General features: G+C 36.0%; 1 protein-coding gene across 1 annotated transcript; it reads left to right on the top strand.

The window, feature by feature from the left end:
- Window positions 1–41127: 41127 nt before the first annotated feature.
- TINAG (tubulointerstitial nephritis antigen) lies at window positions 41128–110011 on the top strand (the record flags this gene model as incomplete). Its single annotated transcript, XM_084228063.1, has 11 exons — window positions 41128–41482; window positions 49290–49353; window positions 49963–50052; window positions 55650–55764; window positions 63531–63654; window positions 69656–69806; window positions 71879–72059; window positions 74875–74920; window positions 77030–77153; window positions 103155–103200; window positions 109877–110011. 11 exons carry the CDS (start codon window positions 41128–41130, stop codon window positions 110009–110011), a joined length of 1431 nt encoding a protein of 476 aa, XP_084084189.1.
- Between the last annotated feature and the right edge of the window lie 34168 nt (window positions 110012–144179).

The raw sequence follows: 144179 nt of genomic DNA, 5'->3' as shown, positions 1-144179 counted from the left end.
CTTCCCTCCCTTCTCGTCCTCTTTTATGGCAACTTTCTTCTTCGGGCAATTTGCTGGAGTCGTCCGTTTATCTTCCGTGTCCCAGTTCTCACTGGGACCTGCCGCTTTTCCTCCCTATTAACTTTTTTTAATGGGAGATCTTACTCGCAGCGTCTCCTCGCCGCCATGTTGCTCCGCCCCTCTCTCTATTTTGAACCTATAATCAAATGTTTTTATTATTTCAAATGTACTAATTTTGGCTCTTCATATAGACTATATATACACAAGAGTATTTCTATACTATAATAGAACATCAGTTATTTATTTATTTAGTTTTTTTTATAAATTCTTTTTTTTTAATTTTGTCTTTTTTTTTTAAAGATTTATTTTATTTATACAAGAGCTAGGGTACAGGCCAGATGCACGGGAGGGTGAGAGGATTCACCAGAGACAGAGTGGGGAACAGAACCGGCAGACTGACAAAATACACTGCTGAGGGGAGCAGGGGGTGAGACAGGAGAGGTCTGCCGCTTCACACGGGGCCCTTACTGGCGGCCGGCCGGGATAGAACCCGTGCTGCAGAGGCTGTGGACAGCTTCGCAGCGCGGCACTCAACCACCTGCGCCACCAGGGAGGCTCAGAACATCAGTTATTTATTTAAATGACCAATTCAAATAATAAATGTGAACTAAGAATTTCTGAGTCTTAGGTAATATGAAAGGATGTGTTGCTAGAAAGAACAGGTAGATGTGGTATTGCATAATTTTTGCACCAATCATCACAATTCTAGAGACAAAATTTAAAATTGAGATAGTAAATAAGATTGTCAAATAGTGATTTCAACCTTACATTTTGGATAGATAAAAACACCATAAAAGAAACTAAAGTTTGAAGTATGATGTTTGTAAGAGACAGTGAGTTAATGCATTATAAAACAAGTAAATAATTAAGAAAAAGGCTATTTTTATGCTTCCATTTGTTGTATTTTATGTCTTATTAATGGCCCATTTTAGAACAATCTAATTTAATTTTGCAATTCCTTAAGTGCGGTCTTAATTTTAACATTGACCAGTATTTTTCCCCAAGTACTCTCTTTGTTATTTACCTGTGAAACATCAACCAAGAAAAAGAAGTATTTTTATAAAACAATTCTGGCCTTATGACTATATTAGCTAATGAGTAAACAATTCCAGTTACCAATCCAGTGCAAATAAAGAATTGTGGTAGGACCTTTTTGGATCTTAGAATTTGCCCTGTGGTTTTTTTTTCATTTCCTAAAGACAGCAGTTTTGTGTTTTCATCCCACATCTTGTATTCAATCATGCTATTTATGGATAATAGGTTCTTAAATTAACTAGGTAATTCATTTAACTACAAATAAACCTTAGATTTACCTGAATTGGTTTGTCCATGATTTTCATAACTTACATTATTCCTAAGGCACTTTTAAAGAATTAATTCAAACCACCAAGCCCACTTATTTAGCTCTATGGTTTTCCACTCTAGCTGAGCATTGAAATGACCTGGCATAACTTACAAAAGCCCCAATGGAAGCATTCCACTCCAGGCAAATTAAATTAAGAATTTCTGGAAGTGGGTAACGGCATTGGCATTATTTAAAATCTCCCCAGATAGAGCTGTGTGGAGATTTCTGGACCTACTAAACATAGAGCTTCCATATGATCCAGCAATTCCACTTCTAGGTATTTACCCAAAGGACACAGAAACATCAATTCCAAAGAGCACCTGCACCCCTATGTTTATAGCAGCACTATTTACAATAGCTAAGCTTTGGAAACAGCCCAGATGCCCAAAAATAGATGACTGGATCAAGAAGATGTGGTACATATATACCATGGAATATTACTCAGCATTTAAAAAGATAAACACATGCAATTTGCAGCAGTATGGATGGTGCTGGAAGGGATCATGCTCAGCGAAATAAGCCAGAAAGAAAAAGAAAAATACCGGATGGTCTCACTCATAGCAGGAATCTAGAAAACTTAAATAAGGGACCAGGAAATTGAATAACTATAAGAAAGTGAAAATCAACAAAAATTATGAACCAGAGACACTTTTTGTGGGGTAGGGGGAGGGAGGGGAGGGATTGGGGTCAGAATGGAGGGGTTGAAATTGTATGGGGAATATAAAAATAAAATTTATTATTAAAAAAAATAAAAGCAATTAGAAAATAAAAAAAAAATAAAATAAATAAAATCTCCCCAGATGATTCAAATGCACAACAAAATTCAGATCCTCAAATTCTAGCTCCTTTTTTGATGGTCTGGAAAAATCAATAAAATCATTCAATCTTGGAAGCAAAAATTAGAAGGTAAAAGTGTTAGACTCATACAAGCAAATTGTGGTATGGATGCACAGTGGAATACTATTCAGCTGTAAGAAAAGGTGACATGTTACCATTTATGACAAAAGGGAATGAACTTGAGAGGTATTAAGTGAAATGAAGTAAATGAGAACAATAAAGACAAATGTTGGATGATTTCACAAATATGAGTACTATAAGAAAGCAAAGTGGATGAGCTAACGAAACAAAATAGCAGAACAAACTAGCAGACATTGATGTTTCTGAGGATAAGATAGCGAAGAGAGGGAGAAAGATCAAGGGGGTAAAATGAATGGTGTTGTGTAAAAAAGGAATGAAAAACTTATTTCAGTGAATGCTCTGAACTAATAAAAATTAGGGTCATATATTTTGGTTTAATATCATAAAGGTTTAACATGCTTTAGTCTGTGGTATATTGCTTTTAAAAGATATTTTGAGATTCACTATAATTTCCATAATAAACTGATTACTTGTTTCTATTTTGTTTGATATTCCATGCAAGTTTTGAAAAATACTTAGGCTGGAACATTTGTTGCAAGCTGAATCTGGGGGCTTGTGAATTCTAAAGACTCTCTTCTTTAGCTTTCTATGACACTTAAAAAATATTGGCTGGGCCTCCCCTGGTGGTGCAGCGATTGAGTGCTGGGTTGCGAGGCTGCCCGCAGCCTCTGCAGCGCCAGTTCGATCCCCGGCCACCGGCGAGGGTCCCACAAAAAAAAAAATTGGTCATTGCTGAACCCCCATATGAACACATAATCAATTTGACCAAGGTGGTCAGGTGGCTGATCAATTTTCCAAAGGTCTCTCACAGATTTTAGTTGTTCATAAAAATGCAGTAATATCCAAGTAGGCACGTGTGTGCGCCTGTGTGTGTGTGTGTGTGCATGTGAGTGAGACAGAGAGAGAGAGAAACAAAGAGAATCTAACTTAGAGCAAACTCCTTGCCTGAGATAGTTCCAGAGTAGTTACTTAAAAACAAATTAAATTCTAGTAGCACAATTATTTCTGATTGTATTTATAATGTCTTGCAAATTCAGCAGTTCTTTGAACCACAAACACTCTCTACCCCACTTCTTTTTGTATGGGTTTAATTGTGAAAGTCATACTGGGGGATGAGATATAAATATACCTGTCACTCCTTATATCACTTGCTAGTCCTATTTTTTTTAAAGATTTATTTATTTGTGCATACAAGGGCTGGGGTGCAGGCCAGAGGGGTGGGAGAGGCGTGAGAGGATTCACCAGACACAGAGTAAGGAGCAGAACAGCCAGATCCACTGAAATACACTACTGAGGGATGCAGCAGGTGAGACAGAGGTCTGCTGCTCCATGTGGGTTATCTCCCTGGCTGGGGATAGAACTCATGCTGCAGTGGCTGCATAGTGCTGAGACTTAACCCCTTATACCACCATGGAGGACCCCTATTTTATTTTTAAGTTACAAGTCAATTGATTTAAAAAAAAAGATCAGATGAATGTGATTCTGGCCTTTCAGATCCACTGTTATTAAGTGGAGAGCTTATTAGTTACTAGTTGCCCATAAACTACATACCAGGCAAAGTCTTCCATTTTCTTGTTTCTTCACAGATTTTTGATGAACATTTAAGAGTTTGCAAGATAACAATTCTGCTAGCCAGGTGACAGTTTTCTGTCTGTGGTCCATATAAGCTTTCCGTGGCCACCTTATATTGAATTCCAGAACTTCCATTGACACTTAGAGTTCTAATTTTATGAGACAGCGTCTCTTTCCCCTCTTATTATTCTCCAGATGGGAACACAGAAAAGTTATAGTAAGTGACTTGTTCTTAGAAGCCACATTTGTCTTCTGATTTGATTCAAATTTAAAAATGAAATTATTGTGAGGAATAGGTCTACTCTTTTCCCTTCAGGCAATTTCCCATAAATATTTCCGAAAATCAAAATTTGTAAATCTTGGATTGCAGAGTTCAAGGTTGTAATCTCATGCAAAAACATGGAATCTGGATATTACTAAATGCTGATTGAAAGAAGATTCAAATCTTTGATAGACAGCTGGCTGGAAGGGCAGGATAAATTTGTCTTTTAAAGATACATAACATGGCAGCTGAGTGGAATACCTTTCTGAGCCATCCAAGTAGAAAAGAAATAAAGAGGACTTTCCTGCTCCAGAGTTGGCTGCAGGGGACTCCATCAAAATGACCTGCCTATATTGTAAGCCCCTGATCTCTGCTGGGGAAATGTGATTTTTTTTTTTTAAAGGAACCATTCTGCCAATCCAGAATCTCTCTTCACAAAGCTAGTAGAGAAAGAAAACATGGGCCTCCTTGGTGGTGCAAGGGGTTAAGTACAGCACTATGAAGCTATCTGTTGCCACTGCAGCGCAAGTTCGATCCCAGGCCGAGCTGACCCACATGGTTGCGCAGACCCCTCCTGTCTCGCCTGCTGCTCCCCTCAGCAGTGTATTTCAGTCAGCCTGCTTGTTCTGTTCCCCACTCTGTCTCTGGTGAATCCTCTCACCCCCCTACACCTCTGGCTTGTACCCCAGTTCTTGTGTGCATAAATAAATAAATCGTTTTTTAAAAAAGAGATTGCTAAGACAAGAAGAAATCTCACCTTTCATATTGCTGAAGCAGATAAAACCCATTACATACATGTTCCCCAGATAAACGTTAATTCATTTCAATCCCAAGTAAGAAGATTTGACAATATCACTTATCACATATAGTTCATCCTAAATCACCTGGTAACTAATGTGTCCATCTGTGTTAGTTAATTGGTTTTACACTGAGGAAATACAAACTTCCATATCTTTATGACAGGAGGCAATTTTACAACTTGGAGTCTGGTATGAAGTAAAGTTAGGCTCTTACCCTCAGAAACTAGGAGAGAAGTGTGTTGTATTCCTTGGAGGTTTACACTCAAAGGAAAACTCTCAAGTCCTGAGAAATTTTCCTGGGTGATAATGCTGACAAAATGCCCTTCTAGTTGACAAAAGCATTTATATCCTTTTTAAAGCAATGAGAACCTGTTTACAATGAGAATCTTTTTAAAGTAAAGACTCTAAGAACAAGGAGGGAGGGAGAATCTCTTCCCTAGTTTTCAATAAGGAATATTAAATATTAAACCTCTTGTTTTTAATTTCTTTTTGTCCTTACACTTGGCACCAAGGGGCAGCCCTGAAATCTGAGAGAGTTTGACTTTGACGGAGGAGATTAAAAGAAACAAGTTTTGTTTATGTTTCTCCTCTACGAACTCAGTTGAATTTATTGTAGGTGAGGTGGGAGTTTGACAATATTGGGACCTCTGCTTTAAAGTCAACTCAATAGATAATGGTGACTGTTGTAGTACTGAGTCCTGGTAAAACCCAGCAGAAGCCAAAAGCTGGAAGGACTTACATTCCTCTGTGTGTTAGACACTCAAGATAAACAAACAAAATCCTAAGATAAGGGTTAACAACTATTTGAAGCTCAGGTTATGTGACAGTAAATGTTATTTTTATTATTACATAAATTTTTTTACATCATTGTTCATTTTTTGTACAATGTATGCTGTATACATCCTCCTCTCAAGTGTATCCCCATAAAATTCCCACCCCCAATTCACCCATGAACCATCACCATAGTCCCTTGTGCCTTTCCCTCCCCTGTTTCATCCCTCTGCCTCTCCCTTTCTTGCAGAATGTCTCTGATTTATTGTCTGCTATTATTTATTTATTATTGTTATTATTATAATTATTTTTTCCTGATCCCTTATTTGGTTCCTCTGTATTCTTCCTATAAGTGAAAACCATCCAATATATATTTTTTTTCTTCTGGCTTAGTTCACTAGACCCCTTCTAGCTCCATCCATGTTGCTGCAAATGGCATCAGTTTATCATTTTTGATTGCTGAGTAATATTCCATTGTGTATATACACCACATCTTTTTGATCCAGTTATCTATTTTTGGGCATTTGGGTTGTTTTCTTATCTTACTATTGTAAATAGTGCTGCAATAAACATAAGGGTGCAAGAATCCTTTTGAATTAATGTTTTTGTGTTCTTTGGGTAGATGCCTAGGAGTGGAATTGCTGGGTAATCTGGTAGCTCCATTTTTAGCAGTTTGAGGAACCTCCACATAGCTTTCCATACTGGTTGGGCCAGTTTGCATTCCCACCAGCAGTGTAGGAGAGTTTCTTTTCCTCTACATCCTCACCATCATTTGTTGTTTCCTGTTTTTTTAATAAGTGCCATTCTCACTGGTGTAAGGTGGTATCTCATTGTGGTTTTGATTTGCATTTCCCTGATTATAAGTGAAATGTTTTTGTCCCTTGATTTAATGTTGTGCCTTTGGGCAGGGGCCTTTGCTCACTGTTGCCCCCTAGAATCCATTATACCTGCATTCTCTATTATCTTGCCTTCCCAGGACCTTGCTACCAAACGTTTTACAGCTTCAGGCTTATGAATAATGAATTTTTATATTAGTTCTTGTGTTTTTATTCCAATGTTAATAGTTACATAGATGTACAAAATACATTAAAAGTTCTTCCAGGAAAAATAAACTTGGAGCAATTAATATGATTGGAAGTATTTTCTGGAAATAGCATTTTGTTCTGGAAGCATAAAGTCTGGTTTCATATTTACAAGAACATCTATGTAGATCATTTTGCTTTCATTTGGCAGAAAAGAGTTTGCAGAGTTGGTTTTGTATTAAAAGGGAATGAAAAATCAATTTACACAGCACATTCTTTAAAAGAAAAAAATGCTTGCTGTAATAATGGATTAAAGTTTCACAACACTATATCACTTATTACCCAAAGCTAACTCTAAAAAAAAAAAAAATAGAATTAGGTTCCCTTTAAAATTATGATCTTCTGCATTTCTTTTTCTTTCTTATTTATATTTTCTTGTTTCTAAAATAAGTAAGTTATTCAGTTGGAAATATGATAAATTTCTGAGCCTTAACTGCCAGTATGCTAAGTTGATAATAAGAATTTTTTATTAGTGACCTTCATCTTTCTTTAATGTCAGCCTTTGTTCTTCCCAAGTGATTTAGCTCTTACCTATATTGATATTGGGAAAGAAAAGTAAAAACTTCACAAAATGTTGAAAACCATGGTTATACCTCTCATAGCATAGTGCATCCTTTCAAACTAGCTATTGAATACAGGTGCCAAAAATGACATTGATCTGCCAGTGGGTTCAGGAAGACCTGAGAAATTATGCTGAGTTTGCCAGCGTGATGTCAGAGGATGAACTACCTATTCCTCTTTATCTGATTTAATTAAGAAAAGCTAGTATTTGAAGAGTATTTTAGGGTTCTTATTTAATGTTGTAATCCTGTCTACAGGTATTTCCTCATAGATTTTGTATTTAAAAACTTCTGGTGATAGTTTACCATTTACAAGTCAGACATATGTTTTAGAATGGCTAGGACAAAGGAATATCTATAGGATCCACAAAAACACATAGAAAACATTGAACTGACTAAGGTTTAATTTCACACGCTGTAATGTTGGCATGATGTTTAATCTTTTTGAGCCTTAATTTCATTCTACCTAGAGTGAGATCAAAGGCTTCTGGTGAAGATCTCTTTTTAGGCATGTAAAGTATTTCACATATAAAATATCCAGCATTGGGCGTCCCTGGTGGCACAAGGGGTTAAGATGCAACCTATGAAGCTTGCAGCAGCCACTGTAGCACTAGTTCGATCCCCGGCCAAGGAGCTATTTGGAAAACTCAAATAAATGTAGTTACTATTGTTAGAAAAAAAAAAAGTAGGAAATGTAAGTTAATCATTTCCTCCTTTCCTTCTGAAACTTTAGAGAACCCAAGATGCAACTCACTTATTTCTTGATTGTTGATATTCTATGACCAGAACAAATCAGTAGAGTTACCCTCATTTTAATAGCTTGTTCCCTACCTCCTTTCTTCTAGTCTAGGAAATGCAGTTTCTCCTAAATCATATAACATGTGGTGGTCATGTTTCTCTACCCTTTTAGCCCCTTGGCCTTGCCATGTTCAGGGGTGCAGGCTGCTTTCCTGCCCCTTGCTCACAGCCCACATTCCATTTACATCCACCTCTGAGCCACAGCCCTCTCTAAGACCACTGCTTCTGCCCTTGACCCAAGCCAGTACACAACAGGGAGAGTTGCCTACATGATAGCATTGCCTACATGATCTTTATTCTCTACCAGCTATTTTAGAAGCAACATCAATGGTCACCAAGTTATCCTCATTTCCTTCCATTCATGTTATCCTGTCACATTCTATCTGAGTAATGTTTAGAACTCAGTTTCTCTTCTGGCTGCATCTCTGATGCTTTCTTTTATACTTTCTTCTTTGACTTCGTAAACTCCTAATACCCATCTCTAGATGGTTACATTTTTTATTTATCTCAGACTCTAACCCTATCAACTTAGAACACCTAAAGACTGGATAGATATATAAATTATTAGAATCGCTCCCCTCTTACATATCTACATTATAAAACCAATCAAATTAATATATGAAAAAAAGGCAAGAGTTTAATTTGCTTTGTCTGGCTTTTGTAATGTTCCATTTTGTAAAAGATGGGACTTAATCTAATCTTGGATCACTTTACCTCATTGTTTTAGAGGTTACAATTTAGGAACTGATCCAGTCAATGCTAAAGAAAGGGGAGAGCCAGAAGCAAGTGCTAGAAAAGCGAGGGGTTGTGGGTGAGACGTGGCAATGCTGTTCCTTAAACTTCACTGGCCCCTCAAATCCATCATAACCCTTCACAGGAGGCCTGACTGCTCTGCTGAGCTCTCCAGAGGTCAGAGTGGGAAGTGAAGATACAGATGTGTGTCTTCATTATGCCATTAACTCTATAACAAGAAAACAGCCACTGAGGGTAAAACTGCACAAAATATTCCTACTATACAACATTTTTTCTATGAAATGCTATGACCAAATAAGGTATAAGTTTGGGGGCATATGTTTACAGATTTATCTCCAGCAATCTGACAACTATCTTCTTTTATTTTGTAGCAATGAAGTTGGAATGAAAACTGAAAACACAGGCTGTGTTGAAGATTTTTGGAGTGCCAGTGCTAATCACTTGCTAGATTTAATTTTTATTTTGTTCAGTCTCAGAGTTCCCTTTATGAACTGCAGTTAGCGGTGAATCTGAAAAAAGTGTCCTGCAGGCATATAACTTGGAAGTTCTCTACTAACACCCTGCATAGGAAAGATTTACCTATAGCATCTTGCACTACTGTTAGTACCTTTAATGCCTTCTATTAAGCTGACAGCAATACTAATGTGTCCCTATATTTAGCAGCCAAATAAAGAAGATTCATGGGTAAATAGATGAGTGGTTGTGACTATTTTTCAACACTAGTTTTATTTAATGCATATATAAGTTACTGAATCAGGGTTAATGCATTTTTTTGCTTTTTTTTTTTTGAATGTAAAAAAGACCGACTTTAAAAAAAGAGTCCCTGCTTTTTTTCAGAGAATACTAATATTCAGGGGTTCGTTGTGGGAGCTCTTGAACAAGAAAAAGTTGATATTTCATGTAACAGGACTGTTTTCCTGTCCTGGTGGGGTTCTGTGCTGCCAGGGGAGACTATGTACTGGAGGGGGCAGCTCGGTGATGTTGAACTTCAGGTCACTGTAATATCTCAGACATCACTGCCTCTTTGTCTCTTCCCTATGATTCCTATGAAGGCCACTTTGCAGTCAATTCCTACTCATAATCTTGGCAGCATCAAGGACCATAGAACAAACCCACACTGTGATGATGATCCTGGGCTCTCACCCCCATGCACACCCTAATCGCACCATATTGGTCATATTAGGTTTCCCAGCTGTCATCCCCATAGTCTGTCCTAGTCTCCTCTAAGTGGTTTCCTTCTTATAGCTTTCTGCCCAGCTGGGGAGTCTAGACAATATACACTAAGGAAGAATCTACATTAATTCAGGAATGTGAGCTCCTGGTAGCTGTCTACAGCTGGTAGTTACCACTTGGATGTAGTATATTCCTGGAAGTCAGCTCTGTGTGAGTCAGAACTCCTTCAGACCACTGCTTCAGCACCCCCACACTCACCCCAGGGCAAAGTGGAGAGATTTGCCTACAGAAGGGTAATTTTCCGCCTCCATTCTCCACCCGCCATCTTGATTGTTCCTTTGTCAGCTTTCAGTTGGCACTTGGAAATATAAAGTTTTCATCAGTGGTGAGGAGCAGCAGAAACTTAATAAAGCTCTCTGCTCATCTCTCCTCTAAGCAAAAACTACTTCTCCATCAACCTGTTAAATTGTGTGAGTCACTGTAGAATGATAATAGTAATCTCTAGTATTTGTGGTGCTCTTATTATGTGCCAGGCACCACACCAAGTGCTTCACATGAATTTAACTTAAACTTCACAATGAACTATGAGGTAGTCTTATCCATATTTTATGTTTGTGAGAACATGCTCCAAAAGGTAAGGTGGTCAATAATATAGGCAAAATTCAAAATCCAGGCAATCTGATTCTAAAAACAACATATTTATTTAATCATTTGTCTAATCATTCTTTTTTTTTTTTTTTACCTTGGTTATAAGAGAGTGAGTTGATCACACTTCCCAGAGTGATGTCTATCATAAGTTTGGTCCCTTCTGTGTATTTTTTTGATTGTACAATTGATTGTCTTTTATAACAATTTCTATGCTGTGGGCACACATTCTTATGTGTTATATGTATATCCTTTGTTTATATGTATTTGGAAGATGTGCACTGTTTTTGTCTGCATATGTATTTAATGAAGGTAAGTGACATTGTATATATTGCTATTTTTTCCCGCTCTGCAATATGGTATTTAAGCTGTATCCACATCACTCTGTAATGGTACCATGGATTGTTTCACTCTGTGATGGTACCGTGGATTGTGGCCACATGGTTTGCCCATATCACATTCCACCTGTCTTGCTGCTCCTTGGTGGTCTCACATTACCTCCCTCTTCCAGAAATGGTTGTGATGAACATTTTGCATAGACTCCTTTGGGGACCTTTGGGAGAATTTCCTTGGAACATGTATCCAGGATTAGAATTGTTTAAGCATAAGTATGCATGCATTTAATGTGACTAATTCCTTCTAGCTTGCTGTTCTCTAGAAGATAAACCCATTTTTATCCCTGTCTGCAATGCATGAAGCCTTTTATATCTTCAAGTTCTTCTCTATCTTTGATGGTCTGAGTTTTGAAACATCAGGCTATGCTAGAGACTTTCTACTCTATAATTCACTGCAGGATTTTGTCAGTCAGGTATTTTTGTCTTCCTATTACCAAAGACCGGTTATTTGACTGAGATAAAAAAGCAGAGAATACTAAATCTAGCACAAGGTCTTTTGATTTTTCTCTTTCTTTTTATTAAAAAAACTTATAACAAAGACCATTTATAGCAAACACTTTTCTGCAAAAGTTTGACTTGATTTGTACTTATAATTTTCTTTTGAATTGATAAACACTAATGGGAATACAGAGTTCTTCATGAAAATTTTTGGTATTCATAGACGTTAACAGGATCACTGTTCTCTTTATTTAAAATGGTGACTATCCACCAAACCAGTGGAGGCAGTTCTATTTCTTCATACTCTGTGACATTTTCTATCTTAGAACATTGTATTAATTGAAAATTAAATATAAAATTTGTAAAAACTTTAGAGATAATGCAGTACAGTATTTCTCAGTTTATGAGACACGATCCAGTAGGAGTTAACTAGCTTGTTTATTATGCCAATAATTTTTTTTAAATTTTAATGCAATAGAATAGATACTGTCAGAACACATGGCATTTTCATGAATGAAACTTTTGTTGCCTGTGCTAAACTTGCATTAATGCATTGCTTTTCTAATTACAGTGTAACCACTTGGTTCAAGGGTTTAGTGCCTGACATTCAGGAGTTCATATGTGTGAAATGTGCTGTTTTACCTCTCTGTAAATAATCATTATAAAAGCATTCTGACTCTTGGAAGAATGGATTGCTTCTTTTTTTGGTTCCCAGAGATAGGAGGCACAGAATCTGAGTAATAAGCAACTCATGCTCTGAAATTCCACATCTTATAAAAATATAATATTATAACCACTTAAATGCATGTATCTCTACCTGTGTGTGACATACTTGTATGTGTCTACAATGTGGGTACTCACAGCATACATTTCCCATTCATTTTACTCCTTTTAGCAGAACCATTTTGAAGACTTCTGATCATATTTGTAGTAATGAGAACACATTTGATTTTCTTGCTGTGTTATTCCTTACCCGAACAAGCTGCATATGAACATCATGATTTAGTCTATTTGTTTAATTTCTTAACAAAGATCAGTCTTAAGAGCATTAATACAGAAGGGGCAAGCATTGGTTGTGGGGAAGACATGGAGAACTGATTGCTTTTTGGTTCTAAAATTTCAGTGTTCTGGGGAGCTTAAGAGTACAATGGATATATATGTGGAAGAAGGGGTGTCAACAGGTGATATGGAATACAATGGTGATTGAGGCTGCCTCTTATATCAGGAGCAAATTCTGAGACAATGATTTCATGTCATTAGTTTATTTGGGAAGTGAGTTCACCAGTGTGAACAAGTTTTTACTGGTAAGATGTGAGGAAGTGAGATAGGGAAAGGAAGAAACCAACACAAGAATCCATTATAGTGCCAGTTACTTCAATGGTGACTAAAGTTCATTCCCACTGGAGAATTTTAGGGCACTAGGTTAAATATGTCTTAGAGTTAAAATTCAGTGAAAAGAAAAGAAACTGGGTAGTTATTATAAAGCTTGATTATCAACCTTCATATAACTGTGACTTTTCTGTTAAACTTTTGTTTTTCTGACTTTCCATTATGCATACTCAATAGGATCCATTGTTTTCTTGTGAAATTTTAATTTGGAAAAATCAGAAGTCTATTTAATATTGTTCTTTATAGTCTCTGAAGTGAAATCCAGGAGGAATGCGTTAATTGAAAATTTGAGTTAATAAGGAATTATCTTCAGAATTTTAGTTATTTGACAAATAGAAAGTTCTGCAATTAGAACACAAGGAACAAAAATTCTTCTTTAGCTAGATTGCTATGAATTTGTGCATTTGAAATGCTTATCTGTTAGATATTAAATCAACTATGTGAGAGGATAACTTGGTCTATAAGAAAGATTTTTTTGCTTAAAGCAAGTCTAGAGACCTTAGAATAATAAAATAATAATTAGGAAATGTTACTGAATTTGTTTAAAATATCACCATATTTCATATTGGGGACTTACCACATATAATTGTGGTATATTGTAAAATTAAACACTATATCACCCCTATATTTTAGAATGTCTCATTTTCAAGTTCTTTGACTAGGAATACTTTGTCTTAAATGAAACAACTTTGCTGTCTTCATATAAAGGCTTTTTAATGGTTATATTTGGAGTTTTTCGACATAACTTAAGCACCAAAATCCAGATTTTCCTTAACTGTAAATTCTGGGGATACATTCAAAAAATGAAACTATACAACTGGCAGAGAAAGCTTAGTAACTAATATAAAAAAGAAAAAATTTCCAGGGGGCTACAGAGGGTGACTCAGAAATTCTGAACAGAAACCCTTATGGAAAAAAATAATGGGAGTTTCAACTAAAGAGAAATTACTATGCACTATTTAGTCAAGAGTATGTATTATTTCAATACTAATATAAAGGTAAAATGTTTGGATAATGATAGGAATGAGACACGGCTTAGGTGGTATTTCAAATAAACTGAACTGAATTAAATCACTCAACAGAGTAGGAATTCCAGTGATTTTTGTCAACTCTATTTTTGGGTCACAGCCATAGTCTCCCCCCCCCATCTTAATAACAGTTAGGAACCCAATAAGAGTTTAAGTAAAAAATTATAGAAATTGTGGGAAAATTAAGAATAGCAGCATATTTTTTTTTCCTGATGATCAGATTAAGTATACATAAAACTTCTATTTCAATAATTTAATGTTGGAGAAAGTAGATTTTGAAGAATATGTGGCAGACAATGCTGTGAATTTTCTTAAACTCTGTCTTACACTGTTATAAAAACATTTGATGGGTTCAACAGAATTTACGAGTGTATGCCACCCAAGTTTTTGTAAATGATTATATTCTGAGCCACTAATCTAAGGGAATTATTTTACAGCATTTTTTTTTTGCACAAAACTAATGGTATTTTCCTATGAGAGAAAAAATTAAAATGTGTTTTTCTCCAAGTTTCCAGTCCTATCATTGATCACAGATTTGTAGTTGCAGAAAAAGAACTGCTCTCTTATCAGAAATATATTAAATTACTGTAGTAATTTTTATACCAGGACCTACCCTGAATTTGGATAAGAAGAGGTTTAGGGTATCACATCTTTAGGGTTTCCAAAATTAAAAGTTGAAAATTGCAGTACCTTTTACCTTTTGGTTTTATCTTTTCCCCAATATAATGCCCTCTCAATTTAACATAAGATAATAAAAGGACAAGTGAAATATCATTTAATACTATATTTACGCATGGTAGCAAACTTCTATAGCAGTAGAGTGTACTTAAAATGGATAATATTTAATGTTTTAAACTTGTATAATAAATGACTATCTTTGATAAACACACACGCATGCACACAATTACCCCTAAGATGATAGTTATTGTAACCATGGCTGTTGAGAGGACATTTTTTTTTTTAAGATTTATTTATTTATTTATACAAGAACCGGGGCACAGGCCAGACTCACGGAGGGTGAGAGGATTCACCAGAGACAGAGCGGGGAACAGAACAGGCAGACTGACGAAACACACTGCTGAGGGGAGCAGTGTGCGAGACAGGAATGGTCTGCCGCTACATGTGGGAACTTCGCTGGCCGGCCAGGATCGAACCGGTGCTCTAGAGGCTGTGGACAGCTTCACAGCGCTGCGCTCAACCACCCGCGCCACCAGGGGAGGTCCAGAGGACATGTTCTTGCTGGAAAGAAAAAGATCTGCAAAATGTGTTAGAAAAGACTTTTTTCTTCCCATCATTTCCTTCCAAGTAAAATAACTTTGCAATTCATTACTGCATTTTGAAAATTTGACACTACATTCTGAAATTGAGGACAGTATGACTTGGGGACAAGTATTTCTGTTTCAACACTATGGGCCTTCGTTAGCCCCACTATTTCTTTTAGAGCAACCAAGACCACTTGCATCAGAATGAGGTGAGGGTGTTTCTAAGAGTCATTTTCTAGTCCCTTGCCATAGTTACTGAATCAGAATTCATGAAGTGAGGGACAGAAGTCTCCTTTTTAAAATAATATCTCTTACCCAAATTTTGGCTAAGCACAGATCCTTTGATTAGGATGAGAGATAAGCTGGAAGACTAGGGATGCCCTATGTGGTTAAGATCAACATGTTACGTTTATTTTACAGGTAATCGGAGCAAATAAAAGAGAACACATTGTGTGTGTGTGTAAGAATGGGGGTGTAGGCCAGAAGTACGGGGTTTAGTGGATTCACCAGAGACAGAGTGATTCGCAGAATAGGCAGATGTACTGGAAAACACTGCTGAGGGGAGCAGTGGGTGAGACAGAAGAGGTCTGCTGTGCCATGTGCTTTAGCTCCCTAGCCTGGGATAAACTCAAACTATAGCAGTGATAGTGCTCAGACTTAACCCCTAGGCCACCAAAGAAGCCTTAAAGAGAACCCATATTAACTGTTTTTGTATCAATCAAGAGTGGAAAATATAATTAAACTAAATATAGTTAGTACAAATGTATGAAAGTAATAATAACTGATCTAGAATTGGCAATGTACTACTGAGTTTTACAGAAGATGAAAGGATTCCCAGTGTTTTGGTTGTAAATATTAATAATTTAGAATGCAGCACAAGTCAATATACAGGAAAGAAAATTGGAATGATTGAAGAACAGTTTATATTCTATTTTTGGTTTTCCTTCCATATGTCAACTGAGATTAAAGAGCCCGTGAAAATTCCAAGACCAGAGACAGATTATCTACATATGTTATTTCATTTTAATTTAATCCTTCCCGAAGTCAGAAAAGGTGGACATAATTACCCCAATAGTAATGAAAAGTAAACTGAAGCTAAGGGAGATTAAATCATGAGGTTAGGATGTGGCAGGACTGGAATTGAATTTTGGTCATTTTTGCTCCGAAGTTCTTTCTATAAGCATTTTTCTACTTTACTCCTGCCATGTTCCAAGTACATAGCACTCCTTTGGGAAACACATTCCCTTCTGTGAGGTACATCACAAAGAGTTAGTGAATAGAGAGCATAACAGCTTTGGCTGAAAAACTTTCAAGGTTTACTTTTCAGATTAATAGCTCAAGTCTCACTTGGCCTATGAGCAGGAAATCTGAAGGATCACATCTTGATACTGAGCTCTGTACTCTGTCAGTCTTATGGGCACCACACTGCTCAAGCAATCCTTCCCAAATGAACAAAGGATATAAAAGGATTAATGCATTTTTTATTGTTTTTAAACATTCTGCTTCACTTAACATTCTATCATGAGGATTTAGAAATTATGTGCATTTCAGTGATATGCCAACAGTCCTTTACCCCTTTTAGGGAACTTTACAACTATAATGTTGAAAATTGCTCCTATACCTTGTTGTTTGCTGAAGAGTCAAGAAAACCTACTGCGATTACTCACCATTTCAGAACACATTTCCTAGATTAATCTCACTAGTATATGTAGAATATTACATATAGTTAAGACTGGCTGGAACAACACCTACTTGCTAAGATAAATCCAATGCCCTTTCCAAGATTTCTGTGAATTCTCAAGTATTTATATTTTTCTTAACCTTATCTAAAACCTCAAAAATTCACTGCTTCTTCAGAATATTCATGCTCTGCTTTCCTCCTTATTGCTATACTCTTAGAGTGCTTCAGTATGGGTCACAATCTGTTTACTTGACAATCTCCACCTAAAAATACCCTCCAGCAAGATTTGGAATCAGTGTGGAATTTTTCTGGAGATTTGTGGGTAACAGTGAGGGTTAGAGGAGACAAGGACTTACAGCATTGTAACATATATCTTGGGGCTTGTGGATCTTCTCCCATCTTCTCTCTACATTGCTACACAGATTGCTTCTTAATTTTTATGCAACCATTTTAATATCTCTTTTTTAGATCTGCTCCCAATCCAGCAAAATGGTTTGTAGATTTTCCTAAATAAAAATCATTTTCTTTCCTCAGAGTCCTTACTAGGTGATAAAATAGTTATTAGTTATGCCTTGAATCTACAGAAAATAGCATCCAAATATTTCAACTAAAAATCTACCAGTTTTTTTCTTCTCCCTTTACAGAAAGTGAAAATATCACAAAATGCTAGCAAATTAGTATAATCTCAGTAAAAAAAAAATCCAAAAATTATGCATCTACTCTGAGTTGTCTGTTCAGGATTTCTCTGCCCTAGGGAGCAGTTTCTGGATATGGGGCTTCCATGACCGGTTGCTCTTCAGCCCCTTTTTCCTGCTCCTATTCCTTTCTCCTATCTTCCACCTTCTCTGGTCCACTTAGTCATTGATATGATCAGGCTTTTCTTTATTGTCAAGCCCCCTTTAGGTAAGCAATTTGAATTTGAAGCACTTCTTGGGCTCTATTCTGATATTTCTCTGAGGTGGTCATTCCTGACCTTTTTCTATTCTAGAAAAGTTGTCATGTGTGTATGACAATGAATATATACAGGGTCAATAAATTTAGGAAAGAGTGGACAGTAGTCTATGAATCAACCTGAACTGAAATTAACTGCATTCAAGCTTATTCAGTGTGGAACCATAGGACTGAATTGGTGCCACTGTGAGTCATGATATCATGTTTTATTGTATTACTAAAAGTTTCAGAAGCGAGAGGTAACAAGTCCCCACCACAGGGAGTGTGTTGGAGGGACTCCATCACTGAATGACAATAATCCCTGTATTGAGGAGATAGGCCTTGGTGAACTGAGAGTTTCTTTCCAAAAGTTCTTCCTATAGTAATAAAATTAGATTTTTCTTAGAAATGATTAAGAATTGAACATGTTAGGAATTGAGCTGTTTGGTAACTTGCTTTTAACTCGGATTAACTAATTTGAGGAGAGTCTCCTCTTACCCCACCAAGGTACAGAGGGCCTGTTCTTTGGGGACAGGTATGGACTTGTCCTCTTTGGATGCCTTGACCCTACCTTAGGATCAGCCCTAACTGTGGCTGGGGAATGTCTCCCAACACTTGACAGCCTTGTTGCCTTTTTAGGACACTGGTTCTACCGTTGATGTTGGTGTGAGTGTGACAAAGTCATTGGCTCTGCCTGAGTCTCAATTTTCTCCTCTGAAGGGAGGATTCCACTGCCTTCCCTTCCAACTGACATCTGAGAACCTTCCTGGAATCTATACTCTGAGATTCTGATTAATATGTACCAACCAATGCCTCACTAAACAAAAATGATTGAATGAGGTTAACTCTGGCCAGCATGTCCAGATAACTGTGGCCAGAGCTTCAAAGTTCACTAACAAACTATTTATTAACCCAGCTAAGTCCTGTTTTATATGGCACTATTTTCTGTAAAATTGTCAACAGAAATTCTGAATTGTGTGACAAGTATGTCTTTCAGATTCCATCACCACACATAATTGACTACAGTCAATCTTGCTTTTGCATTCTAGTACATGAGCTTTAATTCCTAGTGTTTTTCTCCTTTGCTTCTTGCTCTGATACCACTAATATTTTCTTCATATAAATGATTGACTATATGTAAAGTCAGGAACGGGCACAGTGCAGGTTTTCTGATCCCATGCAGTCCGGGTAAAGGAAGAGTCAGAGTCCTCAGTGGGTTTTTGCAGGTCTTTTATTGGGGTTCACCAGGCATATGGCAGGCAGGGGTGCTGGGGGGCCGGGAGGCTGGCAGGCCTCCCAGCCTCCAGCAAATCCACACTCTCTCTGGGCTCTCTGGCTTTCTCTGCTTCTGCTTCTTTGCTTCTCTTCAGCTTCTTTCTCAGCTTCTGCTGGTGTCCCCGTGACGCCACCCTTAAAAGCACAGTCTTAGCTCAGCTGAATCCCATCTACCTATGCCCACACCCTATTCCAGGTGCCCGCCATCAGGCATGCATTCAGGACAAGGATCCATCATCTATCCTGATGGCGGGAGGGCAGAAAAGCCTGACATTTTTCCTTACCCTACACTGTATCATATACATTTTCTATTTTGCCACTGTAGTGGCAGGATGGCAAAGTGCAGTTTCTCTCTGATCAGGCACATGGGGAAAAGGAGAGTCCTGGAGCCCTCAGTGCCTTTTTCAGGCTTTTATTGCTTTACCAGTTACAAGGCAGGCAGGGGGCCTGGGGGCCAGGAGGCTGGCAGGCCTCCCAGTCCCCAGCAAGTCTTTACTCTCTCTGGGCTCTCTGGCCTTCTCTCATGGCCTTTGCCTCTCTGCTCCTTTCGCTCTGCTGGCGTCCCCGTGACGCTGCCCTTAGAAGCCCAGTCTCTCAGCCCAGGTGTACCCACCTATGCATACCCACACCCTACTCCAGGTGCCCGCCATCAGGCATGCATTTCATATAATGGCAGGAGGGCTAAAAAGCCTGATACTTTTTACTTACCCTACAGCCACCAAGATTCTTCAGAGCGTTAAGTTCTTTTTTCCTCGTTCTTGTTCCAATTTGTACTTGTGTGGTAAAAATCAAAGGACAGTCTTTTTTTGTTGTGTTAATTGTAACCTTCATTGGTTTATAATGTTGTTTGTGATTTCAAGCTATAGGGTGTCTTCCAAAGGTGCTGTTACCACATCACACCCATCACTAAAGCACCCATAGTCCTCCACTGTTGTCCATTGTACTCGCTCCCCACTTGTTTTTCCCCTCCCCCTCTGATATCCTCAGTTTTATAGTCAGATTCCTATGGTGTGTTTTGTTTTAATTTTGTCTGTTCCTTTGTTTTGTTTCTCTATACCACATAGGAGAAAAATAGTATTATCTCCTCTGTAGTTAGCTAGTATTGGACAATCTCAGAACATTTCTGAGTTATTGTCCATGCTAGATGTAGGTAGATACAGAAATGTGATTTTCAGTGAACGAGACAAATAAAAAAATGCATGGAGGGGTATAGAGATGGAAGGGCTAATCTGAATTCCTCATGGCTCTGCTGAGTCCAGACACACCTGATCTCCTGCCTTCACTGTCTACTTAAGCTCTCCAGCTATGAAAGTACTTATTTTTGCTTAGTTTAGTTCAAGATATATTATGGGACTTAAAACCAAAAGAAGTTTAAGCCACTGATAGTGATATTAAACCTCACAGCCTGCTAATCTGTGCAGCCACAATAGCACTTAGCAACAATGACCTCTTTTCAAAGATTTTATTGTGTATGTGTTTCCTGCAATGTTCTTTACTCCTAATGAGTATACCCATTGTCTAATGATGTTCAGATACAGTTTTTCCAGTTCACTTTAGCTTAGACTTATAAAGGAGTGCAGTTCACTAGAGTAAATTGGAACATTCTATGGAAACTTCTGTTGGAGCATGCCCTAAGAAGTAGTTGACTGGGTTTAGAGCAGAGGACTCTAATGGGGTTCAAACACTATATTCTTAGGATCCATTTGGGCAACTTCAGGTGTGACAACCTTAATCCTTCCATCATATTTGAAACCTAGTGTATTCAGTGGACAGTGTGTTTCAGAACAGTAACAAAATGATCACTCAGACATGCAGAAGGGAGCCAGTGTTCAACTGGAGTAAAACTATGGGCTCTACACACAACTGTCTTCATTACAGTTATGACTTTGACACTGTAGGGTAAGTGAAATTAGTCAGGCTTTTATCTGTGGCTATCACCTGTGGCCTTGGTTGTGCTAATGCAGGAGGTGCTTGATAGCGTGGGCACGGGGCACGCGTGCCTGTTAGTGGACATCTGGAATATAGTGTGGGCATACATGTTGTAGGGGCAGGACTGAACACGGGGCAGGTTTTCTAGGATCCTATGCAGACCGGGTAAAGGAGGAGTCAGAGTCCTCAGTAGTTTTGCAGGTCCTTTATTTGGGGTTCACCAGGCATATGGCAGGTAGGGGTGCAAGTCTTCACTCTATCTGGGCTCTCTAGCGTTCGTTCTGCTGCTTCTCGGCTTCTCTTTCGGCTTCGGCTTTGGCTTTGGCTTCTACTGCTGCTGCTGCTGCTGCTGCTGCTGGCGTCCCCCTGTGACGCTGCCCTTAAAAGCACAGTCTTAGCTCAGCTGAATCCCATCTACCTATACCCACACCCTATTCCAGGTGCCCGCCATCAGGCATGCATTCAGGACAAGGATCCATCATCTATCCTGATGGCGGAAGGGCAGAAAAGCCTGATATTTTCTTTATCCTACACATGTGTCCACACCTGAGCATGGAGGCTGAGGCTATAAGGAAAGCATCACACAGTGAACAAGCACAGTGGAGGGCAGCTATGAGAGGACGAGCAAAGTCAGTGAAAGAAAGAGGCCACGAGAGAATGCCAGAGAAAGCCCGCAGGTATAGAGATTTGCAGGAGGCCCAAGTTGCTGTCCCCCTGCTGGCTTGTTTCCCCTGCATACTATTACAAAATGTATGGGGGAGATGCCAAGGACTCCAAGTTTCTTTAAGATGTCTGAACTGACGGTGAACCTACCAGGCCGGGATGGTTGCAACACAGGCACATAGCAACTGTGTGACCTTGGACAAGTCCTTAGACGTTAAGCTCACTTGTAAAATGGAAATAATCAATGGTAGTCATCTAAGAATCTGTGAAGTAGTACATGTAAAATATTTGATCAGTGGTCTGACTCAGTATTACAGCTCATTAATTATGAACTATTATTTTTAAGATTACAGTTATGGCATCTGAGTCAGGTTTAGAAATTCTTGTGTTCCTCCATCCCTAATTGGTCCAGTATCTTGAAGATGATTATAACTCTAAAGTCTAATTTCTTCCCTTATGTCTACCTTTACTTGTGTGTGTTTCTACCCATACATAAAGCAATACACACACATTTCTGTGAGTTGGTTATGATTATTTTTTGAATTGTGTACATAAAAAATATATACCAGTTAAAAACTGGTGATATAAAATTAAAAAAAAATGACTGTCTTTAGGGGTTTTGGTGTAATGGAAGATCTGGGGCACAGTTTAGTAAAGTGAAAAATAATTAATAAACATAAAAACTAAGTATATAGACTATATATCACATATGCAAATTAATGTTAAAAACAACACTATGTTTACTATCTGTACCAGAATCTAGCCTATTTTTCTTAGAGTACATTCTCTAATGTATGGTTTACTGGTGAAAATGGAGGATACTGGTATCTCATAGGATGAATTTCAAGCGGAAGTTAAAATTGAGTACAGGCAAGCATATTAAAGAAAAACAGATGGAGCTGTTCAGGTTAAGAGAACCATCAGAATAGACCTGAAGTGGGAATTAGAGAGATTTGGAATACCTTTCAACCAAATAACGTTTGGGTACCTGCTATATCCTATGCTCTATGGAAGACACTAAATTTGAAGAGACAAATAAAAACACTAATAGGGAACTTACACTCTGGAGTGATAAGCATGTGAATAAATATAATAGAGAACAATACTTTGCAAATATTAAAAGCCCACATTTTCATATCCTTCCTAAGCACACTCCTTGCAGGTCTTCTGTTCAACCTGAACAGCTCCACTTTGGACTCCTAAGAAGGAGATGGAAGAAAATGCTTAGAAAAAAAGGCCACTGATTAGTTTTGAGTTTTAAAGCTGACTTTCTTGACATTTTTAGGAAGTCAGTAGTTCTGGAAGAGATAGTGAGAAAGGATGTACTTTTCTAAATTATTTTAATCTCCTTTAGCATATCAAAGGATAAGTAAAGGGCTCATTGAAGAGGTATACTCTGCCAGGAGCAGATGGATCTCTGGATACTGGGGAGAGGACATAAAAAACCAGCTACTGGGCTTGAGGTTGGTGAGAGGAAAGAAAGGTAGAACAAGGGAGAAGGTGTAGATCCCAGGAAGACTCCTAGTTTTCAGTTGTTGCTACATCTAAATGGTCTAAGTGATTGGGAAGTGCAACAGGAGGAATCCAGGTAGTGCCCTCTCTCCAAGGGCCCCAGGCAGAGTTTAGGGTGTCCAGAGGTCCCCAAATCAATAGGAGGTGCTAATGAACCCAGAGAGCCAGGAGAGACTTGTTCAGAATTAAGAGTCTGTATTCTTGGCATTAAGCCCAGAGCCAAATAATTGGGATCGCAGATTTTTATGGTAGGTTCATTGTGTCAGCCAAGATGCATTTGCACTGCACATCTGAGAGTCCTCATGACCTCACTTCACAGGGAGTGAAAATGCAGTTTGATAAGAAGATTGCATTGTTCAGTCTGCACCGACTTTTGAGGGAAAGGAACACGTATACAGTACCTAATTGACTTGACTTTTTTAAAAAAAAAATAAATATACTGTTCTTTTTTGATATATATGCACTGTTCACATTTTTTTTTAAAGATTAATTTATTTATACAAGCACTGGATACAGTCAGAAGCGCGGGAGGGTGAGAGAATTCACCAGAGCCAGAGGAGGGAGCTGAACAGGCAGAGGGATGAGGTACACTGCTGAGGGGAGCAGCAGGCAGCAGGAGAGGTCTGCGTGCCATGTGGGACCCTCGCCCTCCAGCCTGGGATCGAACCGGCACTGCTGTGGGCAGCTTCACAACCCAGCACTCAACCGCTGCGCCACCGGGGAGGCCCCACTGTTTGCATTCTTAAGAATAAGTAAGAATCACTCAGGCAAAATTGGGGAGGTGGGATTGGCATTTCAGACTTCATATACCATTGACAAGAGGTCTAAGAGTCAGAAATAATATATTCTGGGTGCGGTGCTGTGAGTATTTCAAATGACTGATGCAAGGAGCTTGAGGCACATTTAGTTTCCCTAGAAGACAGGCTCTGGGACAGATATCAGTGTAGTAGGTTATTGGGAAGTGCTTTCAATTGACAATACCCTTTGGGAGTTTAGGGAGGCAGCATTGGCCAGTGGAGAAGTATAGGGTAAGGTAAAAAGTATCAGGTTTTCTGCCCTCCTGCCATTAGGATAGATGACGGAACCCTGTGGTCCTGAATGCATGCCTGATAGCGGGCACCTGGAGTGGGCATATGTAGATGGGATTCACCTGGGCTAAGACTGGGTTTATAAGAGGCAGCGTCATGGAGACGCCAACAGAGAGCAGAACGAACGTGAGAGAAAAAAAGAAGCAGAACCACAAAAAGGCCATGAGAGAATGCCAGAGAGCCCAGATAGAATGAGGTCTTGCTGGAGGCTGGGAGGCCTGCCAACCTGCTGTGTACCTGGTAAATCCCAATAAAAGCCTGCAAAAGCCACCAAGGGCCCTAGGACTCTCTTCTCCTTTACCTGGTCTGCTGGATTAGAGATCCTGCACTGTGCCATTCCTGCCGTTACAAGAAGTTACAACAGTGAGCTACACCTGCCCGAGTTCTGGCATTGGGATGGCTCTTATAATTGGTCACAACTAGAAGCAAGGGAAGGGTCTTTGAATCTTCCACTAACAATGGATAACATTTGCCTCAAGAGTGAAGGAGTGATCTTGGATAAGGCAGCATCCTTTGGTTGAAGGCAATTCCCAGAAAAGCGTTTCAGCTGGGAACTAGAAGTCTGCAATATTTCAGCGGCTGGAGAAAAAAGTGCCTAAAATTTGAAGGGAGATCTGCTGGCGCCACTGAAAGGTATGCATTTGCAAAAGATGAAGTTAGAGAAGAATACACTAGGTAATAAAGGGCCCTAAAAATCATGTTTGTAAGTTTGTGTATTTTTTTTTAAGCAATAGGGAGTTAGTGAAGAGTTTTAAGCAGGCGGTGAAATCAATACAATTATCTTTGTGATTTGAAAAGATCACTATGACTAGCGTAGGGAATTGATTTGAGAGAAGATACTAGAGTCTAGGGCACCTGTAAGGAAGTTGTACAGTCATCAAAGAGAAATGATGAGAGTTTGAATTTTTCAGTAGAGGTGGAAATAAAGATAAGTGAACTGATTAAGGATTTATAGAAAAAGCGAAGTTAATAGTATCGACTTATTGATTGGAATGTCAGGGTGTTGAATGATATGGATAAAACTACAATTTCTGGCCTGAGAATGTGAAAGAGGGCATTTGGCTAAAGACAATGCAATGTGGTTCTCTTTGTCTGTTTTTTTTCTGGTGCAGGGGCAACATGCTTGGCAGTGTGCTTACAGTTAGGAGGGACTGCTGGGGAACAGTATATCCTGGATGAACTCCATCCACTGATGTTTTATGCACTCCACACTCACCTCCATGCTAAAGAGATCCCAGCCACTGAGAACTACAACTCCCATCATGCTGTGAATCTTTCTTGACTCTTGTGAAAGGGGGATTTGCTGGAAACTGAGGTTAGAGTTTAGCAGACATGCCTGATATAGAATCAAACACATGTGGGCCTGGACGGGGTTTGTTTTGCCTGCCTTCAGCGTGCACCTTGGGTCCCACCTCAGGCAGTGTTACTAATAGGATGTATTGACCAATTAATCTCACCCTCTGTGCAGAGTTAAGCCTAGCCCTCTTTTCATTTCCCTTGTTAAATCTTTTGTTAACCTTTCTGTGTGTGTCTGCCCTTGGGTATTGTTTTGAGGTCTTTTCTTTTTTCTTTTTTTTTTTAAGATTTATTTATTTATACAAGAACTGGGGTACACTCAATGGCGCGGGAGGATGAGAGAATTCACTAGAGACAGAGCAGGGAGCAGAACAGGCAGATGGACTGAAGACACTGCTGAGGGGTGCAGCGGGCGAGGTAGGAGAGGTCTGCTGGGCCATGTGGGTATCTCCCTGGCCGGCTGGTAATCAAACCTACGCTGCAGAGGCTGCGGGACAGCTTCACAATGCTATGCTCAACCCGCAGCACTACTGGGGAGACCCTGAGGTCTTTCTTTTGTGCACAGGTGAGGATTCACACTCAAGCATCCATTTCCTTTTGGGGTTGTCCTGCAAAAGGACCATGTAACTGTCTCTGCTTAATGAAATGTGAGAAGTGAGGTTACTTCTGGGATGAAGCAATAGAGACATAAGTGCCATTTCTTTTTCTTGGTCAAGAAGCAGGGAAGTCATACATTGAGGGTCACAGAATCAAAGCAACTGAAAAACCTGAGTGATGCCATAAAGGACAGCTGCTTTGGATTGTGGCTCAATTAAGAAGGGGTATCTTGCTGTGAGCTGGAGATAAACTTTATATGTTGTGCCTTTGAGATTTGGGGACTGTTTTTTCTTGCAGAGTTAAGCCTATCCTGACTAATAGTGGGTCACAGAAAGAATTTATGTGTATGTTCCAGTGTTTGTGTGTGTGTGGGTCTGAGGGCAAAAAGGGAGGAAAGCAAAAAAGGACGATGCTGCAGGGGGCCTTGATGCCCCAGCCAGAGAAGACACTGGCAAGCAGCGAAGCTAAAGGGCCTCACACTGTGGGGCTGAAAATAAAGAGCCTCACACAGTGGGGCTGAAGATTTAACATCCCTTTATTTTTTGTTCTTGGTCATAAAAAGAGAAAAATTTATCAGAAAGTACATAGGCAATAATATGTATCAGTATACTGCAAGTAATTGGCACGGAAAATTATCTGTTTAGGAAATTAGTTACTAAACAATTTGGCCCACTTGACAATGGGAGACGATTTATTGTACATATCTGACAAGCAAACCAGCATAACTATTATAGTAAGTCCTTCTTTTGCTTTTTTAGAAGTTCCTTTTTATTTAGAAGTTTCTTAGGAAAGTTTTTAAATGAAGTTAACTGTGTTAAGAAGTTTCTAGGCAGAAAAAGTTCTGATAGCTGAGAAACAGCTGGTCTCCAGCTGAAGGCCATATGAATAGAAGAGTCCTTTGATGCTTAGACTTAAGCTGATAGGGGTGTACTGGCGGCTATCCACTGTATTAGGTAATTGTCTAGCTGAAATAATAAGTTTTAGTGTTAGGTTTGGTTTTTTATCTATTAACCTTGAAGGCTACCATCTAGCTGAGACCTGTAGGAGCCAGTAGTCCATGGGAATAGAATATTCTAATTGTTTCTGCTTTACACATGATAATGTAATTTTTTCTGCTAACTAAAAATGAATAAATAAAGACCTGCTGAGTCTCTCAGCAGAAGATACTTGCACCTCATCAAGTGTCAGTGTCTCCTTACTGCCTCATCCAGTTCCACTCAGCCCTTTAACGTGTCGCCTAGGCCGTCTCATCCTTTCAGGAACCCGACACGACATTTTGCCGGAGGCTGGTCCCCGGCAGGACATAATGTGAGTTCAGTTTTAGAAATATTGTGTGCAAGATAACTGTGATATACTTATGTGGACATATCTACTAAGCAGTTAAAATGTGGGTGAGGAATTTGAAACAAAATGTATACCGGGAATACAGATTTTGACAGGCATCATAGCCAATAAATGAAACTATGCACGAGCTGAGATTCTTAAACAACTTTTTACCTAAAACGATGTAGGTATAATACTTTCCTGCTAATGGCATTTTTTGATTATTTTTAGAAAGCAATGGAATTCTAGAAGCTTTAACCTTTACCTCCAAAACTGTATTTACTATGTAAGTCAAACTCGCTATCACTATACATTATAAAGCTAATTTCTCTCCCCCCTCCCTACCTCATGATATTGCAGGCACCAGGGTGCCCTGCTTGAATATAAGTAGAAGAGCCACTTCAACCTTGTACAAGAGCAGACAAGTCAAACAATTATCATTAAAAATCTGGAACTAGTTTGTATTTTTTTGAAGTGATGTCTCAAACTCCAATTAGGCGTTGTTTTGAAAACTTATCTAAAGGAACTCACTGGTTCCACAAATTTAAATTAAGCACCACTACATAATTGTTGAGCACTATAAAGTAATGTGAATGTCACTATTTTAGACACAGAAGCTATGAGAGCTATTTGCTAATGCAACTTTTATATAATTGAACTAGACTTCATAATACTTCAGATTTTTTTGAGGTGATGGAAGTAGAAGATAGGATCTGTATGATTTCTACTGACATTGTGCTTGAATTTTGCTTATTCCTTTTCAGATGTATGTGATACCTAGAAGGAGACACTTAAGTTCAGTAACCAAAGTGTACAGGTGTGAGATTTGCATCATGTTGCAGGAGGGGCATAAGGAAGTGGCTTGAGTTAGGCTCAGTCTAATGTGGTCTAAAGCAATGATAGGTAACCTACAATGTGAGAAGATATATTGGAATGCCATATTATTTCATTTCTAAACTCGGTCACAGTGTTGTTAGGTTTAGGGGTTCCTGGAGTAGGAGTTTCTCAGTTTTTGACTATGGTATGTGAAATTACAGCCAGGTCTTCAGCAGAAGCAAAGTTTATTTAGAGACAATAAAAGAATACAAAGGGAGATGTCCCTGGGTGGACAAAGTCCATAGTAAGAACAACTGCAAGGGAGTTGTGGGGCCTCAGGCTTTAAATGGGGTACAGAAACTGTTCACTTCGTCCCTTCCTGGATTGCATTGTGCCGGCAAGCCCAGAAGGTAGTTTTATTAGTCTAGACAGTGGGTTCTAAGTCACTCCCCGCTCTGTTGTGCTCACAGGTGTGGTCTTATCAGTGCTGGCAGCAGGCTGGGACTGGAAGAGCTTAAGGCCTGAGTTGCCAAAGTGTCAACCTTTTCTTTGGGTTTTTTTTTCAAGTTATTGAAAAGTTTTTTTCAAGTTATTGACTGTTGAGGGGAACTTTCTCATCCAGAAACTAAACAAACTGATCCCTCTTCTGGGTGCTTCTTGCTCCCTTTGGGCTTTGTCCTTGTCTGTAGGTAGAGGTGGGTGGACTGCCTTTCTCGCCTCTGGGCATTCATTTCTCAGCTCTCCCTGAGATTTATCAACTTTGGGAAGAGTTTCTTGGGGTCCTGAGCATACAGTTTTATTTAGGCATTGTCCTTCCTGCCCTAAATATACAACAACGGAAGCCATAAGTGATTTCAAAAGGAATATAACCGAAGATAAGAACAATGCTGGGATTCAAAATGTCCAAGCTATTTTCCCTTTGGTTCCAAATCCCATAGTTTTTCTTTGTGACCATACTATTTTAAATGAGATCCTTTCAGTTGTGTTATTTTTATCCTTCTATATTATGTAAGGGATGTGCTTCTGTTTTTTAATTTTATTTTACACTTTGGAAAGAGTTGTTCATCTCTATTCTCCTATTTGTTTGTTTGTAGTAATAGAAACATGTTCTCTCTTCTGGTGTTCACCAGAACAGCTGCTCAAAATGACTCAGCGTTTCCAGTCAGCTGTGGTTTCTGCCTGGTGGTGGGAAGGAAATGACCTAAAATTTATCCTCCCTGTAATAACATGCCAAGAGGTGCCCCTTCTGATGAGATATGAGATTCCCCATCCTTTTCCTGAACACGCCTCCCTCAATCCACATGCATCCATTTCACCCAGCATTCCATCTCATTTTCTACATTCTGTTCTGATTGAACATAGTCATTTTTGGATGGGTTGTTATCACCATCTCTGTGAGTAAACGGCATGTGAATATCCTGAGAAGCCCCACGCATGAATGCAAACTCTCCTCTATGTTTCAAAGGGAAGAATATGATTGCTGACTGTTAATAGCCCACTAGAGATTAAATTTTAAGGTTAGGTAAGATCTTCCTAATGTGTTTATTATCCAAAGGTGAATGGTAGAGAAGAGAGGGGAGGAGTAAGAAAATAACATAGAGGGAAACTAACACATACTGAGTGCCTATTGCATATCTGCTACAGAAGCTATTCAGTTGATGCACTCTAAATGGGTGAATGAAGTTTTGCTGCAATTAAAATTGCCCACCGCCAGTAGATGGAGTGAGTAGTAATGTTAGGTCACTTCAGTCATTGTGCTTCTTGAATTATAGACGTCTGCCATATATGTATTAATTTCGAGGTGCTTTATGATTATGATTAACCCCATCTTACCAGGAAAGTGCAAAATAACTGTCAAAAAGAAAGACGTAGGAGAGTAAGTAGTGATAATTTTGATAAATTTTAAAATGAAGAGGAAATGGGTATTTTAAAAGTGTATAGAGTGACTCATTTTTTAATAAAAATAATTCCAAAGGACATATCACAAATCATGAAGTACTTTAAGGTCCTGTGCCTGTACCATTGAAATTAGGAGACATGAAATGAGGAAATGTAATTGAAAAAAATGGAAGTTTTTGATTCTGTGACTCCTTTAGTTGCTTTTCAGCCTGATTAGATCTCATCCCACACCACTAAAATAATAATTTCTTGATAAGACCTAGAGACTGGCTTATTCTTATTTTTTATACTGTTTACTTCCAGGTGATTCTAATCTGTAGCCAGGGTGCAAACACTGGGGCTGGGAAAAGAGGTTTGAGTGCTTTTTTTTTTTTTTTTTAAGGCTTTTAAGCAAAGAAGGTGTGCTGGTGAGTTAAATTTAGGATGATTGACACAAGCTAAAGGTGATTCTAAACGTTTGAAACTCCTTCCAATTTGCATACTATAACCAATGAAGTGAAGGGGTTCTGGTTCAAGAAGGAAGCAGAGGATTTTGTTCTCCTCCCAGGATCACACTGACTCTACAGTTACAAATGGAACAATTTTGGGGGTGCAAAAAATCCTGAAAACTAGTGGAACTGTTATAGAACAGGGAGAGGGGCAGCCCAAAATCCCGCAAACCTGCCTATTCTAAATGGGTTCTGCATCTGCCGCATCAACACAAAACATATGAGACTTTAATGGGAAGGAACTTTAATAAAACTAAAAAACAATACAGGTAAGGCAAAGAGTTTAGTTTCTAAATGAAGCACCCAAAGTTACCTGTCCCCTCGTGGGTAAAAGTCCATCCAAATGGGATTGGCCCAGAGCAAAGCCCCAAAGCCTGCCACAAGTCTTAAAGCATCCTCCAGTGGGGACCCACAGAAAAGGGTCAGAAATAACCAGACAAGCCCGGAAGGAAAAGAGCAAAATCAACATCAAGATAAAAACTGCCATTGTCACCTCCCCACGGGTCTCACCCACATCTGTGTCACCCAGTCCACGACCAAAAGACAAGCGCAGTTTCTTCACGTGTCTCTAGGCTCCATGAGCCTCCTCCAGGTCTCCTGGCTCCATCCTGCTTCCTTCCTCAGTCTCTTCTGCAGCTTCTCCTCTTCCTGCTCAGCTCCACCCTCCCTTGGGTGGGGCAGGGAACCTCCCCCTTTCCTGGGGACCACCCTGTTGCAGAACCACTCTTTCACATTGGACTACAGAGGAAAAAATCTACATGGAAGTGGTAAGAAAGGCAGAGACACTCTCTTTCCATAAACCCCACATGGATGCTGCCCACTTGGCGGGAAGGGGGTGGTCTCAAAACCCGGGGCCTCTTAGAGGGGCAGAAGGTTCATACCTCACAGTGTGCAACCCAACTTTCAAGGACTTTACTTGTGAGAAGAGCCCCAGCACTGCACCTCAGTTCAAACATCTGTCTTTGAAAACCAGTGGTATTTGTGCACTGGAGACCTACTGTGCACTAACAAACTGAGAAATAACTCTTAAAGGGCTCATGGGAGAATTTCTCTTGCTCCAGAGCCCCATATTGAAGCAGCTGTTTTGTTTTGTTTTTTGAAGATTTGTTTTTATTTTTGCCTACAAGAACTGGGGTATAGGCCAGAGATGCAGAAAAGGGGTGTGAGGGGGTTCACTAGAGACAGAGTGCGGAGCACAACAGGCAGATCTACTGAGATACACTGCTGAGGGACAGCTGGTGAGACAGGAGAGGTCTACTGCACCGTGTGTCTACTGCTCCCTGGTAGGGATCAAACTCCCCACAGCGCTGATCTTAACCCCAAGGCCATCAGGGAAGCCCCAAAACAGCTGTTTGAAAAGCATCCAGACTTTCTGTGAAAGCTGCTGGTTTGCCAATTTTGAAGACTTGATCTAAAGAGCCAGATCCTGGGGGCCTCCCTGGTGGCGCAGGCGATTGTGTGTGGTGCTGTGAAGCTGTCCTCAGCCTCTGCAGTGCTGGTTCGATCCCCAACTGCCGTTGAGCAACCCACATGGCGAGCAGACCTCTCCTGTCTCGCCCTCTGCTCCCCTCAGCAGTATATTTCATCAGTCTGCCTGTTCTGTTCTCCGCTCTGTCTCTGGTGAATCCTCTCACCCTCCTGCACATCTGGCCTATACCCTGATTCTTGTATAAATTAAAAAAAAAAAAAAACTCAAAAAAAAAAGGCTCAAAAAAAATACTAATAAAAAAATAAGAGCCAGATCTTGTTGGAATATTCTTTGGGGACAGAGATCTTTGAATGCCATCTTGACTTTCTACCTCTGTTTTATTAAAGCAGGCAGGTACCATTTTTCCTACATTGTTCCCTTTCTCCCCTTTTTTAGCAGGTGTCTTTACATTCTGCCACTGATGTGCTCCACAGTGCCAGTGTCTTTCAAAGGGTAATTCTTCCTGCTTTGGTAACCCAGTTTTTGCATCTGCTGTCCCACTTGTTGTTTTTATTTTCCCCCAGCTTGCAGCTGTTGCTTCCTAGGAATCCCCATGATTATCTGGTTAGGAAGCGGGTGGGTGGAAAGGTATATGGAGGTACTATATGTCCCGTAGGACTGTAATCAATGGAGAAACAGTTCTTAAAAAGCTACCATCTTTGGGGCAAAATAAGAGCCTACAGACCCAAAAGAACAGTATTTCTGTGAATGAGGTCTATTATCTAACTCTCATAGCTGTAACCTGGAGGAACAGTGTTCTAATTAAAACAACTTGAAGGGCTGATTGTAGTCCTTTCTAGAAATCTTGGAGGGCAAATGCCATCTTAACTCTTTCTCTGCAATTCCAGAGCTCTAGTATCTCTCAGAAAGATGTTGTCACAGTGCCTGAAGCCCTAATTTTTGTTTTTTCCCTCTACCTTGCTGGCATCCCCCAGAAAGGAGCTTATTATACTCTTGTCTGGAGCCCACATGTTTTGACTGGTGCCTGTAGGTCACCTTCAGATGTCTAGTTCTGTGCCCCCATAAGACAGTACATGTTAGCATTCTTTAAGAACTGAGATCCTTGCATGAACAATTAGAAAAAAAAAAAAGAAATAAAGGACATCCAAATTGAAAAGAAGTTGAATTGTCCTATTTGCAGATGGTATTAACTATATATAGAAAACCTTAAAGATTCCACCCAAAAACTGTTAGAATAATAATGAATTCAGTAAAGGTGGATGCAAAATCAATATACTAAATATGTTGCATTTCTGTACACTAACAATGAACTATCAGAGAAGTTCAGAAAATCTCATAGTCGCCAGTGTCCAGAATGATCTAACCCCTCCTGGCTTTTCAAATATGCCATGAGTTGCTGTAGAAACGCTACCTGCTTTGCATGCAGGTAGCCTATTTTTTAAGATTCAATTGAGATATCTTTTTCTTAGTATTGGTACCAGAATTGTCAGGCCTAGTCTCCCCGCCAGGAACAGATCCCAGGCTGCAGGGGCAGCGCTGAGTCCCAGCCACTAGACCACCACGGGTTGGTGTCTCACGAAGCCACAGCAGGAACTTCGCAGAAGCTCAGGCAAGCAAGCGAGAAGAGGCAGTTTGTTTAGAGAAAGAAAAAGTTTATTGAGGAGAAAAGGAACAGAAATGTTTTCGGCTGTCTCACTTAATCTGCTACTGAGCAGGGGATCTTTACATTTCTTATCTAACAGGTTTGTCTTTCCCCATTTGTTGCATCTTCCCCCTTGTTTGATAGATTTATCTTGATGGCCCAGTCTCCCAGATGAGTACCCCTGCATTTTAGGGAAGAGAAAGTTAAACATCAGCTATTGAAGAAAAACAGGCTGCCACCCACTGGTCTCAGTGCTGACCCCTTCTCAACTCCCCCTTGCATAAATATCCCTGCACACTGACAAAGGGGAGGACAGTGGTCTACCAGACATGAGTCTGCTGCCCTAATTAAACCACTCTCAGTTTCCCCAAATTCCACCTCCCTTTATCACCTGAAGGAAACCAAGGTCAGTGTTAACAGTGTTGTCCTTGGTCCTGAGATGTTTGTTTTTCCCAGTGGAATTAGTTACATTCCTCTAGTTGTCCTTATCTCTGAAGCCTTCCTTAATTCTCTGAGGTCCCCACCTGCACTGTCCTTGAGGCTACCTAATTCTCCCTACCTTGCCCTCGGATTCACTATTGTCTCTCCTAATTCCACCAGAAAGTGTTGACTACCACCTCCTTTGTATCTTAAATGTTCTAAATGTCCCTGTGATAACACTTACCCAGTCTTACAGCAATGGTTTCTTTACAAGTTGGCTTCCCTGGCTCTATCAGGTTGTTCTTGAAGGGATAGGTTTATTACTTTGTACATTCCCCATAGAATAGTGTGTTGACAACACCGCACTGACAAATGGGAATCATGGAGCAAGCTGTAGGATGCAGAATGCTGCTGAAGAGCAAGATCCTGGCCTTTTTATTTATAGAATAATCTTACAGCATCAGGTGTGAGTAGAAGGAGAGCAAAAAAAAAAAAAAAAAAAGGGAGGGGTGAAATTAGAAAATGTGCTCTGCCATCTATAGAATTGTTAGGAGGAAAAGGATGTCCTAAAGCTAATTCCATACAGGCTTTGTGGACTCCACCGCCACCCCAGGCCAAAGCCAAAGACACTGGGAACTCCAAATCCCATCACCACCAAAGGGAAGGTGGCTGGGACCTGAGGGTGGGGTTAAGCAGCCAAGTGAGTATAAAGACAGACACGTGGGCTTTGGGGGGTCCCCCATTTTGGCTCTCTACCAGCTAGCAGCGTCCGGCCAGCTCTGAGAGTGCCTTTGGGTTTCCAGGTCGGCGGATCGGGTAGGACGCATTAAAGACTTTATTTCCCTATTTTCTCCCTGAGTTGTACATTTTCCTTATTTCCTTTTCCCTTGTAAATAAACCTTTCATTAACCTTTTGTGTGTGCCTGTAGTGGAGTATTAATCCTTTTTAAGCGCACAGGTGAGGACCCACAGCCAGGCAACACGCTCAATATCGGGGCTGCCCTATAACAGCATCAGGGGTTGTGAGTCTGTCCCCCAGGCACTTCTCCTCTGCTTGATGACTGGTTATTGTAATTGAGATCAAGCCTAGATTCCCCAGCCATGGTTTCTATTTTATAACAAGGCTTTCCACTGATCAGCTTCTGGGGTCCCTTGTCATACATTGGACATCAGCCCCCCAGGAATTCCCGGTCATACCTCATGATGCATAGCCTTCCCAGAGAAATAAAGCTTTCTGCTCTTGGTTGATTTGAGAGATACTTTGTAAGTTTGGGCTCCTATGACTGATGGACTGGGTTGTTCTGACCTTGCATAGGAATAGGAATGCAGAACTGCAGCTAACAAAAAATGGTGGCTGAACAGGCAACTTACTATTACCAGACTTAGAGTATAGCAGCGCCTGGAATACATTTGGAGTTCAACATGTATTTTTTTTTTTTTTTTTTTGGAGTGAAAGAATGAAATTGCCTTTTACCCAAAGCAGGACACTGCTAGAAGCAGCATGCTAAGAGGATATTTCTCATATTCAAGTATCTCATGTGAAATGATGTAATAATTTACATGTTTTATTAGCTTTAGAGGTAAGCTCTGCATTTCTCATTGTTTCAAGCTTAAACATTGAAAATAGGAATTCTTACATGAAAGAAAACTTTCATCTCATATGAGCAACTTTTTCTTCCAATAACTTTTTTTCATTAGCTTTTTCTCTATGGTAAATTATCACTTTTTCCTTTCTGCATTTTCTTGCCTTTTTTCTGTTTCTTTTTTGGCTGTTGTCATTATGAGGTTTCAATCATTTCTGCCTTGTCCATATCAGGGCAAAAGAATGGTACCCTAATCTCCTTGGGAGGCTCTTTTCTTGCCACCTTCAGTCCTTTTCATCACCTCATTAGACTTTTTTAGAGCTTTAAAAATTAAGGAATTAAGCCAGGAGCCCACAAAAGTGAGCTAATATTATTTATCTCACCAAGAGTACTGTCAACTGCAGGACATTTTTGCGGCCCCCTTAATTTAATGAAATAAATCTCTAATGATAGAATTTAAGTCAATAAGGTAAATTGTTTTCAGCAAACCTATCTTCCTGTTCTGTCTCTCTCAGCTGCTTTCCAGTTTATATTTAGCCTGGAAACTTCCAATTATAAACATGGCTAAAATTACAGCATCTGGTTAACATCTTGTATTACTAAACTTATTGTCTTCATTCTTCCCAAGGAAGATCAGAAGGCTGCATATTTCTTCCATTGTTCCTTGTGCAATGGAGATTGTACAAATCATGAGAAAAGGAAATCCAACACCTTTCTTCTCCTCTAAAATATCACTCATCCAAAGAGAATGCTCAAGTTGGAAGAAGGTGTGACATGGAGGACCCTAACCTTGCTGTTTACTCATTTACTTCACCCAGTGTTTTTGAAACAACACCCCAGTGTACATAGACTGCTGTCATTAGTTATTATCTCAGAGCAACTATTTATTGGAGGTCCATCTGATCAACCTTTACTAAATCCAAATGACAATTTTATTTTTATTTTTTTGAGTTCTTGTTGGCTCCTTTTAAAATTTTATAGTATGTCTATTCTAAGTTTCTCAACTGCAGTATTGATGCTTTTGGGCAGATAATTCTTGTGATATGTTCTGCCCTGTGGATTCTAGGATATTTCACAACCCCTAGACTCTACCCACTAAGATGCCTGCAGCACCTTGCTAATCTCTAGTCAGGACAATACTGGCTCTAAACATTTTTGAACTCCTGGGGGGGCAAAGCACCCATGTTGAACTGGTCTAAAGGATTACAGAAGTAGTAGAACTTGTGTTATGTATGTCACCTTCAATGTGACATTTCTCTCAAGGATTTTTTTTTTTATTATTGGACCCTCGCTGGCGGCTGGGATACGAACCGGTGCTGCAGAGGCTGAAGGCAGCCTCGCAGCCCAGTGCTCAACTGCTGCGCCACCAGGGGAGGCCCCTCTCTAGGATTTTTTAAAGCTTTTATTAAGATAGAGAGGACAAATTAATTGAAGTGAGATACTGTGTGTATCTATACTTACCAGACATTGGTAAACTATAGTATTTAATTGTGTTCCTGCTGTTCCCTTAGGCTGTTAACTAGGTATCTGCGACTATCAGAGATAACTCATCTGACAGTAGGGGGGGAGTGGAGCACTTATTTACCAACTCCTGTAGGTGGTGTTTAAAGTCTGCTGCTTCGATACAGGAAGGATATTAATTCTTCAGCGTTTCTGGTTTGTAATGTAGTAGAGGGAGGGGAGGTGGAGGAGTAGGCACTGGTCAATAACTCAAATTGTTGGCATTTCTTCTAGCTTGTCCTAAAATTACAAAGGTGGTGAGAAGGTGGGCAGGGTGACAGCAGTGTATGCTACAAGCCTGCTAACAGACTGAGGAATTAGATGAAAGAGGAGTCCAAGACAAATAGGAACCAAGAGAAAAGTGAAGGGATAAAATAAATGGTGTGGACAATAATCTTTGGTTGAAGAATTGTTAAACAAGATGATCCCTCATTTTCTGACCCTGGAAAGAAGGAGAAGCATGGTTGCAAATGCAGGTAGACTTAGGGGTTTGATGACTGGAAAATGTTAGATTAACATATGCTCTTTGTTTTCTTGGTAACTTCTTCAAAGGTCATCTTTATAAAGTGAGGGAGTAAGTTCAGAAAGCAAGGAGGTTTACAATTGCCACTAGGAAATGGGAGACAAGTTAGAAAAAATATGAGTAATATTAAAGAGCTCAGTTAAGACAAAACCTCCTAAATTTGTGGTAGCAGCGATTCCAGGAACTGGTGGATCATCTCCAACAGTAGTTAGTACAGGATCAGAGATGCAAATTGTCAAAAACATTTATTTATTGAATAAATATTTATTGACTGTGTAATATATGTCAGGCACTATTCTAAATGGTAGAGATAAAATAGTTAAAAAATTATAAATAGGCAAATTTCTATAATTTTGTAGAGCTTAGATTCTGGAGAGGAGTTACAGAAATTAAATAAAATCAATGAACATAATTTTAATATGTTAGTGATAAGCACAGAGTGGGACTAGAAAATACTGGGAATAGAAAGGAGCTGTGATTTTGAGATAGGGGCTATGGCCAAAGCTTCTCTGAGATGGTTTCATTTGAAAAAAGACTTAAAACTGCAGAGATTAGGCCATGTGGATATCTGGGGAAGCGTGTTTCAGGCAAAGGAACAGCAAGTGAGAAGGCCCTAAGACAGGAATGTACTTCCATGTTTGACATGACAAGAAGGCTACTGTGATTCTAGACTAATAGAAGGGATAAAGGGAGCTAATACAAGGGATAAAGTGGTTTAAATTAAGGTCAGGGCAGAACAAGTGGTGAAGATTCACCATGTGTTGGGTCTTTTAAAACCTAAGGCTTTTAAGTTGATTCAGCATTTCAAGATTTGAGGGAAGATAACGTATGCGATCTAGGGAGAGAAAGGAACAAGAAACTTTGTGGAAACATTTTAAATGACCATTCAGAAGAGAAGAAAGTAAAGTGCAAGAGTCAAAAGATAAGTTGAGAGCCTTATGAAGAATGGGGAAAAAAAAATCAGGAGAGAAGGAAAGCATAAAGAAAAGTTTCTAGGCGGAGACTAGCCTATTAATGATATCTAACATTTATTTAGTAAGTGTGACATGCTTCATACTTCGTGTATCATCTCATTTAAATTTTCTACCCAACTGATAGAGTAATATACATTTTCCAAATTGTGCAGGTGGGAAAACTGAGGCATGGAGTGAGTCATTTTCCTAAAGACGTGCTACTCAGCAATGGTGAAACTAGAATTCTGTTTTTACTGAGTGTGTCATGCCATGCTAAATGCTACAGAAGATTCATGTATGATAAAAATAGACAACAGGTCTGTGGGAAATGGAGGTTAGGAGGTAATTGGCAAAAGTGGGTAAATAAGTAGGACAATAGTTTACAGTAGTTTAGTAATTCAGTGGATGGCAAAGAAGTGAAGGCTGCAGTTTTGGGACTGGAGAGACAGGACTGTAGAGAGTAACACCAAGATGATATAAATTAAAAACAAAAAAGATGAAGAGCTATAGCCTGAGAGGAAGGTGCCATATGAAAATGAAAAAAAAAAAATGATGTTCATGACAACATGGATGGAAATTGAGGTGATTATGCTAAGCAAAATAAATCAAAGACCAAGAGATATTTCACTCAAATAGAGTATAAATTAAAAAATAAGAATAAGACAAAAATAACTATTGGACTCTGAGAAAATCATGGTAGTTACCAAAGGGGAAGGAGCTTGGGGGAGTCAATTTGATAATGGTGAATGGCACTAGAACTGTGATGGCGGGTGTGGCAGGTATACATAATAAGGTATAAAGACTCTAGAACACGTGCAGTATAGTAAATCAAAGGTAAACTAATAAAAACTTGAAAAAACCAAACAGGGCCTCCCCGTTGGCCTAGCGGTTAAGTCTCAGTAATATCACAGCTACGACTTGAATCCTATCTCTGGTCAGGAAGCTAACCCACATATAGCATGCAGATCTCTCCTGTCTTGTCTGCTGCTCCCCTTAGCAGTGTATTTCAGTAAATCCACCTTTTCTCCCCACTCTGGTGAATCCTCTACCCCCCACACTTCTGGCCTAAACCCCCCAGTTGTTCTATTAAATAAGTAAATATTTTTAAAAAGCAGGTAAAATTAATTGTAATGATATATTTTATTTAATCCAACATAGGTAAAAAATCATTTAAACATATAATAAACATTAAAAAATAGTAATGAAAAAAATAAGAGTGTGAGTTAGCCAACTTATGGAGCAAAGCCATTGTTGAATTTTGAATTAACCTTAGAGAGGAAGACCTTTATTTTAGAGAAAAATAACTAGATGAGAGAAGTAAATGGTGAACCCAAGGTCACAAAATCAATTAAATAGTAGCTCAGGGACCAGAGTCCGTGTTTTCTGATTGTCAAGTCCTAATAGACCACTCAACCACTCTTGCTGAATCATAGTCTGCTGGTTATTTATCCCCAATCCAAAGGGAGTTATTGTAGTTAATGAATAAATACAGTATAGAAAAACTCATTGTAAATGCACAGCTCTACAGAAATGCTAAAGACATCTTGACCTTTGAGTTTCTTTCACAACTCCCTCCACCCACAGCTCTTAAGCACAGAGCAACTGACTTTTCTTGACTATAATGCCTTTCAGATACTGCAGGTTCCCACAATGATGCCAAGTAAGGACTCGAATAAAGAGAACTGAGGTCACCTTCAGGTAATTTCTAGCCAAATTAGGCCCCACTAAGCCTGGAAATCAAAATGTTTCTCATGGGTAAATGGAGTACAGATGGGAAATCAAGCCCGTGTGTGACTGGGCATGATTTAGAGAAACTGTTATTGATATGACAGTTCTTAGCAGGCAAGCTCATGAGAAGCTGGATTTCAGTTGCTGTGCAAGTAGCAGAATAATAGTTTTTTGACTTTTGAATTTCCTACACTTTGCCAGTGGTTATTACAGCCAATAATCTGGGCTATGTTTATCCCAGAGAGGTTTTGACTTAAGAACCTAGATATTTTAGAGGTAAAGAATATTCCATGTACCTTCTGTGCATAAAATTTTATGTATTTTGTAGTGATGAAAATGTTGTACATGATATGAAATATTGTAAATTTTTAACTTTGTAGGAATGGCAATGGTCTATTTCTAACACTTATACACTCTTGGGAAAACATTGAAATTCTTGATTAATGTTTAACTACAAGAAGTATACTCAGTTCCAGTAAAGGATTGGTTTCAAGATTCAGGCTGGGTTGCCTTAATGTTTCACATTCTGGCTCCCAGGAGAAGCCCCCATATATTACACTGAATATATCAGAAAGTGGAAGTCAAATCTGACCTTTAGAGAATGTGGACTGGATATAAGATCTTAATCTTCTCTTATCTTACTACAGAAATTTGGATGGACAAACACTATTTATCTAGAAGAGCAGTGGACCTAGCAGCTGGTTTCACTAGGAATGACACCATTTTGGAAAGTACTCGATTCAAAAGAGCCATTTTCAAAGGGAAGTACTGTAGAAGTTTTGGTTGTTGTGAAGACAGAGATGATGGCTGTGTCACTCAGTTCTATGAGCTGAATGCACTATGTTACTGTGATAAATTCTGTGAAAGGGAAAATTCTGATTGCTGTCCTGATTACCAGTCATTTTGCCGTGAAGAGAAAGAATGGCCTCCTCACACAAAGCCTTGGTATCCTGAAGGTAGGATTTGGGAAAGTGTTTAAGCATTATCCTAGTTCATAACAAGATCTCTCAAACTTTTCTCTTCTCTTCTGTCCCCTTCCCCTCGCTCCCTTCTTCCTTGCTCTTTCTTCTCAATGAAAAATGAATATGATTACCAACTTTAATTACTTCTTTAGATTGTTAAAGTGTTGACTTTGATGATGGTACCTGCATTATAGTAGTACCTTTAGTAAAGTTTTGGTCTGATGGCCATGGATGCTGGTCTGGATCTTGTTTTGAGCACTGATTCAATTTATATAAGAATTACTTTTTCATTCTTGGTAAATGTATTGGTATCAGGATTCTCAGGCTTTTGTGAATGGGACCTCTTAGAAAATCTCATTAAAGACAAAGTCTGACCATCAGTAGATTTATGTAACATGTTTACTTACTACTTACTCCATGACACTGATGAAACTTCTAGCATGAGAAACAGTGGTCTAGCAATGTCATTAAAATTAGTAAAAAAGCAAAATAAAATCAGTTGCTATTCTTGCTAATACCAAAGATTCTCCATGTATGTTTTTCTTTAGTTTTGTTTTGCCAATCTGGGAATTTTTTTAACTATTAAAATCAAAGGAGGGGATCATCTTCAGTATTGGTAAAAGTCTAGAATTATGTAGATAAACAAATTATTCATAAGGTAAATGGTAGAATTTATTGGTTTAATTATATGATAGTTGTATTGATTTTGAGAAATAGCTGTTAACAAGATTTGGAACAAGACAAACAATAAAACTCTTACACTTATTTTATTTTTTTCACTGATTATGTCAAATCTCAGCTGAAATGCAGGCTTAATAGGAGCTCTGTCACACTACTGTAAATGGGTAATAGTGACTAGAAATTAGAGTTAGAATACAATTTAGGATAAATTAGGGATTTAGTGTCCTTATTTTAAAATAGAAAATTAATTTCAAATCCAGATGCCTTTTCCCTCATTCTTAATAATGGCATCTTGTTTGTAAAATTAATGAGATTCTTCTGAAAACACAAAAATATTATGCTAAAATTCCCATAAAATTGTCATTTATCCTAGACCCTTGCCTTTACCAATAAACAGCTCAGTCAATATTTATTTTATACTAAAAGAGTAGTAGATACCTGAGTAGGAATGGGCGATCTAGTATTTATCAACAGTTAGTCATTGGTATCCCTATTGTACAGGCAGTGTGCTTAGTGCAATAATGGAAAAGAAAAAGATCAGATCTTATCTCATTAAGTGACAATTAAGTTGGGTGGGAGAGGGTATAGCAAATGTACCATACAATTACAAATTGTGATGCATTCTCCAAAGGAAACATTTAGGGTGCTGTGAGAATGTATACCATAAGAAAACAGTAATATATAAAATAATATAGAACATTAGCCTGGGTAGGAAGGGGTGGGACAGTAAGGAAAGACATTTTGGTTGAGAGTTCTGAGTGAGAAATGAACTGACCTGAAGAAGAGATGACAGGAATGTATTGCAGATCTGTGAGATAGGAGCATGGCATGGGCCAGGATCAGGAAGGCCACCATTTCTGGGGAAAAATAACTAGGGGAAGTTTGAGGGTGACATGCTATGAGGTTTGAGAGGTGAGTAAAACCTAGATATATGCCAGGATTGATTGGAATTATTAAGGGTTTGAGATTTTATTTTCTTGTGAGAATGCATAAAAAGTGTTCAGTATAAATAGGATTGGTTTCATGGGTGTTGAGTCTCAATATTACATATTAAAGCTGCAGTGTTTTTGATGTGCTAAAATGTATTTGAGCATTCCTTATTTGAGACATCTTGCCCATTTAGGAGAGTAATTGCTACTTCTTCAATGTCGATTTTTGCTTGAAAGCTAGTATTTTGCTATGACTTTAATTTAGGGTCATGTTTTAGGTAGAACTTATGTTCCAGGTGTAGTCTTTATTCCATTCATTATGGAGGGAAGCAATTAATCATTTTAGTTAGCAGCAAAAAGTTCACATTAGACTATAATTGCTCTCATGAAAGTGATTTTTTTCTTTTGTTTTATCTTGGTTATGAAAGTAGCTGGTTGAAAGAAAATGCACTATACAATATTGAAAAATTGTGCAAAATTAGCTAAAAAAGAAAGCAGTGTAGAACATAGCTGATTTTTTGCCTGTATAAAGCAGCTTTCCTCTGATTAGCTATGTTGTTCATTCACTAATCTAGTAAATATTTTTTAAAATTATCTAGTTATATAATATTGTTTAATTCTTATTACTACATCTATCTACCCCAAACCAGTGATTTAAAATTACATATGTTTTCATAAAGATTAACAAAATAATTCCTTTTGTAAAAAGTAAAAGTAGGGCATATTACTGTTTTTTAACACTTGTGACTTAAAACTGTATGCAGTAGCATGAGGACTAAAAAAAATGTCACTTTTATATGATTTGGAAGTAGGACATATTAGTGTAACCCTCTTTCTTTGTGTTTTTTCTCATCTCTGACGTTAACTTCCAGGATTTCAAATATCAGATACAGTAAACAAATGATACAATTTGATCTAGAACCAGAGTGGACTTTGCAGACAGAATCTCTTGGAATAGTAGGTCTTCCAGAAAGAATCTAGTACTAGGTCTGTTGTGAACAGTCCTCCGCTGACTTGAACTGACCTGAAGAAGAGACAACAAATAGGTGCTGCAGATCTGAGAATGAGGAGCTTGTTGGTAAAAATGTATATTATGCCACTGGCACATTTGAACTGGTTAAAGCTATTTGCTCCTTTACAAGGTTCTCATCTGCATATTAACGGAGATAAATCACAATACAAATTCTTACATACATGCAGATAGTTACAAAAATGTGTACTGATAAGTCAATGTAAAGTAACTCACACAACCTTGATCTGTTTCATGAAGTTTCAAACCCTTGTTCATTTAGATGTACACACATTTACCTTGCATGGAAAACTTATTAGAAACACATATGATAATACCAGAGAAATAGGACTCTATTAGGGAATGAGAAGCCCTTCTACTCAGTGGCTGAATACAAAGTCTTTTAGAGATAAATCCTCTACCAGGTCTAAAAGTAAAGGTTTTGACCTTAAGAGATATATTTAAGGGCCTTCCCGGTGGCGCAGCGGTTGAGCGCTGGGTTGCGAAGCTGCCCGGTTCGATCCCCGGCTGCTCCCCGGCCTCTGGAGAAGGATCCCACATGGCGCGCAGACCTCTCCTGTGTCACCCGCTGCTCCCCTCAGCAGTATATTTCGGTCCTTCTGCCTGTTCTGTTCCCTGCTCTGGCTCTGGTGAATTCTCTCGCCCTCCTGTGCTTCTGACTGTACCCAGTGCATGTATAAATAAATAAAAAAATAAATCTTAAAAAAAAAGAGAGAGAGATATATATTTAAACCATGGGATATAAGAGTGGGATGTGGGCTTTAAAATATTTTAGCTAAATTTATATAAATTGAATACTATTAATTTGATCAGTAAGAACAACTAATTACTTATAAACATGCTGATTAACAAATCACCAGTTTTACCAGTGAAAGTCCATTTCCTGTATTCATTATGCTAATGCTCTAGTGTTCACCAAAAGATAGACAATAAAGTACTTGTAGCAGCTTCCAGGAGTCTGGCCTTCAAATTGAATACTAGTGACACCGTGCCGCCCCCCCACCCCACCATGGGTTCTTGAGTAGAGCAAGTAACTGACTTCCCTAAAGTGAAGTTTGGAACAGCACAGATATTATATTATGGTGAAGTATTTAAAAACAGACATCATATTACTATCTTTTCTCAAATCAATAGAAGATTGATTTCACTTTCCAAACACCTGATTTGCTTCATTTTGTATTAATGGCTGTTAAAGTTATAAAACTCCATTAATTTCAGTGGTCAGTATATTTTTTGTTTTGATCAAGATGCTGTATGGGTAACCAGATTGACTCACTCACTCTGAGATGCTTCATACATATTTCATTGAGAAAATGAAACCACCAGGGAGAGTTTCTTATTTCTCTACCATCATAGCTTTCAATCTACTGTTTACATGGAGTTAATTCCTTCTCTTGAACATTTTCTCTTGCCTTTTCTGTTTTAACTGCAATATGATTTTATTGCTAAATACTCTTGAAATACTACTGCACTAAAGTGAGTATCTCTCTTTCATTTTAATAAATAAAAATTGTTTTATATTTTAATTGGCTTTTCCAATAAAAGGGAGACAGTTTGAAAATATGTAATACTTAAAAGAGACTAATATATTTGATGTTTCAAGAATTCCTCCTTATGTTTTTATTGAACTAATCATATTCAATTTAATTTATTAAATTTGTTTGCAAATATAAAATTGAGAAACGATCAGTATATACAGCCATAGCATTACTGTGCAGTACTGAACAACAATATACAAAGCATATGATCCATAAAACATTAGAGAGATGATGTTGGAAGAATCTGAACGATATATTTGTTTCTTTTCCTACTAAACTGACATTCAACACATCTGTGAAATCATCTAAAATGAGTATCAAAATTGCTTTCCTAACTTTGACTTACGGCCATCCTAGGCCATGAGTAACGTAATCTGCATTGCCCACGTCTCAGTAGACATTTCCAAGTGAATACAAAATGTTCCAGTAAACCTATAGGTAGAGAAGACAACATGTACAGGTACAGAAGTTGTTACTGAGTTTCCCTGGAATTATCTAAAATGTCATTTCTCTCACCTTTTCAAGATCTTTGTCCTTGTAATTGTCTTCCCTTTTCAATCCTCTCTTTACCTCCTTCCTTCCCTCGCTCTGTCTGTCTTCTCTTTTCTGCCTTCTCCTTCCTCCCCACCCCTTTTCTCTCCTAGTATCATTTTCCCTCTTCTTTCCTTGGTCATATTTCAATTTATAAAATGAGGTTGTATAACTCCTGATCCTGAAGAAGCCCTCCTTTGATTCCACTTCTTTAACCATCTACTGTCCCATTTACTTTTTCCCTCTGATGACAAAATTTATGAAAGAGAAATTTTGCTTTCTGGCCTCCAAATCTCTCATCAATCCATTCCTAGAAGATATCACTCTGCTACCTCACCCAAATCTATCTTGGTGGGTTATTGAGACTTCCACTTTACCAAATACACCATTCAGATGTTTATTTTCCTTTTCTTGACCTCTCAGGAACACTGTACACAGTTGACCACTTCCACTCTTATAAAAACTTTATTCTCTTGTTTTTTAGGACACTACCTTTTCTTAAATTCTCTACTTTCTCCTTCCCAGTAGAGGCCCACTCTTTCACAATTTCCTCTTCTGAATGGCTGTCAACTGAAATGTTTTCAGCTCATTTCTGGACCACACACGCTTACGAGAATTCTTATTAAGTCTCAAGACTTAAAAAAAATGTGTGTCACTGTCTCAAATTCATGTTCCAGCCTGGACTTAACTCTGGATTTCTGTAAACTACTCTACTTGAAATTCTCTATTATGAAATCTAATTTAGATTTGATCTAAATATAAAATAGGCAAAGTAGAACTCTTGATTTCTTGCTACAAGCTGTTCTTTATTCCAGTAATAGCTTCACCACCCCTGTATTGCTCTAGCCAAAACCCTAGTGAGACATTCTGGTTTCTCATTCCCCAAACTTAATCCTTGAGCAAGTCATATTTGCTAAACTCCAAATCACATCCATCCACTTCTCTGCATCCTCATCATTATACAAATCCTTCATTCTTCTGGGAACCCTGACACAGTCAAAACAACAAGAGTGATGAAGCCAGAGAGTAGGGTAGAGACAGGATAAGGTCTTTCAGATCATCATAAAAAGTATGATTTTTTTTTCTAAATTTGATAGGAAACAACGTGAGGATTTTAAGTTGACCCAATCTAGAGGTTGAAAGGGCTAACTTCTTTGTGTGGTTATAAGGAATACAAAGGAGTCAGGAAGGATTATAGGCAAAAATTGGTCTCTGTGTTGTTTACAAGACAATGCTCCATTTTGTAAATACCTTGATCAGGCTCTTATGTAGCTTATTACAGTTTTTGCTCAAGAGGCCCATTCTCAAATGAGATTACAGTGAACTTGGTTTCTTATAGTCAACTCTAACTTGACTATAGTAGATCGTCTAAGGATCTAGAAATGGAATTTTTTCTAACACTAAGACTAGGTACTAACCTAGACCTGGTGATAGCATTATCTTGACTTTAAAATTATTTGCTAGGGTACAGGTCAGAGAACGGATAATTGTTTTTTCATCCTTTAGGACTATGACATTGGTATGTTGGATAAGCAAAATGCATGGCATGTGATTAAAACTCAGCTTTGATTTTTAGTCAGGAAAGTGTTCCCCTTGACTTTGAGTGAAAACTTGGATTTTCTCTTGCTCCTTAGTGACAAAAAGCTCTAGGATCTCTTTAAATTACAAATAGAGTATAAATTCAATTACTAATGATTGTGAATTTTCAAAAATCCACAGGAAAGAGATGAATAGATGCAAATACATAAAGATTTTAGGTTCATTTGGCAAAATATTGAAATATGAAAGTCTAGTACATGTAGAAAAAGAGTAATTTTGAAATATTTCCTACGCATTTTTGAAGAATAAGACAATAGCTAATTACTTAATTGGATTTTGTAATAGATACTATGACTAGTAGTTAAACCAGGTTCCTTGGTATACTTCCTAAACATGTAGATTTTCCCTATGATTTTATCAATGAAAAATTAGGATTTATTTTGCTTAATTAGGGGCCATTTATGTGATTTATCATATTTTTCTGTAAAAAATGTTCTCACATGTAAAGTATTGAATTTAGTACTTTTGCTAATTCAGTATAAATTTTAAATTGGTATAAATTATATTTTTGAAAAGGGCTTAATTTGTAACCAGGGTATTATTTTGAAAATACCTTACGATCATTACCATATGATGATGGCTCATCATTGTTGTCATTTGAATAGTTTATATATATAACTTGGAAAATTAAATATTTTATATAAAATAAAAGTTAGCAATTAGTTTTAGTAGTTGAGAAATTTTGGATTTGAACACAAGTAGTTACAATCTTACTGGTTTTATAAATTTTTGTTCTCAATCCTGAAGGAAAAATAGAATTTATTTATTTTTAAGATTTATTTATTTTTATACAAGAACTGGGGTACAGGCTAGAGGCATGGGAGGGTGACAGGATTCACCAGAGATGGAACAGGGAGCAGAACAGGCAGACAGACCAAAATACACTGCTGAGTGGAGCAGCAGGGGTGACAGATGTCTGCTGCATCATGTGGGAATCTCCCTGGCCTGCCGGGAATCGAACCCATGCTGCAGAGCCTGTGGACAGCTTCACAGTGCTGTGCTCAATTTGCTGCACCAGCCAGGAGGCCCCAGAATTTATTTTTGTAAAGTGAATTCAATGAAATGACTACACATTTTGGTCCAATACTTGGAGCCACTTATTCCAGTCATAAGCAATTAATCATATTCATTTATGAGAATTAGATTTTAAATAAATGATATCATAAATTGACATAAACACTGTTTCATTACTTACCTGTTTAAACACTATCTTTTGAATGTAGTTAATGATTTATTCTTGGTAATCTAGTCTTTATGATTTACAGATCCTTTCCATTGGAACATAGCATGAGAGTGAAAGCAAAAACACATGGGACAAGCCCAGAAGAGTGTGATATATAAACCTTGGCACAAACCAAATGTGGTTTGTTTCATCATATTGGTACCAAATATTTGTGTATATTGAAAATACGTACAATTTAGATCGCTTCTTTTGTTAATGCACTTTCTTATTCAATTGAGAATTTTCATTTGTTTACATGTTATATTGACAGGTTGCTTCAGAAATGGACAACATTATCAAGAAGGATCAGTAATTAAAGAAAACTGCAACTCCTGGTAATGAACTTAAGTGGCATAGAAGTGAATTTTAACATTTGTGTATTTTTCAAATAAAGAGCATATTTGTTTGACATTATATTTAAATATAGACAGAACCATAGGTTTTTATACATATTTGTAGATTTTTAAAAATGCATTCCAGTCTAGTGAATATTGAAACATAGTATCACATACATATTTTTTAATGTTTGAGTCTTACGTGCATGACAGTAAGCTTTCATCACACAGCAGAACTGTTTTAAATGTACTTCTAAAGTATAAACATTCTGTATACTACAGGCAAATGAACACAAAATCCACATATAACAATAGCCTGCCATGAAAGAATTATCCTGCAGAAAGTTTTAAAATGCAAAAAAAATTGTATCTACTTTCTAAATGATCTTACATTTTCAAACTTCAATAAATACATGGTCATTTCAATTTTGATTTCCTTGAGCAGAAGATAAGAGCATATCTAGTGGTTATGATTCATTGAATCAGATAGTCATACAACTCACCTTAATCAAAAGTATATTCTGTGCCTTACCAATGTGCAAGTCTGGTTACTTATTTTGTAAATGTACTCCATCAAGGCTGATCACCTTTATGTTTTCATATCTGCAGCACATGCTCAGGACAGCAGTGGAAGTGTTCCCAGCATGAGTGCCTTGTTCAACCAGAATTAATTGAACAGGTCAACAAAGGAGACTATGGGTGAGTGACATCTTGTGTTTTTAGGCTTTGTGGCACTCCCATTTACTCCTCAGATTTTAAATAATGTATTTCCAAAATTTACTTCTGAAAATGGTCATTATTAAAAAAAATGTGTAAGAGGGAAATGTGCAAGAAGGGAGAAAGGTATGTACAATTGGAATGCACAAGGTGAACATTAAACAATTAAAATTTTAAATTAAAAATAAGAAAGAAGAAATATAGAGCATGGTTTTAAATTGGAGAAGAGCAGTGTCAGTGTGAATAAGTAGTAAAGGGAGTTATACTTTAGATAAGTATTCAGACGTAATTAGGAAGCAAATAAATTGATTTATTAACTTTTACCATTTTTCCCTCTGCTGCTGCCCTGACAGTACATCACATGCTCCGCTGTACTGGGTAGAATCTGACCTTAAGAGGATGGCATTTTATCTTGATAATCTCCCAAATAACCAGTCCTTCTAGACAGTTTCACTGACATGACTGATATCTAACCAGTTTCATTTATCCTTGAATCAAGACAGGGCAAACCATTTTGCTGATAAACTAAAGATAGGGATGACTGACATTTAAACATTGAAAATAACTCTAATCCTCCTCTACAGATTAATAAATTAAGTGACTTCTCCACTTGCACAAAGAATAAAGATGTAGGTGCTAACACTGATTTTCTTTACTGAACTGAAATGAAGAAGGATAGGCTGACTATGTCTGCCTAAGGATTTTTTTGCTACCATTGATCAATCTCTATATGATTTTGATAGCATTTTCCACATTCTAGAAAGGACTTCACAGAAGCTCTCTTGCCAACCAACTATAAAAGTGAGATAATCCTGAAATGTATTTTTTACATTACATGAGATGTATGTTTCCCAGCACCATGGGGACAGTGAATTTCAATGTAACCAAAGCATTTTCTTGGAAGACAGGAATATAGAAAGTCACATTTATTGATATTAATAGTCTCAAGCCTTTCTCAATTCCTGTGTTTAACCAATATTTTATGTGATAATATGATGACATTTTAACTATTTCTAGGGAAAGCCAATTACAATTCTCTGTGGTTAAGTGATATTTAAATCTTTTAAAGAAAATAAGAGTATGTGTCATCATGAGACATTATCTGAATCAGGTTCCTGAAAGACTTCAAATGCTTAACCTAACAAGCACAAAATTTCAAGAAGCCATAATAAAACAAACTACATTTCCATTGTCACAGTATCCATCACAAAACATATCGGAAGCAGTGTGGAAAGCAAGCATATGTGAGAGTACAGGAGCTGTTGGGAATGTTGCCTTTCATGAAACGGAGAATTTTCATTGTTTATTTTGAGAGCTCTTCAAGACTATTTAGGAGGCATGGACTTTGCCTTTTAGTAGCAGACATGAGATGATGTTAAAGTCATAAAAAGTGAAGTATCAGACTTCCCCTGGTGGCACAGCGGTTGAGCACTGGGTTGCGAGGCTGCCCGCAGCATCTGCAATGCCAGTTCGATCCCCGGCCACTGGTGAGGGTCCCACCAAAAAAAAAAAAGTGAAGTATCATTGGAGCTAAAGGAAACACACACAAATGAGAACAAAATAAGAAGAAAACTATGAAGAAATGGAACAAAACTAAATAGAACAAAACAAAATCTAATTCTCAGATTCTGTTCCTTAAGTTTAAAGTATTTGAAAATAGAATCATACAATTCATTATTTATTAAGTGCTTTTTAAAATAGCCTACATACAAATATATGTTCTTTTCTTTAAAGCATTTTTTTCTCTCATGTTGGTAGTATTTTAGATCTAAGTGTTTATTCTTTCTATATAACCTATTTCAGTGCTTATTTATTTATTCCCTGCATTATGCATTATTTAATGCAATCAATTGAAATTAACAAAATACATGTTTTACTATGGCACTTGTAATGATACACATAAGTAAATATCTGTCTTAAAGGAATTTACCATCAACCTGAGATGTTAACATGTGATAACTTTGTACAAGATTTCTAATGATAAGGCACACGATAGGGCCTCCCCGGTGGCGCAGCGGTTGAGTGCTGGGTTGCGAAGCTCCCCGCGGCCTCTGCGGCACCGGTTCGATCCCCGGCTGCTCCCCGCCCACCGGAGGAGGGTCCCACATGGCCTGCAGACCTCTCCTGCTGCCCGCTGCTCCCCTCAGCAGTGTACTTTGGTCCTTCTGCCTGCTCTGCTCCCCGCTCTGGCTCTGGTGAATTCTCTCACCCTCCCGCGCTTCTGACTGTACCCAGTGCATGTATAAACAAACAAACAAACAAATAAATAAATAAATAATATACGTGCCTCTTAAAAAAAAATAAATAAGGCACACGATAAGTGCCCAATTAATAGCACAAGTAATAGCCAGTAAGTTAATGAAACAAAGGGAGATAAACTATTTTAGTTATGTGTGCTATGTGGCAAACTACTTCAAAATTTTGTAAGTTAATACCACGCGTTTTCCAGTTCTTCACATCAGCAATTTGGGATGAACTCAGCTGAGACTTTTACAGCTCTCCTGGGAATACTCTGTCTGCAGACAGCTTGATCCTCAGCTGGGGTTGAATTATCTAAGATGGCCTCACTTCCATGTCCGGAGTTGGGGGCTGGTTGTTGGTGTGGCAACAGGTCTCCAGTGAGGAGCCTCAGCTTCTTCACATAATGATGTGTTCTGATGGGGCAAGAGTGGAAGTTGCACAAAGGCTTCTTTTGAGGCCTCTGCTTTAAAGTTATGTGGCATCAATTCTACTGATTTCTATTGGGTGTAACTCAGCTCTAGGACAGCCACATGCTAAGGTTGGGGAAATAAAGCCCCTCTTGATGCAAATCATTAGTGTGGCCATTTTTAATCTAGAACACATTTCTAAACTGGATTTTTATGAACCCCCCAAAATAGTTTACCAGATAAGTTGATCTTGATTTTTTAAAGATTTATTTATTTATTTATACAAGAATCAGGGTACAGTCCAGATGTGTGGGAGGGTGAGAGGATTCACCAGAGACAGAGCAGAGAACAGAACAGGCAGACTGATGGAATACACTATTGAGGGGAGCAGCGGGCGCGACAGGAGAGATCTGCTGTGCCATGTTGGACCCTCCCCAGCCGGCCGGGATCGAACCAGCACTGCAGAGGCTGCAGACAGCTTCACAGCGCGGAGCTCAACCACCTGTGCCACCAGGGGAGGTCCAAGTTGACCTTGATTTTAACCTCATTTCTCAAAATCAGCATACCCCAAGCAGAAATGATTATTTTTTTGACCTATTCTTGGTTACTGGCATCCTCCATCCATCCTGTCAACCAAACCAGAAGATGTAAAGTGAATTAGATTCTTTTCTTTTTGTTTTCAGTCACTATTATCTTGTAATTCTCACATTCAAAGATTTTTTAAGACATTTCCTCCATTCCTTTGCTCTATGCTAGTGCATTTCTTTATCAAGCTTACTTTGAAACCTGTGGTTTTTGTCTTTTCCAGTCTGACTAAACTTCAATCTGTCATATTTTTATGGTTATCCTTCTATAACAAAGCTTTGATTCTTCCACTCATGTTATTAAAAATTCTCAATGATACACTGCATGTAAAATGGAATTATACTCTTTAGACTAAGAAGCAATCTAGTCCAAGTGCTTATTTACTTCCTTATCTTTTACATTCTTTGCAGTTTCTGGTTCCTCTCATATTTTAAGCATTTAATTTATCTGCTATTCCCTAAATGTGCTACCCAATTTCAAATCTTTCATGTTTTGCCCACAGCTGACATTATTTAGAATAAACACTTTCTTCTTCCATATCTGGCCACTCAACTCATTCTCTTCCAGTTTGAGCACAGAAATCACTTTTTTTTAAAAGATTTATTTTATTTTTATGCATACAAGAGCTGGGATACAGATAGAGGTGCAGGGGGGTGAAAGGATTAATCAGAGACAGAGTGAGGAACAGAACAGGCAGATTGACTGAAATACACTGCTTAGGGGAGCAGTGGGCAAGTCAGGAGAGGTCTGCTGCACCATGTGGGTAGCTCCCTGGCCGGGGATCAAACTTGTGCTGCAGTGGCTGTGGATAGCTTCATAGGTTGCATCTTAACCCCTTGCACCACCAGGAAAGCCCCAGAAATCACTTTCTATACCAAAAAGTAACAATTCCTTCAGGCAGTGTTAAGTTTCAATTTTTTACCCTGATCATTCTTTAACTTAGTGCTAATGCATGACACATACTGAGGCCAGCTCTATCTTTGTATTCTTTGTAGGGTATGAGTTCCTTGAGGATAAATTTATTTCAATGTTGGGGTTTACTTAAATAATACTGCAATGTATAATATATTCAAGCTTTCCTTATTGGAATTCCTTGAGTGATTGTGATAACACTTTAAAATTGTAACTCAAAGTTGCTTAAGGTTTTATGAACTAACAGATCATGTAAAAGAAAAGCATTACTCGCTAGGCATATTATTGCAAATCAAATCATATCTTAAATCATTCATAAGAGCCTATCACATAAACAATTTTGGTGATAAACACAACAGGATAAAGTTTAGAAGTGACTTAAATTCTGAAAATATATTGCCCTCAAATTGTAGATAATTTGAACAAGCAATGATTAAATTAGTTTTATCTTTATCATTTTTCATCTCCCATCATCTCTTAGAGAATTTTGGTTTCCCTCAAATTTTAAAATTAAATTTTGAAAACAAAGTCTCTCATTTTATATATAAGGACATTTTATATATATATCTAGAGAATTGGTCTCTAGATAAACATGTACTTTTTGATTTTTATATTAATGACAGATTATTGAGCACTTAACTCATTTAATATATGCACTTAACTCAATATAGAATATTTTTTAAAATGTTTCAATAAAATGAATTAGTACTGATATAGTCATCTTTTTTCATGGTGACAGCATAGTCATCTTTTCAAATATAAGTTCTAAATAAGATATTACCCTTTTTAATCTGCAAGTACACTCCTGTACATTTTTTAGAGATTTATTTATTCATATAAGAACTGGGGTACAGGTCAGAGGTGTGGGGGGTAAGAGGATTCACCAGTGACAGAGTGGGGAACAGAATAGGCAGATATACTGAAATACACTGCTGAGGGGAGCAGTGGGTGAATCAGGAGCGGTCTGCTGTGCCATGTGGATCACCCCCTGGCGAGGGATTGAACTCATGCTGTGGATAGCTTCATAGTGCTGCGTCTTGTACCCCTTGTGCCACCAGGGAGGCCTCACTCCTGTGCATTTAAACTTCTTTCAAAAATGCATTTTAATAACATTTAAAAGAATTGCATGTATTGACTTATTGCCACTTTAGAGTATGTAAAGATTATATATTCTGAAATTTAGTCTATATCGATATAGTCTTAAATTTCTCATATGATTCATTAAAATAACGAAATGGACCTGATTTAGGAAAACTGTCTCATATGCTTTGCTATTAGAAAAATCACTAAAATATGATTTACAAAAATATCTAGCTTAAGTTATAGTTCCCAGTATTTGAGATTTGCCTCTGCTTAACTTCATATACATGGACATGCATTTGTAAAAGTGATTACATAACCTGTACATATTTTTCTCTTTCATTTGTAAGGCAGATGGACAGCCCAGAATTATAGCCAATTCTGGGGAATGACTTTAGAAGAAGGTTTCAAGTATCGCCTTGGAACTTTGCCACCCAGTCCCACACTTCTGAGCATGAATGAAATGAAAGTAAGCATTTTCTCTCTCTCTCTCTCTCTGGCATGTGTGTGTGTGTATGTATAAATGTGTGCTTATGTGCTTATAAATTTAAAATAACTGAAATAATGAGTTTTGAGCTTTCAGTGATAACTTTGTTATATAAATAAAAAAAATCATTTTCCGAAATGGTTACAGCCCTCAAAAGTTTCATGTAGAATTTGAAAGTTCACTATTATCATTTAGATGTAGTCTATATGTGTGTTCATTTACATTGCTAATGATTTCATGAAATATGTTTAGATTATTGATAATTCAGTGACTCATGGTTTAAGCAACTAACTAGGTATTTTTAGTAATCTTATGAGTCATCAAATAATTTTTAATGTTTCCTTGACTATTATCACATGGTGATGAAATAAATGCCAATAATAGTAGATATGTGCACTATAATTAGTAAGGTTTGTCCTCAAAAATCCTCAAAATTTCCCTTAAAAGGATATCTTTGAATTTTGCCTGATTACCTAGCAAACCTCCTTTGTGAAATTTCCTCACATCTTTGCTTTGTACTATTTTATTAGTTTTCCCTCATTTTAAAGAGGTGTCAGCATCTGCCAATAATTGTCTTGAAGAGCATTCTAACTGCCAGTTATCACAAACTTCTTACACTTAGGATTGCAGCTTTACCATCTGGTATGTGTTGTCTCTCAGGCGCACACACCTTGTAGTTGAGACAGTGATAGTCGAGACCTGTTAGATTACCTGGGGCTGAGTAAGTTGTTCCCCAGCTTCCCTCTGCAATGAAGTCATCAGGTCCTGGCTGCCTGTATGCTCTCAGCTTCTTAAGCAAGCGGGACTGTTGTTTGCTCTTGGGTGAGTTTGAAATTCTCAGGTCTCTCATTAGATGTTTAATGTGCTTTGCTTTTGAGAGATATAATCCCCTGATTTATTATTACAACTCAAATTCTGATAATAGGACCTGCGAAATTATAGGAGTATCAGAAAAGTTAATAATAGCTACCTTTATTGTGTAGTTGTGTGTTAAGCATTCTTACAAGCTGTTCTAATACATTATCTCATTTAATATCCATAACAGCTTGATGCATGGGTACTATTATTATCCACATTTTAAAGATAAGATGATTGAATTTGAGAGGGGTTAAGTCACACAGAGATTGAGAGAAGTGAAAAGTCACTACACAATTACTTAAATTGCAAAGCCAATACATCTTAAAAGAGCTGCCTCCAGGCCCAAATAGTCCCTACAATCAGTAGAATCAGTTAGTTCTGGCCAATTCAGGATCAAAATAGGAAAAATCCTTTTAATCTTTTAAGTAGAACGAATTTTCTAAAAACATCAGTTTATGATCCAACCGCTATGGAGAGCTGTGTGGAGATTTCTGGACCTACTAAACATAGAGCTTCCATATGATCCAGCAATTCCACTCCTAGGTATTTACCCAAAGGACACAGAAACATCAATTCCAAAGAGCACCTGCACCCCTATGTTTATAGCAGCACTGTTTACAATAGCTAAGCTTTGGAAACAACCCAAATGCCCAAAAATAGATGACTGGATCAAGAAGATGTGGTACATATATACCATGGAATATTACTCAGCATTCAAAAAAGATAAACACATGCAATTTGCAGCAACATGGATGGCGCTGGAAGGGATCATGCTCAGCGAAATAAGCCAAAAAGAAAAAGAAAGATACCGGATGGTCTCACTCATAGCAGGAATCTAGAAAACTTAAATAAGGGACCAGGAAAATGAATAACTATAAGAAAGTGAAAATCAAAATCAACAAAAAACTATGAACCAGAGACACTTTTTGGGGGGTGGGGGGCGGGAGGGGAGGGATTGGGGTCAGAATGGGGGGGGCTGCAATTGTATGGGGAATATAAAAATAAAATTTATTATTAAAAAAATAAAAACATCAGTTTATATCTAAGCTGGATCTTTCCTACATTCAGTAAGATATAAAATATTTAGAGGTGTGGTTCAGATTCATGTTTTGTAGTGCCTTAACTGTATAATCAACTGGTGTTTTGTTTTTTGTTTTTTTTTTTTTCCTGGCAGTTTTCTTTCATTTTTGTCCTCATCTATTAAAAAAAAGCAACACTGTTCAAGACAAGAATAAATCACCTCTTTATAAAGATTGCTCTTTCTGTTGCTATTAAGTGCCCCAATCAGCGAAATACTCATTTGAAAGTCTGTATACATTGCTTCCAGATTATGTCCAACATTTGTTTTATAAGTTTTAATGTTTTGCAACTTGTAATGTTTTATATTCAGGAGAAAATGGAGTACAATTTCTTCCCCAAGTTAGCAGTTCCCATAGCATGGAAAAGAAAAATCTTAATAATTAGTGATTTGGGAGAATTTAAATTACCTAGTGCTATAATTAATATAAAACAGTTGCCAAGTATTTCCAGAAAAGTAATCAGGAAAATTCGGCTAATAAGTAAAAGTTCCATGACTGACTTAGGAGGTAAGACAAAGAAATGACTTATTTCTGGGTCCCAGTAGCTCGAGGACTAAGGGTTCAAAAAGGTTCTAAGTGTTTGAGTTATCCTCATATCTGGTTAGATATAACAAAAAAGAATTAAAACATGTGTCTTTAGGATGAACATGAACTCAATATCAACTGTTCTGAATTGGTAACTATAGGAAGAGCTAAAAATAGGTAAATTCTTAGCCTGATGACTACAAAGAAAAAAACCCACTACATCAAATTGCCTCTGAGTGCAGAGAAAATGGATATTCTTTTGTGGCTATGCTTCTGGATAACTTCTTTTTTTCACAATTGTTTTATTAAAATATTATTTTCAACACAGAGTGCTGTGAATATGTGCAGTTAATATTGATGCCAACAGTGTGGGTGATTTTGCTGAGAAAATTCGCTGTATCTTCACAAAAGATTTCTTTACTGGGTTTTATTTCCTGAGTGAAAGTTAGAATTAATGAAATTCTTTATCCTGGGTGGGAAAGACAGATTGAATTTCTTGAAAAAACTCATCTCCTTCTTAATTGGTTCCCTGGCTTCATTACTTAAAGTTATTATTCCCAGAATGTGTGCCTGCTAAGTGGGACTTAGAGGAACATCATTAGGTATTGTACAAAGAGTTCCATGATCATGTAAATATGAACAATCTGTTTAATCTACATGGGTTAGTTCAGTTCAGACAAATTTTTGTAGAAGGTGATTAGTATCAGTGAGGAATAGAAATACATTGATAGTGGAGATTTAGAAAGAGATAATTTGAGGCTTTTGGGGTTGTTCCTGATTGGGTTTAAGCAAAATTTTTTTCTAAGTATAAGTAGATTTGATGAGAGGGGAAAAAAAAAAAAGGAAAAAGGAACGAAAGCAAGCTGGGGAGCCCTGACTACACCATGCATTTTCTTATAGACATACAAAAACTCACTTCTCCTGCTTTAGAATTATGTCAACAATGCTGCCTGATCAATCCATGCTAATTATTCCCTGAAGGTGTTATCTTGAAATTGTTCAAAGTAATTTCTTGATTGGATAGTTCTGTTCCAAATTGTTCTACACTACAAATGTTAAGAGCACTTAGATGAATCAACCATTTTCTGACAACCCATTGAAACTTTGTATGTTGTATGGATAGACTCACAATGGGACTGATTAAGAGTCAGTCTTCAGAAGAATTGTAGCTCCCCAAAGGAACTTTAAATTCTACTTATTGATCCTTTTGTCTCCTTGGTACAAAACAGGTTGTGACATGATTTAAACCTTTCTTTCCCCCAATATTTCTCAACATTTGTTCCATGGATTGCCAATCTTGCAAGACTGGGAATCAAGCAGGGTCAAATTGATGCATTATATCTTCCTTTTGAAGATTTATACTGTTATTAGTAGTTTGAAGTTACTTTTTGTTGACCTACTGTTTCCTAAATTCATGAGATCAGAGAAACATTTTTTTCCCCATTTTTAATGATTGCTAACATTCTCCAGGACTTAGACTACTCAGAATACACTTTAGGAAACACCAACACAAGTCAAAACATTGAGAAAAGGGTGCTGAAAGGAATAGAAGTGTATTCAGGGATAAAATAGAACTTTCTCAGTGTCTCAGAAAGAAAACAATGGAGACTGCCAATTATCATGATGTATAAAAAGTGATTTTGACTGAGGTCCATTTAAGCCAGCAGAAACACCACTGTGGAAGTCTGTTCAGATACTTGTTTGGGGCAGTGCATTCACCCAGGAGGAACCATTTCACATCGGCTGTGGAGTCAGTGGGCTTGTGTCTCAACCTGACTACCTATTGCCTCAGTTTCCTGCTCTGAAATGCTGAGAGCAATCATACTTACCTCATTAGAGTTGGAAGAGTTCCTTGAAATAGTAAATGAGAAGTGTTTAGCACAAAACTTAGACTTTTGGAGATAATTAGACAAATGTTATTATATAATGTAATAGACAAAGTTTCTTCTCACTTGTATTATCCTTTGGAAAATAGCAGAATTCTAGGTATTTGAGTAAAGATTAAATTACCTAAAGCTTCATCATTTGGAACACTTCATTACATAAAGTAAGGGGTAGCTCTGGACTTATTGGCCTAATGGAATTTACATATTTTTGGTAAATCTGAAGTCCTTCTACTATGCTTCCAAATAATATCCAATCCAATTTAATCAAATCATAAACTCTACCTGATGGTTTTTCCAGTACTTTTGAATTTTGGAAATCACTTCAAGAAGCAACACTGTGTAATATCCATTATATTACAAATATTTTGAACGGAAAATACTATTTTCAAACAGAAATTGGGCAATTAAGAGTTCATTTTTGTAGTTGACCTACTTAAAAAGTGATTTTACATTTCTTGTTGATTCCCCATGGAGAATAATAAAATTACAAAAGTTATCACAGATAGGCATCACATCTAAGGTGGTGTTATATGGAAACTATTAAGACATTAAGAAGCCTGATACAACATTTAAAACCTTTAGATATACTGTATTATATAATACCAGATTAATGTATGTTAAAATGTTCTAAAATTTCCTTGAGTTAACGGCATACTTTACTAATACAAGATCTTTAGTCACCCAGTGTAAAGGATTTTAGTTTTACGTTGGCTTTAGTAACAAAGAAAAATGTCTTACCCTATGGTTTTATGGAAGTGAAAGTATAACAATATTTTGTGTATATTATTATATAATGACCATAAAACCACTCATCACAAAGGTGAGAATGCAAATTTATTTAGTCATTCAGATATTTTATCATTGTCTAGATAACACATAGTATTTGACTGACTGGATTGATTTCTCTAGTTATTAGTTAAAATAGGAAAAATTTGGTTTTCCTTTCTGAAATATCCTTTGGAAAAAAAATCACAGTGCTTTTTAAACTAGCTTCCAATCTCTATAGGTTATTGGAATTTTTGATTTGATTAGGAATAATCCTATTTGAATAATGATTGATTATAATAACCCATGTCTCCTTTATAGACACAAGCTCTCCTGTAGATACCAAAACACTGACTAGAAAAGTGAATAACACAGTTATATAGGTATGTTCTTTATATAATATTGAACAAAGATAACAGTTTCCACATGCTTGCACACAAGGCACATTGCATCAGGTTTTCAAAATACAATAGGAGATACTACTGCAGCAGTGAGGAAAAACAGATGTCATGGTGTAGTCTAGATTTTTCTCAAGTCATTAGAATCTTCTCATCTATGTAGGAAAAAAAAAACAGGCACAGAATAGGATGCCAGTTATTCTTGCTGTCTCTCAATTAAGGGCATCAAAACATTTACTTATGTTTCTTCAGCCTTCTCTTTTCTTTTTGTTTCTTTCCTTCCTTCTCAGAATGCAACACCAAACCCTTCAGTAAACTTTGGAAAATATATAATGGCCTCACTTTTTATTCAGTTGACTTTATGGCAGACTGAATATCTCATCTCTCAAATAAGTTTTGGAGTTTTCAGCTTCATTTTTCTGAACTCGTCACAGTCTGATGCATAACACCACAATATAATTGAATATGACTTGAACAACATCATGGGCTGAATTGATCACTGCAGGAATAATATTGAAAAAGAAATGTGAAGATGTATTCTTTTCTTCTATGAGAAAATATTTGAGACTGTTGAAAGTAGATTCCTGAGGTGACTGGGTATGTTGATGTAAGAGGCCTACTTTCTATTTTCTGGCCTCTGAACCTGGTTCTATCTAGTTTATATGTTTCTTCCCAAAGTATCTTCCATGAAAAACTAGTTCTCTGATGCTTCATGATAAAAATGATATAATATGAAATAAAATACCTTATATGAAATAAAATACCTTATATGAAATAAAATACCTTGGGTCATGAATACTTAAAATTATGAGCATTATTTTCATTTCTTAGAGCCTCATGATACATAGTTTACAAAGTAGATTATTTTGAGGACTGAAATTATTTAATTTTCAAAACCAGTGTTTCTCAGAACTGTTTGATTAATCATCACTTGTAATTACCTATTAAATTCCCCAGAACTAGGTTGCTAAGAAACTCATTTTAGGAAATTTCATAGTTCAATTTCTAGACGCACTTTTTTTCCAGGTTTTTATGCCTCTGAAATTGGATGCTTCTTATACTTGATGATATACTGGCTCTACCTGGTATTTTTCCAGCAACTTTAACATCAATTATTAATTGTGCTGTGTTAATTATGATTAGGCTCACCTAAGAGTAGGAAATATCCAAAATCATAGTGGTTTAAATGACAAAGAAATTGATCTCTCATGAACAAATCTGGAGGTGTGGGTAATCCTGCACTAGAATTGTAATTGGGTGTTGGGCATTCAGGTTTCATTTAACTTACAGAAGTTTATTTCATCATTTGTAAAATAGAATGAATAACATTTCCCATGATTATATTATATATAACTGTTGAGAGGATAAAAGGAAACACTGAGTATTAGAACTCTTTGTAAACTTTCTCAAAAAAGTGTGTGTGTGTGGATGTGTCAATGTATAAATGATTTAAAAAAAAAAAGAACAATCCTTTATTTGGTTGGAGTCCTGGCTATTTATGCAAGCAAAAGTTGCCACTTATTAGAAAAGTTTGGAGAAAAGCAGAGTATATTGTCTTTTAGATTTGTTTTTTGAGTAATAAGAACAGAACAAGGTTTTTAACATTTAATTCACTTTCCTGAAAAGACAGCAGCTGAAATTGACTCAGAACTTCAACATGGGCCCTTAAGACATGATGATGATGTGCATTTGGCATTGTACACTTTCTGAAGTTCTCAGGGTTTTATCAATAGTCCATCCCAGTTTTGTTTCCCAATTGTTGGTATAAAATTGGTGTTCCTTGGGGCACCATGTATGTTGATGCATGGTTGCTGTAATTCCTATTGAAGAGTTGATATCTTTTCAAATGGGAGGAACATAAAAATAAACATTATTTATGAATTCACATTTAAATAATACCATGTGGTCTTTCATATAGTTGACCAAAAATATGATTCAAGATGACAGAAAAATTGACTGAAATCATTGCAGTGTGATAACTCAGGAGAGCTTTCTGAGTGTCATTCTTATAATTTTGTATGATGTTATGATTTCCCACATTGAACTGTCATTTTTAAACATAGTGTGAAATAAAAATCTTACATAGCTAATACTTTTCTGGGATGTCATTCAGAAAAAGTGAATGTACAAAATTATTTAAAAGCAATTATAAGTATAAAAAAGTATGTCATTTTCTTATAGTAGTGATTGGGATATGTATGAAAAAGCTGACACAGCTGCCTCTTCTTTTTCTTTAGTCTTCTTTGCCTGCAGGGACTGATCTTCCAGAGTTTTTTGTTGCTTCATATAAATGGCCTGGATGGACTCATGGCCCACTGGATCAAAAAAATTGTGCTGCATCATGGGCATTTTCTACTGCAAGTAATAAAGTCATTTTAATTACTTTCTTATAAATTCTCCCTTTAACTCTAGAGTCTGGGACAGTAATTAGAAGAGCTTTAAATTTGAAATATTTAAATATTAACATTTGGTCAATAGAAATCTTATTCTAATTGGAAACAGCAACGTTGAAATTATAGAAAAATCCATTTGCAGTCTGAAAATTTGTCTTTATTTTTAGGGTCTACTCTTTTTTAAGATTTATTTTATTTATGCATACAAGAACTGGGGTACAGGTCAGAGGTGCCGGTGGTGAGAGGATTCACAGAGAGACTGGGGAACAGAACAGGCAGACTGATTGAAATGCACTGCTGAGGGGAGCAAAAGGCGAGACAAGAGAGGTCTGCTGCTGCCTGGCCAGCCTGCATTCAAACTCGTGCTTCAGAGGCTGCAGATAACTTCACAGTGCTGTGCTAAACCCCTTGCACCACCAGGGAGGCCCTTTAGGGTCTACTTTTTAGTAGAAAGTGAATCAAGAGAGCAACAAAGAAAACATGCCAAATTTTATCGTATGATAGTTAAGGCCAGATAATAGGAAGATTATGAGGTTCCTTCTCATTCATAATGTTATCTGTAATCCTAATATGTGAGCACACACACACGATTCTTATATATCTTTATATTCTTATTTATCTTATAAGGCTTGCACAGGTGTGTTTAACTTGTAAAGTAATTTGATGTGAATAAGATTGTGGAGTTAATATAAGACTGAGTTTTTCTCATTTTAGATAAAAGTAAGTGTATAGATTCTGACTCAAAAGTAATATATAACTGATCTTTTAATATGAGTGGTTTCCCAAATTGTGTTGTCTTTACTTCAAAAGGATAAGGAATACTTTTTTTATAATTAGGTTGATATAAATTCAGAATTCCAGTAAATGAATATCTGGGTTAAATCTGATTTGTTCTCCAAACTCTGCCGAAGCAGTGTTGGATACATTCCAGCAATTAAATAAAACCTAATATAATGTTATTGGCTACATTTTGATAACAGCCAACCAAGTATCTCAACCATGCTTGGAATTTTGTAGGTAATTCCAAAAGTGTACTCAAAAACTGGCTAAACACTTATTTCAGCATTCTGAAATAAGTTCATTGACTCTTAGAAAAGTCAACTCTGAATGATGACACTCCTTGGGACAGGGGCTATCTTTGTTTAAATCTCTTTACTTCATAGTATCAGTTAGTTTATTCTAGAAATGATGCCTTTGGAGAATCATAATGTTGGCTAAGCTCACCTCTAAAGTGATGATCTGTTTGTACTACTGCCTGCTTTGGCTATTTGGTATATATCCTCAGTGTGTTGGGGGATCTCTGAGCTGTTTCAGATGATTGGGAGGGGATTTACTCAGATAAATTACATGTCACTTGATGTAGTTAATGCACACCTCCAAGGTGAGAATATTTTTGCTTTAAATGTAAGTAAGACTGGTATTCCTGAAAATGTCTTAGGAAATACATTGGTGGTGAAATAGAATATCTAGCTGATTTGGATTGTGCATTCTGGTGTCCTCAGGTCAAAGTTGGCACAGGACTAAGTCTAGCTTTGTCCTATCCTACCTAATTCATCAAAACACTGGAGAGAGGGTTCACAACACTTTAGTGGTTTCAGAAGACATAGTTTTGTGTCCTGTGGATTCAGTATGACAAATCAGGCTGATGTTATTCTTTTGAGTATATTAAGAAAAGAATGAACTAGGTTCTCTTAAAGACCTAGAAAAGTATGTTAGGTAGTAGTTGTGAAAATAAGAATAATTATCTTTTAATGAAGCTAAAAGGCTATAAAATGGAGTAAGACGACTAGCAGTAAACACACATATAAGGAAATAGTTTTGTAGCCAAATAAATTCAGGCAAGTTGTTAAAAGCTGAAGAAGTGAAGGATTTTGCAGTGGTAGGAATGATACATGATGTACAGCAAATTTGGAGATAGAATAAAACAAGGAAGTAAAATAGAGCATGTCTCAGAGGTAAAATCCAATAAATGTTTTCCAAAAGAGAATGGAAAACAATTTATTGAATTGAATTGTTCTTAAAAACTTTTGACCTTTTCTAAGTATTTCAAGTGAATTTGGATTAAACCTTCACTGAGATTTAGAACTGTCTGTGTAAGAGTGACATATTGTATGCCATTAGAATGTAAAACATTTACATTTAGATGAAATCTACAGATGCGTGGGGCTGGAACAAACTTAGAGGTCACCTTATTCAAGTCTTTCGGTTTTATAAAAGAGGCAAATAGGTGAAGTAACTTACCTAAACCCAAAGTCTGAGTAGCTTTAGAAATGACCCTGGATCCCAGACTTCTGACTCTGACTACAATTTTCACCATATTATAAAAAAATTTTTAAAGAGTGACACTAACATTTAAAACACATTTGATTTTGAACTCTGGCACTGAGAGTCAAAGCAACAAATAATTTCTATTTTCTTTCATGAAATAGGGAATTATTTTCTCAAGAATAATAGAGGTAGTATAATGTCTTTTGCTCCTATGAAACATATTCTAGCACAATAATAGATGGGAGCTGAGAAGGAGGTGGGAAGTTACAGATTCAACACATGTAGAACATCTAAAATATGCAAGCAATTGCACTACAGAATTCTACATATGCTAAAGTTGTAAAAAATGTATATAGAATGCATATGCAAATGAATTATTTTAAAATGAATCATTTCAGAATTATTCTAAATTATTACCTTGAAGGGTTCCAGTGTAGAGATATTTTAATGAGCAAAAAGTATAACTTTTGAGAAAATTGAATGGGTAGAAAAAGGTTATAACTTTGTTGCTTTATATAAAATTAAAAGATTAAACATCAAGAGCAATACTGTACCAGGTATCCAACAACAATAAAATTCTATGCCCTGTGAAATGGCCATAGCTGCTAGCCAATAAGATAATGATATCCAAGAATCAGAGGAAAATTTTGTATAGCAATTTCTTACACTCAGAATGGCCTTGAGAGTTGTTAACTATCTTAATTCTGAAAAAGAAACGATGTTTTCCTTAAATTATGAAATGGTGATGTTTCAGCATCAGTAGTAATTATAAAATAAGGTCTACAAAATATTTAGGTACTGTCTTGTCACCTCATTCCAAAATGGTGGCAGCTCCAGAATCATACAAGGAGAGAGGGTTTGGGAAAGATGAGAGCAGAGCAGAAAAACAGGAGCCTTCTTTGAAGATGCTTTTTTATAACTTGATTATTATATTTATATAGATCTCATAGGCATTTCACAAGGACAACATTTTATCCATATCAAAGCCACATGTATTCTGCCGTTGTTTCATAAATTTTGTATCTGCAAAATAAAGTGTAAGAATGTGGCAGTAAGCAATTACTTTTAATCCTATTTCTCATTAAGTCAGAACCCAACAAGATAGACTGGTAGCACTTTTAATAAGTCTATATCCTAAAGCAAACCAATTTCTCTCAACCTGCTCCATATCTTGTGTGTGTGTGTGTGTGTTTCTTTTTGTTCCACATCTCTGTTAGTTGTTTGCTTTAACCTTATCATGCCAAGACTGATGCTTGATATATGTTCTCAGGTTTAAAACTCTGATTTTTCCCTCAGTTTTATTTAACAAGGCCTTACATAGACTTTATTGTTACATAGACTTTATTGTTAGATAGTATCAGTCACTGTTCTGAGAATATGGTACATTATCTCATTTAGTCATTATAACAACCCATGACCTGCATACAATTATTGTTCCCATTCTTAAGAGCTTTGTCAAACACATCTGAGATAATGCCAACCAGAGAAACTCCCTAAATCTTGGCATCCAAATTAATTTGTGGGGGATTGTAATATATGCATGGAATGCTGACATGAATCATCTTAACTATTCAGTCTCTAGCCCCCTTCAGAGGTGAAATTGATGTAACCTGGCCCAGGACACCAGGAAAATAAAAGCAGACATTCACCTCTACTCGGTGTTAGCATGAGTTATCTGGTGTGGCTCCAGGTCCTAAGTATACCATGTCAGTCTTCTCAGGAGGATATTCCAGGAGTCAGAGTTTATCTCCCAGAAGCTGGTCAAAGTCCAGTTATTTCCTTTGGAATGTGCAGACTTTGAACACCCTCAATTACTGAGTTAACTCTTTTCTGAACAGATAACTTCTAGCACATCATGCATGTCACAGCAGACTTACCAACTGTGCTATGTGAGTGTTCAGGGTCAGAGGTCCCAGAAAGATAATGAATGTATCATCAGCATCAGGACTGAGAGCAAGTGGTAAAGAAGGATAAATGAGTCTTGGAGTTATGGAGTGAGAATCCAAAGCATGGAGATTTTTCCAATCATCAGACATGTAATATTTTTCAATACCTGTTCAAAGTTTCCTTTAGTTAGAAGCATATTTGATAAGTTAGCATATAAAATCATAAAACTACCAATTTTATCTTAATGAAAATCATGCAACATATAATGTATCATCTTGCTGGACATGTTTTAGCACCTTTACTGTGGTTCTCATACCGTAAGCATCCACTTTTATACAGGAAATGACCCTTGATCATTCCCTGAGTTTAACTACATTTTTACAAATAAAATTATAATGTTAATAAAAATAAATATATTTAAGATGGTATAACCCAATTTTCTCATGTTTTTATCACTGTTGTTTTATCAGAATAGTGGGATGGCTTATATAGCTTTCTCCTATTGGTTGATTAGTTTCACTAGTTTATTTTATGGGCATAGAACTATGCTGCTTCTTTTGTTCATCATTGTGCTTAGTAAGAAAAGGCATGAACTGATTAATAACCATGGCAGGGAATTATTTATAACAGAAAGATGATTCAATTATAAATGATGATACAAATGCTGATAGGGAGTTAGTAGATATATAATTATTATATATAATTATTTCTCTTATTCTAGTGTTCTTACTCTAGGATACATCTGAGTGCTTCTTGGGATGAAGCTAAGGAGAAATATATTTTAAGGTTTTTCAAAGACAATAATTTACAAATCAGTTTATCTGTCTATCAAGGTGAATAAGGTGAATTCTTTGTCTATGGAAATAAGATTATGATTTTGGGTTTCAAGAATATTATGAACCTAACAGTACCTTATATGGCTTCTAAATATTTTATAAGAGAGCATCTTATTATCTAGATTAGCTTAAGAATTAGCCTCTGGGTAGTTAAATTAGATACCAGTTTAAAACTAAGGACTTGATTTATTCTAACATGTCAGATAAGGATGGATGAATTTCCAATATTGTCATGATTAGTTCTCATTTCCTTAGTTTCTTTACATTCATTTCAAAAAAGAATACTTATCCATTAATACATGTCATGGAGTGCATGTCATGGATATGACTATATATATTGCCAAGGCACTGTTCTAGATGCTGGAGGCACAAATGTAAGATAAGGCTTTGCCTTTAAGGAATTTCACTTGACAAATTTTCTTAATGAGGGCCTCCCTGGTGGCGCAAAGGGTTAAGCACCACACTATGAAGCAATCCGCAGCCTCTGCAGCATGGGTTCAATCCCTGGCCAGTGAGGGAGCAACCCATATGGCTCAGTAGACCTCTCCTGACTTGCTTGCTGCTCTCCTCAGGAGTGTACTTCAATCTGCCTGTTCTGTTCCCCACTCTGTCTCTGGTGAATCCTCTTACCACCCCTGCATCTCTCTGGCCTGTACCCAGCTCTTGTATGCATAAATAAATAAATCTTTAAAAAATATTTCTTAATGAGTGATTCAGAAGTACATGAACTTGAAAGGAATTGAAAGGTAGAAAATCCTTGAAGTTGATAAGCCAATTGTACAATACCAAAATTGTACCAAAAAATGTGACCAAAAAGATGAAGTTAAACTTGTAATACATCGATATAGTAATGTCACTTGGCCTTAATTTTAACTACAGGTTTTGAAGACTTGTTTAGGGTCAATAAAAGGGGGTTATGTAAACTCTTAAAAATAACAGGTACCATTTGAATGGTAATCAATATTCTATTTGAAACAGGTGTGGCAGCTGACCGAATAGCAATTCAGTCCAAGGGTCGATATACAGCCAACCTGTCCCCTCAGAATTTGATCTCTTGCTGCGCCAAGAACCGTCATGGATGCAACAGTGGAAGCATTGATAGGGCTTGGTGGTACCTGAGAAAACGTGGGTAAATAGCTGCCCAACATGTGTTTCTAGGATTCTTATGAGTTCTGCTTGGGATTAGAATAAGGAAAAAATATATTTAAAGTTTTTTTACAAAAATACTCTAAAATTAAATGCGCTGCATCTATATAAATATGTGTATTATATGTAAATACGTGTTATCTTTGGAATCTTCTGAAATTTTAAACTACTGGAAAAATATTTAAAAAATGTGTATGCACTTAACTGAGTTCATAGGAAGGCTCAAGCAAGCATTGTCTTATTGTTCTGAGCTAAATGGTTCTAATGAATCCCCATGGAAGGAATAGAGTAATTGAGATTACTTATATCTCTGCTGAGCCTTTCAGTTACCCAAGTAGATGAATAGATAATACCAGGTATAGGTTAAAGTAGTAATCAGATGACTAAAATAACTAATTTATAGTTGCCTCAGCTCATGGATTGTCACTATCCCATTTGATGAGAAAAGTCAGGTTATATTTTTTCTTTCATTGGACTGATAGCTTCAAAACATCCTCATGTCTACTATAACAGCTTTTCTATTTAGGAATTGAGTTATTCAGCTAAGGAAACTGTACCTGAAACTTAGCAGTACACATATGTACTACCACATCTTCTTACAACCGAGTACTCTAGATGTGCCGTAAAGTATTATGGTTAGGTGCTATGAAAGAGTGTCAGTATTAAAAGATAACAGTAAATTTCTTAAATTTTTTCCATGTTTCGCCTAATAAAGTGGTGCTCAGAATGGACAAGTTGTATTGATACCTTCCTGGAATGATAATACTTAATTGACTTCTGTTTTATATTAAAGTATTTTAGGAGCTTAAAAATATAAATTGTTATTGAGTCCCAACTAAATTTCATCATCAGTCTACTCAGGTTAGCATAACAAAAATACTACAGGCTGGGTGTTTTGAAACAGGCATTTATTTTCCCAGTTTTGGAGGCTGAGAAGCCCAAGATGGAGGTATCAGGTGATTCAATTCTTGGTGATAGCAATCTTCCTAGTATGCCTCTTCACTGTGTCCTCACATGGTAGAGAAAGTGTGGTCAGTGTCTCATCCTTTTCTTAGAGGCACTAATTTCAGCATGAGGCCCCACCCTCTTGACCCTATTAAAGCTAGTTGCCCAGAGGCCTCATCTCCAAATACCATCACCTGACATTTGCAGTTAAGTCTTCAACATAAAAATTTGTGGGAGACCTTGAATCCATAGCACTGCTAATGCCATTTTTTTTGACTTATTTAATCTTTCTAATGACTGTTTTCATCATGCTCCTTATTCAGATTCTCTTACTCATTCGAATACTATTGAATTTTCTTGAATCAATCCTACTGGATACATCTGTCACCAATTCGGCATCAAATATCTATTAAACCTATTACATTATTTTGTTTTCCTTAGCATCTGCTTTTGTAGTCAATAAATTTCATTAGATTTGGAGTAAAATCATTTGTACTTTTCTTCAGTTTCAAAATCATAAAGCAAAATTATTTTATCTTCTATATAATGTGTAATCTAATTTATACTTAAACTTTAAGTAATAGTATATGCTTTCTCCCAAAGTGTCAAGAACTGCAAACAGATAATAATTGAAGTTTTATGTTATGATATCTATAACTTTAAAAAAATGTAAATACAAAATCAAACTTAATTCTCAATCTAACATAATTTAGAATAGTCCATCTTTATAATAAAAATTCATTATCTTTTTCACATTAAATTTGTCTCTTACAAACACTATAATTATAGATGCAAAATGAAGAGTTTTTCCCCTGTTAATAATACCACAGGATTTATTAATGGTCACTTTTCAATTGCAGGAAATTCTATTCTATAGATTGTACTGCTTATTAAAATGGATCACAGCAATATTTTAAAACGTATGATGAAGAAATAGGGTAGAGTAGGGAAAAGTATAACACTATCGAATTGCTGTGTTGTAATCAGTTTGGCTACATATGTAAGTAGCCAGAATAATTTATAAATGTTCAATTATAAAACTGTATATGGATAGACTACTGTGACACTTTCCTAAGTATTACTTTTACTTTTTTTGCTTATTCCCCATAGACTGGTATCCCATGCATGTTATCCACTTTTCAAGGACCAAAATGCTGCCAACAGTGGCTGTGCCATGGCAAGTAGATCTGATGGACGGGGAAAACGGCACGCCACAAAGCCATGTCCCAACAACATTGAGAAATCAAATAGGATCTACCAATGTTCTCCTCCGTACAGAGTCTCATCCAATGTAAGTCTAAATGGCAATAATTACAATGGCTACCTTTCTCAAATATATAAAGGTCACAAAAACATTAATTCAAAAGGATACTTACTTTGGGAAGAGCACAAGGGACTATGAGTCAATTGGTAGTGGGAATTTCACAGGGTCTATAACTGACATGAGAAAGCATGCATTGTACAAAAATGAAGAATGATGTAAAAATATATAAAATAAAAAATACATATACATTGAAATCAACAATACAATTTCATATTAAAAGTTGATTAATCTGGGCCTCCCCGGTGGCGCAGCGGTTGAGCGCTGGGTTGCGAAGCTGCCCGCGGCCTCTGCAACGCAGGTTCGATCCCCGGCTGCTCCCCGGCCACCAGAGGAGGGTCCCACATGGCGCGCAGACCTCTCCTGCCTCCCGCTGCTCCCCTCAGCAGTGTACTTTGGTCCTTCTGCCTGCTCTGCTCCCCGCTCTGGCTCTGGTGAATTCTCTCACCCTCCCGCGCTTCTGACTGTACCCAGTGCATGTATAAAAAAAAACAAACAAACAAATAAATAAAACATGCCTCTATTAAAAAAAAATAAAATAAAAGTTGATTAATCTTGTTAGGGTAAAAAAAAAAAAAAGAAAAGGATACTTGTACCCCTATGTTTATTGCAGCATTATTTATAATAGGCAAACCATGGAAACAACCCGCATGCCCAAAAATAGATGACTGGATCAAGAAGGTATATATACACAATGGAATACTATGCAGCAATCAAAAAGATAAACTATGCCATTGGCAATAACATGGATGGAGCTAGAAGGGATTATGCTCAGTGATATAAGTCAGAATGAAAAAAGAGGGCCTCCCTGGTGGTGCAGCGGTTGAGTGCTGGGTTTCGAAGCTGCCCACAGCCTCTGCAGCGCCGGTTCGATTCCCGGCTGCTCCCCGGCCACCGGAGGAGGGTCCCACATGGCTCGCAGACCTCTCCTGCCGCCTGCTGCTCCCCTCAGCAGTGTACTTCGGTCCTTCTGCCTGCTCTGCTCCCTGCTCTGGCTCTGGTGAATTCTCTCACCCTCCCGCGCTTCTGTACAGTGCTTGTATAAATAAATAAAAATAAATCTTAAAAAAAAAAGAATGAAAAAAGAAAAATGCCAGATGGTTTCAGTTATAGGAGGAATATAGGAGAACACAGTGAGGGACCAAGGGTAAAATAATAATAATAACCAAAAAAAAAACACAACAATAAAAAGACAACTACAAATCAGACATTCTGTAGGGGAGTGAGAAGGAAAGAGATCAGGGCGAGGGCAGGAAGCACACAAGTGACCTTGTGATGGTGCACGGGTGAATTGGTGGAAATTCTGCGAGGGCTACACCTGAGAAAAAGCAAACATTGTAAAAAAAATTAAAAAATATATGGCTCTGTTGTTTTTAAAACTTTTAAAAAGAATGCTATATTTTCAGGTGTAATCTTTGATATTCCTAAAGAATCCATGAAAGAGTTTCAAACTTTCCAATAAAGAATGATTGCTGATCTCTGTAATGTAACAGTATAAATGAATGGTTCAAATTTTAAAATGCCCATGGAAATAGAGCTTTAAAATTATGTTTTATTCCATATATATTATTTAGCTACTTGACAAATAAATGCTAAAATAAAATTTTTTCACTGATTTTATTTTTTGTGGCAGTAGCTTATTTGATCAATTCTTTGCCTTCCTCCACAATATAATTGAAGTGGACATAGCCAAAACGGGATAAAAACCTCCCTTAAATTTCATTTCTTTATGCCAACAGCCTAGGCAACTTGTCTTCCATTGCATCGCTGTTACCTATACCTTCCCACTTTCAGAATATCTGTATCATCAGTGACTTCCAGAATATAGTCCTTGATTAACACAACATACAAGTCTTCCATGATTTGATTCTGACCTGCTTTCATAGACTATTTCTAATCAATATCTACCCCACCACCTGCCCACAGGGTCCTGATATACAGGACTACTGTCTCCTCTCTGGATAAATCATGTTCTCTCATTCTTCTCTTTTAGCCAGGTGATGATTCCTCTGATCCAAATTTTTAATCCCACCAATTTCCATCTGAAGATTTCCCACAGATGTACCAAGACTCAGGTCAAACCATCATTTACTCTGCAAAGGTTTCTTGTCTCTTACATGGGCTTGATTTCCCTTTCTTGATTATATCCCTTTGTACTTGTCTCTATAATAGAACTAATTGTCTTCTAATGCAATTGGTTGTGTTACTGTCTAGTCCACACCGAAAATGTAAATACCTTGAAAATAGGAGCAGGATTAGTATTTGTTTCTATCCTAGTTTCCAGTACATATTCTGTGATCAAGTTGCAGATGAAAGAATGAGTGAATTACTCAATCAGCAACTAGCTTCCTTACTAAAGGAGGGCTATTTAAACATTGGTTAGTAATATATAGTAAGGTAACATGGAAGAATCTCACTAAAACATTTATCTGGATCACTCATGTCATCAGAAAAATGTACACTAATCTCCACTGATGAAACATTATTTTAACTTACTTTCTCCTGTGTGTATGGCTATAACAAGTTACTACATTTCCGCCCCATTCCACGATTACTGTCAGTGGTAAAAATCAGTAAAGCAAATGGATACTTCTTGTCTTTAGCAACTTGTCAACGTGGCAATTTACATGTGAGTATTTCAAAGTATGATCAGGAGTAAATTGTAAGTGGTCAAGGCACAATTTATTGTATGACTACTACATTGGTTGTGCTGAAATAGCACACCCCAAACAATACGTTCAGTATGCTATTATAGTAATGATGCTCATTAATAATTTTCTTCCAGGTAACTGAGATAATGAAGGAAATCTTGCAAAATGGACCAGTTCAAGGTAAGCTTGGGTAAAATATGTCGTGTTTATTCCTTTAATAAACAACTTCATTTTAGTTCAAGTAAAAATAATGAAAGAAGGAAAATGTTTACTTTTAGCAGTTATAAAAGTTTAATAGTTCTAAGATCAGTATAATTTTAAGAGATATAACTTGTCATTTTATTTAAAAAATAGTTTCATTTATAAGATGAATTCTTAAATATTAATGACATGTTCTGATGAAGGGATGCTTTCTTTCCAATATGATCGTGGACCAAATGGACATTGAAACTTGAAATTCCGTGGTATCTACTTTAATTGTACAGTCATATTTAAGAATCATGCATAATGTTTCAAATTTTGTCACATACAGCTCAAATGGATTAGGCAATGTATTACAAAATAATTTAAGGTTTACTAGTAGAGACATTCTATACTTCCTTTATTGATCAGATAACAATCAAATAAATCAGTATGATTTTTGTTTTAGAAAAGTATTTCTACTATCAATTTTAAAAATGTGATATGAATAGCAAACTAGTAGTAAATAAGAAAATAGTACAGTGACTTACAATACTTTGACATTAATTTTTGAGATATAACTTCAAATACATAGTACACATGTATACCTATTAAATTTTGTTAAATACCAATGGCATAGTATATGAGAATAAATGCATATCATTACATTACCTGTACTAAATAGTGCCTTGAAGTGTATGAGAAAATAAATTAACTGAGAACTAAAATGGACATTCAGGTTGTAAAAACTGAAATCCCATAGTATGTATGTCATGGAATATAAAATAAATCAAAATTAAATTTTGAACATTTGATACATATGAACTATTGACTAGTTTTTGTTTTGCTTTTTTGAATGTTGAACTAACTAGTAGTGATTCAATATTTAATAGCAACAATGCATTTTTAAATTGTGTTTGAAGATTATTGATCCTTATCACCACATATATTTTATTGAGAAACCAAAACTTACTCTATACATGTTCTGAATTTAATTAAAAAAAAGAGATCTTACAGAAAACCTCAAACAAAAGAGGACAATATCCTTTGTCTACAGTTGTATAGTTTTTAACTGTTGAATCAACAACATGAGTGGGGAATCAACATACACTGATTAAGTTTGTATGACAAACTTGAAGAAGCACAGGAATCTAAAATTAAGGTTGAATTCAAACCCAGTTTTTGGACATTTGCTTTACAAATATTTAAAAACAACAATGGGCAATTGGGCAATTTACTTATCCTCTCTGAATCTTCAAGTAATTTTACTACTGTTTCAGATTTGCTCTGTCTTCCTTTTAACTAGCCAAAAGAAATTTAGATCATAATGATTAAAATTGGGAACACCTTAGATTTATTTTATGGTCATAGACATAAATGTTTATGAATTTAACATCATGAATCAAAACAAAGAAAATTTCTAAATAAGAAATTTGAAATGCATATTATTCAGCTTTCATTTAACAAGTGTTGAGAACCTATCTTCTGCCAGTCTGAGCCAGGAGTAAGACATAGAGCAAGCAGTTAAGCCCTCATACATGTTATAATTCTGTAAAATAAGTGTGCTGCAGTTTTCCAAAAGTAAAATTACACTACATTAATTTATAGCATGCTATATATTTGTGAGTTCATGTCATCTGTTTTGGTGTCATAAACCAAAGGAGGGAGCTACTTTCAAGGTGATTGCTATGGCCTCTCATGCATATTTCTTTAGCTGGCAGTGTTTTTAGCAATTATGAGGATGTCTGATTCCCGGTCCTTAGAGTTGAGAAGAGTTTATAAAGTGAGTGGTTCTATAGAAAAGAAAAGCCACTAGCAACATCTTCACATTTTTTGAATGATGTATGGATTATCTTGATGTAGATGCAATGTAGTTTTCTAATTGTTGCCTGGACTAACATGCAGAATTTCACAGTTTTTTCCCTAGCTCTCTTACAAAAGAATGTGGAAGGCAATAGAATGCTAAATAAATAACACTGTATGCACTCTTCTAAAATCCCTTCTTAACACTGTACAATTTACCATAGATTATTCGGTGAGAATTTCTGGAGATTATTTTAAAGATAATTTTTTAAATCATATCATTTAATTGATTGGATTTTATTTTAGCCATAATGAAGGTCCATGAGGATTTCTTCCATTATAAGACAGGGATATATAGACACATTACCAGTACAAATGGAGAATCAGAAAAATATCGAAAGCTTCGGACACATGCAGTCAAACTCACTGGGTAAGATTAAAATTCTTCATTTAATGTCTTTGGAAATCATATCTGAAAACAAGTGTGTTTAGTACATTTAGGTACCAGAATTTTCCTTTATGTGAGGGATTCTGATACAAATTAAAAATTACCTAAGTCTTAACTCTATTTGGTCACTTTAAAGTCTAATAAAAAGGTTAATATATTATGTAAGATGATCATATCCCCTCTCACTTGTTTGTGAATGCATTCTTAGTATCTATCTAAAGGGCAAGGGGATTGTATTATGGAATATCTCATATATATGGCACAATCAAGGGAAGGGTATTCTAATTTGGGGAAATGATTTTGAATGGAATTGCAAATGCAGTCAATAAAGTACAGAAAGGGTAGGGGCACCTTTAATTCAATGTAAGATTATTTTTTATATTTATGTGAGAGTTGTGGCAATTACATTGATCAAATTTGTTAGTAAAATGCATTTATCTCTGCAAGGGCAAGAAACATACTCAAAATTTGGTTACATTTCCAGATTAAGCAATTTCTCAAATAAACCCTATTTAGAAAGTTAGTGTGGTCCCCAAAGACACCTTTCCCCATTGCCTTCTTGATCATATTGTGGCTCTGCCTAATCTTCAAACTCTTTCTTAAAATGTCTTACTCTAATTCAAATTGGTATCTGTAGGGGCAGTACAGATAAAGTACTGCCAGACCGGTAAAGGAGAGTCTTGGAGCCCTCAGTGGCTTTCTCAGGCTTTTATTGAGCTGTTACATGTAGAGCAGCAACCAGGTACATGGCAGGCAGGGGTGCTGGGGGGACCAGGAGGCTGGCAGGCCTCCAAGACCCCCCGCAAGTCTTCATTTTGGGATTCTCTGGCTTCTTTCTCCCCTTCTCTCACCTGCCTCTTCTCTGCTTCTGCTTGGCTAGGTGACTATCTCAGTATTCCTCCCATGGCCCGCAGAAGTAAACAAGATAGTTTGCAACTATATAACAACTGAGGGTGCCCCATCAGGCAGGGCAATGCTAATGATGGGAGGGCAGAAAAGCCTGAAAAACCATTTACCCTGCAGTATGGTAACTTATTTTTCAATTTTCCATTCTAAACTCCAACTTTCTCATATTGTCAGTAACTTCATTCCTATTGAATATGCATTTCTTTTAATTTTATTGAGTCTGCACAAAAACCATCTCACCTAAAACCAAATTGTCTTCTCTTTTCTAATATTTGAAACTCTGAATGTATTCTAAGGTATATAAACATATTATTCTCTGATGCCTCTTTAATAGTCACTCCTCCTTTATTTTAAATACTTCAATATTTCAATTGTGTAGTTGACACATTTCATTTTATCTTAGATAACTACTGATTTTATGACTTGATTGAAGGGATGTGAAAATATGTGCAAGTAAGAGTTGAAATAGATGGTATTTCAGGTTAATGTAGGATATTGAAAATCTACAGATAGGAAATAATGTTAAGATAATTTCATCATCCAGAGATTACCCCTCAAACTTTCAGAGTATACTTATATATTTCTAGGTATATAGCTATAGAGAATGATGACTAGACTGATACTAGATAATGTCATAGGAAAATGAAATGTTATAGTTTTAAAATTTTTGTGACAAGAAAACTTGCTAAAGTTTTCATTAGCAGTCTTATTTTGGTCAGTCTTAGTTTATGGGTAGTGATGCTACTAGGGAGAAATACCTGGACACTCACATGTGCCCTTACAAGTTTATTACTAACAGGATCTGGACGGTATACTGTATGTCAGGAATCACAAAGAAAGAGGGGAGAGAGGAGAGAGAGAGGGGAGAGAGAGAGAGGAGAGAGAGAGAGAGAGAGAGAGAGAGAAAATACCAGGGGTTCTGCTTTTGATGTGGTTCGGGGATGAGGTGCCTACACTTTGTCAGGTTAGCTATTTATTGGTCAGTTTAGGCCATAAGAAAGGTAATTAAAGCACAGAACAGAAAGCAGGTGGTCAAATGAAATGGTCAATTATCTAATACAACCAAAGCTCTTTTAAAAGAGAGAGCTTTGTGGGTGGGTGATCTGGCTCTCAGTACCTGACAATATGGTTATTCAGATGGATGTCTTTAAAGTTAATTCCTTGTCAATTCCTTGTCAACCAAAAGTTTAAAGTCAAACGCTTACATTAAAAGCAAAAAAGCTGTCAGAAGCTTACAGTGTACATGTATAACAATACCAGTTTCTCAGTATTCTTTCAAACACTGGTGTTTTCTATTTTGATAGATTCTGCATGGTTTCTGCAGCCTCACTCCTCCTTAGAGACTATGTTAGTATCTTATTACTCTAAGTTTTTGGTTTGCTTGTCTTAATTTTGTCAAGTCTCATTTTTTAATAAGAGGCATATAGGCTCACTTCAAAAGTTAGACTTAAAAAGAAGATATTAAAAATGTCATTTCAAATCATACTACCCAAGCAAAATCATTCTATTATAATAAAATTTGGTATCTTAAAAAACCAAAATTCATCCCAATATGTTTAGTGATCTATTTGACTTCATTAAATCATGAATCAGGCAGCATCCCAAGGCAGCTAGTAGAGAGGCTTTGCAAGGTTTGTACAAAATGGAAGTATTTTGTATTTAGAAAGAGGTGGAATGAGGTTATTAAGAAAAGAAAGATTACTTCAGGCAAATCCACCTTTCTCAGGGGTACACAGAGTTCCAGATTGATAGATTTAGAACTCCACCTTTGGGAGAAGATGAAACTGCACTTAGGCTAGATAGTGGGTCTTGGTGAGTCCTGGCAGGAAATAATTGGGTTTGGTCTTGTTTTTTCTATTTTTAACGGATGAAACCTTGTCAGATAAATCTTTTTCTGTCTCTCTGTTGATGACAAAAATCGAAGGAAAATATAATAATGTTTAAAAATTCTAAAATTCAGGTTATTTTACCTGAATTTAATGAAATGATTTAATATAAGGAAACGAATTTTGAAATATAAACATGAAAGTCTAGATCCCAAAAAGAACCCTTTACACTTGAGGAAAAAAAATTAATTTAACACTAAAATGAATTATTTTAACACTAAATTCATTAAAAAATGAATTATTTTAACACTATATTTTAACTTTAGATTATTAATTTGTTAGACAAGATGAGAAAAATTATCATCATTATGCTCCTTTTCTCTCCTCATACATATTTGTTATATTAATATTTTACATTTAAATGATAATACAATTTGTAGTCAGCTCTGAAATCATAATATCCATAGTTCATATGTTAGTATATACTGAGTCAATTATAAATAAACATCCTTTCTGTTTTTTTCATTTAATTTCATTATTTTATTGGATGGGTTTTATTTTTCAGTAATTTCTTTTATCAAAAGAGTCTCTTAAGACAGATGGTCTTTGGTGCTGTGGTTTTTGGAGTCTGTGGGTTTGGAGTGCGGGGTTCTCAGGTTCACTCTGGGAAAGGTGTCACCAGAGCTCCCGTTTCAGTGGCACGCAGCGAGTTTCCCAGGCGAGTTTCTCCACAGATGGAGATGTTATATTTAAAGAGCAGGTTTATTAGGGAAAGGGACAGAAGAATAAAGGACACTTGTATAGTCATGATAGGGCAGGAAGAGCTCCCTCAGAAGGGACAGGTTTGCTAAGAGAGGCCTGCATGGTTGCAGGCAGGCAGTCTTGACAGGTCACAGGCAGGCAGGAGGCTGCTGCCCTGGAGGAGAGAGTTGGTGAAAGGAAGCTCCTACATAGTCACAGGTGGGCAGTGGAATTGCTGCCTGAGTCTGTGCAGAGACTGCACTGATATAGTCTTCTGTTTGGGAGGGCTCACTCATTGTGAGCTGGTTGCTAATTTTGGATAACTATGTAGAATTTGGTTGCTAATTTTGGATAACTATGTAGAATTTGAAAGGAACCGGAGAGTCCACAATGGGCTCAATCTCCATATCTTTACCTTTGGATGCACCCTCCTCGCCCTCAGATAACTGCTTGGATGTTATGCTTTGTAAGCTAGGCATCCCAGCTCTTCCTAAGGATCCTAGTTTCCGCAACTGTGTCCTCAGTGCCTAAGGATCTTAGTTTTCTTAACTGTGTTGTCTGCGACTAAGGATCTTGGTTTCCATAACTGTGTCGATGGCTATGCTAATCTCTTCTACCCCCACCTCCTTGTGTGAGCCAGCTTTCTGGTCTTGTGGCACACCTCCTTTTCAGGTTTTTTGGTCTATTCTTATTCTTCATCATTTGGTACTGCATATTTGAAAATTATATGTTTTCTATATATTGAAGAATAAGTTAATTGGCTATAAAATCCTAGGATTTTAGTACCTTTAGAACTATGCAGACGTTGTTCCATGGCTTCTGGTGTTGAGGCTCCTTCATATTCTCCTATATCTTTTTTTTTTTTGGTTGCAAGTGACATGACTTGTTCTACTTGAATATTCATGTGAATCTTTTTCAATGCTTGAATTAAATATATTTACTTTTTAAATGATATGCATATGCTGGATCTTCTATGTTTCCTATAGTCTATTAAATAATATTTATAAATGTTGATCATTTCAGTGCATGAGTTTTCTTTATCCCATCTATTTCTGAACAATTATATTGTACTTGGTTTTCATTCTCCAATGGTTCTCACCTCTAGAAACATGTTAATTTTTTCTCTTTTCTTTCTTTAGGTCTTTTTTTGAACTGTATTTAGAGAATCCATGTGTATGATTTCTTTGAGTCTATGTCAGACTTTACCAACATCCTTGACTAATTCCTTTAGAGCTGTATCTAGTAAATATGTCTTTGTCCTGTCTTTTATAAAATTTAATCTCAAATCTATGCATTTCACTCTCTATCGTGTCCTCTTTCCAGTCTACTTCCTCTGCTCCTTTGGGGTCAAGGGTCTTGCCATCCCATAAAATTTGCCAGTGAATTCTTTCATTCAATTCCACCACTATGTAATTGTCCCACTTATCCTTGAAGCCTATACTTCTTTATTTAGTTAAAATTCTATGATCATCATTGCAATCACTCACATACTTGACTCTGTCCTTGCTTGCTTCATTTAATTACTTTATCAAAAGAAAAAAAAATACCAAAATTATCAAAAGTTTCCTATTCATGTTATGGCAAGTGTTGTTTCTCAGTATTCACATACTCATCCTTTGGTGAAAAACAAAGGACAATTGTCCATTATTAGTCAAAGATGTTATTTGGGATTATATTATGTTATATTATATTACATTGCATTGTATTATAGCTGTTTACTTGGTTCACTAAAGATAAACAGAAGATACTGAGATTTTAGATTTTTGTTTCATTTTGTTCTACTCTTTTAAATTTCTTAGTGACTTTTCAGGAAGGCAGTGTAATAAAATGCTTTTTATATTCTATTGTAACTAGAAATTCAGTTCCATTTCATTCTGTTTCCCTTCAGGTTGAAAATCCCATTCCTTCTAAACTTCTTCCTATATACGTATGTTTCATTGTCAATTTTTGTGTTCTCTGGTGTTGCCATTGATTTGGAAAACTTTTCCTACCAGACACTCAGTAATTTAAATAATTTTTACTATCATTCCAAGAACTCTAAAATTGCCAACATTGTTGTGGTGCCTTCCTTGATACACTTGGGCTGGTCACATAGCATCTCTACTATCTGTTAGCCTTGCTGGTCATGTTAATCCTGGATTTTTTATATCAGGCTTGAACAAGTTATAAATGACTTTAGTTTTAGTCATTCTGCCAGAGTTTGTATATTTCCCATACTCAAGTATGTCAGCTGCAGGGCTGTGTTCACTTATATAAATTCCTAGAAAATTGGGACCTTTATAAATTTAACTTTTATGTGTGACTATTACCAGAGCTAATTCTGCTGATTGGCAAATTGCTTTTGAGAATGTTTATTTTTCAGAAATAGTTTAGGTCACCAGGGCATTTTTAGGTGCTCTGGAGCAGTGGATGTTAATCATTTTTTCATTAGTATTTCCTGATTTGGTAATTACTGCAGTTAGAAATTAGTGCATCAGTGAATTAGAGAGTAATCAACTAGTCCAAGTAACTTATTGTTCCTTATGGAAGAGCTGAATATACTCTATGAAGTACCTTAATAAATTTATTATAACAAATTCTGTTTGCTGCCCTTCTAGTAGAAGACACACTTACTATATTTAATTAGATTGAACAAATGAATTTAAAATTCTATCAAGTGACCAGCACTGAGGAATATAAAAAGGAAAACAAAAAATATATAGTCTTGCTGTTTAGGAGTTCAGGTAATGAGGCAGATACATTCACCTGTGATTTTAGCACAAAGTGTTAAAACTATATATTTCCCTCTCTAAAGTGTAGAATTGTGATAGGTAGTTAAAATGTATGTCTCTCTTTCCTCTTAATATTATTTCATTTCTTTTCTCTTTCCAAAACTTTTGTTCATCCCCACTGTATGTAGTATAGTTACAAAAGCATTAGTTGAATAAAAAGTGCCTTATATTTTAAGGTAATGCATTATTTTATATACCAATAATGATAAGAAAATATTTTACTCATCAAACTAAGAAGCTCCATTGTCTATAAGATGAATCTCAAATTTAGAGATGTTAAATTCAAGGATTTTGGTGATTGTGTCTTACCATAAAAAAGTATGATATTTGAGATTTCATCTTGGGTAATGCTTTCTATACTGATCTTATTCGATATTTACTTATCTATCACAGTTCAACCCTTGTCCCTGTCTGCCAAAGGTTCTGAGCTTTCTTTAATTCTTCACTTCAAAGTTGATAAAGTAGTTCATTAATACTATTTAATTCTGCATCTAATTTTCAGGACTCACCACTAGAACTCAAATGAAAAAAAAAATAGAGCAGTAAAAGCTTTTGAAAATTAAAGGAAATGATTGCAATAAACATTGACTTTATATTATCTTCCCTGTTTATGGAACATAATTTTATTGATATAGAAATAATAAGAAATAATTTTAAAAATAATAACACACAAGATAATTTTAGGATGTATTTTTGTCATTGTGAATAATGTTTTATTGTAAGTTCATTTATTTAACAGGATTTTTTTGAGTACTTACAGGTACCAGGTATTATCTTAGGTAATGGGGATATTTAATGGATAAACTACATGCTTGCACTTATCAAAATTCTACGATTTGGCTTATAGCTATTAGGATATGTACCTGGTCAAGGTAGATTTGATGAAATTTTTAAAAGACCAGAATTTTGGTTCTATACTTTTTTTATGTGTATCTGGAGTCAACAGTATCAACATTTTCATAAATAAATATTGAATAATAACTTGGAGCGGAGAAACACTATTGCGAATGGAAGCTAAAAGGAAAACAAAGCATTATATATCCAAGGAAAGATTAAAGATTAAGAATTTTTTCAAGTCAATTGTGAATGATAATTTGCAGAGTTTTTAAAAATTAAAGTGAATAACCCTACAATTTATTTTAAAAATCCTGTGAAGTAACAGATATTAGGCATGTATTCAATAAATGACTGTGAAGACATCTGGTTTGAGTGAATCATCGGAGATGATTATATTACATGATGGAGATTTCTGTAAATTTTGATGTAACATTTTATGACCTATAACTGAGGACAATTACAAATATTTCTAAGCTTATATATTCAACAAATATTAAAAGAGGACCTATTGTGTTCCTGTTATTGTGCTGAGAATAGACATGATGAAAAAAATAAACATTCCTTGCCCTCAGACTACAACTAGATATTAAACAAAAACACATGAAAATTTAAAGCTATGTTACATTTACAAAAGCAGGGAAGAAAATGGAAAGAAAGCATACAATAGTCTTAAAGAGCTGAAAAATGTCCTGGAAGAAGAAAAGTCTGAGCTGACATTTATGGGTTACTTAGTAATAAAACAAAAGGACAGCTTATGGAAAAGCCCTGCATGTTCAGGTCAGAATGATACAAAACACTGTAAGAACACAAAGATTGTGTTAGCTGAATTTTAGAAGGCAGGGACTTATAGGCCTTAAAAAAAAAAAAAAAAAAAAAAAAACTAGTCAGGAATGTTAAATATTTGGTTAAAGATCTTAAGAACAAAGATAAAACATTGAAGTGTTTCAAATAAAAAGGTGGCATGATCTTTATTTGCATTTTAAAAACATTGCACTGATCATAAAGATTGTGATATAGAAAGACAAATTCTAGCAATCTAAGTAAAAGATATTAGTCTTACCTGATAATATGGTGGAAGACTTGGGGGGAAATGAGTGGATCAAGAAATATTCAGGAGAAAATCTGGCAGTCATGATGTACATTTTGAATAGAAAATCAGCAATGGGAAAAGGGGAAGAAATTCATTATCTGATATAGAAATTGTAAGGTCTCTTTGAGACTTAAATATGCATATAGATGTCAGAGAAGACAGATATATTGATCTCAAGCAGATGGGAGAGAAAAGAATTAAGATGAATGAAACTGAACAGAATAAGAAAAGACTGGCTGAAATTAAGTCATGAGAAAATATAATATTTAATGACTGATAGGGAAGAATGACTCTATGAAAAGAGAGTCATGACATTCTTTAAAGAAATAGAGCAAATGATGCTAAAATTCATATGGAACCACAAAAGACCCTGAATAGCCAAAACAATCCTGACAAAAAAGAGGAAGAATAGCGCTATCACTTTTCCAGACTTCAAACTATAATTCAAAGGGATAGGCATCAAAAGAGTATGATACTAAAATTGAGAGCCTGGACATAAGCTTGTATATCTATGTACTGTTTATCTATGACAAAGGAATATTAACTCAAATTGGATTAAAATCATGGATATGAGGCCCAAAACTATAAAATGCATTGAAGAAAAAAAAACAACAAAATACAACATTGGCTTCAGATATGTCTTTAGGAATTCATCTCCAATGGCAAGATAAGCAAAAGCACATCTGAACAAAGGGATCACACTGAACTAAAACATTTCTAGACAGTGAAAGAATCAGTAAAACAAAAAGATACCCTACTAAATAGAAGAAAATATTTGCATATAATTTGGCAAAGGGCTCATATCCAAATTATATAATGAACTCTTAGAAAACAACCCAATAAAAATGGGCAGAAGAACTAAATAGACATTTTTTTTTTTTTTTATAGAGGCATGCTTTATTTATTTGTTTGCTGGTTTGTTTGTTTGTTTTGTTTATACATGCACTGGGTACAGTCAGAAGCACGGGAGGGTGAGAGAATTCACCAGAGCCAGAGCGGGGAGCAGAGCAGGCAGAAGGACCGAAGTACACTGCTGAGGGGAGCAGCGGGCGGCAGGAGAGGTCTGCACGCCATGTGGGACCCTCCTCTGGTGGCCGGGGAGCAGCCGGGGATCGAACCGGCGCCGCAGAGGCCGCGCGCAGTTTCGCAACCCAGCGCTCAACCGCTGCGCCACCGGGGAGGCCCTAAATAGACATTTCTTCAAAGAAGATATATAGATATACAGATAGCCAGAGAAACATAAAAAAAAATGCATCATTTATCAGGAAAATACAAATCAAAACCACAATGAAATGCCATTCATACCCTTGAGAATGGCACATATCAAAAAGACCAAAAACAACAAATATTGGTGAGAATGTGGCGAAAAAAGAACATTTGTACACTTGGGATTCTAGACTGTTCCTGCCCCTTTGGGAAACAGTTTGAAGTGCTTCAAAAAATTTTTAAAAATACCTATCATGTGACCTAGCAATTCTACTCCCAGGTATATACTGACCTGAAGAATACAAAAACACTAACTTGAAGGACACACTCCTATGTTCACTGCAGCCATATTTATAATAGCTGAGTTATGGTAATGGCCTAATTATCAAGTACTGAGGAATGGGTCATAAAAATTGTGTGCGTTTGTGTGCACAATGGAATAATACTAACTATAAAAATAGATGAACACTTACCATTTATGACAACATGGACAGAAGAATAAATACAAATACTGGATAGTCTTACACATATGTGGAATATAGAGAAACAAAACAAAGGGTCAGTAAAAACTAAACAATAATAAACCCATGGCATATGACTGCAAAACTGAGGCAACCAGACAGGGAAGGTAGGAGTGGGGACAGAGGGGGCTCAATCAGAGTTGGTGGAGGATACTGGGGCACTGGTAGTAGTATAGTGTGAAAACATACACCTGTAAAGGTTTAAACCTATAAACTCAAAAGCAGATACAGTGGTATAAATCCTTTTTATCTCAAGAACATAATTTGAAACAAAAATGTTGCTAGTGTAAGATTTCTAAAAATCTAGAAAGCTGTAAAAGTTAGGAACCAGAGTAGGTGGAGATTGGTATTATTAGGAAAGAAGGCAGACGGGATAGCAGTACATAAATATGTTTCAACATTTAAGGGGCTGATGAGTTAAGAAAAATTCCTATCAATTTTATTTTAAAAAATCTTCAAGAAGTAGAAGGTAAGGTTAGCTGTAGAGGAAAGAAGCAGCAGGAGGGAATGCATTATCAGAAATTTGAGGAGAATAAAATGGTTTGCAATGGTTATCTAGAATTTGAGGAAAGTGAGTTGCCAGAAACAAAGAGAAAGCCACATATAGGTAGTGGTACCATTTTGCCCTCTTGTGGGTAATTTCTGCACTTGTAATCAGTCAGTTGGGTAAAAGAAGAGTAGATAGTTGAATTCATTCAATCCTGATGGTTTTCCATATGGGTGGGTGCAAGAAGAATCAGAAAAGCAAGGGGTTTACGATATGAATATTACTGTATTACTAAAATGGCAGAAAGGTTATTAAGAGTGATAAAAGGAGAATGATGGATTTGAAGAAAGTAGGAAGATCCTTGGACTAAAGTCTGTAATAATTCTAATTGCAATGATTTTCTAGTTCCATTTTCTTGTTAGACCCATTTACCTTTATGAGAAAGAGAGTAATCATATAATGATAAGGAAGCAAATTTTACATATAAAGAATACAGTGTTATACTGAAATCCATGCTTTTCTGTTAGTGCCTAATTATGTTGTGATACTGGTTGTTAACTTGTAGTCATTAACTTTGATCTCTTTTACCTATCATATTTATCTGTATCTATATCTTCTATGCATCTATGTGTCTGTCAACCTACTTACCTATTATCTATATCATCTATCATCTTTTTAGCTAGCTGAGGAAACTTGCATCAAGACTGTATAAAAAGACTTCAGGTTAAATTTCTAAAGAATCTTTTCATTTTATTCTTTATATATTATAAATAGTATAATATGATTATAGTATTTTATACTATAAATAATATAAAATTATTCTAAGAGTATGAATCATTTCTAGTGCTATTAAGTGGTACATTTTTTGCTTCTTGTAGAGTCCAACCTGGCTCTGATTATTTCACTGTCTCTGAGTTTGCTTCACATTCTTTCATTATCTTTATATTAATTTATAAGACATGAAGCAGTGCCATTTAGTTTACAGTATAAGTTCCAAGAAATGTCCATGTGACATTTCATTCCTCTGCCCTGTGTCTTGTGAAGTGATATTCTTAACAAGGAATCCAATGTAAACCTTTGCAGATAGTTCAATTCAGCATCCTAGTTCATGGTCATTCTACTTTGAGATAAAACAAATCTGAGATAAGAAAGTTCCACTGAAGAAGTGAAATTCCAAAACTGGATTCCTTACTCAATTTCTGTTCCCTTGTAGCAGAAGGTAGTAGAAATTGAGAAACATTTAAAAAGAAATATTTCTTTCTCTGGCACACTGTAGCATATCTGAGTTCTGGGAAATACATGCATACATTTATTTACCTGGCCTTGAAGTGTGTACAATCTGTAATGGGTACAGTTCTATAAATGTATTTTGTTGCAAGTGCATTGTTGTTTTTTTTTTTTTTTCAATGTATGGGAGATAACTGGAAACACAGGGGAGGAAGACCTCATTTGAGTATACAGTGCAATAGGGTTGGTACAATTGAAGAGTAGAGTGGAGTTAACCTAGAATAAAGGTGAACATATTATTACTTTGCATTTCCTTTACTGTATATTCTTATTCCTATCCTTTCTCTTTTTAGAAGAGAAAAGTGAAACAATAGTCAAATAGCTTCATCTTTGAGAGAAAAATAAATGCATGGTACTTAATTCTTTAAAAGTAAAGGAAAAAGAAATTTATGCTATTTCCTTTTTTTGTTAAAATGTTTAAATAGTAAAAAAAAACAATATTTAAAACAAAGCAAGTATTAAAATAATTTAACTTATTGTGCTTTTAATTTAAAATACTTTGTCTAAGATATTTAAAGGATCATGGACTTTATCTCTGCAATAAGCCTCTATAGAAGAGAAGGACAGTGATAAAGATTTGCTAGAGAGTACATACTGGTTAGTTGTAGAACTCAAACTCAATTTAAGTCACTTCAATAGTAATATTGCCTAATAAGACTCAGACACAACACTGTATTAAGTGTATTGTGTTGAAGCCAGACATATCTACTGTATGCCAAAAACTTATTCCTGCCATTTATTTAGCTGTTTAGATTTTGTAAGCTAAGGGGAAAAAAGGGTGTTTGTTAGAAATAAATGAGATCATACAGACATGGTATTCCATTCTTAATATATGGGAGCTTTAAATGTTAATTATCAGTAGTAATAATATAAAAATAATGGGAATCATTTGCTGCTATTTAATTAAAACACTTGACCAATTTTTAAATTTGACCATATCTCCCCCATATCTATGACATTTTAAAGTAGAATCATGTTTTTAATGACATTCTCAAATAATAGATGTTTTTCAGACTTCTGTATGAATAAAAGCTGAACTTCTGACCTGAGAAAATTGAACTGATTATGTAGAAATAAAACCATTGTGGTCATAATAAGCAAGTGATAGCATCTGAATAATTCTTAGTAATTCAATCAGTTTCTTTTCTAATAAGTTTGAAGATTTACAATGTGTACATTAAAATGTAGATATAATAGTGTGCGATTTTATTTCACAATTTGTTAAGCAAAGCCACTATTGATGTGAATTGTTGACTTCAGAATGAATTTTGCCAAGAAAGGAATACAGAATTACATTCTATAATTTGATATCATCTAAAGTTTGGAAGAACTAAGTAGAACATTTTAGTTTCAGTGATACTATTCAGGTCCTTAAAATACTTATACTTCCATAAACACTTAAAAGTGGACTATAACAAACTAGTACAGATTTATAGAAAAGTTTGTAGTACAAAATATCTTTTATGTATTGGAAGTATAATTGGAAGAGCTTTTTGGATAGTTAATGCAAATGTTTAGTTAATACCATTCCTTAATTTTCTTGGGGGAAGTCTGGATAGATTTAAATTTGTTGAAACTTCATAAAACTTTTTCAATACATATTTACAGTTAAATTCATATGTAAATACATATTGTATATAAATATATTCAGATATGTATTTTAAAATGATGTTTACTATTTTATGATCACAAAGGTAATAAAGTGGATATTGACATTCTTTAATGTTACTTTTTATGGTCTGTAAAATAGACAACAAATTCAAGAATTATCGCAATATGTCACATTTCTAAAACTCAAATTTGAATCTTGAGCCATAGTGTTAGTATTTGCAAATAGGTCATTTAATATAATTGCACCTCATGAAATTAGTACCTCATGAATTTCTCTCAATTTGGATTTTTGTATGTAGTAACACTCTTGGAATAAAAAAAGAATTTTTATGGGGAATCAAGATGATATTATGTAACGGAGGAAAATAATGAAATTTGAAATATAATTACCTTATATATATTTATACATACAGAAGCTGAATTCTATTGTATCAACTGAAGAGAAAGCTTATTTTATTCTAATTAAACTGTCCAGAACATTTGGAACTCACTGAGATAAAGGATGAATTGTTCTGTCTCCCCTTTAAGCTTAATATATCCAGTGTTTAATATTTAACTCTGTTTTGGTCCTTGAATCAAGATAGGTTATCTTTAAAATATTCAGGAAGATCCTCCTAATTTTGCTTTTTTGAAAAATTTTGATCATAGTCACTATTAAAAACTTATCAGAAAATTTTAATACATGCTGAGATGGACAAATGCTTTTTGATAGATCTGTTATTTACTGTCAATGGATTTCTTAGCAGTAATACTACTTAGATTTCTGGAATTAACTGTTGTGAAGGCTCAAGGACTTTATACACCAATACACATGATTTGTGAACATTTTAAGTTTTACAACATTACTTTTAAAGGGATCCAGTAAAGTTTATATTTTTAGAATTTGATAGCAGTTTATGATAATTTCATAATATCAACTAGGTTGACTTTTGAAAATACCAAACTGGATATTAAGATATTTGGAATTGTTAGCACATTATTAATAACAAGATTATTGGGTTTTGGAAACATAAAATTATTTTTTTTTCAAAAGCTCTTCTTAAAAATGAGTTTCAAAATATAAAAAATAATATTAACTATTGATGACTTAACTGAGAAACCAAAAACCAGATTAAAAAGAATTTAAAATTATATAAACACCTAAATTTGAAGAAATTAATATGTTATGTTGAATAATAATTATTAATTAAATTGATTGCAATAATTACATTAAATTAATAAATATATCAATTCATTAAAAATAAATATGTCCCATTAGCAAATGGAAATAATTTTACTTGCTAAACAAGCTAAATACTATCAAAAATAAATAAATGAATAAATTTAACATGATATATGAATATTCACTCAAAATGGATTGAAAACTTGGATAAAAGAACCAAAATCATAAAGCACTTAAAAAAAATATAGGAGACACATTACAGGATATATCCTACAAATATGTACTTGGAAGTAGAACCCTGAACAGCAAGGGAAACAAAAGCAAAACTATGTGAGTGGGACTCTATAAACTTGAAAACTTTTGTACTTCAAAAGAACCCACTACAAAAACAAAAAGACAACCTACAGGATGAGCAAAAAATACTTACATACCACACATCTGACAAAGGGTTAATCTCTAAAATTGACTTAGTATTTACACAATCCAACAAGGAAAGAGATGGGGGAGGAAGGAAGTAGAGGTATAGTTTGGTGGAGGCAAAAATGTAATAAATGAATATGTGAAAGAATAAATTGAGAGTTATCCAGTTTCTGAAAGTGTGAAATCAAAACTAATTTTTTCAAAAGTTAACACAGCAAAATATTAATCTTCTAAAAAATAATCTGTAACCATAAATTGTATATAAAATAAAAGTGTAATAAATGACAGGAAAATTGCCATAAAATACTTTCTAAAGAAGACAATGTCAGTCACCAGAATTCTGATACCTTGTTTCATGGTACTGTGGAACATTATCAAATTAGCCCTATCTTTGTTTTTAGTTTCCCCGAAGGATGATTTTGATTAATAGTAACCTTACATGCAGGCATGAAATCTCATATTAAAACTTTACTTTGTCTCATTAGGTTTCATTTCAATTTGTTTATAATGACTTGCTGTGTATCTTGTTATCTTGTTACCCATATGTCTCAATCTGTTTTCTACTCATGTCCTCAAGTTTGAAAGACAAGCTTTCTTTCAATCCACAAAGAAGCAAATTCAAAACCAGGGCTCTGCTGTCCTTATAGTAAATAATTTCCTAGGGTTATATCTTATTCCAAAAACACAGGATCAGTATCCTAGGATGGTGCTTTGTATCTCTTGACATATGTATATACATACATAAATTCATTTTCTGTGAAGTATTTCTCTAATCCTTCATGAACAAGAAGAAACCTATCCAAACTCTGTTGTTGCCAATAAATAGGGTTGTAGATCATTCTTAGCCTCAGTCACTATCTCCTCGGTTTTTGTACAATCCCCAGTCTGAATCCTGAACTAAATTTTGTATTGATGTATACAACTTCTAGCTCCATTTCTGTGCTGTATTTACACATCTACTCAAGTTCTACTCTTTGACTTATAACATGATGCAAAGAGCTAGTCAGCCTTTGTCACTACTATATGAATCCTGTTCCACAGATAAGTATTTTTCACTTTCCTTTAAATATTATGTTGTTACAAATGTACAAATGTTCCTTCACTATCTCCTCTTGGTCACTGAGATGATGTTTTCTGGGAGTTACTAGGAGAGTTTTAACAGACCTATGGATAATGTAACAAAAAGACAAGTGATGAATTAGGCATAGGGCAAAGCCTGCAGAACTTTGTCAGTTATGGTGAATTTTGAACCTCTTCCCAAGCTTTAGGGAAGTTATTTTCAAGGAATTTCAAGAGTAAAATTACATTATTTGTATTTATTTTTAAAAAAAATCATTGTCATGCTTAGACAGTCAAACTACAGTGTTGAAGATGGAATAGAAAAAACTAAAGTAATATAGAAATATCAGAAGCCATGGTCAAGATAACACCACTTTGGATTTGGTTGGTAGTTTTCAATATGAATAAATGAATATTAAGTATGTATTTTTGTTGAATTGATAGGACTCTGTAATTTGTTGAAGGGATGGCAGTTGAAAAGGATGGTGTCAATTCTAAATCCCAAGTATCTCCCATGAGTAACATAGATATTCTATTTACTAATATGGAGAATAATGGGAGAGGAGCAGATGGAAGTAGAAGGACAACCAAGTGTTCAATTTAGATATATTGTGCTTGAGATTTGTGGAGATACCCAGATAGAAATGTCAAAATATAAATACATATTTTTTGGAGTGAAACTACAGATTTTTGTGAGTCCAAAGAGAAACAATTTGAAAGTGATCAGCACTTCAATAGTAACCAAAGACTTGGAAGTGAAAGGAGGGCTATAGATCAAAACCTGAAGGACCCCAACATTTAAAGTTCAAATAAAGAAGGAGAGGCTGATTAAGAAAACAGAAGAGGGCCTCCCCGGTGGCGCAGTGGTTGAGCGCTGGGTTGCGAAGCTGCCCGCAGCCTCTGCAGTGCCGGTTCGATCCCGGCTGCTCCCCGGCCACCGGAGGAGGGTCCCACATGGCGTGACCTCTCCTGTCGCCCGCTGCTCCCCTCAGCAATGTACTTCGGTCCTTCTGCCTGTTCTGCTCCCCACTCTGGCTCTGGTGAATTCTCTCACCCTCCCGCGCTTCTGACTGTACCCAGTGCATGTATAAACAAAACAAACAAATAAATGAATAAATAAAACATGCCTCTAAAAAAAAAAAAAGAAAAAGAAAACAGAAGAGGTCAGATAGGGAATCACACAGACCTGGGTGAGGGGGAGTTTTACAAAGATAGGAAAGGTTAACAGTGCAAAATGTTGAAAGTTCACATAAAACAGAAAATGAAAATGGACTTGGCAATATTGAAGTCTTCAGGAAAAGAAAGAATAAATGGTAGCTGATTCTTCTTGTTGAATCTTTGTAGTTGTATCTGTTATAATTGTGGATGCAAACTACAGTAGGATGATCTTGTATCTCCACTTAAGTCCTGTCAAATTAATTTCTCTAATGTGAATTTATCTGGCATTTATATATTTTTATATTGTGTATTAAATTTGATGAGAATAAACCTAACTAGTTAAAATTATATGAAAGCTAGGAGAATTTTTTGGCTATTATATTGACTTACTTCCCGAAATATTTGAGCCAGATTAGAAAGTGAAAAAATGCAATTATTAAGTTCATATAGATACCTCTTAAACTGATCCTCGACTTAAAATTTCAACAAATTTTATTGAGTAGTGATGGTGTGCTAGGAACCGTGGTAAGTTCTGGGGATACTGAGGTAAATAATATGGAGAACATCAATGAATAAAATAAAAGCCACTGATCTGGTGCAGTGATGGAAAGCTATCAATCATTGGGAGGTTCTACAGACTCAGGATCATTTGAGCTGAACTCACAGAAGACTGGAGGTGAGGAGGCACCTAGGTACAGTGAAACTCTGATAAATGGCCTTTATTTTTCTGCTATTTTCAGTGCTGATTGAATCATGCTGCCATGTCTGTCAGTACTGAATCAAATTGACAGGACAGTTTGTGTTCCATTTGTTTCTCTTGTTTGACATTGGTCTTTCATTGATTTGTCATCTCAAATACTGACCAGGTCCATTCTACTTTATAACTGCTATTGCTGCAAACTGGCCTTTTGTGAAACAAAACAATAGTGGAAAAAAGGGAAAGCTTTATTTTTATTTAAGTGAAAGCATGGTGGGAGTGTTGGTTAAAAAAGAATTTTTAAAAAACTCTTGACATTCTTAAAAATATATGGCTTATGAAACATATATGTACATATATTTGTATGTATATACATACACATGCAAATACATGAAAGGTCTCTAAGACAATTTTTTGCTATAGAATCATGAAAGACTAATCTTGATTATTGAGGCAATTCTGTAGAGCATAAAGAAATTGGGTCTGGGAGTTAGGCTTAGGTTGGAATGATAGTTCTGTCCTTCTCCCTAGGTGGTATCAGGCAGGTAATTTAATCTCGTTTATCCCTGGTTTCTCATCTATTTCATTGGGATACAAATAGTTTCCTACTAGTCTTGTGTGGCTTAAAGGATATATGTCTGCTATATAAAGGTTACTCATTTTTACACTTTAATTTTTAAAAATTCATACTTTCTTTAACTTTTCCATTATTCTGTGAACCAATTCTCAGCATTATGTTAAAAATTATAATTTGGAGCTGATTCTAATTCATTTTAATGGCATTCATCAGTACTTAACTATAATATTATACTCTTATACTTATTTCAATTTATTTTATATTTAACATTTTAACCCATTTTACTTTGAGAAGGCAAGTGGATTAATGAGGATGAGAAGGGAAAGAGAAATTTGGCTACTGGAGGAAACAATTTCTTTGATAAATTTGATAAAATTTTCCAAACTTTAGGTGGTGTGGTTCTACTTGCCAAGGAAGCCATATAAGTAGTATGTTTATTTGGTCACATACACTTTAACTGTAAAGTCATTGTGGTTGTAAATCATAATTTCTTAGTAATTAAAGATTCAAGAAAGATGAATAAATAATCCAGTTGAGGAAGATGATTATAGAAAATTCCTTAGATTAAAAAAAATGGGGACATGTGTTATAACAAGGAAGGACTTTCAATTATTTGGGAAATTATGTTTTACCTTTTTGCTAAGATGTGATTTTTTTCATTGCAGTAATATCAGTTTAATATGGCATATGGCTTTCAGATGCACAACATCATAATTTGACTTCTGTCTATATTAAATTGTGATGACCAAGTATACTTTACCTTCTTGCTGAGTGAGTTTTAATGTTTGTCTATACTTCATATTTTGGAGGCTATATAAAGGAATTTTCTTACCTCTGCTATAATCTGCATTTCAAACTTAACTTAATAAATTCTCTTTGGAAGTTTTATTTTATAATCTAAAGTCTACTGGTGTTGACCTCAAAACTCCAAATATGATAGAATTCATGTGGAGGGTTGATGAAGTGCATGCTTAAGAATTTCCAGAGATGTGTGGTGGGTGAAGGAGACATCAGGAGTAGGAAGTTCACTAACTTTTGACTTCTTCTGTCAGGCTGTGCAGGATTGTTTATACCTTGAGAGAGAGTACTTTACAAGTACATTTTTAGAAAACATACACTGCAACCTTCCTATTTCAGAATCTAGGATAGGGCTTTTTGTCCTATGCTCCAGAAATAAGAAAAATGTAATTCTTAGGAAAGAACTGGAGATTTTGTTAAAAGTTATGTGTTGCTATGGAAACACTAAATGTCTTCTCTGAGCAGAAATATGTAGGGTATTATTGAGTACAGTTGACACTTGAACAACCCAAGCTCTAATTGCATAGGCCCACTTACATGTGAATATTTTTCAATAAATATCATCATCAATATATATATATATATAAATTATCAGTATATGAATGAATACTTGTGAATAAATGCCCTTTTCACAGTATCTTTTCATTTTTGCTATTTAGTATCAGTAACATGTATAACATCCACAGTGTTTTATATCATTTAAGACAATGTTGATATAGGTCCTGAGAGATAATTAATGTTATAAACAGATGTTGTAATTTTATAGCATCAATAAATATAGTACAGTATATTTATGTATTTGCTCTTTATGATTTTCTTAATGTTTTCTGTAGCCTAGAGTATTATAAGAATGCAGTGTATATTACATATAATATACAAAGTTTCCATTATTTGACTGTTATCAGTGAAGTATCAAGTCAGTAGCAGGCTATTAGTGGTTAAATTTGAGTCAGTCACATGTTATACTCAGATTTTTGATTGTGTGGGGATCAATGCTCTTAGTCTCTACATTGTTAAACTACAACTGTAGTTTAATATGTCCAAAAAGGGGGTCAGGCCAAGTCTATGTTACAATAAAAAAGGAACAGTTGCAGAAAAATGAATATTTCATATGAAGAATGAATACCACTTATAATAGTAAGTGACAACATTGATTTATTTCAATCCCCAAAATAAATGCATTAAATCTTTTCTGTTCACATCATTGTAATAATTATATCCATTACGCTTCTGATACCCATGAGATGTTTAGATGTGATGAATGCAACCCTGATTGGAATATTGTGATAATGACCAAACTGTTCTTCCTGCCATCAACCCCACACTTTTCTATTTTAGTCCATCTTATTCACTATCACCAGCTTTATCTTTCTGCGGCTATCTTCCATCCAAACCTTTTATGATTTCTCTATGAATACACAAGGATTGCTCCTGGTATGATAACATGTTCTTCTCTCCTCCTTTCTACTTGGCATCATCTATAAAATATTCAAGGCCTCTCATGCCTTCCCTTATCACAGGTGGAAATGATTCCACCCACTTCTGTCTTCTTACCTTACATTATATTGTCTCTTAGATATTAGTGCCAAGTTAGCCACTTACACAGTTTTGAAATGTTACTTAACCTATTTGGGTCTCCATTGCCTTATCTATGAAGCAAAGAAATTGGATTAGAGTCAAATTAATTTGATGAGCCACATAGTCTTTATCACTCAGCTCTGCCATTAGCAGACATAGGTAATATGTAAATGAACAAACTTGATTATCCCATAAAACTTTATTTACAAAAATAGGCAGTCAGCCAGATTTAGCCCATGAGTGATAGTTGACCAATCCCTGCAGTATACTATAACCTTTTAGTCTCCTTTGAGTGCTAAAATTTTATGAGAAGATAAAAAGTCATTTCTGTGTCTAACTTCAGAGGGCCGAAGTTTGTCCTCACACTATATCTTCATGAGATATTACCCTAGTTAATTGTTATTGATGATGATGGATAACACTGGCCTTACTCTCTCCCCAGCACATTTCACATGGTAGTGTATATTCTGTTGACAAAGTAAATGCAAAGAGATACTTCATTTCTGCAGCAGAAATTTCTGACCAGAGCATGAATGGGTCACAATCTTGTCATCAGGGTAGGGTGGAGTAAATTATATGGTAGAGAAACTCAACAAATAGTGTTGGTTGGATGAGTAATAAAATTGGGAACACAATCTTTTGTGCTACTTTTATGTAAAAAATAATATTTTATATATCTCCTTTTGCTTCTATAGTCTGTGATAAAAATTGTACCTCTTGGCAGAATAGATCAATTAAAGTAACCGGTCTTAGATTCAATGAGGCCAGATTTGATTTACATTTTGTTTAAGTCAAAAATGAAGGCTGGATGGTAAATGGGCTTCTTTTTTTCTCCCATGGAGTTTATTTTTATTCATTTTTATTTAGTATTAGTTAGCACCTTCTGATAGCTCTCTATCATATTCAACAATGCCACACTCAGTATGCATGAATTTTTTTGACTGAAGTTACTAAGTAAGTCTGGTAGACATTTATAAGGCAACAAAAGCCTTTATATATGATATATATATATATATATAGAGAGAGAGAGAGAGGCAACAAAAGCCTTCATATATTCATTTGAATACCATTTTTAAATATGGTATTGAAAAATACCATATTTAGTATTTGAAAAAGATGGTATTTGGTATGTTTCAACTTTTTGTCTAAGGGGAGCTGAGTGTCTATTTGTAGTCTCACCTTTAAAAGCAAACTCCTATATCCAGAGAAGTCTTGTCATTGTTATCGACTTGAGGCTCATCTGGTGATTTCTTTACCCTTGTATCCTATCTGATTTTCATTTCCTTAGTAAGAAGAGTTGGAGTTCCCTATCAGGCTTTCTTATGTATTTGTTCCCTGCTTTCCTCCAAAATTTCCTGTGCAAGTAAGCTGTACTGCATAAGATTTCTTTACATGTCTACTGTTTAGAAACTTTGCTGTTGTTTTATCTGTCTGGATCTTTATTTACTAATTCAGAATTGGTCTGCCAAGAAAACAGGTTTCAATCCCTGTTGTCAGTCTATTGGGCACATGCTGGGTCGTCAGACATAACAAATCATCAGAAGCATTGTGACATTTTGGTCTAGATAATTCTGCTAGCATGTAGTGAACCTACCATCAGTATAAAATATATCATTTTTTATTCTTGCAGCTTCAGAATTTTAGATGGATATGAGACATAGTTTAAGGAACTCAAACCCTAAGCAAATGTATTCTTGACATCAGTTAGAAAATAATAATTCTCACCACAGAAGAATCACTCACTCTACAGAAAGTCTGTTTCATAATTTCTTTAAGTAATTGGTTTCCCTTGATTTTTATACGGTTTTACCTGTCAGAAACCCTGAAAAGCCATAAATTTAGAGGTTAATATTCAGAACCACCATCAGTAAAGAGAACTCAAAAGATGAAGCAATACTGTAATTACAGTCTTTTGTGATGATAAATCAACCCGATCTCCAGGAAGACATCTCTGTGCAATGTGAAGTGCACCTCAAGTCACACCACATTTCATGCACTAGTCATTCATTCTTGTAATTTGGGAGTTAACCTTGACTCTTTCTTCTCCCCTTTTGTCGATATAAATTGGCCAACAAATTCCACCACTTTTATCTCCAAATAGCTCTCTAATCTCTGCCCTCCTGTTCATTCTCACTGACAGTGAAATTCAAGTCACTAACTCAACACATATATATTTAGGGCCAATTACTTGATAATCACTGTTCTAGAAATTGGAGAGGCAGCTATTAAAAGAATAAATAATATTTTCCTTAAGGACCTTGCATGCTTATTGCAATTTCATTATTTCTTGCTTTAAGTATAATACTCATCTTAAGCTTTCAACTTCCTCTCTGTGGATTTTATCCCCTACACTAATGGCACAGTTGTCCTTCTGACAGACTATCTGGATCATTTATATCTTGTATTTGGATACTCTTTATCATCAACTTTGCAAGTGCCAATTTTAGTAGCTGTGAGCCAAATCTGCTTTTCTAACTTTATCTCCTACTTTTTATCTCATTGTTGTTCTCAGTGACACTGGACCAACTGCTACTCTAGAATAGACTGAGATGAGGTTTTCATGGTACTTTTATGACTTTCCACTTATCATTTTGCTGAAAATGCTATACACCCATTTCTACTTAAAGTATTCCTACTCAACTTTGTAAAGGAAGTCATATTTGCCCTCTGTAGACTGTTAATGTTAATTTCTTCATCTGTAACACAGAAATTTTTTTAAAACATGCTTTTATAAAGCTAACAATTATAAAATTCAAATTACTTTTGACCTTGATTTTGATTCCACAACTTTATTCCTATTAGACCGTCTGCTTCTCAAAGGTACACATATTTCTTCTTTGTAATGAACAGTAACTTTATTGACTAATGGCAAAGATAAATGGATGAGGCACCCAAGAATTTCTGTGCTATTTCTTAAAATAATGGTTTGGGTAACATGGATATTACTTTTATAAAGGTGTACTTTCAACTGTATCCTATTCTCTGAGTCTAATCTGATCACCAGTGGGTGTATGGACCTTAAAGTCAAAATCATCCAAAACCAAAAGAGTAAAAAGTAAACATATTCCTTTAAAATCTTATGCAAAATAGTATTCAGTTTCAATGTGTTTTCTATGTAGACTTAGTTTAAAATCGCAGTTTTAAGAAGTCTGATATTGTCTAGTACAGTTACCTGAGAGGAATAACATCCTTTCCAAAAGGCACTTACATAAAGATACTCATAACCTTAGAAATACAAAATCTTACCTCATTCTTTTATGTATTATAATGTTAAAGAACTTAGTAAGATTTTTACCAAGTAGGAAAGAAATCTTTATTCATTTTTAGTATTATACTTTGTTTATCTGTTTTATAGAATATGCAGGATTTTTTTGCAAATTTCAGTTTAATAAGTCTGACTTGCCCCTGCTCCAATTCTGAATTTAGCCAGAATTGTGAGAGCTGAGCTTCCATGGAATTGAGTGACATGGAACAAGTTATGCTTTCAATTACTCCTCCCTTTTCATTAAAGCTTTGTTTCTGGGTCAACTTGGTCATGTCTGGATACCTCTTCCTTGATTGAAAGTTCTTAATTAGGAAACTCTTTAGTGCTGCAAGCAAGACATGCCACACATTCTTACTATAAGTGGTGGAATCTCAATTTGGTTTCCTCTCTCTTGCCTGCATAATTTTGGAGTTAAGTGATTCTTCTTCTGATTTAGACTTGGGTTTTGGATCTTGTGTAAATTGCTGAAGTAACTAGTAGTTAGAATAAGTGAAAGGAAGTTTGAGTAATAAAGATTTTTTTTTAAGTTGTTATGATAGCCATGAAAAGTGAGCAGAAAATTAGTGGGTTGAGGTTTCAGATGTGATCTGTTATTTTAAGTACATAATGACCTTTCAAGATTTGGGGAAACATATTATAATTGGCAAATTTTTTGAACGATAATGGTATTTGAAAACATGGGTATGGTTTTTTAACAAGGCTACAATGCATTTATAAAACTGTTAAATAATTTTGAAAATTACATCAGTTTGAACATACATGTTAAACAGCTCAGAATAATTGAAACAAAGTATTCTAGTTTAGTGTGTGCAGCAGAGACCTGAAAGATGGCAGTCAGTACAATTACCACTCTTAGCCTCAACCAGGAAAAAGACAGAAAAAATTCTTTAGTGTTTTCTCCTCTCCTAAATCACTTCTTTCCCATCCCCATTCTCATCTTAAGGGATCCAAATGCGTTAATATATTTCTTTGAGTGTCCCTAGGTCTTTGCTGTAAATCTTTATCTTTTAGACACACTTCCATGCTATGGTGCCATCATTCTGCTCTGGATCCTGTTAAAGATAAATGTCTGCATGTTCAAAACATATGTACTTCCTCCAGGAATGCTCATTATGTGATTACATGCCATGATGTAGTTTGAAAGAACTCTGATGTTGGGACTCAGAATGTTAGGAATGGATCGATGGGATTATAAGGGGACAGAATAGTTTTTGCAATCTGTCAAATCACATGAAAGTGGTAGTTAATATGCTTTCTCAGCATAAACTGATGCTGTTCAAGACACACTGTAGTTGGGACAATATATGCATAAAAGAAGCAATATAACATTTTAAGGAGGGCATAGTATTTGGAGTCCTACTTTATCATTTCCTCTTCTGTGATCTTGAACATGCCTTATTCTTTCATAATAGAACATGATAATAATACCTACCTTATTGGGTATAGTCAAGAGGATAAAATGAGATGGTTTAGTTTTGACCTCTTTATGAACTGTTTTATGCTACAGTGAAAATGGACCAGTATGTGTAATATGGGGTTTGATTTCCATGTATATATTTCTATAAACCAATTCCATATTAGGGCATAGCCACTTTATAAGTTAATATATATCTATGACGATTTTACATAAACTCATATCCACAACTATTGTATATATTTACATCATGGTTTTTTATCATAACCTCAGAGATTTTCATTTTCTGCCACTTAGGGTAGAGCTTCAGAGAGTTAGAAATAAAGAGGAGAAGAATCCTTACATACCCTAAAACCTCTACATTCCGGTAGCCTTATGACTTATCTCCATTCAATGAGTTTGACTTCAAGACAAATAATGCTACAGTTTAAAAGAAACCACATTTCTATAGGGCAATAATGACAATTCCATAGTAAAACAGGGGGCAAAACAAAAATAGAAAATACATACAAACAGACAATAATTTTACCAAGATACAAATCAAACATTTTCATTATTTTTATTATTTGTAGATGGGGCACACTGAGAGGAGCACAAGGACAGAAAGAAAAATTTTGGGTATGTAACTCTTTGCACCTGAATTAATACTGTGAAGTGAATATGCTACCGTCTTATTCTACTCCTTTCCTAGTCCCTGCTTTGCGTTATTTGGTCACATTAAGTCACTGTAATATTGGCTTTATTAATTGCAATATCAGTATTTTATCCAGCATAAAATTTAAAATTATATTATCACGAGAGTTTTCTCTCACTTCCTCTTATTTCAAATTGTGAAAAAAAAATGAGTCAGTATTTATTTTTACAAAGAATCAACAGAAACTCTTTTTGCTCTATCATCATGTATATTAAATTTAAACTAATGCTTAGACTTCTCTGGTATTTGTGGATCAATATTGCATTTTATATTACTTTTGCTCTAGATTATTTCTTTGTAATTAATAATATATCTATATCTAAACCTAGATATCTGTATTTCTACCTAGGTATAGATATATTTACTCAGCAAAAATTATTCAGTGTTATATGCTAAGTAAGAGCTGTTATGGATTAAATATGTTAATCAAAGAATTGTTTTTGTATCTGTTTACCTCAGGAATAGCTTTCCCTTTTGCCAGTTACAATCTATATATTTATTTACTGAGAAAAAATCCATGTCTAGTTTAAAAAAATAATAGAAAGTTACAAAAGAGTTTGGAGAAGATTAGAATATATTATTTCAAGTATTCAATTGATTAAAATAACTGATAAGTTGTCCCATATTCTTATATACATATTTACATATTATCTTGTTTTTCAGAAATAGAATAAAGTCTAGGTTATGATATTCATCATAGAATTTTAATGTGCATAGTAGAGAGTATACCATAATTTATAAAACACTAAGTATTAGGACTTGTACACATTAGAGTGATTCATGGGTCACTCCTTTTGTCCTGATTATATATGGAAATACTATATTTTTAAGTAAAATGATTTTTTTCCATATTTAAATATTTTAAAATCTTCCTCATTAAAATGAAGCTCAAAATATCCAATATTAATGTTAATTTTCAATAGTTAAAATTTATAATGTGTGAAAGATGATATGTTGTTTGAATTCCTGCAGGTAAGTTTCTGTGTGGAATTTTTATTAAATGAATTTGAAGTGTGATTCAATTTCATAATAAAATATTTAGAGAAAAAACCAAATTCTTTGTTTAATCTATTTAACATAGCAGTTTTTAGCATGTAGCATGTTTAAGCTATGATTTAACATATGAACTGAATATGAACATATTAAGTTCAAATAAAAACTTTCTGTGATCCTTTCACCCTCAATATCATCATTCCCAGTATAGCCCCATACGAATTCACACACACACATTTAGTATACGTACACACATATATATATATATAACACAAAAACATTCACTCATACTCACCACATACATGCACACTATCCTCGAAATTTCTTTCTCTCTAGGTACTATTATTCTGAACCTACTACTCATTGAAAAGTTTCAATTCTATGGGTAAAGGAAAAGGATTTATTCCTATTGTCCCTTTCAGGTAAATAATTTAGTATAAGGGGTAGGAATATAGGAATTGTATGAGCATTTGGTACATTTATTAAGTTCAGTATTTGGGTTGATTTTTCTCCAATAAACTGTATATTCATCTTCGACCAGTATCACATCTACCTTACTTACCCATAGATCCAAAAGGCATTCCAACTTGGAAATGTATTCCAACCAATTTGGAGTAAACGATATATTTTTTTAAAGATTTATTTATTTTTATACAAGAACCAGGGTACAGGCCAGATGCACGGGAGGGTGAGAAGATTTACCAGAGACAGAGCGGGGAACAGAACAGGCAGACTGACGAAATACACTGCTGAGGGGGAGCAGCAGGAGAGACAGGAGAGGTCTGCTTCACCACTTGGGATTCTCCCTGGCCAGCCAGGATCGAATCCACGCTGCAGAGTCTATGGACAGTTTCACAGTGCAGCGCTCAACAGCCTGCACCACCAGGGAGGCCCTAAAAAATATTTTTTGAGTAAATTAATTCTATTAATCCATGCATTCATGAAGAATTAGTCATTAAAAGTTTTAATTTTATATAAAACAATATTGGTTGAATTAAAATGAAATTTTAAGTGCTATTTTACTGTTTATCAGAATTGTGAAGGGTCTGAGATGGAATGCTACCTGTATTAAGACACCTGAATCAAAGGAAAGGAGTTGTAAATTGATATAATTAAACTAACAGCCAGATGTCACAGCATTGTTTCCCCTAACCTCAGTCTTGCAGTGATGTGATAGGCAATAGAATTTCTCTATAGAGGCAGAAAACAAAGGTATATCTCTGTTTATATTCAGGAAAAAAGGTAGACAATCGCCAGCTTTCCTAGAAGAAGAGAAAAAAAAAATGTTCTCTTAAGATAAACTGAAAAATATCCTTTGTTCTTACCCTAACTCCTAGGAATATAAATATATCTTTCCAAGGACTAGATAAACACCGCATACTATCTCCAGAAGCTAGATTTTATTCATTTTGATTTGTAAATACCATGGTGGGAGAGAATGTTCCTGTACTCCTGGCACCCTGGGCCTTAATTTAGGGCCCTTACTGGCCCCTAATTCTTTAATCTTCTTGGTGATGTAAGAGAAATTTTATTATCATTTTGGATCAGATCAATTAGACAAATGGCCACAGATCTAATTCTCATTCTATATGAAGATAAAGTATTTCTGGAAGAAGTAAAAGTAAACGTTCCCTGTATTTAGACCTTTTATACTTTTTTGTGTATTTGGAACTAAGATTTTTTAGAAGAATATTGAGAATATTTCTGGAAGAAGTGAAAACAAAAGTTCCCTGTGTTTAGAACTTTAATACTTTTTGCGTGTTGGGAGACTAAGATTGTTTTACAAGAATATTGAGAATTTCATGGACATTTTATTTCACACAATTAATGTGAATGTTTTCAAATATTTCCAAATAGGCCTATGATGTAGTAAATTATTTATTTTTTAAAAGAGATTTATTTATTTATTTATTTATACAAGCACTGGGTACAGTCAGAAGCACAGGAGGGTGAGAGAATTCACCAGAGCCAGAGTGGAGAGTAGAACAGTCAGACTGACAAGTACACTGTTGAGGGGAGCAGCAGGTGGCAAGAGAGGTCAGCGCGTCATGTGGGACCCTCGCCCGGCAGCTGGGGATCGAACTGGTGCTGCAGAGACTGCGGGCAGCTTCGCAATCCAGCGTTCAACTGCTGCACCACTGGGGAGGCCCTGATGTAATAAATTATTATAAAAAGATAAATGGATGCTTTCCACTACCAAAATGTAATAGAACAAAGAATAAATTCCGTCCACAAAATAAATCCAAACTATAACAGAATTAAGTTCCTAAGCTTATGTTTTTTAAGAAACAAGAGAGCCAAATCTGGAGAAAATTGTCTGTCCTGGGAGTCTTTGAAAGGTTTGGACATAGTGGATTTGCAATAGGCAGAGAGACACCTCTACGTAAAAGAACACCTCAGTGGAGTGGAATTTAGAGGAACTTCAAACAGTTCTTCCTGAGGAATATCTACTGAATCGTGGAGTAGTGTGAGTAACTGAGGAAGGAAGATGTAAAGGCAAAATGAAATCTTCTGTGGCAGTGCAGAAACTGGGGAAGGAATTCGACAGATGAATAGCTGAGACAACTCTTGATAGCTACTGTCATTGGTATTTTTGAAACCAAGTATGGAATAAGTTTGATAAAATCTTCTCTACAGTCCTGACCTAATTCAGTTCCTGACTAAACGGAGGTGATAAGTCTGTCACTGTATCTGTCTGGGAGAAGAAAGGGCTATATTTCTTTGAAAAATGACCCCAGCATCAGTCTCTATAATTATTACGCCAAGATATCCAGCATCCATTTAAAAATTATGAGATACATGAAGCAGAAAAATGTGAGCAATAACAAAAGGAAAAAAAACTAATAATAGGAACAACAGATGATACTTTATGTGGGCTTTCACCATTATAGATCACATATTTAAAATATGGATGAAAAGATGCAAAATTTCAAACAAGGATTTTGATGTATTAAAAAATAAATCCATGAACTTGTGATGCAATGTCCAAAATTAAGAGCTCACATATTGGTTAAATAGCAAAGAGAATAAATGATCTTAAAAAAATTCATTAAAATTAAAATTCATTAAAATTCATTTAATCTAAATTATAGTATACAGAGGAAAATATGATCTAAAATTGTGTGTACAGACAGGTGGGACAAAAGCAAACTGTAATTGTATTTTGCTTGTGTTTATATTTTCTGAATAAGACATGAATAGAAATGAAAGAGGAAGACATTAGCAGAGTTTCAGTTGATACTGAGTAGGTAATAGAGGATTTTATGAAAACATTATATCATATATGTTTGATAATATAGATGTTTCCCAAGATACTACACTTGGGATACAAAACTTATTAAAATTCACACAAGATGAAAACAGACAATCAAAATAGTTATGATACTCTTTGAAAAGTTGACTCTGTATTAAAAACATTCTCACAAAGAAATGGTAGGCTCAAATAACTTTCACTGTGAATTCTTTCACACGTTTATTTATTTATTTATTTATTTATTTATTTATTTATTTATTTATTTATTTTTTGACATTTATTTATTTATTTATACAAGCACTGGGTACAGTCAGAAGCACGGGAGGGCAAGAGAATTCACCATAGCCAGAGCGGGGAGCAGAGCAGGCAGAAGGACCGAAGTACACTGCTGAGGGGAGCAGCGGGCGGCAGGAGAGGTCTGCGCGCCATGTGGGACCCTCCTCCAGTGGCCGGGGAGCAGCCGGGATTGAACCGGCGCTGCAGAGGCTGCGGGGCAGCTTCACAACCCAGCGCTCAACCGCTGCGCCACCGGGGAGGCCCTCTTTCAGATATTTAAAGAACAAATAAAACCAACTTTACCTCAAACTCTTTTAGGGGATTGAGAAATAAAAACAGTCCCAGCTTATTTTATAAACCACCAAAACACCAATATCAACATTTGACAAGGGTAATGCAAGAAAGGAAAATTACAAGTTTATATCTCTCATGTACATAAATAAAATTCTAAGCAACATATTTTAATCAAGAAATATATTAAAGGATACTTCATCATGATCATGTGAGGTTTATCCCAGGATTACAAAATTTATTTTAAATATTATAATCAATCAATGTTACCACATTATCAGAGTAAAGGAAGGGGAAAACCCATGATTATCTTAATTAATAACAGAAAATGCAGTAATAAAATTCTGCACCTGAATGAATATTCCGTTGTTGCTCAACAACTTGGCAGCTTAAAACAACATACCTTTATTATCTCAGTTTCTGTGGCTCAGAAGTCCAGTCAACTTACATGGATTCTCTCTCTCTGCTCAAATCTCACAATGATACAATCAAAATATTTTCTGGGCAAGGTTCCTTCTGGAGCTCCAAGTCTTCCAAGCTCACATGGTTGTTATCCAAATTAATTTCTTGTGATTGTGGAACCATGTTCCCATTTTCTTGCTGGCTGTCAACTGGGGGCCACTCTTAGGTCCTAGAGGCAGTGGCAGTTGCTTACTTCCTCATAGCGTTCTCACAGATTCTCTCCCACAAGATCATTAGAAACAGCATCTGACTTCTGGACCCTCTTTTAAAGGACTCCCCGATGGGGTTTGGCAGAATTATCTCCCTCTTGATAAATTCACAGTCAGTTGATTATAGATTTGAATCATGTCTTCAAAATCTCTTCAACTTTGTCATATAACATAGACCATTCACACAACATAGCATGTTCTCAGCTCCTGCTCACAGTCAAGTAGAGACAATTATGCCAGGCAAGTATACAAGCATCAGGAGATTATACAGAGCAGAGACACTCGGAATCTTGGGAGTCATTTTAGCCTTCAATCCATGCTTCTCTTTCCATACAGAATAATGTTAGCAGTGCTCCTGCTGGCAGCAATTCAACAACATGCTGTCACTTTTACTATTATTTTCTCAGTATGGATGTCCTACCTCCCCATCTGGCCTCACAGCCTACCAACCTCCTTCAGTTTTATGACCTAATTATAACAATTTGTTTCATATTTTGGTGTTTATACTTTTTATTGTTTCCCTTTTTTCTTAATCTCCCCTTCCTCTTTTGTCACCTGGTCAATTTTTGCTCAGGATTTACTATGCATGTCATGTGGCACTTCACCCACAACTTCTCTGAATCATCCACAAAAAGGAGATGCCCCCCCCCACTGATTTCAGTTGCACCCTGTACATATTTCCACCTTAGTGCTTGCCTTTTGTTGGTCATCTTCATTTGACCATAAGCTCCCTAAACATAGGACAGTGTGCCATTTACCTTATTCCCTCCAGGGCCAACTGAGTCATTCACAAAGAAGACACTGTAACTGTAACTATAGCTTGTGCGCCATCTTCTGATATGGCACTTTAAACTCTCATGCATAAGTTACCATTGTACTCTGGAGGACTCAGAAGTATCATTCCAATTCTGGCTGTTGCCAGCATGTGTGTTCATGTGTGTTAACCTAAAAAGTGAATAATATAATTGTTTTATTCTTATTTAGAAGATATTTAATTTCTTAATTACAATTTATAGTAAGTCAAAGACATTTAATGCTACTTATAAGCACCGTGTTTTTTACATACTGGGTTAAAAATATTTAAGTATGATACTCATTTTCCCCCCCTTTCTACAGATTGCTGCCAACTCCTGGGGAAAGTCATGGGGCGAGAATGGCTATTTCAGGATTCTTCGAGGAGTAAATGAATCTGACATTGAAAAGTTGATTATTGCAGCTTGGGGCCAAATGATGAGTTTAGATGAACCATAGCATACCATTAAATTTCTTCAACACTATGCATTTAACCCCTGAAGTTAAAATTCAGCAATGTAAGGTGCTCTGTGACAGTGGGATCTTTTTCTCTTCACCTTGTTATTATGATGTGTCTGTTTTCTGGTTTTACCCCAAGCTCTATGTTTCTGCTTCATATTACTGAGTATATAGAAACACAAATAGAAGGCGGTAGAGTGGGTAAATACCTCTCAAGATCTCCAAATGTCTTCATCTTTCTCTCATGACAATGTCTTTTTTTACTTTGAGAGTTCACAACCAATGTGATGGTACTTATCTTAAAAGGTCATAACATTTCTGGAAATCACTGTTTTTCTCCTTGACCAATGAGAACTCTGGATAACAAAAAGTGATGGAAACTCAACAAATTACCATCTGTATGATTTTGTCCGGGCAATTAATTCTTTCTTTATTCAGACATTACTTCTGTTTTGCCAAAAGCAATGGTAATAGATTAATTGCTTTTTTCGATAACCTGACATTTTGTTTCTTTTCATTTGTCTAGAGGTGACTTGATCTGAACACAAAAGGAAAGCAATTCTCCATAGGAAATAACTGCTTGTTAGGATACTGTGTAAAGACCTGTGATGTGGAATGTTAAGCAACGGGCAAAGCTTAGCAGCTAACTATAGGAGTATAGTCCTGACATTTACACACACTCCTATTTTTGGAATACAGTATACTTTGTGTAAAGTCTATTAAAATCAATTGCAAAATTGTATTTGGAAAGATAACATATTTACTCCTGAAAACAGCAACATGATGCTGTGAGTCAGAAAGAATAAATACACTTTTATCACAACCAATTCACAGTTCACAGCTTGAGATTCTAAAAAGTAGCTAAATTGGCATTAATTTGCATCTAATTTTTATTTTAGTTTTCTATAGTCAGAGAGACAAAAATAGCATCATCATAATGGTTGGGAAAGGATATAATAATGTTTTAATAATTCACTGGCATCTTTAGTGGTGAACCAGTGAATAAAGAGGCAAGCTGAGCAGTAAGTGAACATGGTCAGATATAATTACACTGGCAGGCTTTGCATGTTCTTAATTTCTGGGCACTCTCTCATCTTAATTTTCAGTGTGGAACTTTTTTATGTTGTTGTGTCCAAAGGTGCCCTGAATAGATAAGTCAGACATGCTGAAAATGTGAGGCTTCAGAGCACAGAGCATGGAGTGTTGCTAAAATTGCTTTCTCTGTTAATCAGAAGAAGCATCTGTTCACACAGTTTTCCCCTAGAAAATATACACGAGGGAGATTCACCTTGTTAGTACCTGCCAATGTCCCCCCAAGTGGACTGAAAAAAGATTTGGTTTTGACTCAGTTAGGATTCTCTACCAGCAGCCTCTGAGACAAGGTTTTGAGTACAAATAGTTTGGACACAGAAGGGAATGTTGAAAAGGGAGTGGGACAATATATAGGACAGTTGGAGCAGAGGGGTGGAGCTTTACTGAGCTGAGCACCACACAGGCAACAAGCTCTTATCCCACTGGAGACTGTCCACACATTCCTCAGATATGTGCACTCCAGAAAGATGTTTTTGGTTGAAGTCTGCTCTTGGAGGTTGTGAATTCTGTGATTGCTTTGAACTGGCATGAGGGTGGGAAGTCATTTCTAGTATCAAAAAAAATATACAAAGAAAAACAGATTCTAGTAGTTGGAGGTCAGGCTAATGTCCACTGAAATGATACAGTTGGGGTGCTGTGGGTTGGAAAACAACAGTGTCACTGCCACAGGTATCAAAAATGAATTTAAAATAACCCTTTCATGCTGCAGACTAACAAAGTAATAGATGATAATGCCTTAAAGTGCCAGGTGACTAAAATAACTTTTAAAAATACTTTTGATACTAGGTTGATCCAATCTCATTGTTGTTATACATTTAAACCATTCTAATGACCTCAGCCAATGAGGAAATGGACCCAGAAGATGAAGAAAAATGAAAAAAAAATCATAGGAACCCACAGGAAGGTGGAAGATGTATTTGTCCAATAAGTACAGACTATAAGCTAAAAGGGAGACAGACTGGCTGGGCCAGACATATACTCATAGAAATAGAAAAATGTTCCTGAGGTATGCTGAGTTAGTGCTTCCCCTGAGTGATGGTTCTCATTTACAACTTTAAAGAACATGTTTGGTTCTACTTGTCATCCAAAGTTCCTGCCTGAATTAACTTTCATAAAATAGTGATCATTGTAGTCCGTTGCTCACTTTAGGGATGAGATGTTTATAGAATTGACTACACTCATGACGGCATGGTCTCTTCTACACTGTGGACTTTCCCATTCTTCAGGTGTGTCCTTCCTAGACTGAGCGTGAACTGAGCAATGAGGAGGATCATATAGTTGGTGCACATGTCTTTAGAGTTCCTGTTCATTTGCATGTATGGGGGTCTTAGTATTTTTTTTAAAGATGTATTTATTTATTTATACAAGCACTGGGTATAGTCAGCAGTGCGGGAGGGTGAGAGAATTCACCAGAGCCAAAGTGGGGAACAGAAGAGGCAGACTGACAAAATACACTGCTGAGGGGAGCAGCGGGCATGGCAGGAGAGGTCTGTTGTGCCATGTGGGACCCTTGCTGGCAGCCAGGGATTGAACCAATGCTGCAGAGACTGTGGGCAGCTTCGCAGCCTAGCGTTCAACTGCTGCGCCACCAGGGGAGGCCACGGGTCTTACTATTTTATGTTAAGAGTATATGAGAGGAAAGTTGACCATAAAAAAACTCAGCCAAGACACTGTTTATCATAATAATACTACTATGAGCATGAGCACTAAGGTCTGCTTTTTTTCCTGTTCACTTAGAAGTATACGCCATTTATGTGCTTTTTTGTGAGTCCCGTTTAAATTGGCTACTGTGTAGAGCTTTTCTTGGAAAAATAAGAAATATTCCCAATATAGGACATTAGATTAAATCTTGGTCATTCCACTTAGTTGAATAATGCTTCTTTCTTCAGGTTTCATTAGGATGTATATGTAAGAAAGAGGTGGGAAAGATCTGAAAATTGGTTGATGACCTTGTGTGCTTCCCAATGTTTGTGTGTAACCTCATTTTGTTCTAAACAATGACAAAATGTCCCCAGGTTCTTTAAATGCACACTCACAAATTGTCTTAAAATGCATGAAATTTGATAGTTGCCATTCAACTAGGAAAAAACTAAATATTTCTAACAGAAGGAATATAGTAAAACGAAATAGTTATATTTTTAATGGAGGTATGTCAGATTTTGTCTATGTTCTTTGCCAAAAAACATTTTTGCAGCATAGCTAATGGGCCAAAAGGCATTTTTGTCATGAAAGATAAAATGACTGGCTGACTGCTGGGTTGGACAGTTTGGTTTCAAGTTTGGCTGTACAGTGACAAGTAGACATTGCAGTCTTAAAATAGTGGGTAATAACTATATATATATAATAATTTGATATAAATACAGTGATAAAACTTAACTGCAAGTGTGAGAAGAGAACATATATGTAAAGCCAGATTACTTACTATAGTAGGAAAAGATGATGGCAGTTTGCACATGCTTTGGTGAACACAGTGATCCCTCCTAACCATGAAAACTAATGTTTACCAACCTATGGCAGATATAAAAGAGGCAGCTAGTAATTGACAATCATCTTCAAAGCATTAGTTACCAAATATTTAGCTAATTTATTAATAGTTACAACTGCTGGTTCTTTTGAGCTGTCCTTATCAAATGTATCACACAGTATTTGAAGTTAGAGGCTAAAAAAGTATCAAACTTTTTCTATCTCCATCAAAAGAAATGGTTATGTGAATCCTGAATCTCTTGAAAATGGTGACTTCTTTTTGCTATTTGATAGTGGAGAACTTGTTGTATACAGAATTTTGGGATTTAGCAGAAAATATGACTTAAGGGTATGGTGAATTAGAGAGCTTGGTATTGTGATGGAACATTTAAATGTAGTCCAGATATATACAAACAGTTACACAGGATTCATACAATAATAAGAAATAGTAGCACCTGACAACATCTGTCACACAACTGTACATGATTTTCACAGTGCAATACAAAGCTTAGTTACAACTATGCATCTTATGAAAGCAACCTAAGATGATGAGACAAAGATGTGGTTTATATGCAAAATGAAATACCATTCAGCTGAAAGCAAAGATGATATTTTACCTTTTGCAATAAAATGGAAGGAACTTGAGAGGGTTATGCAAAGCACAGTATGTTAGAAGGAGAAAGACACACTGGATGATTTCACCTATCTAAGTAATATTAAGAAACAAAGCAGATGAAAAGATGAAACAAAATAAAAATAAGTGGATTTTGATAACCAAACTGAGGTTATCAAAGATAAAGGGCTGGGGTAAGAGAGAGTAAGGATGGAGGGGATATAATGGATAGTGGTGGATTTTTTTTTTTTATTGTTGTTTTTCTCTTTTTTTAAAGCAGTAATGTTCTAAGGCAGTAAGTACAGCAAGGCTGTGGCATGCTGTGTATGATAACCCCCTTTTCCAGTTCAGTGTGCAAACAAACAAAACAAATATGCAAGATTGTTTGGAAACTGATACCTTTCTTAATGAAAGGCGAGATGTTAGCAAAAAAGAAATTTAATTAATGTCTGCTTTTGTGATGTTGTCTTTTATGACAGTATTGCTTAATGCTAGCTAGTTATACAATAAAAATATCTGTGGTGAAAATACTTGCTGTAAATAAGGTTGAATCTACCTAGAATTTGTGGAAGGGCTGAGAAGGGAAAAGGGAGAGGGAATCAGTCCAGAGATGAGAAACTCTCAGGAGCTGCCATCATCTTACCACAGAAGGCACAAAGTGAAGAGGTGAGTGATAACTCTGTGTTCCTGGCCATAGGTGGAAATATGACTGACTGGGAGGAGTTGGAGACAATAGTGCCACCACGTTTGCCTCCTGAAGTGGGAGGCACTGAGGATTCTCCCTTCCTTGCACCTTCCTGATCCCTCTCATTGGCTGATTCTGCCAAAAGGCAACTGATAGAGGAGCTTATGGAATTAAGCTGAAAGGGTCCCTTTACCAGATAAAGAGGGGAGTAAAATTAGGGCAAGGGATAAATACAAGGGTAGACATAAAAATTATGGTTTTGCTTTATTCCATGTAGATAATGGAAATTAAGATTACATAAAGGAATAATTTCTTGGGCCTCCCTGGTAGCGCAGGCAGTAGAGTGCAGCGCTGTGAAGCTGTCCGCACCTCTGCAGTGCCGGTTCTACCCCTGCCGGCCTTGGAGCAACACACATGGCGAGCAGACCTCTCCTGTCTTGTCCTCTGCTCCCCTCAGCAGTGTGTTTCATCAATTTGCCTGTTCTGTTGCTGGCTTTTTCCTCTGGTGAATCCTCTCACCCTCCCACGCATCTGGCCTGTACCCTGGCTCTTCTATAAATAAAAATAATAAATAAGTAATTAAATAGAAATTTCTCAATTATTAATTAGTTCCTAAACTCAGTTCTTTGGCTGGCAAACGTGTCAAGTTCAATTATTCAGTCATGTATTTTTGTTAAACTCTTTTGACCTGTAGGAAATCTATGTGGGGAAAGGTTTTTTCCCCACTTTTTTAAAAAAGATTTATTTATACATACAAGAATTGGGGTACAGGCCAGAGGTGTGGGGGTTGAGATGATTCACCAGAGACAGTGGGGAACAGAATAGAAAGACTGAATGAAATACACTGCTTAGGGGAGCAGTGGGCAAGTCAGGAGAGGTCTGCTGTGCCATGTGGGTAGCTCCCTGGCCAGGGAGCCACCAGGGAGGACCCCACTTTCTTCATAGTAGTGTCTAAGAACTTTGTATGATGTTTTGCCATCATTCCCTTCTCAGGAGTATTCTGATGATCCGATCTCAGGATATTAATTTTTCTTTAGGTGGAAGTTTATTCCTTTTCAAAAGAAAAAAATGGAAGAAAAAGAGTAGTATCTCACACATTACTGTTTAATGAAGTGTTTTAATTGAGGAACCATCAGGTGACATTGCATCAGAAGGAGGACTCCTAAAGAACACAAAAACATTACTTTCCAGAGAAGGCAATAAAGGAGGGAGGAATCTGACACCATCAAGCATGGGGGTGATTAAAGAAAAGGGAAAAAGTTCTCTGTCTTCAACCTTGAACACTGTTATGTATTATTTTGCTGGTATACATGATAAAAATGTTTAAAATATCATTTAAACAATAAAGTCAGATTTTTCCTTGGAGATACTGCCAGTAAGAGGTTCATTAGTTAGAAAAAGATTGGCAATACCTCTTCATTTCATTAGTAGTCCTTTCTCTGTAATATTTATATCCTGTAAAGTCAGGGGCTCAATGTTATGTTTCTTCTGATATTATAAGGGGGATAAGAATCTAGTTATATATAATCTAACATATATAATGTATTATGTCCACCATTTAAACATGTCAAAATCCACAAATGGTCTACAGAGATGTCCTGCAGTAAATTCTGGAAAACTACTACCTGAATGCCAATCCTCACCTTGGCCAGCAATCCTTCTGTGATGAGTAACACACACAATCATATACAATGTGCCCAAATATGACAACAGCCCCTTTCCTCCTAGAATATCCCAGGATATCACATATTATTCATTCAACTTCTTAATTTGGAACCTTAACTCAAAATAATTTTGAGCTTTTCTCATGTTCTAATTTTAGCACTTTTATGTAGGGTACTTTCTAAATGTTGCCCCTCAGTGTCATCATTGCTTCTGTTGGTTGTTTGTAATTATAATTACTCAATTTTTAGAGAAAACACATTTTCCAAATAGCCAAACTTATCAGAGGATAAAAGTTGCATCAATTCAAGTTATATCTTATATATCATGTACTCTTAGGTCATCTCTACTAAGTAAATTTGCAAATAAAATGTGAAAATTATTGAAAAGCACAAAATACAAACTATGTGATTTAATAACTGACTGCACTGATATACTTTGTGTTGTAAAAAGCATGTTTTCATCATGCAGCTCGCTAAAATATATTTGAAATTGGAAAATTCACCACAGGCTAGTTCCTAGATGCCTTTACTCAGGAAAACTGTTTCAAGGGAGAGACACTCTTCAACCAGGTCATTGTTATTTTATCATTTCAGATGATAGCATTCTCTTTTGAAATCCATGGGCTATAGACCATTCTTTTCTTAGCCTACTAGTTTCCTACAGAGACAAAAAAGTAAGGTAGCAAAAAGTCAAGATATAAGTGGCTTTGGCATTTAAAACTCTTTCAACTTCTGCAGTATAGTTCTCTTTAACATATTTTAGTAGATATGTTGAATTCACAGTTTCATTCACAGTAGAGAGATATATCTCAAAGGAGCTAAACTTTGTTCTTATTGAAATTACCATTGATAACTTCTATTTGAAATTACTTTAGCATTTCACCAACTCTAATTTATGCTTTGGATTCATGAATTAACATGTCTTGAGATATCTTTCCTCAGAAATAATTATTAACTTAAAATTGAAATAACTTCATCGTAGAAAAGATGCCCTTTTGTTTATTAGCATATTTTATTTACATGTACATGAGAGGTGCTTAAAAACATAGAATGATTTAGATGATGACATAGTTGAAACAGAATAGCATTTTTCCTATTTTAATGTAGTGAAATATAGTGTTGAAAGGTTTCTGTGCAATACAGTAAAACTAAGCCTCAACCCTCATTATGGATATTGAATTTTCAGGTAAAGTAGTTTTAAGACCTCCAATAAGTTACTAAACTTACATTGTTTCATTGTTCATGCTCGACTAACCTATTACTCATACTAACATTAATTGAACTTTTGCTGTAGTAATTTGATATGTGCTGCCAGTATAGTCTTTCGCTTAAGAGATGGTTTGAATGCAGTTGAAGAAGATAATGTTTAATAACAGTGCCTTTCTCCCCACCCTGGTGGAGCTAGGAACAGTGAAGGCAGAGGGAAGAGAATACAGATCTTATGAACAAATCTTAGAAGCTCTTTTCTCACTCTCCAAGATTCAGTCCTACCAGAAGCTCAAAGAAAGTAGCTTGCCCTCAAAGTGGTTCTTTGTAAAATCAGGGTCCTTATTTTCTGAACCAAGCATCAAAATGCCTGCTCAGATATCTACAGCTGTACTTGGGAGGCAATGAGACAATCTATTTGACATTATGACTGCTCTGGAAAATCTAGAACCATAGATATTGTGAGCATTGACATCTCTAAAGGCATAAAATGGAAACTTCTCTAGTTTTCATGCTGTTCTCCATTGACTACTAGGGGTCAGGGGAGAAGAAGGGTTCCTAATTGCCAGACAGATTCAGGAAGCAAATACTTATAACCTCATTTTTGGATTGAAAGTGACATGATCCAGGATCCTCAAGACTTTGCCGAGGGAAGGAGGGACTCATAATTCTTTTGTTGCCAATGGTTTTAATGATCTGATGTCTTCTATGGTGAGATCATATACATGTACATACAGCACACATGTGCTCATATATAAGGACATGCATACACAGTCTTTTTGGAACTTCAGAAGTAGGAGTCTTGCATTCTAAATTGGGAAGATTCTTAAATAGAAATTTGTTGAGGTCTATTTTTGCCAAGAATTGGTTAACTGAATACTTGCCTATCATATTTTGTGGAAACTTATAAATGAGACCACTTTATAAATATACTCAAAATCATATGTTTGTATGTGTATACGAGTGTGGATGGAGACACACATATATATGTATACATAGTGTGTGTATATTCTTATTACTGATTAAAATTTTCTTTAGAGGAAATTTTTGTGTCCTTAGTTGTGCTTAATGGAATGCCTGTTCCAGACAAATACTAAATGTGCATTTGCTGGTGAATAACCACAATTTTAAAGCACAGACAATATTAATGAATTGATCAAAAGTTTTGATGAGTATTCCAATGTTTGGCCAAATTTAGTTATCATTAATGCCTGTGGAATGAAATGTATATCCTCTAATAATGTTATCTCCTCACTGGCTGGAGTCCTTTTTTCCTCATTAATATGTTGAAACAACACTCAACAAACAATATTATTTCAGGAACTACAGTGATTCTGCTTAATCAAAATCCCAGGAAAACAACCAACCAATGCTCTGGTTTTTCAGAGCACCAGGAAGTTGAGTTTGAAAGCTCCTTGTAGGATGCAAATATGCAGAGAATTTTTCCTTAAATTTCTTTGGCTGTGTACACAAACCTTCTCTATTAAGTGAAACACTGCATTCTTTTAAAGTCTGGGCATGATTCAAAAGCCTAATGATAGAAATAATGAAAAGTGACCACTTTTGCTATATTTGGTGCAACAAATGCTAAGTCCATTATAAAAGTTTGATTTAAAAACTGGAAAAAGTAAAAACAAACTTTTGAAACTGCATGCATCTTCACTCATATAAACACTAAGTAAAATAGAAGAACAGCATGAGCTCTGCCTTTTGACTTTGTAATGCTCTGTATGAAACCTAATTTGGAGTTGGGGAAAATTATATCATCGCCAGAACTAGCTTTGTACTTAAAGCATTAATGAGAAATGAAGGACTTTTCAGTAAAGTGTAAAGAAAAGATCCTTAGAAATGGGGGTAAAATAAAAGATGAAACGACTTTGATTTTGGCTCCTTAGGGGAATTGAGAATTTATGCAAAGAAGACATTACTTATTGTGTTAATTACCTAGCAGGATCATCAAAATTCTTCTGTCCCTTCCCCCACACCACTCTCTTATGTCCTTCCACTTTTATTTCTGGAAATGAATTTTAACTTCTGAATAGGTTCTGTGATTGGAGTCACTCAGGAATTAGTAACACAGATAAAGCAAATGCACACTAAATGATAGATTCTTCCCTTACTGTGAATATTTTCTAAGCTAGAGCACTGAAAGTATGCTTGTAAATGAAATATGCTGCCCCTGTAGTATCATAATCTGGATCCTGCTGATGAACTCTTTCACAGCCCAGTTGAGAATGACAGGCAAAGAAAAACCTGATGAAATTAAGTATCACCTTTAATTGTCATTCGTAATAATTATGTGTCTATTAAAAAAACTGTCAGCAAAACTGTCAGCAATGCACTGATTTGCTATACTATCTAATATATTCCAATGTGTGACACATGAAAATGGTAAACCTATATGAAATACTTATTTGTTTTAAAATATTGTTATATGTAAAGATGCCAGAACATCTTCCAATAGAATCAAACACCGAACCAGTAGGATACATTTTTCTGGGACCTTTCTTTAATAAAACCTAGGTCATTAAACAATGCTATCAAATTAAATTTCCCTGATATCTTGGAAACGGAATATGATTTTATTTAATTTTCAAAAAATAGAAAGATATCTCATTAAAATAATCTAGGTAGGAATTTATTGATTTATATAATTGGGAATAGTAGAGTCCAAACCAGACAAAGGGTCAAGCGGATCCAGAGCTTAAGTGGTGACATCACTATCTCGTTTTATCTGTAGTCTATATTGCCATTTTTCCATTTCTTTAAACTTTGACCCCATTACATAGCATTAAATAATGAGCAGACTTTATCATCATAGCAAGGCAAGTCATCCCTGGTAGTTTTAGTTATGCTCCATCTTAATGACTTCAGAGGAGTAGTTCTTAAACTATGGTCCCTGAATAAGCAGCATCAGCAACATCCAGAAACTTGTTAGAAGGGCAAATACTAGAGTCATACCCCAGACCTACTCACTCAAAAACTGAACCTAGTCTTCCCATTCTCAATCTGTGCACCTACAGGTGATTCTGATGTATGCGCAAATTTAAGAGGATCATTACCCAAGGGGAAAGAAAGGCAATTTTAGCATGCATGTATCTCAGGAAGTATGCTTACTGGCTTGGCTTCAATTATGTCTTAAACTCTTGGGTGGATAACTATACACAAAGAAGAAGAAAGCTGTAATGAGTTAGGTTTGGAATAAATTTTCACACTGCTTTCTAGGGGAATGCGATAATGTTTAGCAGTCCCTCCAGAATCGCAGGTGAAGCAGGGGAAGAGGCTAACCCCCAAATGAGAGTACTGTTATCTAAAATATGGACAAAAGATGCAGAGTTAATGGAAACAAAAATGGATCTTCTCCAACACAAAAATAAGTACAGTTTGATATTTATGTCATATTTCTTGAATACAGAACATGTACAGATGCTATTTATTCTATAGTTATTGTGAATTACAATTAAAGATGATCATTCCACACAGCCTTCTCTTTGCACATCATTCTTTACTGGGTAAGGAGAGTTCAGCAGCAGGGTTCAAATTATGTCATTATAGGGGCAACAGTTTTCATTTATAAGCATCTTTCTAGTGCTCTAGCTTGGAAATGCTATCAACATTCTTAGGGGGCAAGATTTATGTATTCTTAGCTTTACATTTTTATTACTGTGGAAAAATACAACATATAAAGTTTAAATGCTTTATCCAAGTTTATTAATATAAGGGTAGAGTCAAAATAGTCCACAAGTATACAAATAGGCAAGCTCGGAAATAAACTTTGCTGGTCAAATGGGACAGAACTCCAAGCAAAACAAAATTTTGTTGGTATGGTCCCATGATTGGAAATTTCTGGATGGAAATGTTCTCCTCATTCACCTGGTTATTTAACTTTATATAGTCAAACAAATATGTAGTAAAGGGAAAAAGCAGGAGAGATTACGGATCAGATTAATTAGCCAAGAGGAAATAGTATCCATTGATGAGGAATATCTTCTAAATCAAGCTACATGGAAAGTATAACACTTTATAAAGTTTTACCAAAAGAAGGAAAAGCTTATAAGTCTATATTATATATTAAAGTAAAGCAAATAAAGTTTAGTGTTGTTCTTTAAATCTAACAAAATTTCAACTTGAAAGTGCAAGAAAACAGTAAGCACTATTATTCCTATCACTGTCGAATATTTGTTTCGGCTAATTCCACTTTAAATCTTTGAAGGACAGCTATAACCAAAATATGGGAACAACTTCAACCTTACAATTATATTTTTTTAAAGATTTATTTTTATGCATACAAGAACTGGGATGTAGGCCAGAGGTGTGTGTGGGAGGTGGGGAGGAGAGGTGAGAGGATTCACCAGAAACAGTGGGGAGCAAAACAGGCTGATATACTGAAACACTTTGCTGAGGGGAGCAGCGAGCAAGACAGGAGAGGTCTGCTGTGCCATGGGGGTTAGCTCCCTGGCTAGGGAATCAAACTCAGGCTGCAGTGACTGGCGATAGCTTGTTAGGGCTGAGACTTTAACCCTTGCACCACCAGGGAGGCCTCTAATTTTACAATTTTAAATAAAGTTTGCTTCAGAACTTCTTCCCAAGCAAACACCTTGGACCAATGGACTATGGGAAATCTGCATGAAAAACTTAATCAATGGTGAATATTCAATTTTTCCTTCTATTACTTTAGTTGTCTACTGGTAATATCATTCAGATATGTTCAAAGACTTCTAAGAATTCCCTCCACATTTATTTCCAACATTCCCAACCCAGCCACTTTTCCAAAATAAAGTGCATAAAACTGTCTTCCTGGCCTTTCCTTCACATAAGGGTCAGACAGATAATCTAGTTTCCTTCAGTGATGACAAAGCCTTGTGAACTTTGGTTCAAAATTAAGATAAATGAAGAAAACAGACTCAGTGTGGGAAATGCACTGTGCTGTCATGGGTAGAACAGAGGCTCTTGATTCTGGGGTTGACAAGAGTGACACATTCCTAATCACGCCAGTTCAGGATGGTGCTTCTGGGACTAGCAATGCATAATGTGACTTCATAGCAAAGTAAGAATCTCAATAATAACAAAGCCAAAGTTGTTCTGGTATCATTAGACTCTGGGACAATCTTTTCAGGCCAGTTTGTAGCAAATGAATATCAAAATCAATGATTCTTTGAACTTGAATATGACTATAATCTCCTTCTGATAAAACTAGCTAAGGTGGATTCTGGCGGTAAAAACTAAAACCTGAACAATACAAATAATTGTGTTATTCTGAAATACAGTTACTTGTTTAACTGTAATATGAATTTTCTTTAACTCTTCAGTTAACTGGATTGATTTTACATGTAAACATTAATTGTGATGCCAAGGTGATTTGTGTTCTTCAATGTGTCCTCTACAAGGAATTTACCTCTTCTCCACCAAGGTGGTGTACTTGTTTAATATTGTCTTTATGAATTAAGAATAAAATTTCATAAATAAAATTTTCAGAAATGTTGAGGAATTATGAATTTCTATATTCTATTCCCTGCCCTTGGTTAAATCCTCAGCCTCTCTGGTATTTAGTGTGGTTTTCTCTGAAATTAGAAATATAATTCATTGTTATTAACATATAGAGAAATTATGGTGAGAAATGGTTTTCTGAAGTATATAGACCCAAAATCTAAAGTAAATTTTCCTTTTGTTTGAGCTATGCATCCTCTATCAAACAAAATTTTATTTCTCTAAGAAAATAGATTGTTAAAATAGAAAAGTACAAATTCCCCATATTGTGTTTTGAACTGTAAATAATTTTTATGAAGGCTAGGGAACATTTTCTATTTCAAATAAGAAAAAAAAATATTTTACATGCACTTGAATGTAACAACTAATTAGAGCAAAATCAATTAGTCTATGCAAGGGAGAAAACAACAACCCTGGGGAGTTCTTTAAATACTCCTATTTGATTTCAATTTTGAGGTCTTGAGCTAAAATAAAATCTGTCAATCAGTGATCTTTCATTTGCTGATTTATAAAGATAAAATATCTTCAGGATTATACTGGCTCCGGGAAAGTTCTTCTGTTTAGGAATACAATTAGTTTATAATGAATAGGAATCCTCCAAGACTGAGAGTATCCTTACATCCTAACAATAACTATTCCTGCACACCAAGCAGGAATAGTTTTCATGATCACTTTCTCATCAATGAAATCACAAGGTGGCTACATTTAAAAATAGAGATCAATTTAGTTATACTTTATTGTAAGTCTTAGGAATATGGAGTGAATTGGGGAAGAGGGAAAAGAAAAAAGAAATACAAAACTCATTCCTCTACAATCCTTAAAATTTTAAGAACAAGGAGAAAGTTTAATTTTATTAGTAAATTTAAGAGTCAAGTTTTCTAGACCTCATAAAAAATGAGAAACTATAGGAGAAACAAAAGAGAAAGAAGGTATTGAGATAAGAAGAAAAATGAAATATGACAAAATAAATAAAGAAAATAGACAAGGAGTGGACTAAAGATGAGGAAACGGAAGTGGAAAAAAATGGTAAGTCAATTTGAGTAATATCTCAAATTTTCTGATTCTCAGCTACAGGTCCTTCCACTGCTTTTTATTCATTTTATTGAACAGTTTTCTCAAATGAATACTCCATGCTAATTACCAGGTACAATGTCCTGGTAAAGTTAAAGATGGGCATTAAAAATACAAATTTTCTGTACTGAACACTGTACAGATGAACTTAAAGTATTGCAAAAAAATATGAATCAAGAAGAGGACAGCAAACAATTTGAAGACATATAAACAAAGGTGTCGTTAGAAGGGTTTCTCATGGAATATGAAGAGAAACAAGAGAAGGAAAGGGTAAAATAATTGTTAATAAAACAACAATGAGGGCCTATGATTTTTGTAGTGGGGCCAAGGGTAAGAATACTGGAAAGACTGCTGATCTTGGTTTCCCTGGCCAATGAAAGGAAGCAGAGTTTGAGGAGAAGGAATAAAAAAAAAAATACAAATTTTCACTGTAAGTATTTAAAACATGAATAGAATTCCTGTGTTCATAGAGAATAAAATGATTACCCTTTAAACTGCAATGAGCAATGTTAGAAAAGTGGAAATTCCTCAAATTGAGAAAGAATGAGAAACAAGTAAATGAGGAATGTGCAGAGAGAAGAGTTAAAAGAACAGGTAATGTGAAAATGGCCTATATCAAAAAAGACCAGAAACAAGTGTTGACCAGGATGTGGAGAAAAAGGAAATTTCTTTCACTGTTGGTGGGGAAGTCCACTGGTATAGACCCTGTGCACAACACTATGGAGTTTTCTCAGAACTTCTAGATATCTACTCAGAGAACTTCTTTGAAGGGATACATGAGGTTCTAATTTTATTGCAGCGTTATTTATAATAACCAAATTATGGAGACAACCTAACTGGCAGATTAATAGATGAAGAATGGAATACATAATGGAATACAACTGAGCTATGAAGAAAGATTAAATCTTGATATTGCAACAACATGGATGAAACTGGAGGGGATTGTGCTGAGCAAAATGTGGAAGAAAAAAACGAATACCATATGATTTCACTAAAGAGTGGAATATAAAGAAACAAAATGAAGAAACGGACAAAACCAACCCAAACCACACTCTAGATTCTGACTGAATACTTGAAGTTACTGGAGGGGAAGAGCAAATGTGGGAGGAGGTGCAATGAATTATGAGGAGGACTAGGGTGCCATGGTGGTAGATATGGTGTGGTAATACATCTGAAGGTGTGTGAACCTACAACTCTGAATCATACATAGTATTGTAAAACAATGTTACCTCCATAAAGTATTATACAAATAAAAACAACAGATAAATTGACTATTCTTGCCTCTACACACTCACCTCTACTCATTTCTGTGACTTTGCCTTTTTTAATGACTATATTTTGCCAATTCCAAATGAAATTTATGGGTGACTACAGAATTAAATATTTGTAATTGAACCTGTTTCTATTCCCACGATGCACTGATTCTTATCACTCTACCCCCCAAGCACTTCATCTAAATATTTAGATAATAATTTTTAGAGAGGTGGTGTGGGGATGGTGTGCATAGGAACTCTGTAAGCAGCCATTGGAGATTTAATTCTAGCAATCCCATGTGAAATGATCTGGTCTGTTATAAAACTATATTAATAAACCAAAGTAATGTGGTATATTCATTAATATGTTACATATTATCAAATATAACTCTATTGGCTACTACATAACATATGTTAACACATATAGCTTCATGTATTCTCACTTGCCATATCTTGGATACTCACATGAAGATGTGCATACTTTATGGAAAAAACATGTGAAGAGATGTGAACTCACATTAGTTTTCTCTCTCTGTTTTATATTTTATCTGTTAGTGGACCATGATGGAATATCAATTTCTTCTATATTTAGTTGTTAGGCAGATTTCTTCACATATTCTTTACAATCTGCACTTTAATTCTTGTCTGAATTTCTGTACTTGAATCTATTGGGCTTAGGGACATCTACTGGGCTAGATAAGAATCAAATTCAATGTTTTTCCAGAGGAAAAGAAAAACAGATATTTCTCCCTACAAGTGTAGAGAGAAAGTTACTCCTATTAACAAGGAGTAGCTGCTTCCTACAGAGCTTTTTCACCTACCTTCCAAATGCAGTTTCTTTCCTATCTTTCATCTCCTCTATACTTCAACTCTGATAGAGATATCCTAAGGACTTGACACTTAAGACTGTATTTCTTTAAAAATATAGAATGTTTATATGTTCCTGATATGAAAGGATGACATGTATTGGTAAGTACAAATTTTATTCTTTTTGTATTTAAAAATTGTCCTTATAACTTTACAAAACAGAAATTGCTCACTAAATGCTATTAACACACATATAAAATATTCTTCATTTTATGTAATGGGGCAGACACCATGCACTGGAGAACACAACTAAATGGACATTGATTACCCATAAATGTCAGGAGAGAGAACAGCATGGAATCCTGTTTGCCCTTTGATGAAGTTCTATTTCTCATAAGACTCAGAATTTATATGGAGCTAAAAGGTCTACACAGTTGTTGATAAGTTCTTCAGTACAAAGTGACAATGTGGAGGTGGTTAACATCCTGCAGATGAGAAAAACCTCAATCAGGCTCACAAATACTAATCACCATGGCCTTGGAAATCACAAACATTGAAATAGAAAAGATGACTGAGTCCCAGTTAAAATTATCCCAGCAATGTTGAAAGGCAGTGATAGATTTTGGACAGCATGTTATCAAGGCACAACCCACTCAGTGAATCAACTCCTTTTTCACATAACAATGTTAAATTTCCCACATATTTCTGATATGATTTTAAAACAAATGAATCATTGAAATAATTTCTTATACATTTTCCAATGGTGGGAAAATAGCCTTAATGAATAATCCAACTATTTTCTCTTCATGACTTAGAATAAAATGTGTAGAAATACTCTATGGATTAGATTACATTAGGATTGCTCTGACAACCTTTTTACCTAATACCATAATGGAATATTTTGCATTTTTTCTTTTTATTTCATTGAACAACAGATGCCCCATAGGCCTTAGTTTGTATACCTGAACACAGTTCAAGTGGTTGAAATGAGGTGCAAATAAAAAATTTCATTTGACTTTAAGGATTACCAGAAGGATTAACAGATTCTGCAAATTGAAACTAAGGAAAACTTTAGATTAATGTCCAGAATATTCCTCAACAACAAGTGGTCTAGTTATTGTTACTTTTTTTGAGATAACAATAATATTATATGGCAGTTATAAAATAATAACAAAATTATTATTTCCCTCATTATATAACAAACATGGTGAGCAAATTAAGGGCTTTACATATACCAACTTTCTCTTAATTTTTACAAAATCTTTTAAATAATAAATATTTTAATGATGAGAAAAATGGGACTTAGTAACTTGTCAAAATTGCACAGCTTGTATGTCACAGAATAGGATTTGCACTTAGGTTTGCTGTATTCTGAATCCCATATACTTAATCACTTGCTATACTACATTGGATAGTAAGTTTTCCTTTCTATGAAGATGCGATGTATTTTATATCTTCATTGTTTCCCCTTAAAGTTCTCTATACATACTTACCTTTTAAATATATTAAGAGATGATTTCACTGAAGAGCTCATATAGCTCACAATACTGAAATGTAAATTACTTTGGACTTTATACATCCAACAAACTACTCACACAGACCACTAATCAGTTAAGTATATGTGGAGATTATGCAATATTGAAAATCCTCTCTCCTTAATCAGCCAATCATTCACTTCTTCAAGAAATACTATGTGGAATGAGCCTTGCTATGCAGTGAGGAAGTTGAGTGCTGCAAAGTCCCTAACTCTCCTCAAGGAGTGAAGACTGCCAAAAGAAATACAGGATCCACATTATTTATATTGTCATGCAAGTGTAAGAGTAAAATACATTATTTAAAACTAAAACTTACTCTACTGTCTTCTAAAATGGGCTGAAAAATTTGAATCAGTGAGAATATAATCTCCATGATTTTCTCTTTACTCTCCAGAGACTGACATAGAAGGGGAACAGAAATATCTCTGCTGATTCATTGCTGTTAAAGGAAGAGATGGCCTCTCGGGAGAGAAGACAGTCATGAGTCTTTGGATCTACAAAAGTAAACTTTGCACAAATTAGGTGATAAAGAGCTAAATTGTTGAGCACAAGAACAGGAATGAATTTTTAGCAGAACCTAAATATTCTGAGGTCCGTGAAGATAGAATTGGGAGGAGAGGATGACACGGGGAGGAAGCCCCTCCTAAAGCATTGACCAGGCCTGCCTACAAAATGCACTGTGTGATTTATTGATATTCTTTTCCAGGAAAGTAGAATAGAATAGAAAAGAGACCAACTTCTATTGTTGGGTTAGCAGTGAAGAGAGGAAAAGAAGCTGAAACATATGTGGGGTTAAAAGTTTACTAACAATTAAGATGGGGCAGAGGTAATTGTAGAGACTATGCCCACAAAAGTTTTGAAAGTGGTGTACTAGACTATACACTGTCTATGGAATAACAAATGTTCCAACTTTTTTTTTACATTTTGTTTTTTAAAAAATATATTTTTATTTATTTATGCACATGAGAACTGCGGTGCCGGCCAGAGGTGCAGCTGATAAGAGGGAGGGTTCACCAGAGACAGAGTTCGGAGCAGAATAGGCAGATCTACTGAAGTACACTGCTGAGGGGAGCAGCTGGAGACAGGAGAAGCCTGCTGTGCCATGTGTGTCACTCCCTGACCAGGGATCAAACTCAGGCCACAGTGGCTGGCAATAGCTTGATAGTGCTGAGACTTTAACCCCTGTGCTACCAGGGAGGCCCTTTGTTTACATTTTAAACAACAATCTGACTTCAGAATTGGTGAGTTTCAAAGGAGAGAGATAAATAAACTACTATAATAAGAGAGCACAAAAGAAAGTAATATTATGTATACTGTGGTGGGATAGTTCTAAAAGTCATTGTGGTTGACATCAGACTACTAAAGAGATTTAAGAAATCCAGGCAAACCCCAATTCTATATCTAGAAGTTGGCTTGACTACAAGGAGCAAGTTCTAGGCAACAAGCCCTTTAATCAGTAGCCCTGGAAGGCAGTTATTCTTATTTGCACTTCGTAGGAATGTAGACTGGAAATTTAAGTAACTTGCTTAATTTAGGACTAGTCAAGTACCATATCCATATGAAATTTGGGTTTCTGATTATATAACTGATTATAAAACTTGTGTTCCTACTAAGACACTTTGTGGCTGCTTAGCCGTCACAGCACAGGAATTCCTCTTTTTACTTGATTAAGGCAATGGTTAACCTGGGTGCACAGTGAATTAAGATTCTAGGAATGTGGGTCAGGAAAAACAGCACATCTACCCTTCACCAACACCTGATTCAAATGTAGCAGTTTCATAAATTTTGAATCTAGGCAACAAACCAGAATGAGCAATATCTGTGACTTTATCTCCAGAAGCAGTGTAGATACATTGAAGTCATTGCAGTATTTAAAAAATATCATTTACGCTCCTCATTACTTTGAAAAAAAGGGTATAATTAGACTGCTTACTGGATATTACTACTCAAAAGGTTAATAATAAAGAAACATAGACACATACATAAGAGTTTTTCAAAAGTTCATGTTAGGGTACTTCACATTTTTGAAGACTTACATTAGTACCTCTTTTCCCCGCCCAAAGAAAACTAAGGATTTTCTCTTTTACGACACAAGTCGAAAAGCAAAACTCACGCTCTGCCTCCCTTAGCAGCAGACTTTTAAGAAGCGACTTGGGCCTCCCCGGTGGCGCAGCGGTTGAGCGCTGGGTTGCGAAGCTGCCCGCGGCCACTGCGGCGCCGGTTCGATCCCCGGCTGCTCCCCGGCCACCGGAGGAGGGTCCCACATGGCGCGCAGACCTCTCCTGCCGCCCGCTGCTCCCCTCAGCAGTGTACTTCGGTCCTTCTGCCTGCTCTGCTCCCCGCTCTGGCTCTGGTGAATTCTCTCACCCTCCCGCGCTTCTGACTGTACCCAGTGCATGTATAAACAAAACAAACAAATAAATAAATAAATAAAACATGCCTCTAAAAAAAAAAAAAAAGAAGCGACTGCGTCCAGAGCAGCAAGCGCCGCCCCGCTGAGCTCCTTCCTGGAAACTGCTTTGTACACACAAGGTAAGCATCCTACATTCTGATCCTACTATGTGTTAGTGTTACTTTAGGTTTTACATGCTATTTGGCATTATACTGTAGGTTATGTTGGGGTGTAAGGCCAGGAATGAATGGACACAGGGCAGGTTTTCTGATCCAGCAGACCAGGTAAAGGAGGAGTCTGAGTCCTGGAGCACTTGGTGGCTTTGCAGGCTTTTATTGGGATTTACCAGGTATATAGCAGGTGGGGGGGCTGGGGGGCCGGGAGGATGGCAGGCCTCCCAGCCCCCAGCAAGTCTTCACTCTATATGGGCTCTCCGGCCTTCTCTGGCATTCTCTCTGCTCCTGCTGGCGTCCCCATGACACCGCCCTTAAAAGCCCAGTCTTAGCACAGGTGAATCCCATCTACCTATGCCCACACCCTATTCCAGGTGCCTGCCATCAGGCATGCATTCAGGACCGCTGGGTTCCATCATCTATCCTGATGGTGGGAGGGCAGAAAAGCCTAATACTCTCTACCTTACCCTACATGGGGGAATGGGAACACAAAAATTTTCCCATACATACCAGTGCAATTGCTTCTGCTTTACGCCACTTCTGCTTTTGAGAGTTATCCTGGGGTTGGGCCTCTCTGGTGGCGCACGGGGTTAATCACAGCACTATGAAGCAATCCGCAGCCTCTGAAGCACGAGTTCAATCCCTGGCTGGCCAGGGAGCAACCCACATGGCGCAGCAGACCTCTCCTGACTTGCCCACTGCTTTCCTCAGCAGTGTATTTCAGTCAGTCTGCCTGTTCTGTTCCCCACTCTGTTTCTGGTGAATCCTCTCACCCCTTGCATCTCTGGCCTGTAGCCAGCTCTTGTATGCATTAATAAATAAAAATTTTAAAAAAAGGAAGTTATCCTGGGAACTTTCTTCTTCTAGACAGCAGGGTAAACCTAATTTCATTATACCATGCTTCTGTTTTAATAAGAGACTCTCATTATAACTAGTTTCCTCGTGGTACTCAGAAATGTACCATGTGCACTCAAAAATGTTATTCTAGGAAGGTGTTCATGGATTTCCTGAGTAGACCTGAGGGGCCTATTGTAGGAAAAGCTGAACTTGAGGACTAAGGCATTTTTATTTTGAAGGAGTGACACAGGCTTCTGAGGGCTGTGTGATTATCCTCATTATCTTAGAGGAAGGGAGGAAGAATGGAATGGGGGAATGTTGAGTGTTGAAGTAGGGAGCCCAGATTCGTCAACTTGGTGATAAAGGAAGGAAGGAGCCAGGAGGTGGGGTGGGATCCAGGGCTGCCCCCTCCCTATGGTGCTAGGTGGGGAGAGGTGGCCATCAGCCAGAATGTATTTGCCTATGGAAATACATGTATTCCATACATGCCTATGGAAATACAATGGAATTGCCTAGACAGTTCAGGCCTAAATTAGGTTTTGATCATTTGATGACTAGAAACTATCCCTGATAATTTTTTCCCTTTAATGTCAAAGTGTAATATGGGTATTTCATCATAAAAATGGAAGCAAAATTTGATCCTTGATAATCAAGATAAATACTTGTTTTGAGGAGTTTGAAGGTAGAATATACATGGAATCATGTTCACTTATCCATGATAAATATGTTGCTGTCTTTGAAAATTTTCTAATTTGAGCACATTTATAAAGAAATTGGAAGCTTCCACAATTTGCAAATACCTGGTAGGAATGTAGCACTTGTGGGAAGACAGTGATTCGATATTTCTGGTTGCTTATACACACAGCATCAATAGTGATTCAGAGCATTTTAGTAAAACTTCGTAAGTAAAATTATAATACATGTCCAAGTAAAGATTTAATTTCCCTGCTATAAAAATTTCAGATCAGAATATTAGTTTTAATTATTAAGACTCACCATAAAATCATGATGTTTTAAGGTAAACCATAGTTTGGTAAATAATTACATAATTTTATCATATTATATAGTCTATTACCTCATGTAGAACAGTTCAGACAATATTATGCTGATCATTCTTCAAAAATACCTTATATTGCCCCACCTTTTCCAGGTCATCCCTATTTTGTTTAAATGCCATTCCCAGATTCCCTTCTATTTTTACCTAATGAAATCTGCTTATGTGACAAAACCCATCATCAGTATCACTTCCCACAGCAACGGCTTCCTGTTTACCTATGCACACTTGATCGCTTCCTCTGTTATACATCATTTCTAATCATATTCTGTCTGATTTTATGGTAATTGACATATATATATCATTTCCATATTCTTTTGTAAACTCTCTTGAGGCCAGGATAAAAGTCCCATATAGCACTGATTCTTTTATAGAAATTTCTATATAAATAACTTAAAATAACTTACTATGTGAGTAAATGGATTTTTATTATTTTGATAAGTCAAATTGCTGATTGAAGTTGTTAAGTAAACTTTTAGAGATTTTTTAAAGATTTATTTATTCATACAAGAACTGGAGTGTAGGCCAGAGAAGCAGGAGGGTGAATGGACTCACCAGAGACAGAGTGGGGAGCAGAACAGATAGATCCACTGAAATATACTGCTGAGGGAAGCAGTGGGAGAGACAGAGGGGTCTGTTGTGCCATGTGTGTCAGCTCCCTGGCCAGGATTGAATTTGTGTTGCAGTGGCTGCGGATAGCTTCATAGTGCTGAGACTTAACCCCTTGCACCACCAGGGAGGCCCATCTTTCAGAGTTTTTAAACTACTAATTTGAAAGCTATAGTGGCTATTTTTCACGTGTCTGAAATAGGTTGCATATGCAAGAAAAGCAGACGTCTTTTGCCTGGTTGGTTATTACTGAGGAGTTTTGCTCACAAATTCAGAAATAACAGACAGATTCTTCCAGCTTCTTGCTTCTAGGAATATCAGAAGAGAACATTGGGTTGGCCATCAAAAAAGCTAAAGTCAGCTAGCCAATCTTTGTCTTTTAAAATTGCCTTTGCTTAATTGTTTTGCAATCTAAGTTTTATCCTTTCATTTATGCTCTATATCTCATTTTCTTCAGCTTTTTCTGGGAAATGTTCTACTTGTTATCACAGTTTCTTTTGCATCTTCAATTTCTCCCTCTCTAATGGCAAACTACTGTCAGTATTTTAACATGCTCAAATATATATCATTCTGAAAAAGTAACCCCTATTGATTCCATATTCCCTTCCACTTAATTTTCTTTCTTCTCACCTTTCCTTCCTCTCAAATTTCATGAAAACCTTCTCTATATTCATAGTATAGATATTTAAGCCCATGCACAGTAATTTTTTTACAAAAAAAATTAAGTTCAAGTTTTTGCACAAAAGCTTCAAAATGGAAAGGCAAAGCAACAAACTACCAGAAACAACTATTTATGACCTACCACATCCATATCACTAGATAATAATATAAGATTTTCTGATATTTAGAAAATGTAAAGATTTTTAGAGAGAATTTAACCTAGAAAAATGATTTGTGTTGTCATAGTGTATAAAAATTAGGAATATAGTATTTAAGGAATATGGATAAAATGTTTTCTTTGTAGCTAGGTATGTTTCTAACAAATACCCATAAGATACATAACCATCCTTGATAACAAAGCAGATTTATAACAAATAATGCACTTACCAAAGCAATAAGCAGATGAGTTCATAATAAAAAAAAATTTAAGTAAATATGTAATGAGAGCACCTCACAAGATGTTTTGGCTAAAACATTTTCCTCTTCACTGATCCTATCTGGCCCAATAGATATGTAAAAAGAAATAAACTCTTAAAGGCAAAGGGAATAAGCCGAGTATCATCAATGAATGGGAGATTTAAAAAATTACTAGATTTGGGACTATACTCTCCAGTGAAACAGTTTTAACTAGTCATTGCGAATAATACATTATAAAAAACTTTTGAACAAATACAAGCCAGCTATGTATAAAACAGTAATTTCCATGTGCTAGGGATCAGATCAGAAGGAGGGAGAAGTGAGGCTAAAAAAAAAAAAGTGATTAATTAAAGTGTGGTTAAACAATAAAAATGAGAGTCAAAAATATAAAATCATTTGGGTGAAAATTTGGCTTAAATACAATTCTTTGATCATTGTGTTTTAGGAGCCCTTAGCCTGGTAACTGACAATCTTGTCCCTTCACTCTGTAGTAGAGTCTGTCTGTTAATATGCCTAACTTATTGGCTACTAGTACTTGTAGTGGAAAATATATGGACTTGGACTCTCTCTCTCTCTCTCTCTTTTTATACATATAAAATATATATATATATATAAAACTTTAGAAAAGTGGCTAATTAGCAAGAAAACCATTGCCTTTTGCCCTAAATAAGTAAAGCATTGGAAATATAGATAGATTGAAAGCTACATCTCCAGTGCTTTACTTGTTTTATGTATACATATATGTATGTACATATACACACATACATACGTACATACCAGTTAATTTCAGACATTGAGACAACATAATTTAACTTCCTGTCTGGAAGCAATTTTAGGAATATGGCAGAGTGTGTGTGTGTGTGTGTGTGTTTGAACTGAATTCAAGAATTCAAGCAGACCACTTACCTCTTGTTGAGATGAGGAGACAGAATATGCAGTTGGAGCAGATGGGCCTGTTGGAATTTGCAAGATAGAGAAACAGATGAATGAATGATATGAGTGACCTCCAAAAATCTACATATAACTTCTTGAATTTTTGGCTGTATTATTACCTACACATTCACTAGATATTTTTTTTTTGCATTTAAAAGGATAGATTTATTAGAAAATGGAAATAAAAAGACACCTGCATAGTCACAGCCAGGCAGGGAGGAGAGCTGCCACAAGATGATTTTTTTCAGATGAGACTCCCCTTTTGAGTTGCAAAGCACAAGCTGCACAAATCCAAATGAACAGGAGTGGTCAGAAGCAGCAAATTGTAGAATCTATCCCTTTCTGTAGCAATTAGAGAATCTATCCCCCAAAATTCAAGAAGTTAATAAAAATCAGAAAATTTAGATAATTTTCTGTTGGAAAATAATCAGTCAGAAATAAGTATGTTTACAATATTTAAAGACATAAAGGTGAATGTTAAATATATAATGAAGTTACAAGAGGTGATCAAGCTTGACTTTTTGGAAAATTAATTAACAAAAAATTAAATATTTAATTATGATTAAAAACGTGGACAAGTTAAATAACATGTTAAACACAATTGAAGAAAGTATTAATATATTGGGAAAAATCTGAAGAGGTAGGATAGTAAAAAAAGTTAAATGACATGAATAATAAGTTTTGATAGACATTTAATACATGTGCCAGAAAAAGCAAATGGAGAGATTTAGAACAAATGATATCCAAATGGACAATGATTAAAAAAATATCTGAATTGATTGAATAGGCCTAACCATAAATTCAGGAAGTCTAAGAAATTCCAATCAAGAGATATACAAAGAAATCCAACTAAAGATACATCAGAGTGAGCCTTCAGAATATCAAATACTAAAAAATCTTAAGGACTGACAGATAGAAAAGAGAGATTACCTATAAAGGGCAGACAACTAGATTGATGGGGGTCCTGTTTACAAAACAATAGAAGCTAAAGACTAGATAGAGGATGATAACTTTAAGACACTGGGAGAAACCACCTGTAAGCTAGAGTTCTATAATGGATGAACTATTTCTTTATTTTTTTAAAGATGTATTTATTTGTACAACAACCGGGGTTCAGGCCAGATGCGCAGGAGGGTGAGAGGATTCACCAGAGACAGGGGGGACAAAACAGGCAGACTGATGAATTACACTGCTGAGGGGAGCAGCGGGCTAGACAGGAGAGGTGTGTTGTGCCATGTGGGACCCTTGCCAGCCGGCCAGGATTGAACCAGTGCTGCAGAGGCTGTGGACAGCTTCATAGCATGGCGCTCAACCGCCTGCACCACCAGGGGAGGCCCTGGATGAAATACTTTTTTTTTTAATTTATTTTTTTATTTTTATATTCCCCATACAATTGCAACCCCCTGATTTTGACCCCAACCCTCCTTTCCCCACCCCCCCCCAAAGTGTGTCTCTGGTTCATAGTTGTTTGTTGATTTTGATTTTTTTCTTTCTTATAGTTATTCTTTTTCCTGGTCCCTTATTTAGGTTTTCTAGATTCCTGTAATGAGTGAGACCATCTGGTATTTTTCTTTCTTTTTTTTTATTTTTTTAAAGATTTATTTATTTATTTATTCATTCATTCATTTATACAAGCACTGGGCACAGTCAGAAGCATGGGAGGGTGAGAGAATTCACCAGAGCCAGAGTGGGGGGCAGAGCAGGCAGAAGGACCGAAGTACACTGCTGAGGGGAGCAGCGGGCACAGCAGGAGAAGTCTGCACACCATGTGGGACCCTCCTCTGGTGGTCGGGGAGCAGCTGGGAATCGAACTGGCGCTGCAGAGGCTGCGGGCAGCTTCGCAACCCAGCGCTCAACCGCTGTGCCACTAGGGAGGCCCCAGTATTTTTCTTTTTCTTTCTGGCTTATTTCACTGAGCATGATCCCTTCCAGCTCCATCCATGTTGCTGCAAATTGCATGTGTTTATCTTTTTTGAATGCTGAGTAATATTCCGTTGTGTATATGAACCACATTTTCTTGATGCAGTGATGTGAAGGCAAAGATAAACAGCTGGGACTACTGTTTAAATTAAAGAGCTTCTAAATTAAAGAGCTTCTGCACAGCAAGAGACAATAACCAAAACAAAGAGAAACCCCATCAACTGGGAGAACATTTTTGCACCCAACACTAACAATAAAGGACTGATCACAAAAATCTACAAAGAGCTTATGAGACTCAACAAAAACAAAGAAAATAATCCAGTCAAAAAATGGGCAGAAGGGCTAAAAATAAACTTCTCCAAAGAGGAAATACAAATGGCCACCAGACATATGAACAAATGTTCAGCATCACCTGCAATCAGGGAAATGCAAATCAAAACTACAATGAGATACCATCTCACACTGGTGAGAATGGCACATAATAAAAAAACTAGCAACAACAAATGTTGGAGAAATGATGTTTGAGAAATGATGTGGAGAGAAAGGAACTCTCCTGCACTGCTGGTGGGAGTGCAAACTGGTCCAACCACTATGTAAAGCTATGTGGAGATTCCTCAACCTACTAAAGATAGAGCTTCCATATGATCCAGCAATTCCACTCCTAGGTATTTACCCAAAGGACACAGAAACATTAATTCCAAAGAGTACCTGCACCCCTATGTTTCTAGCAGCACTATTTACAATAGCTAAGCTTTGGAAACAACCCAAATGCCCAAAAATAGATGACTGGATCAAGAAGATGTGGATGAAACACTTTTTAAATGGCGGTAAAATGAAGATTTTCAGGCAAAAAAATGAGTTTGTTGCCTACATATATTTCTAAAGGGAACACTAAAAGTTGTACATTAGGAAGAATGAAAATTATCCCAGAAGGAAGGCCAAAAACACAAGAAGGTATGGGGGTCAGAGTCTGGTTTCTATGTGAGTAAATATAAGGAAAATTTGATTGTTAAAATTGATAATCATGCCTGATTTATGAAGTTAACTTAAGATAATTCTAAGATGACAATTATTAGAATATAAGGGGGAATGAGTGGTAGGGGTTAAAGCATTGCAGTTCCCATAAATTATTTGGATTGTAGCTAAAAGTGTTGACTAGGTTTACATTTGTTAATAATGTACATATGAACATTTCTAAATTAGCACTAAAACATAAAATATAGTTTATAACTTACAAACCTGCAAAAGGGAGAAAGTAATAAAAATCAAAGCAGATAAATGCAAATAGAAATGAAAAGTGACATAGTAAAAGCAGGAAAGTAAGAAGTACAACATAAAATGACATGACAAACCCAAAAACATTGGTTATTTTAACAAATGTAAACACTCTAAACACTTTAATTGAAAAGTCACATTTGACCGACTGCTATAAAGAACATGTATTGAGCAATGACAATGTGCAAGGGAATATGGATGGTAAAGCAAACATAGTTGGGATGTAGAGAGGTGTAAAAGATATAGGCCCTACATGAGGCATGGAAAGATTCTATCCATAGCCAACTGTCTCTTTATATGTGTCCCCACCCGTGGGATTCGTAGGCACGAAAAGAGAAGGGCTGAGGATTGAAATGAGGGGCTTGAGGCAACTTGATGCTGGCGGTTGCTTCTTTATTTTTCCTTTACCTTCTCTTGCTTTTCCCTGTCTTTCTACCTTCCCTGACCTCCTCTCTGCTCCTCTCGCAGTAACCTCCTGACCTTCTCATGGTTCTCTTCTTATATCCTGGTAGCTCCTCCCATCACACCTCCCAGTCTCATTTGATTAACAGGAAAAACCTGTGGTTTCTCAGCAGGCGAAATGGTAAAGCAAAAATTAATTGATGGCACGTGTTGCGCAACACGGCGCATGCTCCGGACGTCATGCGTAAGGGCCACCAAGACTCTTACGCCATTTCAGTCAGAGAAGGTTTTAAATATGCTAAGGGAAATAAATCAGAAAGTAAAAGACAGATAACAAATGGTATCTGTCCACTTACTTGTGGAGTATAAATAACCAAAGAACACACACTGGCAAAGCACAGCAAAAATAATAATTCTTAGGCTCTGTGACTAATATTCTGGATACCAGAGGGAAGTGGGGTAGGGAGTGGGGGTGGAGGAAGATATGAAAGGGCAATGAAGGGGGATGGACATTGGCACAGGAAGTTTGGTGGAGGGTGAATGATGCATATGTATGTATGGATGTGTGAAAATGTAATCCCGAATTTATATAGCTATTGTAAAGAACTGAAAAATCAGTAAAAATAAGTTAATAAAAAATGTAACTGAAAAATGTAAAATCAGTACCCGGTGAAAAAGTAACAACTAATCTGTGAGTTAACAAAAGTTTTTAATCTCAACAAATCAGTTAAAGTTTATGGATCTGGAAAAATTTGAGTTTTATAAACAAAATTAACTATCTAAAAACCTAGTTTTATTAAATATCATTTTGATTAAATAAAAAAAGAGATAATGGAGCTGAATGGACTGAAATGTCACAGCAAATCACACTATGTGTGATCACACCATTATAAATCCACTCTATAAAATAAATATCTGTAAATAGAATAGAGTAAATATCAAGAAGGTTTTTTGAAAGAAAAACAAAATCTGTAAAGAGATGCCTAAGAAATGAGCAGAGCTGTCGCTTCTACTGCACCTCATGAAACTCTCTAGCTCTTTATCTCCAAGCATCCCCTACTTTCTATGACACCCAATTTGAGAAAAATGTTGAATAAAAGACAATTATATTAGAGGTGGAAAAGGGAAGCTGGAAGATGTGACAATTACAAACACTGATAGAGACTTTCATAGAATAGGTGTCTTAAAGTTTATGAATAAAATATCACCTATTGGAAATGGGAGTCCAATGATTGAAGTGTAGCTCCATTTGGAATTTTGGCTGGTGTTGAAGGCAGAGCAAGTATGATAACCTGTTTTAGAAGTTTTTGCTTTCATCTGATGCAAGAACAATTTGAGTCTTGTGGAATCAGCATTACACATTTAATAGAGCAATGTTCAATGTTCTAATCCAGCGTGGCAAATCCTATTTTCCCATACGCGGGTGCTTTGAACAGAAACTATGGGTCATCCTGGGCAAAAATATAGATAGGTGATTTTTAATAAGACTTCTGTGTTTTATCTCCCTTCTATCATTTTAATGTGCAGAGAGTGTATCTTCTTGTAATAACTTACTAGAGCTCTTCAGTCATGCCCAGTGAATTCTTATCAACACAATGAAGTCTGCTTTAAAAAAGTAAATCCTGAACTTTCATTACTTCATAACCTAAATGTCTTTTAAGATTTATTTATGCATACAAGTGCCGGGGTGCAGGCCAGAGATGAGGGGAGTGAGAGGATTCACCAGAGACAGAGTGGGGAGCAGAACAGGCAGATCTATTGAAAATATACTGCTGAGGGGAGCAAGGGGTGAAACAGGAGAGGTTTGCTGTGCCAGTGGGTCACCTCCTTGGCCAGGGATTGAACAAGTGCTGCAGTGGTTGCCAATAGCTTCATAGTGCTATGACTTAACCCCTTGTGCCACAAGGGAGGACCCCCAAATGTCTTTTAAATTCTTTTTATTTGCCTTTTTTAGTTTTTAGTTCACATCAAGTGATAGTTTAACATGTAAAGTTTAAAATTAAATCAGTTCTGAGCTAAAGTGCACTTTGTCAGAGAGGCCTTCCCCACTAACTCTCAGGTCTAATTCTTTTTTTATAGTTTCTCTTTTTTTTTTTTCATTTCCTTCATAGACCTCATCACAATATAAGCTTTTAAAGTTATTTTATTGGTTTTTTTCCTCTCAAGAGTGTAAATTTCTTGAGATCAAGAGCATTGCCTTTGTTTAACCTATACCCTCAAACTATAAATAATGTCTGATATTACACTGTTTTCCACAAATGTATATGGAGAGAATACAAAAAAAAATCTATTTGTTACACTAGTATATTACAGAAGAATTAGTATCTCTGCATATAAACATAACATCTTAAATTATACTTTTTTAAGATTGATTTATTTATGCATACAAGAACTGGGGTACAGGCTGCAGGTGCAGGGTGGGGAGTGAGAAGATTCACAGAGACAGAGTGGGGAACAGAACAGGCAGACTGACTGAAATACACTGCTGAGGGGAGCAGCGGGCAAGACAGGAGAGGTCTGCTTTGCCATGTGGGTTAACAACTTGGCAGGGAATCAAACTCTTGCTGTGGTGGCTGCAGATATCTTCATAGTGCTGAAACTTAACCCCTTGTGCCACCAGGGAGAATTCTTGAAATATACTTGTTAAACAACTTTTAAAATAAAACTCAGATGGAATCTTCTAAATCTATTAAGTTGGGGTAACATTTCAGTTAGATTAGCTAGTCTCAGTCCTCTAAGAATATATGGATATAAAACTTGTCTGTAAGGATGTCAGTGTCTGATTTCTGAGTGGTCTTGTTTAACAGTTCCTCATATATAGTGTTTTCACTGGAATTGGTCTCAATATATAGTGTTATAATATACCTTATAACACATCATCTAATTGATGGTTGGAATTTAGAAAAATTTCAACCAATGTCCTCAGAAATAGATGGAAAAAAATAAGTAGCTGCCACATAGCCCATAACGTTTATTGTGCAGAGAAAATATGAAGCCAGCCACCTGAGGGACTTGCCTAAAATGTTTTGAAATTGAGATAGTACCCTATATTAAGCAAAGATGTTAATTTGTCTGGAGGGCATGAAAAGTGGATTGAAACAAGGTGGCACTTGCACAAGAGGAAAATATAGACAGAGGTAGAAATCTTTGATGATGGCAAAAAAAAAGAACATTTGAACTTCATGTGATTATATTATGCCACTCTAACAGTCATAGTTTTCACAATGAAGACCCAAATCTTTTTTCAATAAAAATTAAAAAAAAGGTTTTTATTTATCTTGCATAGTTTATTTTATATGGCTGAAGAATGTACAGTATAAATGGTTTATTAAGAGGAAGATATAGAAACAGTGATTTAAAAGGTCATTTTTGTTCCTGTTAGACCTCTATATGTTATATAAGTTATTAAATGAAGAAAAGCATGGTCTAGCACACAGACTTGCTGAGAGGGTTAGAAATAATGTGTATGTAGCTCATCACACAGTGGCCGACACAGCACAAGTTGATGTTGTAGTAATAACCTCTAGGATCAACCTGAGTAACTCACTTGCTTTTATAAGTATATAACCACTTAAAAGTTTTTCAGTTTGCTTTTTAATCCTTGGCCTATTTATTTGCAGTAAGTCCATTATCTCTCTCCTCAGACATCTGCCCACCAACTCACAATAATAATAATAAAAAAAATCCAGGAGCATCTTCAGTTCAAAAAGAGGTTAGTACTATTTTCAGATACTATGCAGACAGAAAAATAATTGATCCACTGTTGCCATTAGTCCCTTGCTCTCAAGCAGCATGGAAGCGGATGGATGACATGGCATGTGAGTGAGATGATGCTTCTCTGTAGCAGCAGGAATATTCCTGCTGGCCAACACCTGCCAGCACTATGAAGTTGTTCCACAATGAGTACCAGAATTAAAACTCTTTTATTCATACTCCTGTGCTGTTATCACACCACAAAACACAGCCCTTATGCCAGGAAGGTCAGAGTGTTAATATTATCTCTCCTCCTCTGTAGTTTGGTCCTAATAGTGCCAGAATTGCTGCTATTCAAGTTATCTTTTCGGAGACCTGCCAGCTGATGTGGTAGGGGCATTGTTTTCTGCTGTGTCCCTGGAACCTAGATCTCTGCTTGGTTCTTAATACATGAGTGAATGAATGAATGAATGAATGAATGAATACATGCATAGTACACTCAGTTCTCATTCACTACTGAATCTTATGAAGCATGACTTAACTGTCTTGGACTCTTCCCTTTCAAAATGCCTTAAGCAATTTGGTCCACCTACTCCCCCATGATCAGTTCTGTACCCCAAAATTTTTAAAAGAGGCCTACTCCTTTCAGGCTGTAAAGATGTATCCTATTCCTTTTAAAGTGTTATTGCTAGTGGAATAAATTTTCATTTATTTGAAAATTTTGTGTATGATAAGTGTGCCATATTTTAAAATGATCCTAGATGACTGCTGCACTAAAATATGGTTTCAAGAAAGAAAATGTTAGTGTCAAGAAGTTTATTAAAAATGCTAAAATAGCAGTGATTCTGAAGCAGACACAAAGTTATAACCACTTGTGGCCGAAGTCCATGAAAAGTAAAGTGAACCATAGCAATGGAGATGTGGAAATAAGACTGCCACTGCTGTTGCTGTGCAGGCATGTACTTTGAGAAGGGCTGGGGTAGGGACTTTTGACTCTCAACTTGGCTTGGGTCTAGCTTGACTTGTAGCTGTGGGGCAAATGGGCTCTCCAGTTTCTCTTGGTAGCAATCCCTTTAAAATATTGTCTTTTCCCATAATGCCACACACATTTATAAGTAAGTTTATCTCATATCTTTATTTTTATTGTGAAGCAGTCAAAGCTAACCACATTCTGTTAGGATAGGAATGGGGAGGTAGGAGAGAAGTCAAAATACAGCTTTCATCTTGTACTTTTATTGCTTTCAGTGATTCAGATGCAGGTCAGTCATAGAGAATTACCATTTCATCAATAGGGAGTATTTTTCTACATGAAGATATTCCTCCTTTTAAAGTAATATTGCCTTGGGGATTTGAAGGTCTACTGAATTCTGAATATTTTACTTGGCCTGGATACATAATTGAATATTTTATTTTGTCAAGTGTATTCATGTCTATTCAGTATCTTCAATAATTCCCTCTCCACCTATGCTGACTGTAAAGTGACCTATAAAAAGCACTGCAGCAAATCCCCCACTTAGACACTCCCTTGGTTCTGGCCCTCTTAGCACCCTATTTAGACCTTCTTGCACTGGTTTGAGGGTCTTTATGATCTTTTGCCTGTTGATTTTATTCTGACTTACCATCTGGCCCCTGTGACTTCACGTTTCTGTTGAACTGTGCTTGGCTCTAACCTTCAGATTTCCCAATAACTCTGTGTCCTAAAGTCCCCGTCAGTCTATAAACCCATGTCACCACTATGTCCAGCTCTGGTTTCAATACTCTACCTTAAGACTGTCTCTAAGCTCCTATTTCTCCATGATTTTGGATGTAACTTGTTAATTTAATTTTATATATATTTTAATGTATAGTTCTTCATTCACAAAGTAAGAAGACATGTTGTATACTATCTAGGAGAATAACATTTGAATACATAGAATTATATATTATT

Source organism: Talpa europaea, assembly GCF_964194135.1.
Source record: "Talpa europaea genome assembly, chromosome: 2".
NCBI classification, from domain to species: Eukaryota; Metazoa; Chordata; class Mammalia; order Eulipotyphla; family Talpidae; genus Talpa; species Talpa europaea.
Note: the sequence above shows the minus strand (reverse complement) of the source record. Positions and strands in the feature narration are given on the sequence as shown.